Source organism: Chiloscyllium punctatum, chromosome 29 (assembly GCF_047496795.1).
Source record: "Chiloscyllium punctatum isolate Juve2018m chromosome 29, sChiPun1.3, whole genome shotgun sequence".
In the NCBI taxonomy this organism is placed as follows: domain Eukaryota; kingdom Metazoa; phylum Chordata; class Chondrichthyes; order Orectolobiformes; family Hemiscylliidae; genus Chiloscyllium; species Chiloscyllium punctatum.
In genome coordinates, this window is record NC_092767.1 from 79,537,080 (window position 1) to 79,681,258 (window position 144,179).

Sequence of the window (144,179 nt, forward strand, 5' to 3'; positions counted from 1 at the left end):
CACACACATACACGCATACATGCTCACACACACAGAAGCACACACACAATCTCACACACACAGACGCACACACACACTCTCACATACACTCACATACACACATGCACACAATCAGTCTCACACACACAGATGCACGCACACACACTCTCACACACACACTCTCACACACACACATGCACATACACACTCTCACACACACAGATGCACACACACTCTCATACACACACATGCACACACACACTCTTACACACACAGACGCACACACACACTCTCACATGTACTCTCACACACACACATACACGCATACATGCTCACACACACAGAAGCACACACACACAATCTCACACACACAGACGCACACACACACTCTCACATACACTCACATACACACATGCACACAATCACTCTCACACACACAGATGCACGCACACACACTCTCACACACACACTCTCACACACACACATGCACATACACACTCTCATACACACAGATGCACACACACTCTCATACACACACATGCACACACACACTCTCACACACACACTCACACACACACTCTCACACACACAGACGCACATACACTCTCACACACACAGACACACACACAGACGCACACACACTCTCACACACACACTCTCACACGCACAGACGCCAACACACACTCTCACACACACACACAGACGCACACATACACTCTCTCACACACACACAGATGCACACACACACACTCACACACAGACGCGCACACACACACACTCACACACGCAGACACACACACTGATGCACACATACTCACACACACACACAGGCACACACACACTCTCACACACACACATATGCACACATACACAGACGCACACACACAGACGCACACACTCTCACACACATGCACTCTCACACACACACAGATGCACACACACACACACATACACTCTCACACACACATACACACAGATGCACACACACACACACTCTCACACGCACACACACACAGATGCACACACACACACTCTCACACACACATACACACAGATGGACACACACACACACACTCTAACACACACATACACACAGATGCACACACACTCTCTCACCCACACAGACACACACACACTCTCACGCACGCACACGCACACACATACATATCTCCAGCAGCTGCTGTCCTCACTTTCCCCCAGTTGCTTATAACCCTAATGTGAAGCCTCTTCCAAGGATGCCTACCTTGATGAAGTTCTCCTTTCTCTACACGAATCTCAGTGAGTTTCTCTGTCTCTCACTGCACCCCCCCAAGATCATTCCCTCAGGCCTGAAGCTCTTCAGCCAAGTCCTGAAGCAGACTTGCTACTACAGCCAAAGTTTCCTTCCTCAGAGCCTGCCTTACGGAACTGACTGATCCCACAGAGACTCTGGACTACATTTAGACCGTCACAATTTGGACCTGACCAGGACAATCTGTACCTACAACAAATCCAAAGCCTCCAGAAACGGTTTCCTGATGAAGGGCTTATGCCCAAAATGTCGATTTTCCTGCTCCTCAGATGCTGCCTGACCGCTTGTGCTTTTCCAGCACCACACTCTTTGAGACACGCAGACACACACACACACACAAACACACACTCTTCTCTTCTTCATAAGGATATTGCTAACGGGATCATCATGTTGTGAAGGTGATGGTACATTGAATGGACGGCAGTACTGATGCTTCCACTGTTTTGCAGTCAGCATATCGTTGCTATGACAACCCTCAATTATTCACCATCGAAGCTCAAGAATTTTCTGAACCTACTTCTGTGCATTCCTTTCAGAGAGTCTGTACAGTGCTAAGGGATGATAACATTCTTTGTTTGAAAATATGTAACTCTGCTCCGACTTCCTGTTCTTTCGCATTGCTTACTGATAATATCCTAACCATCTGGAAATGGCAGCTTCCTTCATTCTCACTGCATCGCCACATCAAGGTTAATCCGATTCAGATTAGAAAAGTTCAAGAGGGAAACCGAGAAGGGAGCAAGTTAATGTCAGTGCTTGTGAAATTGTTGAAATTTACTTTCCCATTTCATCTCCAGGGACTAACCCCCTTCCTCACTTCCTCTGTTACTGTCTCTACAACACTCTACCTTCCCCCGTACTCTTTTCCAATTCTACCCTCTGGTCCATGCCCCAACTAATTCACTTTGTCACTGGCTGCTTTGCTTTCTGCTGCATAGAGTCCAAACTCTGGAATTTCCCCTCTTTAGCCCTTACCTTTTCCCTCTTATTTCAGAATGCTCTATTGAATCTGCCTCTTTGACTAACCACCCCCTCCTTGTGTGGATAAATATCAGACATACTGAGAAGATTGCTGTATTTGGACACCTTGGGACAGTTCACTTTGTGAAAGATGCTATAGGAATGCAGGTATTGTTGTTGCTGAAATTTGTCATCCCTAGCAGTATTGGAAAGTAGAATCCCCATTGCCTTACCAGGCCATAGGGCTGTTCTCCCTTCTTGAAGAGAGGCGACTGGTGGTGGTTTGACCTGAGGGCCACCAAGTCTCAGGCGAGGGGACAGTTTGAGAAGTTCACGATAACTTCAGCCAGTGTGGGAATTGAACTGAAACTGTTGAGTCGCATTGCAAACCAGCCTTCTAGTCAACTGAACTAAAAGGTGAACAGGGGAGTGCTGGAGAAACTCAACAAGTCTGGCAACATCTGTGGAGAGAAGTGGAGCTGATACGTAGGCTTTGATGTTGACTTTTTGTACCTGCTGTCATTATTGACATACTCAGCGAAATATGGCATCAATAAAATGCAGGTAAATTGAGGGCATTTCCCTTCACACAGTGCTGGCAGCATAGATTTTAAGTCCAGATGAGAGAAGTCTGAGATAGGGTATGTTTGTGTTTGATCATTTACTCACATTCTGAACCTGAGAGGGATTGATACCCAATGTTGAGAATTTCAGTACTGCTGGTTTTGTCCTCACTGTAGCTGCAACAGATAATTACTGCTTATTCTCCTTTACAAGTTCCTGTGATTATCTGGCTATTACCAATTTCATGTAGAGCATTGGATAGTATTATAGAACAGAGAGACCTAGGAGTTCAGCTGCATAATTCTTTGAAATTTGTAACACAGGTTACGAAGGTGTTTAACATTCTTGCCTTCATTGCGTTGACTGTAGAAGTTGGGACGTTATGTTGAGGTTGTACAGGACATTGGTGAGGCCTCTGCTGGAATACTTTCCTGTGTCCAGTTCTAGTGGCTCTATTGTAGGAAGGATGTTATTGAACTGGAGAGGGTTCAGAAGAGATTTACCAGGATGTTGCTGGAAATGGACCATACGACCATTAGACCTTGGAGTGGAAGTAAGGCCATTCGGCCCATCAAGTTCACTCTGCCATTCAATCATGGTTGATGGGCATTTCAACACCACTTACCCGCACTCTCCCCATATCTCTTAATTCCTTGCGAGATCAAGGATTTATCAATCTCTGCCTTGAAGACATTTAATGTCCCGGTCTCCACTGCACTCTGCGGCAATGAATTCCACAGGCCCACCACTCCCTGGCTGAAGAAATGTCTCCTTATTTCCATTCTAAATTGACCCCCTCTAATTCTAAGGCTGTGCCCACAGGTCCTAGTCACCCCACCTGATGGAGAGAAGTTCCCAGCATCCACCCTTTCTAAGCCATGTCATGGAGGGTGGAGGAATTGGAGAAATGGAGGGTTTGAGTTGTAAGGAGTGGCTGGATAAGCTGGAGCGTTTTCACTGGAGTGTAGGAGGTGGAGGGGTGACCTTATGAAGGTTTATAAAATCCTGAGGGGTATTGATAAGGTGAGTGGCAGGTGTCTTCCCCTTAGGGTGGGGGACTAAGGGGCATATATTTAGGGTGAGAGGATACAGGTTAAAAAAGACATGAGGGGTAATCTTTTTACATTGTGAGTGGTTCGTGCGTGGAATGAACTTCCAGATGGATATGGGTTCAGTGACAAAGTTTAAAAGACATTTGAATAAGTTAATGACTAAGAAAAGTTTAAGAGTTTCGTGGGCCAGGAGCAGACTGGTGGGACTAGTTTAGTTTGGGATTCTGGTCAGCATGGACTGGTTGGGCTTGTTTCTGTCCTGTATGACTCGATGACTATACAGTCCCAGATGTTTACCTTCAGTCTAGCACGCCACTTTCTTACAGCTATGACCCTTTGACCAGCGTCCGAAGGCACCCTTCGCCAGTCACAAGGCTCGGTCATCTGGCTCAGACCCACTTCATAAAGGACCCTGTCACATGGATGAGGACTGTGAATAGTTATAGACTGCAGAAGGGGATAGTGGGGAATTCATTATTAATGTTAACATAAACTCTATGTGACAGGTCTTGGATACGGTCCTGTTCTGAGTGCACAAGTACCTCAGGAATGGACCATCAGTCTTAATTTTGCATATTTAGTTCCTACAAATAAGATTAGGACTGAGGAACCTCCTGAATTTTACAGGTTTATGTGAAAGCTTTGTGAATGACTCGGGTCCAAAGAACATTAAAACCTTTTTTAAAAAAATAAAGGTGGTGAGCAAGAAATGAAAGGTGAGAGGAGGAAGGGGTAGAACCGGGTGAAATTGTTCCCTCTGGTAAAGGAACAAGAATGGGAGGGTATAGAATCAAAGTGTTTGGTCAATTCAGCAACTGGGAGATAAGGAAAGAGTTTTTCATGCAGTGAGTGACGAGGGCCTCTGCCTGGAAACCTGGGGGAGGCCAGTTCAGTTGAAGCCTTCGAGAGGACATTGGTTGGTTCTTTGGGTAGGAGTGGTGGACAGGCTGAGGGTGACAAACCAGGAGATTGACACTGGGCAAAAAGGGTTGCTTGGAGGACCGTGCCCGTGCTGCAATGTTACTGTGAGAGTTCCCGGGGGTGCCCGAGGGGTAGCAACAAAGGGCTAAAACATCCTCGAAGTGGATCAGGGATATACCACGAGGGTTCTCAGAGGATGGCACATGTCAGGTACAAATGTCTATGGATGTGGGGTGTGTGTGGTTGGTGCCCATGGAGTGCCCAGTGATCTCGGTGCCTGGTGATCTTTTGGAGCTGATGATGATCCCAAGCCTTCAGATACCTGTTCTGGTTGCCATGCTGTGATTTCTTAAAGTCAAGCTGCATATTAATGAGATGAGTTTGGCCATCAACAAAGTGTTGACCGAGTGATAATCTCCGTTTCAGTGCGAGCCCAGGAGGAACTCCCCATGTCACTTGTGAAAAGTGAAAACAAGCTGCTCCAGACTTTGAGATCATCCTCGATGGAGATCTGGTGTGATTCCATGAGAAATCTCATCATAGCCCCCTGCCTCTCAGACTCTGGTAAAATTCCAGCCACTGCTCCAGCTGATTACAGTGTGCTGAAATATCTTCATCTCGACATTACGATATAGTTCAGCAGGTTTGGCAGAATCTGTGAAGCGAGACCAGACTTAATCTTTCTTCAGAATGGGTGTATTCTAAGGAAGGGTCACTGGACCTGAAACGTTAACTCTGATTTCTCTCCACAGATGCTGCCAAGACCTGCTGAGCTTTTCCAGCATTTTCTGTTTTTGTTTCTGATTTACAGCATCCACAGTTCTTTTGGTTTTTCATTACAGTATAAAATCTGGGATGAGCCTGTTACTGAATTTGCAACCTCTGCTCTGCCAGATCTACCCACCCCATCACCAGCTTCACCCCATCACCCTGTGCCCATCTCTACTCACTCTCTCAGCTTATTACCATACTTGCGGCAATTTCAAAATTAACTTTGGAAATTCTCTTGGAAATTGCGTTTGTTAGCGGAGACTTAGTGAGGACTGGGGACAAGAAGAGAGAAACATAACCCTGTACACCTTCTGAATATAAAGATGATAAAATGGAAAGCTGGGAAAGGAGATAAATAAATTTCAAGAACACTGAGGTGGAAAACAAATTTAAAAGCCTCAGGTTTGACAATTACACGACAATATCATTTAAAACAAATGAGACAGCCAGCAGAAGTGTTTAATATGTAAAGATGAAGCTGAGACCATTCCAATCAAGCAGGAGCACATTGCACTCACTGAGATCAAAATGTTCGGATTAATGTTTGCAAATCCACCTGCAGGAACTCACGGAAAATGGGGCATGCTCAAAACTTCACAACTTTATGCTCCAAACAGGTTGGAATTTGATTCGAGAGGTCTGTGAGAAATCACACATCTTCAGCAGTAATCAGGAATTCGGGAGTGCCCACAAAAAGCACTCAGCACAGACACGGTGCACATCGACGTGAAGGAACTCCTTATCGGAACATAAAGGTCATGAGGTTATGTGTAAGGCAGGAGCTAAAGAGAATGAGTCAGTTTCCTGATGTGTGATCCACCGGCTCACTCATTTTCATCTTCCTAAAGTCTTCGAACGTCAGGAATGTGACTGGAATGTGGGAGGGAAGAGGTGGGCATGAAATGGGAATGGGTTATGGGGGTGGAACAGGATTGGGGTATAGGGGATGGGGTGAATCTGGGGGTTGGTGTGGGGTTGGTAGTGGGGGTTGGGCTTGGGTGTAGTCGGGTTTGGGGTGGGGGGTTAAGTGATGGTTGGGTGAGGGGTGTGGAGGGGTTGGGGTGGGGGTTCAGGGAGTTGGGGTGTGTGGGGGTTGGGGTGGGGGGGGTGTGAGGGGTTGGGGTGGGGGTGGGGGTGTGTGGGGTTTGGGGTGGGGTGTGTGTGGGGGGTTCAGGTGGAGGGTGTGGGGATTGTGGTGGGGGGTGTGAGGGGTTGGGGTGGGGCTGTGTGGGGTTTGGGTGGGGTGTATGTGGGGATTGGGGTGGGGGGATGTGGGGGGTTGGGGTGTGGGGTTTGGGATGGGGTGTGTGGGGGTTGGGTAGGGTGTGTGGGGTGTTGGGTTGTCGGGTTTGGGTGGGGGTGTGTGAGGGTTGGGGTGGGTGTGTGTGTGGGTGGGGTTCAGGTGGGGGGTGTGGGGGTTGGGGTGGGAGGAGTGGGGTGTTGGGCCGGGGATGTGGGGGTTTGGGGGGGGTGTGGGGGTTGGTGTGGAGGTTGTGTGGGTGATTGGGGGGGGGGCGGTTGGGGTAGGGGTGAGGGGTTGAGGTGTGTGGGGATGTGGGTGTTGGGGTGGGGGTTTGTTGGGGTGGTGGGTGTAGTGAGGGTCAGGGTGGGGGGTGTAGAGTGTTGGGTTGTGGGGTTTGGGGTGGGGGTTATGGAGGGTGGGGTGGGTGGTTGTGGGGGTTGGGCCGGGGGTTTGTGGGGGTTGGGGTGGAGGTGTGTGGTGTGTTGGGTGTGGGATTTTGGGTGGGGTGTGGGTGTTGGGTTGGGGGTGTGGGGAGGTCTGGGGAGGGATTTGGGTAGGGGGTGAGGGGGTTGGGTGTGTGGGGGTGTGAATGTTGGGGTGGGGGTGTGTGGGGGTTTGGGGTGGGGATGTAGTGGGGGTTAGGGTGGGGGTGTAGTGGGGGTTGGGGTGGTGGGTGTAGTGGGGTTGGGGTGGGGGTGTGGGGGTTGGGGTGGGGGGTGTGGGGGTTGGGGTGGGTGGTTTGGGGTGGGGGGTGTTGGTGTTGGGGTGGGGGTGTGTGGGGGTTGGGGTGGGTGGTTTGGGGTGGGGGTGTGTGGGGGTTGGGGTGGGTGGTTTGGGGTGGGGGTGTGTGGGGGTTGGGGTGGGTGGTTTGGGGTGGGGGGCGTTGGTGTTGGGGTGTGGGTTGTGTGGGTGTTGGGTGGGGGGTTTGGGGTGGGGTGTGTGTGTGTTGGGGTATGAGGTTTGGGGTGTGGGTTGTGTGGGTGTTGGGGTGAGAGGTTTGGGGTGTGGGTTGTGTGAGTGTTGGAGTGGGGGGGTTGGGATGGGGGTGTGTGGGGGTTGGGGTGGGGTGTTTGGGGTGGGGGTGTGTGAGTGTTGGGGTGTGGGTTGTGTGGCTGTTGGAGTGGGGGGTTGGGGTTGTGGGGGGGTGTGGGGGTTGGGGTGGGTGGTTTGGGGTGGGGGGTGTTGGTGTTGGGGTGTGGGTTGTGTGGGTGTTGGGTGGGGGGTTTGGGGTGGGGTGTGTGTGTGTGTGTTGGGGTGTGAGGTTTGGGGTGTGGGTTGTGTGGCTGTTGGAGGGGGGGTTGGGGTTGTGGGGGTGTGGGGTGGAGGTGTGTGGGGGTTGGGGTTGTGGGGGTGTGGGGTGGAGGTGTGTGGGGGTTGGGGTGTGAGGTTTGGGATGTGGGTTGTGTGGCTGTTGGAGGGGGGGGTTGGGGTTGTGGGGGTGTGGGGTGGAGGTGTGTGGGGGTTGGAGTTGTGGGAGTGTGGGGTGGAGGTGGCAATAGTCTTCCATCAGGAAGGAGATACAGACCCTTGAACACATGCAGGAACAGGTTCTCTGCTGTTATCAGACAGCTGAATGGACCTCTCCAACTTCAAATAACCTTGATCTTGCTACACACACGTCCTGTGCAGCTGTAACCCCGTGTGCCTCACTCTGTCTAAGCACCCTGTGACCTGTATGTCTTTGTTTGCTATGATCTGCCTGGACTATTCATAAAACAAAACTTTACACTGTACTTCGGTACACATGACTACAATAAATCAAATCAAATCGAGGGTGACAAGTGACCATTCTCCTGGAGAAAGATGACCTGGAGAGATTTTCCTGAAGATTGGAAACCCATGGGTCTGGATGTGGAGCTGGGTCTGGTGGTAGAGCTGGGTCCACAGGTGGAACTGGGTCTGGAGGTGGAGCTGGGTCTGGAGGTGGAGCTGGGTCTGGAGGTGGAGCTGGGTCTGGCGGTGGAACTGGGTCTGGCGGTGGAGCTGGGTCTGGAGGTGGAGCTGGGTCTGGAGGTGGAACTGGGTCTGGAGGTGGAGCTGGGTCTGGAGGTGGAGCTGGGTCTGGCGGTGGAGCTGGGTCCACAGGTGGAACTGGGTCCGGAGGTGGAGCTGGGTCTGGCGGTGGAGCTGGGTCTGGAGGTGGAGCTGGGTCTGGAGCTGGAGCTGGGTCTGGAGGTGGAGCTGGGTCCACAGGTGGAACTGGGTCTGGAGGTGGAGCTGGGCCCACAGGTGGAGCTGGGCCCGGAGGTGGAGCTGGGTCTGGCGGTGGAGTTGGGTCTGGAGGTGGAGCTGGGTCTGGAGATGGAGCTGGGTCTGGAGGTGGAGCTGGGTCTGGCGGTGGAGCTGGGTCCACAGGTGGAACTGGGTCCGGAGGTGGAGCTGGGTCTGGAGGTGGAGCTGGGTCTGGAGGTGGAGTTGGGTCCAGAGGTACAGCTGGGTCTGGTGGTGAAATTGGGTCTGGCGGTGGAGCTGGGTCTGGAGGTGGTGCTTGGTCTGGAGATGGAGCTAGGTCTAGAGGTGGAGCTGGGGCTGAGCTGGGATGAAGGCTAGTAACAGTGCAGCGAGTGATGAGTATTGGATAGTTTATTATGTCCAGTCAGAGCCTGGCTATAACCAGCTTTCATTCACACAGGGCCTCAAAAGACCGAGGGAGACTCGACAAAGGCGCACATGGTCCTGTTCCAAACAGACAACCATTTCTTTGACCTGCAGTTACACAAAAGTCCCATAAACACAGGACACTGAGCTTTGTTGACCCCCCCTGTCAAGCACAACACAGCTGGTTTTAAGCTGTTCCCGAACATAGACAATGCTTTTGGACTTACTATTGCTTAAAGAAAATAGAACTACTTTATCAGCAAGAGCCCTGAGAAAATTACAATGCAGATCAGCACTGACAGCACTAACTTCAGTGCAATCGAACCGTTTTGTTATCTTGTTAGCATCATCTCAAAGAAATGGGGTTGTTGACAAAGGCTGTCCAAGGCTAACAGCTATTTAGGCCAACTCTTAAAGTGAGCCCTCACTCTGTGTCTCTATTAAAATTTAGGTACATTGTGTGCTTGCCCTCAACTCAGCTCCCATGCCAAGGAATAGATCAAATCTGTTTCAATGCCGATTATACTGGCCAGGATGTGTACCAATATCTGTGAATTGTACCCCTGGTGAATGAGTGAGATTGTGAGGAACCTTGTAAACTCTTCCAAGACCCAACAGTGAAGACAGCTTGCTTCAGCTGACCTTGACTGGTGGGTGTGGGAGCAAGAGGCAGCTGATAGAACCAGGAAAGGAAACACTAGTTTGACGTGAAACTGCTGACGAAAGGTCCAGTCATCATAAGGAGTCCTCTTATATAGCCTTTCCAAACCAGCAGTTATAGAGTCATACAGCACAGAAACAGACCCTTCGGTCCAACTTGTTTACACCAACCAGACATTCCAATCTGGCCTAGTCCCATTTGCCAGCACTTGGCTCATATCTCGCCAAACCCTACCTGTGCCTTCCAATGAGTGCTCACTGCAACCACTACAAAGACAAGACTTCCTCTGATGTTTGCCTGCTCCCATCAATATCATCACTGTGTATAGAACAAGAGCTTACTGAGCATGAAATGACCCAGCTACTGGGCGTTATTGTTAATTCACACACACACACACACACACACAAAGTGCACCTTAGCAGCAGAATGATGTCTATTTGATTGTGTGGATTCTCCATCATCGTGGGGAGTGAGCAACCGTGAGGCATGGCTTTGACAGAAGAGTGGAATGTGGAATGTTTCGGAGATGCCGGTGTTGGACTGGGGTGTACAAAGTTAAAAATCACACACCACCGGGTTATAGTCCAACAGGTTTAATTGGAAGCACTAGCTTTCGGAGCACTGCTCCTTCATCAGGTGATTGTCCAAAAGCTAGTGCTTCCAATTAAACCTGTTAGACTCTAACCTGGTGTGTTGTGTGATTTTTAAATGTGGAATGTGGTCCAGTACTGTTCACATTATATAGGGGTAAGCAGTGATCCACAGCAATGTGTCAATGTAGAGAGCAATGGGACAGGCAGATAGCTAGTCAGATTCGAATAAACGCATGGGAGAGTGAAGCAAGTGGGAGAATTCTGCTGTTACAGCCTTCTGTTTCATTGATGTTCTCTGGTTGAGCAATGTGGATTGGAGGATTTACTGGGTGATTAACTGGTTGACAGGTGAACACTCTGTCCATCAGCTATGACCATTTTTATAGCAGCCAGTCTATCGAATCTATTGGTGTTTCCGTGGAGCAGTCATATTTTATTAAGTTGCTGCACAAACAATTAAGCTTGAAGTGAGAATGCCCTTGCCTTCATGTATTTCCTTTATGTGTGGCAGCTATGAAATTATACACAGGCTCAAATCAATAAATAACAATGTAAAATAATGACTTGAGAGTTACAAGGTTGCAGGATAAAAACCTATTTGATTATTCTCTTCCATCCTCTTGGAGTTTCAGTTCCATGTGATTGCCTGTACTTTTAGCACAAAGGCAAAGCAAACATGAAATTCCCTTTGACTGGTGAGTACACTGAGACTCAGATGGCTTGTCAATTCTCTTCATTGCTTACATTGAAGATAATGAATGTTTTCTGAGACATCACGAACATGAACTGGAACTCTTTAAGATTTCCCCAGGCTTAGACTGCTCTGCTTGAATTCGGTTTCCTTTGTCAATGCTTTCATTAATGATAACACTTCCCAAGACTTGGGATGTGACTTCATTCCTCACAATTCGCAAACATCATTGTGTAATGCCAAGCGTCAGGGATTATCAGAGTTGGCAGTAAGAAAGATTGCTCCCAACAGGAGCAGAAGGAGTTCCAACTCAAGGGTTTGTGCAGATGTTGTGTTCCTCAGTTATTTCACAGTTTCAGCTGTGCCACATTGAAAAGGCAATGGTGCCCACAAGATCATTGGCAATGCTTTGCAAAACTCAGCAATGCATCGGGAACAATGGTACACTTTGTCAGCATTTCAATAGCTAAATACTTACCATTGCTTGAAGCCCAGGAGCAGAAGCAGGTCATCATTTATTCTGGAAAAGAGGATCTTATTTTTTGTTTTGGGTAAAATAAGGATTGAATTTCTCTAGTGCATTTCTTAATCTTAGGATATCCCAAAGAATTTCGCACCAATAAAGTCATTTGAAACAAAGGTCATCACTGGTTACAGGAAAAGGTCGTTTTCACTGTGTATAAACTGTGCTGGGATGGTAATCCCTTTTCCATTGCCAGTGCATGGAAAAGCAGCTTAGTTTGCCAATACTTAATGACCATTGACCTGATAATGTGTAATATTCATTCTGCAGACCACTGGAGTGAGGACTATGAGATGACAACATGGTAGGGAGTCACTTCCTACTTGGCACATGTGTCTCAATATGGTTTATATGGCCTCATTCCTGATGAAGAGCTCTTGCCTGAAACATCGTTTCTCCTGCTCCTCAGATGCTGCCTGACTTGCTGTGCTTTTCCAGCACCACACTCTCGACTCTCTGTGTGGTTTCCCATTGCATGGTAGTCCGTCGTCAGACATGATCCATGTCAGGGCGCTGACTACATTGCAAGTCACAGTCATTGTGTCAGTGATGGTTGTTAAGTCAGGAAATAAAGGGGATATTTGTGGAAGTGACCCATCATGGAAATATAATCTTCCTGTGTAATGTGAGTGGGTCTCCTGCTCCCTGCAACCCAGGAGTGAAAGGAACGAATGGAAAAGCATGTAGTTGTAAAGGCTCCTTCAGCTGCTACATTCGGCACATTTGCTGTGCCTCAGTTGTGAATAACCTGATTCATTCCTGACCAGAGTTTCATGTGGTTAACTTGTGGATTCAAAACCCAGGTGTAACATGGGCCTGATACCTTGCTGTCATGGTTGGGACTTGTTTTCCCTTGAAAATGACATGTCGTGATTTTCCAAATTCTCTGTAAAACCAGAATGCATGAATGTTCTCATGTACTTTCTTAATACTGTAAGACCATCCCTGGATCATGATCTTTTGTGAAACTTGTCATTACTGTCCTTTGGTAGTTGCCAATTATAACAGCTCACACTGGCTCCGATCAAACTTGAGAACGCCTTCAGCATTAACTGACTCATTGAGTCATACCCAGTCTGTTTGTCTGAACCTCCTGAATTGTGACCTTACTGAGACATCTGCAGAGTCACTGTTGGGCCACTGCTACCTACTGGATCAAAGATGTTGGGAAGTCAGGATGAGCTGGTGGATTACCTCTGCAGTGTGATCTGTTATACACTGTGCCATGGTCTCTTGTTGGTTGAGCTGGAGAATATCAGAATGCAAACTGGCAATATGTTGGCACTAGCACTAGCTCTTGTATGGATTGTAGCTTTCAGCAGGTATCATCCCACCTTTTCAGGACATTTGATTTGAATATTTGTAAAAGTTTCTGATTGGCTTATTCCATCAACAGGGTGTCTGAGGTTAATGTAGAGAGATTGGCCACCTTGTGAAATTTGCCTGTCATTTGGTTGACTCTGAGTCTCAGGGACGCCTTTGTACTGATACACCTCCTTAGCATTCTCTTGCTGTGTTGTGGCTTTGCACCAAACACCATGAATGCAGGAGGATCCCGGTGGGGCAGGCAGCAACGTGAGGCCGTTCAGGCTTAATATCTGAACTTAGGTTTTCCTTCTCACGCCTGCTCAATGTCCTTTGGTGGCACATCCATCACTGATGTCAGGAGAAGTTGGATTGCTTTTGGGGTGGGTGAGGTAAACCACATCTGTTCGAGATGCCGTGGTTACATTGCTGACCCTCACAGCTGTTGACTGCATTGGAAGGATCAGTCATATCCATCTACAACTAATGAGTCAATGATGTGCCATATTTACATGCCTACAGAGTAAAATTGGTGTAAACAGCATGACTAATTTGATGAGCTTCTCTGAGAGTTCCTCTTTGGAAGAGTCACAACCATGCTCTTTGCTGTGACATAATCTGATAAACTGGTCAATAGATCCTTGGGTGGGATTCTGTTGTTCCTGAAGTTAATCCTTACCTTGAGTGTGTCTTTGAGAACTTTCCAAATCTTCTCAGCATCTTTCGGATTGTCCATGGAAAGTGTGGTTGGTGTTAAATGTGTGAAGCTGATAGCAAGCAAGAGTTTCCCAGCTCTCCTCTTGGGGTCATCCATTAATAGAGATAGACAGAGTGATATCGAGAGGGCGGGAAAAATCAAGGGACAGATAGAGAAATATAAGGGGAGAACAAGCAAGAGGAGGACACGGAGAGGGTTGAGTTAGGGAGAGCTACAAAGAGAGAGAGAGATAGGGAGTGGAGAGAGAAGTGTAAAATAAAACTGTGCATGTTATTTGAACAGTAAAGGTTTTAGTCATAGTCGTAGAGATGTACAGCATGGAAACCGACCCTTCGGTCCAACCCCTCCATGCTGACCAGATATCCCAACCCAATCTAGTCCCACCTGCCAGCACCTGGCCCATATCCCTCCAAACCCTTCCTCGTCATATACCCATCTAGACGCCCTATCCCTCTTCCTTCCACACAACCTCCGTCATCCCCCCGCCCTCTTCCCTCCATCTCCGTCACCCCCACTCCTTTTCACTCCACTCCCCATCTCTTCCCTCCATCCCCTACCCATCTTCCTTCCCTACCATTGCATCACCCTCCACCCCCTTCCCCCTCCCCCTCTCCTCCACCTCCATCCCCCCTTACCCTCTCCTTCCCCCCATCTCCCCATACCCCTCTCCTACCCCCATCCCTCCCTTACCCCTCTCCTCCACCCTCATCCCACCCTGACCCTTCTCCTCCACCTCATTCCCTCCTTACCCCTGCCCTGCACCCCAACACCCCCTTACCCCTCTCCTCCATCCCCATCTCCCCCTTACCCCTCTCTTCCATCCCTATCACCCTTACCCCTCTCCTCCACCTCCATCCCTCCCTACACCTCTCCTACACCCCATCCCCCCTTACCCCTCTCCTCCACCCCATCACCCCTTACCTCTCTCCTCCATCCCCATCCCCCTTACCCTTCTCCTCAACCTCCATCCCTCCCTGTAGCTCTCCTACACCCCCATCTCCCCTTACCCCTCTCCTCCACCGCCATCCCCCCTTACCCCTCTCCACCACCCCATCCCCCTTACCCTCTCCTCCACCCCATCCCTCCTTACCCCCCTCCTCCCCATCCCCTCTTGCCCCTCTCCTCCGCCCCATCCCCCCTTACCCCTCTCCACCACCCCATTCCCCTTACCCTCTCCTCCGCCCCATCCCCCCTTACCCCTCTCCACCACCCTATTCCCCTTACCCTCTCCTCCACCCCATCCCCCCTTACCCTCCTCCTCCCCATCCCCCCTTACCCCTCTCCACCACCCCATTCCCCTTACCCTCTCCTCCACCCCATCCCCCCTTACCCTCCTCCTCCCCATCCCCCCTTACCCCTCTCCTCCACCCCATCCCCCCTTACCCTCTCCTCCACCTCCATCCCCCATTACCCCTCTCCTCTGCCCCATCTCCCCTTCCCCCTCTCCTCCCCCCCCCATCTCCCCCTCACCCCTCTCCTACTGCCTTCTCTGTCCTTTGCTTCCTCCCCGTTCTCTCTTACCCCCAAATCCCTTCCTGCTCACAATCGCCTTCCAATTCATTTTGGAAATCTTATGAATCAAGACAGCAGGCAGTGCAGTGTTGATTTGTTTCTGTCTCAGTTTATTTCTCCCCTTTCTCCTTCAGTTTCACTTGTACTTTATGCTTGTTGCTGCTCTTTCCTTGGCCTTATGCCCTTTAAGAGAGGTGCTTGATGAACTGCAGCCTTGCAGTTACATGTTTTAGTCACTAAAAAAACACAATAAGAAATGATAACATGACGGGAGATTCTCTCTTCTTGTGAAAATGGCAAAAACAATTAACTTTTAGCTGCATTTAGACCTTTTTAGTGAAGAAACCTGTCTTTAAATGTTCTTTTAAGTTGCATTTTTTGTATTTATAAATAGGAACTGCAGGTACTTGAAATGTTTTTAATGAGAGACAGGACTTTTAATTTGAAAGAAGTTTCACACAGATAGAAATTTGCTCTAATTTCCGGTTGGTCAGTTCATAGTTACAGATGTGTGCTCATAGTAGCAGATGGCACTCAGTATCAGAATGGTTTGATGGCCAGAGCTGTTACCTAGCTGATCTTCGGTTAGGTTTTCAAATATCTACCTTTAAGATTGTGGAGTTCCTTCTTTATAAATGGCCATCACTGCTAATCATATTATGCATCTTACCTCCAATAGGATAGTAGAATGGTTGCAGCAATGTTTGTTTTGTTCCTCATAATATTAAAAAATACTAGCAAGTGGAGAATATGATATTAAAAGATCCAACAGATGTTTATTACAGCTCACTATTATAATCTATATTCACAGGCACATCCATGTGTCAGCTAACATTCAGCTAGTCACTTACAAAAAGGGGTGGGTTTCCAACAGCAAGTCATGCTGAAAGCTGTTGGGGTCAGTTTGTTCGATATAGTCAAGAGGAAGCTCAACATGGCCCTTGCAGCTAAAGGGATCAAGGGGTATGGGGAGAGGGTGGGAATGGGATACTGAGATTGGATGATTAGCCATGATCGTATTGAATGGTGGGGCAGTTCGAAGGGCCAAATGGCCTACTCCTGCTCCTATGTTTCTGTGCTTCAAGTGACCTGAGTGAAGATGGAATTTGAGATCTCAGGGCACATAATAGGATACAGTGGGCACATCCCTTAAAGGTACGCTGACAGACTAATCATGAGGCAAATCACAATATTCAGATCCTCCAATAATGAGGCAACCCCTCCGAGAATGCAGTGCTCCCTCTGACAGTGCAGGGCTCTATCTGACAGTGCAGGGATCCCTCTGTCAGTGCAGGGATCCCTCTCTTAGTGCAGGGCTCTATCTGACAGTGCAGGGATCCCTCTGACAGTGCAGTTCTCCCTCTGTCAGTGCAGGGCTCTATCTGACAGTGCAGGGATCCCTCTGACAGTGCAGGGTTCCCTCTGGCAGTGCAGCATCTCCTTTGGCAGTGCAGGGATCCCTCTGACAGTGCAGTGATCCCTCTGACAGTGCAGGGATCCCTCTGACAGTGCAGGGATCCCTCTGACAGTGCAGGGCTCTATCTGACAGTGCAGGGATCCCTCTGATAGTGCAGGGTTCCCTCTGGCAGTGCAGGGCTCTATCTGACAGTGCAGGGATCCCTCTGACAGTGCAGGGTTCCCTCTGGCAGTGCAGCATCTCCTTTGGCAGTGCAGGGATCCCTCTGACAGTGCAGGGATCCCTCTGTCAGTGCAGGGTTCCCTCTGACAGTGCAGGGATCCCTCTGACAGTGCAGGGTTCCCTCTGTCAGTGCAGGGCTCTCTCTGACAGTGCAGGGATCCCTCTGACAGTGCAGTGCTCCCTCTGTCAGTGCAGGGCTCTCTCTGACAGTGCAGGATCCCTCTGACAGTGCAGGGCTCTATCTGACTGTGCAGGGTTCCCTCTGTCAGTGCAGGGCTCTCTCTGACAGTGCAGGGATCCCTCTGACAGTTCAGTGCTCCCTCTGTCAGTGCAGGGCTCTCTCTGACTGTGCAGGGTTCCCTCTGTCAGTGCAGGGCTCTATCTGACAGTGCAGGGTTCCCTCTGGCAGTGCAGCATCTCCTTTGGCAGTGCAGGACTCCCTTTGGCAGTGCAGGACTCCCTCTGGCAGTGCAGGGCTCTCTCTGACAGTGCAGGGATCCCTCTGACAGTGCAGCGCTCCCTCTGGCAGTGCAGGGTTCTCTCTGGCAGTACAGGGTTCTCTTTGGCAGTGCAGGGATCCCTCTGGCAGTGCAGGGTTCCCTCTGGCAGTGCAGGGCTCTCTCTGACAGTGCAGCGCTCCCTCTGGCAGTGCAGGGTTCTCTCTGACAGTGCAGGGATCCCTCTGACAGTGCAGCGCTCCCTCTGGCAGTGCAGGGCTCTCTCTGACAGTGCAGGGATCCCTCTGACAGTGCAGCGCTCCCTCTGGCAGTGCAGGGCTCTCTCTGACAGTGCAGGGATCCTTCTGACAGTGCAGGGATCCCTCTGGCAGTGCAGGGTTCCCTCTGGCAGTGCAGGGATCCCTCTGACAGTGCAGCGCTCCCTCTGGCAGTGAAGGGATCCCTCTGACAGTGCAGGGCTCTCTCTGACAGTGCAGGGCTCTCTCTGACAGTGCGGGGCTCTCTCTGACAGTGCAGCGCTCCCTCTGACAGTGCAGAGTTCCCTCTGACAGTGCAGAGTTCCCTCTGACAGTGCGGGGCTCTCTCTGACAGTGCAGCGCTCTCTCTGACAGTGCAGGGCTCTCTCTGACAGTGCAGCGCTCCCTCTGACAGTGCAGCACTCCCTCTGACAGTGCAGGAATCCCTCTGACAGTGCAGAGTTCCCTCTGGAAGTGCAGGGTTCCCTCTGACTGTGCAGGGCTCCTTCTGTACTGCTTTGGACCTGCAGCTTGTATCAGACATTCATTACTTTCTGCAGCATGAGGTCACATTGACTCTGTTTTAGTTGATGATGGACTAATGAGATAAGCTGGGATATACGTGGATTGTAGTAAGAATTTACTGAAAGCTGTTTTCCCGTGGTTAACAGCAATGGGATCAATTCCAAGAACAACGCTGGATTAAGACTTGGTTGAACAGTAGTGAACAGATGGTGGTTATAAATGAAACTTGTTTAAATGGACAGTAGTGACTCAGTGAATCTCCCAGGAACCTGCCCTCCTGTATCGGCTGGTCTGACTGCTCATTAATGATCATGAAACACAGAGCTTGCATTCTCTTGTAATACAAATTGTGCAGAAGAGCACAGGAAACTAGTGGCTTGGCAATCATTCAAATAGATTTAGAGAGACTTTACTAAAGAACATGCTTCATTGAACAGTCTGAGGTCACACGAATGTTACTAAAGATAATAATTATGATACGAGATGAAAGGTATAACCTCTCAGAATGTGCAGGAGGCTGGAATAATTGTCCAGCTATTAAAAATACCTTTATAACATAATCCAGTGATTACTGAGCAAAAACAGAATGTATTGAGTAAGCGGCATTGATTATGAGGCTTTAATAAGCAATCTCTATTGGTTTGATGGGTATATACACCATCTCTTACAGCACCAGGTAATACAGAACCCAATAGATAGATACTGAAAACAGCTCTGAGAAAGAGTCATCTAGACTCGAAACATGAGCTTGCTCTCTGTCCATGGATACTGTCTGGCCTGCTGTGATCTCCAGTAATGGTTGTTTTCAGGACAGATTTCAGCATCTGCAGTAACTTGTTCCCAGCACGGAAAAATCCCTCAGTCCACGCTGACCTGATATCCTAACCTAATCTGGTCCCATTTAGACCATAAGACATAGGAGTGGAAGTAAGGCCATTCGGCCCATCGAGTCCACTCCGCCATTCAATCATGGCCGATGGGCATTTCAACTCCACTTACCCGCATTCTCCCCGTAGCCCATAATTCCTTGTGAGATTAAGAATTTATCAAACTCTGCCTTGAAGACATTTAATGTCCCGGCCTCCACTGTGTTTCGTGGCAATGAATTCCACAGGCCCACCACTCTCTGGCTGAGGAAATGTCTCCTCATTTCCGTTCTAAATTGACCCCCTCTAATTCAAAGGCTGTGCCCACGGGTCCTAGTATCCCCACCTAATGGAAGCTACATCCCAGCAATCATCCTTTCCAAGCCACGTATTATCTTGTAAGTTTCTATTAGATCTCCCCTCAACTTTCTAAACACTAGTGAATACAATCCCAGGATCCTCAACTGTTCATCATATGTCAGGCTTACCATTCCAGGGATCATCCATGTCAATCCCCACTGGACATGCTCCAATGCCAGTATGTCCTTCCTGAGGGGTGGGGCCCAGACTTGGATGCAATATTCTAAATGGTGCCTAACTAGAGCTTTATAAAATTTCAGAAACACATTGCTGCTTTTATATTCCAACCCTCATGAGATAAATGACAACATTACATTTGCTTTCTTAATCACAGACTCAACCTGCAAGAGAATTCTGGACGAGCATTCCCAGATCCCTTTGAACTTCTCCCTCATGCTCCAATATCCTTTCAATCCGGTTGGAGATGTCCTGCACCCTGGAGCTGGGTAGACAACACCCCACGCGGGACTCCTGATCCAGCTCACAAAGGATACCATCTGTCCCCCTAATTATAAAGTCCCCCATAATGATTACTTGACTTTTTGCTCCCCCCCTCTTGAATGGCCTTCTGCATCATTGCACCGTGGTCAGCTGGCTTATCCTCCCCACAGCCCTTTCCCTCATCCTTACAGGAAACAAAACTCTCAGACAGGGTCACGGGTTGGACAAGGTCAAGGGCTGAGGATCCTGCACCCCTGAACTCAGAATCCCCCTACCTGCCTCACTTACTGTCACACCCTGTTGGTCATGATCACTGACTGACTGAATTTGAATTACTTGATCTGCCGGGTGTGACTGCCTCCTGAAACAAAGCGTCCAGGTACCTCTCCCCCTCCAGGATGTGCCGCAGTGGATGAAGCTCAGATTCCAGATCATCAATTCTGAGCCGGAGTTCTTCCAGCATGTGGCAGCCCTTGGCCCATATCCCTCTAAACGTACCGTGGGCGGCACGGTGGCACAGTGGTTAGCACTGCTGCCTCACAGCGCCTGAGACCCGGGTTCATTTCCCGCCTCAGGCGACTGACTGTGTGGAGTTTGCACGTTCTCCCCGTGTCTGCGTGGGTTTCCTCCGGGTGCTCCGGTTTCCTCCCACAGTCCAAAGATGTGCAGGCCAGGTGAATTGGCCAAGCTAAATTGCCCATAGTGTTAGGTAAGGGGTAAATGCAGATGTAGATGTAGGGGTATGGGTGGGTTACGCTTCGGCGGGGCGGTGTGGACTTGTTGGGCCGAAGGGCCTGTTTCCACACTGTAAGTAATCTAATCTAATCTAATCTAATCTATTCATATACCCATCCAGATGCCTTTTAAAAGTTGTAATTGTACCAGCATCCACCACTTCCTCTGACAGCTCATTCCACACACGCACCACCCTCTGCGTGAAAAAGTTGCCCCTTAGCTCTCTTTTATATCTTTCCCCTTTCACCCTAAACCTATGCCCTCTAGCTCTGGACTCCCCCACCCCAGGGAAAAGACTTTCTCTATTTACCCTATCCACGACTCTATGATTTTATAAGCCTCTATAATGTCACCCCTCAGCCTCCGACACTCCAAACTATTCAGCCTCTCCCTATAGCTCAAATCCTCCAACCCTGGCAACATCCTTGTAACTTTTTTCTGAACCCTTTCAAGTTTCACACCACCCTTCGTTTTACTGCACACAGTATTCTAAAAGTGGCCTAACCAATGTCCTGTACAGCTACAACATGACCTCCCAACTCCTGTACTCAATACTCTGATCAATGAAGGAAAGAATACCAAATGCCTTCTTCACTATCCTATCTACCTGTGACTCCACTTTCAAGGAGCTGTGAACCTGCACTCCAAGGTCTCTTTGTTCATCAACACTCCCCAGGACCTCACCGTGAAGTGTGTAAGTCCTGCCTTGATTTGCCTTTCTAAAATGCAGCATCTCACATTTACCTAAGTTAACCTCCATCTGACACTCCTCAGCCCATTGGCCCATCTGATTCAGGTCCTGTCATACTCTGAGGTAACCTTTTTTGCTCTCTACTACACCTCCAATTTTGGTGTAGACAGATAGATAGATAATATTTGAACAGTAAAGGAATTAAGGGTTATGGTGGGTGGGTGACTAAGTGGAGCTGAGTTCTTGAAAAGGTCAGCTCTGATCTTATTGAATGGCAGAGCAGATGTGAGGGGCCAAATAGCCTCCTCGTTCTCCTAGTTTTTATGTTCAATGCAGGCAGCATCAGGCAATATCAGTGAACAAGGAAAGTGAGGACTGCAGATGCTGGAGATCAGAGTCGAGAGTGTGGTGCTGGAAAAGCACAGTAGGTCAGACAGCATCCCAGGAGCAGGAAAATCGACATTTCGGGCATAAGCCCTGAAGAGCTGGATACATCGATTCTCCTGCTCCTCGGATGCTGCCTAACCTGCTGTGCTTTTCCAGCACCACACTCTCGACCCCATTATTAGTGAAAGGTGATTTTGTGTTAGATCAATGATGTTGGCTCAATGTGTCACAAATTGGTTTATCCCAGGCCAGAGAGAGGGAAGGACACTAGGATTCAAGCTGACATGTGGACATTCACTGGAAGGTGTGACAATGATGACTAAATAAATAACTGATACTCTCACGGCAGATGTTGCATGTGTGAAATGGTTGCATGCAGGAAACAGTCTCATTGCGGTGAACACATTAGAATTACAATGGGATTTGATTGTCACATGTACCCGTGCACAGAGGTACACAAATACAAGGAGTTCTCTCTGAGCTTTCCATTCTCTGACGCTATCTTCGGTACACAAACCAGAATTAACAGAAACAATTATCTTAGCTACAAAACCAAACAAGTATTTTAACTGCAAAAAACAAATTTAAAAATTCAAAAGAAGAAATACAAGAACCAGAGCCAAGAGTCGTACAGCACAGAAAGAGACCTTTTGGTCCAACCAGCCCATGTTGACCATTATCCCAAGCTAAACTAGTCCCACCTGCCTGCTCCTGGCCCATATCCCTCCAAACCTTTCCTACCCATGTACTTATCCAAATGTCTTTTAAACATTGTAATGTAGTAGCATCTGCCGCTCCCTCTTACAGTTCATTCCACACACGAACCATTTTCTGTGTAAAAAAGTCACCCCTTATGTCTTTTTAAAATCTTTCTCCTCTCACCTTAAAAATATGCCCCTGAATCTTGAAATCCACCACCCTAGGGCAAAGGTACTTGCCATCCACCTTATCAGTACTCCTGATGATGGTATAAACCTCTGTAAGGTCACCCTTTAACCTCCTACGCTTCAGCCTATCCTTATAGCTCAAACCCACTATTCCCAGCAATATCCTGGTAAATCTCTTCTGAACCCTCTCCAGTTTAATAATATTCTTCCAAAAATTAAAAATCACACAACACCAGGTTATAGGCCAGCAGATTTATTTGGAAGTATGACAGTCTGTGTGGAGTTTGCACATTCTCCCTGTGTCTGCGTGGCTTTCCTCTGGTGTCCTTCCATGATCCAAATACATGCCGGTTTGGGTGGATTGGTCATGGGAAATTGCCCATCGTGTTCAGGGATGTGTAGGTTAGGGTGGATTGGTCATGTGAAATTGCCCGTAGTGTTCAGGGATGTGTAGGTTAGGGTGGATTGGTCATGAGAAATTGACCGTAGTGTTCAGGGATGTGTAGGTTAGGGTGGATTGGTCATGGGAAATTGCCCGTAGTGTTCAGGGATGTGTAGGTTAGGGTGGATTGGTCATGGGAAATTTTCCGTAGTGTTCAGGGATGTGTAGGTTAGGGTGGATTGGTCATGGGAAATTGCCCGTAGTGTTCAGGGATGTGTAGGTTAGGGTGGATTGGTCATGGGAAATTTTCCGTAGTGTTCAGGGATGTGTAGGTTAGGGTGGATTGGTCATGGGAAATTGCCCGTAGTGTTCAGGGATGTGTAGGTTAGGGTGGATTGGTCATGGGAAATTGTCCGTAGTGTTCAGGGATGTGTAGGTTAGGGTGGATTGGGCATGGGAAATTGCCCGTAGTGTTCAGGGATGTGTAGGTTAGGGTGGATTGGTCATGGGAAATTGGAGGGAGTGTTCATGGATGTGTAGGTTAGAGTGGATTGGTAATGGGAAATTGCCCGTAGTGTTCAGGGATGTGCAGGTTAGGGTGGATTGGTCATGGGCAATTGGAGGGAGTGTTCATGGATGTGTAGGTTAGAGTGGATTGGTCATGGGAAATTGCCCGTAGTGTTTAGGGATGTGTAGGTTAGGGTGGATTGGTCATGGGAAATTGCCCGTAGTGTTCAGGGATGTGCAGGTTAGGGTGGATTGGGCATGGGAAATTGCTCATGTTGTTCAGGGATGTGTAGGTGAGGGTGGATTGGGCATTGGAAATTGCCCGTAGTGTTCAGGGATGTGTAGGTTAGGGTGGATTGGTCATGGGAAATTGCCCGTAGTGTTCAGGGATGTGTAGGTTAGGGTGGATTGGTCATGGGAAACTTTCCGTACTGTTCAGGGATGTGTAGGTTAGGGTGGATTGGTCATGCGAAATTGCCCGTAGTGTTCAGGGATGTGTAGGTTAGGGTGGATTGGTCATGGGAAATTGTCCGTAGTGTTCAGGGATGTGTAGGTTAGGGTGGATTGGGCATGGGAAATTGCCCGTAGTGTTCAGGGATGTGTAGGTTAGGGTGGATTGGTCATGGGAAATTGGAGGGAGTGTTCATGGATGTGTAGGTTAGAGTGGATTGGTAATGGGAAATTGCCCGTAGTGTTCAGGGATGTGCAGGTTAGGGTGGATTGGTCATGGGCAATTGGAGGGAGTGTTCATGGATGTGTAGGTTAGAGTGGATTGGTCATGGGAAATTGCCCGTAGTGTTTAGGGATGTGTAGGTTAGGGTGGATTGGTCATGGGAAATTGCCCGTAGTGTTCAGGGATGTGCAGGTTAGGGTGGATTGGGCATGGGAAATTGCTCATGTTGTTCAGGGATGTGTAGGTGAGGGTGGATTGGGCATTGGAAATTGCCCGTAGTGTTCAGGGATGTGTAGGTTAGGGTGGATTGGTCATGGGAAATTGACCGTAGTGTTCAGGGATGTGTAGGTTAGGGTGGATTGGTCATGGGAAACTTTCCGTACTGTTCAGGGATGTGTAGGTTAGGGTGGATTGGTCATGCGAAATTGCCCGTAGTGTTCAGGGATGTGTAGGTTAGGGTGGATTGGGCATGGGAAATTGCCCATCTTGTTCAGGGATGTGTAGGTTAGTGTGGATTGGTCATAGGAAATTGCCCATCGTGTTCAGGGATGTGTAGGTTAGGGTGGATTGGTCATGGGAAATTGCCCATCGTGTTCAGGGATGTGTAGGTTAGGGTGGATTGGTCATGGGAAATTGCCCATCGTGTTCAGGGATGTGTAGGTTAGGGTGGATTGGGCATGGGAAATTGCCCGTAGTGTTCAGGGATGTGTAGGTTAGGGTGGATTGGTCATGGGAAATTGCCCATCGTGTTCAGGGATGTGTAGGTTAGGGTGGATTGGGCATGGGAAATTGCCCGTAGTGTTCAGGGATGTGTAGGTTAGGGTGGATTGGTCATGGGAAATTGCTCGTAGTGTTCAGGGATGTGTAGGTTAGTGTGGATTGGTCATGGGAAATTGCCCATCGTGTTCAGGGGTGTGTAGGTTAGGGTGGATTGGTCATGGGAAATTGCCCGTAGTGTTCAGGGATGTGTAGGTTAGGGTGGATTGGTCATGGGAAATTGCCCGTAGTGTTCAGGGATGTGTAGGTTAGGGTGGATTGGTCATGGGAAATTGCCCGTAGTGTTCAGGGATGTGGAGGTTAGGGTGGATTGGTCATGGGAAATTGCTCGTAGTGTTCAGGGATGTGTAGGTTAGGGTGGATTGGTCATGGGAAATTGCCCGTAGTGTTCAGGGATGTGTAGGTTAGGGTGGATTGGTCATGGGAAATTGCCCGTAGTGTTCAGGGATGTGTAGGTTAGGGTGGATTGGTCATGGGAAATTGCCCATCGTGTTCAGGGATATGTAGGTTAGGGTGGATTGGTCATGGGAAATTGCCCGTAGTGTTCAGGGATGTGTAGGTTAGGGTGGATTGGTCATGGGAAATTGCCCGTAGTGTTCAGGGATGTGTAGGTGAGGGTGGATTGGGCATTGGAAATTGCCCATCGTGTTCAGGGGTGTGTAGGTTAGGTGCAGTAGTCGGAGGTAAATGTCAAGTAATAGGGTAAAGCAATGGGTCTGGGCGGGTTACTCTTTGGAGGGTCGGTATGAGCTTTTTGGGCTGATTGGCCACTTTCCATACTGTGGGGATTCTATGATTCATTTGGAGTGCTGCCCCTCCCCATAAAAGCCATTTGGATAAGGACATGGATAGGAAAGGTTTGGAGGAGCATGCAGGTGGGAGTAGGTTAGTTTGGGATTATGGTCAGCATGGACTGGTTGGGTCGAAGAGTCTGTTTCTGTGCTGGAGGACTCGATGATGCTATAGCAGGGAAATGTCTGTATCTGAATGTTTTATCTCCGTAAGGACCTCCATCCCTGAAGCCACGACTCATCGCTAACACAAAGCTGGTACGTATCCCAAAACCCACTCCCTATCCGAGGCTGCCACTGTCCTCCCAAACTCCCTCCTCAAACCCCGCCCTCCCAAACTCCCTCCTCAAACCCTGTCATCCCAGACTCACTCCTCAATCCCCATCCTCCTGAACTCTCTCCTCAATCCCCATCCTCCCAAACTCCCTCCTCAATCCCCATCCTCCTGAACTCTCTCCTCAATCCCCATCCTCCTGAACTCTCTCCTCAATCCCCATCCTCCTGAACTCTCTCCTCAATCCCCACCCTCCTGAACTCCCTCCTCAATCCCCATCCTCCCAAACTCCCTCCTCAATCCCCACCCTCCTGAACTCCCTCCTCAATCCCCATCTTCCTGAACTCCCTCCTCAATCCCCATCCTCATTACTGCCGTTCTGAAGCCGCCAATGCCCATCTGAAGCTGAAAAATGCTTCAAAGGAGAAAAACGAAAAGGAGAAATGGCAGACGTAGAAGGTTAAAGAAGAAAAGCAGGCAGAAGGTGATGTGCCCAAGCTCAGCAGTCCAATGCTGCATTGTTACACAGCCGCCATCTTGGAAGGTCAACACAGGAGAGGGGAGGCGGGATTTGGAGGGATAGCGGCCAAGTGCTGAGAAATGGGACCATGTGAGAATGGAATGTTTGGTGGTCACTCATGAGTTTGACTGAAGGGTCTGTCTGTGTGCTGTATGACTCTATGACTCCAAAACTAAATAACCCATCATAGGCAGTAATTCTGTGAGCATGGATGTTATATTGTGTTCAGTCTGGTCCTGAAATCTCTGAACTGGAAGCAAAGAATTCGGGAGTTTTCTTCATGAAACAAGAAGAAGGGCTCAAAAAGGTGAATCTCAAAATGTGAAAGAATCGTGTATTGGTGGGAGAAACATTTTTTCAAGTGTTTAAAACCATGCCTATGAGAAATCAAGTCCTGAAACTGAAATATTCTTGCTAAAATAATTAGAAGGAAAGTGCCAAGGGAAATAAATTCAGGACCGAGACATGATCAGTCAATCATAAAAACCACTTTTGTTTCTTCTTTCTAATGAAGATCTTGAAGTTAAGTGAAAGTGGTCATTCTTTGGAAGGACAAGGGACTACAGTTAAAATTGTACAAGACATTGGTTCGGCCGCCTTTAGAATATTGTGTACAGTTCTGGACGCCACATTATCAAAAGGATGTGAAGGCTTTGGAGAGGGTGCAGAGAAGGTTTACGAGGATGTTGCCTGGTATGGAAGGTGCTAGCTATGAAGAGAGGTTGAGTAGATTAGGTTTATTTTCACGAGAAAAAAGGAGATTGAGGGGGGACCTGATTGAGGTTTACAAAATCATGAAGGGTATCGACAGGGTGGATACAGACAAGCTTTTTCCCAGGGTGAAGGATTCAATAACGAGAGGTCACGCTTTCAAGGTGAGAGGTGGAAAGTTTAAGGGGGATACACGCAGCAAATACTTCACACAGAGGGTGGTGGGCATTTGGAACGCGTTGCCAGCAGAGGTGGCAGAGGCAGGCACGGTAGATTCATTTAAGATGCGTCAGGACAGATGCATGAGTAGGTGGGGAGCAGAGGGATACAGATGCTTAGGAATTGACCAACAGGTTTAGACAGTGGGTTTGGATCGGCTCAGGCTTGGAGGGCTGAAAGGCCTGTTCCTGGGCTGTAAATTAGCTTTGTTCTTTGTACAGGGCTCCCTGACCTGGTGGAAAGAGAGAAGTTAATGATCAGGATCTAATTATGAAGAACATGATTAGGTTGCGCTTTTGAAGACTGTTTCAGAATCGATCCAGAGAATTTCTTCAAACAACACAGCCAGATTATTTGAGTCCAACAGAGGTTGAGCTCATTGTTTCCACTGTGGGCTCAGGACCTGCTCCAGGGCAATCAGCTTCAGCTAGTTACTCACTCCACCCAGCGATGAAGGTCTGTCTGATGATGAGTCACCCCGTCGTTGATGCTTCAGTGTGAAGCCCAAAGCTTTGCTCTGTGGAGTGTCCTCAGCTTACTTCCTGATGCTACCAGACAGGAATATTGAACATGGCAGCTTCTAGAAGTTACTTTTTTATCACTCAGGTTTCTTCCTTTGTTTCTCTTCGTCCACTTTTCTCAAAGATATTGCAGCTTTAGATGAACAGCCGGGAGTTGTGCAAGCCCTGGAGTAAACAGCAATTATTCTTTTGTAAAATACAATCAGGTTCACCTTTCTATAGTTGCTCCCGAGTTCCACATTGCAGGATGGCAGGTGGGTGCTATAACATGAAAGATGCTGTGCATCATTGGCATGGTGGCTCAGTGGTTAGCACTGCTGCCTCACAGTGTCAGGGACCCATGTTCAATTCCTGCCTTGGGTGACTGCCTGTGTGCAGTTTGCACATTCTCCCCGTGTCTGCATGGGTTTCCTCCGGGTGCTCCAGTTTCCTCCCACAGTCCAAAGATGTGCAGGTCAGGTGAATTGGCCATGCTAAATTGCCCGTAGTGTTCAGGTGCATTTGTCAGGGGTAAATATAGGGTAGGGAAATGGGTCTGGGTGGGTTACTCTTCGGTGTGGGTTTGTTGGGCTGAAGGGCCTGTTTCCACACTGTAGGGACTCTAATTAACCAGACCCGACAGACACCTCAGTGTGACAACACGAAGATCAGGACCAGCCCCAGATTGACCATGACCAGTTTATGGGAACCTTTTTTAGCCCTGGGGATTTACACTTTGAGATAGCCAAAGGGGACAGAGTCAGAATAAGTTCCAACACAATTTAACTGAACACTTTATGATGGAAAAACAATATTTATCAGACTCTACTGCTGTACTTTAATTAAACTCGATCAAATTCTTCACAGGAATCCTGAGAAAACTCAGCTAACTACTTTTGATTTGCATTGTCAAGGATTTGCTACACCCAATCCACAGCTCCATACCACTGTACTCAGACAGTTTGTCTGAAAGGACTGTAATACCCATTCACTCAGGCTGAGACAGGCTGTTCCTCAGGTCTTTCATGATTGGCTGGTGTTTCAGGATCTGCAGTCAATGCCTTGTCTTCCTGTTTCTTGTCTGGGGCTGGGCCTGATCTCCATGTGCTCTCATCGAAGTGTCTGCTGGATCTGGTTTTTTTCTGATGATGCTCACCACGAATTACAAGAAGCTGGACATTCTGTGCACCTTGACTACCGGTCAAAGGAGCTCTCTGGGGGATGGTGTTGAAGATGGTGTATAAAGCACAGCAAGCAGCAGCTCCAGATCACCCCTTTTCTCCCCTGCTTGGTGCCTTTCACGAAGATTCTACGGCCCCTGTCCAATACTGGCTTCACGCAGGAACAGGTGACTACTCTCCATATTTGGAAGCCATGGAGCATGGTTTTGGAATCTTTATTGTCAAGTGAAGTGGTCGTGAAGAAGGTGTTTGTTAGCCTTGCCTTTATTGGCATTGATTATGGGAGTTGGGATGTCAGGTCAGGCCACGTTTGGAATATTGCATTCAATTCTGGTCACCCAGCTACAGGAAAGATGTGGAACTTGAAAGAGTTCAGAAAAGATTTACAAGGATGTTGCCAGGGTTGGAGGATTTGAGCTTCAGGGAGAGGCTGAACAGGCTGGGGCTGTTTTCCCTGGAGCGTCGGAGACTGAGGGGTGACCTTATAGAGGTTTATAAAATTATAAGGGGCATGGATAGGATAAATAGACAAAGGTCTTTTCCCTGGGGTGGGGGAGTTCAGAACTAGAGGGCATAGGTTTAGGGTGAGAGGGGAAAGATATAAAAGTGACCCGAGGGGCACCTTTTTCACACAGAGGGTGGTACGTGTATGGAATGAGCTGCCAGAGGAAGTGGTGGAGGCTGGTACAATTACAGCATTTAAGAGGCATCTGGATGGGTATATGAACAGGAAGGGATTGGAGGGATATGGGCCAAATGCTGGCAAATGGGGCCAGATTAATTTAGGATATCTGGTCAGCATGGTAATGTTGGACCAAAGGGTATGTTTCCGTGCTGGACAGCTCTATGAGTGTCTGTGTGATGTCTGGTTACACCATGCTCTGATCTCCTACTGAGCCGGGCGCCACCAACTCTGTGTCACATTCTTCAAAGAAAACAGCTTCACGGGACATGGAAACAACAGTTCGTTCTCAACCAATTTGGCCGTAAGCCCTTGGCCAGGCAGTTCCGGTCCTGTCTGGTTTCAACAAGAAATTGATTGGCCAAGGCCTGCCTGCATGGATACTGTCTGATCCAGCTCCACACGTGGCAAATTGCCGAGTCCAGGTAGGTTTAAAGCTGGCTTCTACATTTCGAGGTATTATCAGTGCTCATATAAACATGTCGATATTTCTGTAACAATCCTGGAGGTCACGTGTCATCTGACCCACAAAGGGCATGATCTGGGGTTAATTGTTTTCCTGAGCTGAAAATGTGTTGCTGGAAAAGCGCAGCAGGTCAGGCAGCATCCGAGGAGCAGGAGAATCGACGTTTCGGGCATGAGCCCTTCTTCAGGAAACGTCGATTCTCCTGCTCCTTGGATGCTGCCTGACCTGCTGCGCTTTTCCAGCAACACATTTTCAGCTCTGATCTCCAGCATCTGCAGTCCTCACTTTCTCCTTAATTGTTTTCCTCCATATTCTCAGGATTCCTTGTGTATTGGGATATTCTAAGCATTGCTCAGAATGAGATCAGTGAACATGGCTGGAGTAACTGGGCCAGGCAGATCCCATTGACTTGACAGAGGTATACAAGAAGATGAGAGGCACAGATAGAGTGACAGACATTTTCCCAGGGCAGAAATGGCTATCGCAAAGACCATGATTTTAAGGTGATTGGAAGAACGTTCAGGAGAGATGTCAGAGGTCAGTTTTTTACACACAGAGTAGTGGGTGTATGGAATGCATTGTCAGTGGTGGTAGTGGAGTCAGATATGTAAGGAACATTGAAGCGACTCTTGGAAAGGCACATGGATGATAGTAAAATGATGGGTATGTCGGTTATTCTGACCTTAGAGTAGGATAAAAGATCGGCACAACATCAAGGGCCGAAGGGCCTGGACTGTACTGCACTGTTCTATGTTCTACTCAGTCTGGGGACTGGTTCTGAGCTGGCTCCGTGGAAATAAAGGGTGCCTCTATGTAATTATCTCAGCAGCATGCACCGCAGTGACAAATTCTGGGATCTTTCTGATCATTGGGATCATTTGGCACAAACTGGAGAGTTTGTTTACTGTTTTATTGCTGTTTTGGTTGTGTGATGTGTTAGTCATACACACAGATTATTGACCCAGAAACGCACTGTCGGTGAAAGGATGTTGTTTGCTATGAACAGAAATGATTAACACATCCGAAAAAAAAACCTTTAAAAATAAACAACATGACATCTAAAATAAGGAATAACAAGCATTCAGAGGGGAAAGAAATAACACATTTACCATTAATATTGCACCCCTGTTGTGCTTCTGTTTGTATTAAATACTACAATTATCCCTGTTTCCCATTTCATTTCTCTTCCTTCTGATACACTGGGTCACAATGAAGGTAGGACAAAGTCTTTGACATGTAACAGGGCCATTAGTTTCTGATGGGATTGGGCAGCAATGCAGTTGGGGAGTGACTGTCAGCAGGGTTGGGACTGTGGGCATTTTGTTTCTATCTTCTGATGTTGACTGACCTCCTGCGTTTTTCACAACATTTTTATTGCCACCATCTCTGAGCTGGCCGTTGGTTTTGAGTGCAGTTGGCAAGGGGACAGCTTGTTCCAGCCAAAGCTCCTCCATCTCCAAATGCCATTGAAGAAGGGTGATAGGGTGACTGTGATTCCACCCACCTTCCCTCTGGAGCACCTTTCTCTTCTTTCCTCAGCTGGCTCTAATATTAAAGACAAAGTCCTCTGAATGTTTCAGTGTGTGGGGCCAACATACCAGCAGCATTGTCCTGAGCTGAGTTTGTGTCAGAAAACCATTGGAAAGGGTATGATAATAGAGGGTTAATTGGAGGTCACAAGTGAATGGCTTTGTATTCAATGGTTAATGTCATGAATCCGAACCTTACTTATTTATTCCTTTCCTGTATTTTGAAGGAGAAGAAGTTTTTGTTACTTTTATAATTGCAACATGGGCAAATATTACTCTTGAGACACGACCTTTATTAATATCTACGACAATATGAATTGGCAATTGACTTATTTTTATTAGCCTGATTGATCCAGAATGGTGAATAATTGAATTAAATGATAGAGCATTGATAATTATAATTTCTAAAACAAAATCCCCACAGCTTCCCCGCTCATTAAAACAAATGGCCCATTGCAAAAGATATTACTATCAAGTTTGTGAGATTATGACTGTTCCTATTCCATTTAAATCAATTTTAATCTATTTCAAATTGACCAGTTTGCCGATGTTGAATGGCAGATTCTCCCAAAGGGAATAGTTGGTGTAAAGGGTTCGAGAATAATGCTTTTAACTCCGAGACATTTGTTTGATGGATGCTGGCGAGAATGTCCTGTCTGAGATTGCCCTGAAATGTGCTAAGTGGTAATGAGTTTGGACAAGACCAATTGCTTAAAGGGTAAAATAAATACTGGTTAACAGCTCAAAGTCTCCTGCAATTCGACACTATTCAACGATGGGGAATGTACAGAAGGAAGGAAGTTCTCCTTCAAATGTCAAATGCATTCCAGGATTTGGGAGTGAAGGTTGTAAATTTGGAAGGTTTTCCTCACTCCCCAACCTGCGGTGATCAGATGAGATTCGAGTCACATGGTTCCCCAGTTTTCTGGAAGAGGCGTCTCAGCCAAGGTGAACACATTCTCTCTGATTCAGTTACAAATATCTACGTCATTCACATCAGTCACAAGACCAACCTGCAGCCAACCAGTGAGACTTTTTAAAATTCGTTGTGTGGGATGTGGGTGTCACTGGCTGGGCCCAGCATTTATTGCTTATCCCTAGTTGCCCCCTTGAGAAGGTGGGGGTGAGCTGCCTCCTTGAACCGTTGCAGCCCATGTGCTGTGGGTTGACCCACAATGCCCTGAGGGAGGGAATTCCAGGATTCTGACCCAGCCACACTGAAGGAACGGTGATATATTTCCCAGTCAGGATGGTGAGGGGCTTGGAGGGGAACTTGCAGGGGGTGGTGTTCCCATGTATCTGCCGCCCTTGTCCTTCTAGATGGTAATGGTCATGGGTTTGGAAGGATCCTGGATAAATTTCTGCACTGCATTTTGTAAACAGTACGCACACCTGCCACTGAGCATCGATGGTGAGGGAGGAGATGCTTGTGGATGTGATGCCAATCAAGGGGAGTCCTTCATTCTGGATGGTGTCAAGCTTCTTACGTGCTGTCGCTGCCCCAATCTGGGTAAGTGGGGTTGAGGATTATCAGATCATCAATGGTCTCTTGACTGGTGGAGCAGAATCGATGGGCTGAATGGCCTACTCCTGCTTCTAGTCTTATAGACCTACAGTCATCTGTGGAGAGAGAGAAAGAAGGAGAGCAAATGTTTGGTGTCTGATATGAATCCCCTTTGGAAAAGTAATTTGGGACAGTCAAGGTGAAGAACAGTTTTATTGGACTAGAAACGTTAACGCTCCACAGACACCACCAGACCTGCTGAGCTTCTCCAGCAATTTCTGTTTCTATTTCCAATCACCACCATCCTCAGCGCTTTCCAAAGCCTTTCTCACATGTAAGTATTGGAATGTTGCTGTTCTCGCGTTGTCACCAAGTGAACCCACAGACCCATCAGCCTAGCAGGCTGATCATCCCCCGTCTCTCAGCCATTTGATGGTCAATCATTTTGTTCTTCTCTTTGATGAGTCAGCACAATTAAAAAGCATGAATCTAAGGATTATCAGTCAATTCCTTCTCGTGATTTGACTTCCTTGAAATAACTTGCTCTCACTTGAAGATTTCTGTTCCTCTGTTCTCATAGCTAATTATAATCTGAAATCAAAATTGCATCTGACGATGAATTGCATCTGACGTGGAAGCTGCTTAAATCTATCGCCTGGCTGCAAAACCAGAGCTCTGACTAACACTCCAAGAAACACTGATCGAAAACAAGGATTTGTTCAGTAGCTGGAAGATAATGCAGCAGCAAGGAAGAATTTGAACTGAAGAAAGACTCTCAGAAAAGGCCACAGCCCAGCATTATCACAGCTGGAGAGTTTACCGCGTGTTGCTAATGGCTTCTCATTTCATCACATTGTGCCTGATAAATAGACTGAATGGACAAGTGATCCAGAGCCTCTGCGTGAGACCAGAGTGTTTTTATACAGGCTAACAAATATAGCTGGAAATTTCAAAGCAGCAGTTGTGAACGATGAAGCAACTAGAAGGTTGCTTTGCTGTTTGGATTTACAAAACATTAAAAATTGTTCAGAAACCCACATCCAATTAGTTTCTGGGGATGTTTTTTGTTCATTCTTTGAAGCAAAGACATTTAGCGCAAGGTGAGTGGGATATGCATTGCATGTACGCAGGCTGTGTATTGTTAGTACTGCTATTTCACATCACCGGAGAGAGCAGCTCATTAACCTACAGTTGCTGGAAATACTCAACAACAGTGTGCAGAGAGAAACCGAGTTAACCGTTCAGATTGGCGATCCTGATTACAATCTCCAGTGGGGAAAAGACTGGCCATTGCTTTTCCAAAGTTCATTATTTATACACTTGTACCTCACTGTATCAATTCAGAGGCTCCCAGATACACGCTGGTTACCCACAGGAGGGGGGTCCCATTCCCCAACAGCAACAACACCGTTCAGCTTTGGTCTCTGGAAAGCATCTCCTCATAGAGCCACACATCTGTACAGCATGGAAACAGACCCTTCGGCCCAACTCATCCATGCTGACCAGCTATTCTAAATTAATCTAGTCCCACTTGCCAGCACTTAGCCCATATCCCTCTAACCCTTCCTATTCATATACCCATCCAGATATCTTTTAAATGTTGTAATTGTACCGGCCTCCACCACTTCCTCTGGCAGCTCATTCCGTATGCACATCACCCTCTGCATGCAAAAGTTTATGCCCTCTAGTTTTGGACTCCCCCAACCTGAAGATACCTGCGTCCACACCTCCTCCCTCACCTCCATTCTAGACCCCAAAGGAGCCTTCCACATCCATCAGAGTTTCGCCAGTGCATCCACTAATATCATTTATTGTATCCGTTGCTCCCAATGTGGTCTCCTCTACATTGGGGAGACTGGACACCTCCTCGCAGAGTGCTTTAGGGAACATCTCTGGGACACCCGCACCAGTCAACCCCATTTCAACTCCCCCTTCCACTCAGCTAAGGGCATGCAGGTCCTGGGCCTCCTCCACCGCCGCTCCCTCACCACCAGACGCCTGGAGGAAGAACGCCTCATCTTCCGCCTCGGAACAATTCAACCCCAGGGCATCAATGTGGACATCAACAGTTTCCTCATTTCCCTTTCCCCCACCTCACCCCAGTTCCAAACTTCCAGCTCAGCACCGTCCTCATGACCTGTCCCACCTATCAATCTTCCTTCCCACCTATTCGCTCAAACCCTCCTCTCTGACCTATTACCTTTGCCCCACCTCCATCCACCTATTGCACTCTCAGCTCCCTTCTCCCCACCCCCTCCCATTTATCTCTCCACCCACCAAGGCTCCCTGCCTCATTCCTGATTAAGGGCTCCAGTCTGAAACGTCGATTTTTCCTGCTCCTCAGATGCTGCCTGACTTGCTGTGCTTTTCCAGCAACACACTCTCAACTGGGGATAAGACCTTGCCTATTAATTCCATGCAAGCCCCTCATGATTTTATAAACCTCTATAAGGTCAACCCTCAGCCTCTGATGCTCCAGGGAAAACAGCCCCAGCCTATTCAGTTGAATAAGAGTTTTCCACTATCTCTCACTCCAGAATTAAAGACAGGATTCTTGGCAGTGTGGAGGAACAGAGGGATCTGGGTGTGCAAGTACATAGATCCCTCAAAGTTACCACCCAAGTGGATAGGGCTGTTAAGAAAGCAGATGGTGTTTTGGCTTTCATTAACAGGGGGATCGAGTTTAAGAGCCGCGAGGTTTTGCTGCAACTCTACAAGTCCCTGGTGAGATCACACTTGGAATATTGTGTCCAGTTCTCATCGCCCTACTACAGGAAAGATACAGAGGCTTTGGAGAGGGAGCAAAGAAGGTTTACCAGGATGCTGCCTGGACTGGAGGGCTTGCCTTATGAAGAAAGGTTGAATAAGCTCGGAATTTTCTCACTGGAAAGAAGGAGGAAGAGAGGAGATCTGATCGAGGTGTACAAAATAATGAGAGGAATAGATAGAGTCAATAGCCAGAGACTTTTCCCCAAGGCAGGATTGACTGGTACGAGGAGTCATAGTTTGAAGATATTAGGAGGAAGCTTTAAAGGAGATGTCAGAGGTAGGTTCTTTACGCAGAGATTTGTGAATATATGGGATGCATTGCCAGCTGAGGCGGTGGAGGCAGAGTCATTGGGGACATTTAAGTGACTGCTGGACATGCACTTGGAGAGCAGTGAGTTGAGGGGTGCGTAGGTTAAGTTACTATATTTTTCATTAGGATTAAATCTCGGCACAACATCGTGGGCCAAAGGGCCTGTTCTGTGCTGTACTTTTCTATATTCTATGTTCTAAATCTCACATTCCCTCTGAAGTTATCTGTGGACTCCCCTTCAAATGACACACATGTTTATGCTGTGCATTTGTTTCCATTGGGAAATGATTTGATGTTTTTGCAAATTCTGTGTACTGGATGGTACATAAAACTTGATCATCTTGTTCACATTGGGTTATTTAACAGTTACTGAAGCTCTTAAACTGTGCCTCATTGTTAGTGTGACTGTCCTACAGGGTGTTAGGATTTAAACTGGATTTAGACTTCATCTTTATTTTTGTAAAACTCAACTTTTCCTTCAAGACAGGAAGACAGTCTGTTCTAATGAAATGGTGAAAGGGCTGGAAAGAGAGTGAGAAAGACAGAGCTGGACTAACATAAAAGTAAAGTTGCTCATTGTTTTGCTCTCTCGTTAGAGAGAGATGCTACTGATGGTTTAACCCGAGGCATCAGATCTCGGACAAGGGGAGAGGTTGAGAAGATGGGACTTCAATGGTAACCTCAGCTGGTAGACAGATTGAACCTACACTGTAGGCATCACTGCATTGCAAAACCAGCCATCCAGCCAACTGAGCTAACGGACTCTGGGTAGGCAGATAATGAGAGGCACAGAGAGAGGAAAAGTTAGACAAACAGTGAAAGATACAAAGACAATGTGAAAAACACAGATTGTGAGGGAGACAGACAAAGAAAGTAATGCATAGAGACAAACAAAAGAAAGCAGAGACACGGGAACTGTCAGAGATGAGACACAGAGAAAGAGAAGCAGATAGAGATTGTGATTGAGATAGTGAGATAGGGAGACACAGGCAGCAAGATAGAGAGAGATTCTGTGCCTCCTCTTTTCAGGATAGAAACCTATTTCATCTTTCTTGATAATATCTCAGTTCTGATATTATTCTGGTGAATGATTTTTGTACCAATCCCAGTGCCTGTATTCTAAGATTGTTCACTCCCGTGAGCATAGTGCTGAAAGGAAGTGGAGTATTTTAATCTTTATTTATGTTCATATCATCAATGCATTAGAAGGTGCTTCCTGCTTGTTCACTGAGCCACAGGACGGGGTGAATAACCCACAGAAACTCGTGACCAATGAACAGTGTGTCAGATGAACACTCAGTTCCCGGGAGAGGCGCTATAACCTCACTAGATGCAAAACTGATGGAGTGTATTCAGGATTGTAAAGCCGTGCACATTTAATAAGGAATTAATTACTTGTGAGAATTGTGATGCTCCTAATTTAGACCAGGGGATTCATTTCAATGAGCATGACTCAGGATTGGCAGTGGTAATCGTGAATCACTGGTAATGGCCAACAGCAAATCTAGTCATGTTCAACAAGCCATTCATTGTGAGATGGTGTGTTATCTCCATCAGCTGCAGATACACCTGCCAGAGAGGTGGACAAACAAATGCACAACCAGGTGAAATCTTCTCACTTAACCTTTCACTCCAGGGGAAGGCTGCCATTCAATGATTGCAGAATGAGCTGGCTGACTAATTTGTTCTTTTCTGCGTAAGACCATAAGATATTGTGCAGAATTAGACCTTTCTCCCCAATCTCTGGGGACCCACATTCTCCCCAGTCTCTGTCCATTGAGCTTGCTCTGCATGCTGCGGAAGGGTCACTTGACCCAAAATAACAGCTGCTGAGTGTTTCCAGCAATTTCTGTTTGTGAGTCTGTTCCACCATTTAACCACTGCTGATTTATTTCTCAATCCCATTCTCCTGCTTTCTCACTGTAACCCTTGATCTCCTTACGAATCAGGAACCTAACTGTCTCTGTCTTAAATACACTCAATGAATTGGCCTCCACAGCCCCCCACAGCAATGCGTTCCACAGAGTCCCCACAGAGTCCTATTGGAAGGATATTGTGAAACTTGAAAGGGTTCAGAAAAGATTTACAAGGATGTTGTAGAGTTAGAGGGTTTGAGCTATAGGGAGAGGCTGAACAGGCTGGGGCTATTTTCTCTGGAGCCTCGGCAGCTGAGAGGCTGACATTATAGAGGTTTATAAAATCATGTGGGGGCGTGGATGGGATAAATAGGCAGACTTTTCCTAGGGGTAGGGGAGTCCAGAACTAGAGGGCATAGGTTTAGGGTGAGAAGGGAAAGATATAAAAGAGAGCTGGGGACAACATTTTTCATGCAGAGGGTGGTGCATATAGGGAATGAGCTGCCAGAGGAACTGGTGGAGGTGGGTACAATTACAACATCTAAAAGGCATCTTTCTGGCACCTCTCTGGCAGGTATATCTGCAGCTGATGGAGATAACACATCATCTCACAATGAATGGCCTGTTGAACATGACTATCTTCTTGGGTATATCAATAGGAAGGGATATGGGCTGGGTGCTGACAGGTGGGACTGGATTGGTTTGGGATATCTGGTCAGCATAGGCGAGTTGGACCGAAGGGTCTGTTTCCATGCTGTACATCTCTGTAACTCAATGACCACTCTCTGGCTGAAGAAATTCCTCCTCATCTCAGTTCGAAAGGGTCATCCCTTCACTCTGAGGCTGTGCTAGTCTCTCCTATGGGTGGAAACATCTCTTCCATATCCATGCCATCTCCTGCCATTCTGTCAATTTCAGTGAATGGTTCTGAGTAGAGACCTGCTGCATTTGAAGGTGAGCACTTCATTATAATTTAAAATGATCAAGGGTTATCCCATCAACCAGACAAAGAGATCCATTCGAGCAAAGTGCAGTCACCAGCGCAGTCTTGAAGGGCAGATACAGAGATGGCTGGTCCTCTTGAGAGTCAGAGCATAACCAGGAGCCATCAATATCAGACAGTCACTAATAAGTCTAATTTGGAATTCTGAACAAAATCCTTTCCCCAGAGATTGGGGAGAATGTGGGTCTTGCTCCCACTGGCAATGTTCAAGGTGAATTGTGTCAATATGTTTAATGGGAGAACTAGGTAAACACACAAGGGAGCAAGGAATACAAAGTAATGCTGTGAAGTGAAGGGAGGAGTAGGAGGAGGTAGGTGGAGTTAAAATTCTTGATGGGCTGAATGGCCTGTTCCTGTAGTGGATGTACAACAGAATTCTGAGGAATGGAATCTTTATCGATTCAGGACTTTGATATCAGTGTCACTGTCACAGACAAATAAATCTCTGCTTCAATACTTGCCATTTATAATCATCTAGCAGCAACAATTTGATTTCAGTTAGTCAACACGGTTTCGTCAAGGGCAGGTCGTGTCTCACAAACCTCATTGAGTTTTTTGAGAAGGTGACCAAGCATGTAGATGAGGGTAGGGCAGTTGATGTGATATACATGGACTTCAGTAAAGCCTTTGATAAGGTTCCACATGGTAGACTGTTGGAGAAAATGCAGAGCCATGGGATTGAGGATGATTTAGCAGTTTGAATTAGAAACTGTCTTTCTGAAAGAAGGCAGCGAGTGGTGGTTGATGGAAAATATTCAGCCTGGAGTTCGGTTACTAGTGGTGTGCCACAAGGATCGGTTTTGGGACCACTGCTGTTTGTCAATTTTATAAATGACTCGGACACAGGCATAGGTGGATGGATTAGTAAATTTGCAGATGACTCTAAAGTCAGTGGAGTAGTGGACAGTGTGGAAGAGTGTTACAGGTTGCAGGGTGACTTGGATAAACTGCAGAATTGGGCTGAGAGGTGGCAAATGGAGTTCAATGCAGCTAAATGTGAGGTGATGCACTTTGGGAAGACTAACAGGAAGGCAGAGTACTGGGTCAATGGAAAGATTCTTGGTAGTGTGGATGTGCAGAGGGATCTTGGAGTCCATGTACATAGATCCCTGAAAGTTGCCACCCAGGTGGATAGTGCTGTTAAGAAGGCACACGGTGTGTTAGGTTTCATTGGTAGAGGGATTGAGTTCCAGAACTGCAATATCATGCTGCAACTATACAAAACGCTAGTGCAGCCACACATGGAATATTGTGTACAGTTCTGTTCACCCCATTACAGGAAGGATGTGGAAGCATTGGAAAAGGTGCAGAGGAGATTTACCAGGATGTTGCCTGGTCTGGAGGGAAGGTCTTATGAGGAAAGGCTGAGAGACTGGGGCCGGTTCTCATTGGAGAATAGAAGGTTAAGAGGGGATTTGATAGAGACATACAAGACGATCAGATGATTAGACAGGGTGGACAGTGAAAGACCTTTTCCTAGGATGATGATGGCAGCTTGTAAGAGGGGGCATAGCTGCAAATTGAGGGGTGATAGATTTAAGACAGATGTCAGAGGCAGGTTCTTTACTCAGAGAGTGGTAAGGGCATGGAATGCCCTACCTGCTAATGTAGTTAACTTAGCCACATTAGGGAGATTTAAACAATCCTTGGATAAGCATATGGATGATGATGGGATAGTGTAGGGGGACGAGCTGAGAATAGTTCACAGGTCGGCGCAACATCGAGGGCTGAAGGGACCTGTTCTACGCTGTATTGTTCTATGTTCAATGTTCTATTTATATAGCACCTTTAACATGGAAAAGCTTCCCAGGGTGTTGGCAGAGAGGCAAAAAGCAATGTTGAATCTAAGAAGGTGAGTTTGAGGAGGAACAGGCAGAGACTTGAGCAAAGTGATGCTTTCATTGAGAGTCTTTAAGGAGGTGAGATGGGGCAACGACTTGATTAGATTACCTACAGTGTGGAAACAGGCCCTTCAGCCTAACAAGTCCACACCGACCCTCCGAAGAACAACCTACCCAGGCCCATTCCCCTACATTTAACCCTGACTAATGCACCTAACACTACGGACAATTTACCATGGCCAATTCACCTGACCTGCACATCTTTGGACTGTGGGAGGAAACTGGAGCACCCAGAGGAAACCCACACAGACACGGGGAGAATGTGCAAACTCCAAACAGACAGTTGCCTGAGATGGGAATTGAACTCGGGTCCCTGTCGCTGTGAGGCAGCAGTGCTAACCACTGAACCACCGTGCTGCCCCATAGTGGGAATTGCAGTGGGAATTTCAGAGTTTTGAGCCGTTGAGATTGCTTCAGTGAATGTTGTTGGTTGGGAGGCACACGTTAGAGGAAGGATCTGGAAAAGCTTAGAGGCATCAAGTGATCAAGAACGCTAATGGAATGTACTCCTTTACTATGAGAGGACTTGAATATAAAAGGAAGGAGGTTATGCTTCAGTTATAGAAGGTATTGGGGAGGCTACATCTCAGACTCTGTGTGTAGTTTCAGTCTCATTGTTAGGCAGGAAGTAATGGTTGGGGATTGTTCAGAGGAGGTTTATGAGATTGGTCCCTGGAAGGAGGGGGTTGTTTGATGGGGAAAGGTTGGACAGACTGGGCTTATCCCCACTGGGGATTAGAGAGTGAGGGGGTGATCTGATTGTAGTGTATCAGATCCTGAATGGTCTGGACAGAGTAGATGGGGAAAGGATGGGTCAGTCCAGGACCAAGGTGCACTGTTTAAAATAAGAGGTCACCCTTTCAGGACAGGGATGAGGAAAATGTTGTCCTCTCCAGAGGGTTGTGAGTCTTTGGAACTCTCTGTCTCAGAAGGTAGTTGAGAAGGGTCACTGAATATTCTTAAAGTTGAGGTGGATTCTTGTCCGGCAAGGTCATCGAGGGTTAGAGGGGGCAGATGGAACTGTGGAATGTGACACACAAACAGATGAGCTGTCATCTGAGTGCACAGCAGAGCAGGCTTGAGGAGCTGAATAGCCTCTTCCTGCTCCTGTTGCTTTTGGTTTTGGCACAGATATCCATAGAGCACATCATTGGTGGAAAACAAACAATGAGGCAGAGGATAAATGGAGAAGGGGGATATAATGAACAATGAAGATGTCTGTGTTGAAGGAGGGTTAGGAGAGACATTCCAGTGAGTAGGATCAAGCCAACAGAAGATTGTGATGCAGAGGGAGCTCATGGAAACCCACACAGACATGACAGAATGTGCAAATCCCACATAGTCACCCAAGGGTGGAATTGAACCCAGGTCCCTGGTGCCATGAGGTAGCAGTGCTAACCACCGAGCCATTGTGCTGCTTTCCTGAAATGTAGAGATACCTCAGCAAGACCATTATTTATTGCCTTTGAACTGAATGGCTCTTCAGGGCTGTTACACTGCTTTGGGTCTGCAATTACATGTAGGCCAGACCGGGTAAGGACCTTAAAATACAGGAGCTGAAATAGGCCATTCAGCCCATCGAGCTGCTTCACCATTCAATAAGGCCATGGCTGATCTGATCATTCTCAATTCCACTTCCCTGCCTTTTCCTCATATCCCTTGACTCCTTTACTGATTAAAAATCTGTATGACTGAGCCTTAGATATCTTTAATGACGCAGCCCACTGTGACAAAGTTCCACAGATCCACTACTTTCTAAGAGAACAGGTGGGACTAGATTGGGTTGGGATATCTGGTCGGCATGGACGAGTTGGACCAAGGGGTCTGTTTCCGTCCTGTACATCTCTATGACTCTGTGACTCTGAATGTGCAAAATTGAACAAAGGTTCAGAAGGCAGAAAATATATGGGCCTGGGGTGGCTGTAGGATTTGGAGGGGTGATGCACAGTGAGACCAGAGAAGGAGTAGGGGGGTGATCGCCGTCAGAATGGCTGGCCAATGATAGTGGGTGAAACCAGGACCAGCTGAGTGCAAGAGTGGGAGAATGGGCCAATCAAGAGGAGCCTCAGGACATCCTTTATCTCGATTCAGTCTTGTGATCAATAAAAGAACCAATCTGTTCTTGACAAATAAAATGGAAATTCTGTAATTCAATGAGTTTTGGGTGATAGATGTTCATTTGCTTAATGATGCATCTTTATTCTAATTACTCACATTTTCCCCTGTCTAACACTCAGTCTGGTGTTCATTCAGTAAATAATGAACTCACTTCCTTGTTCTAAGTGGCATTACGTTGCGATTGAGATGAAGAAATATTGTCAAAACATCAACCTGAAACGATGAATATTTTATCAATGTATTTAATGTTGCACAAATCCTGGAATATTAGTCTACTTACAGTGCCAGCTCCCCAGATAATTACAGTTTCGCTCAGCGAGCAGTGAATAAAGTCTCGAATTTCACATTTGTGCCAAAACATCAAAAGCATTTTAAAGGGGGAGGAAGAGATCTGGGTATTTCCTGCTGCAGTCTTTCCTCACCTGAACAATTCAACCATTTCCTCAGACACACCCCCCCCAGACACCCCCCCCCAGACACACCCCCCAGACACATCCCCCAGACACATCCCCCAGACACATCCCCCAGACACACACCCCCAGACACATCCCCCAGACACATCCCCCAGACACATCCCCCAGACACACCCCCAGACACACCCCACAGACACACGCCCCCCCCAAGACACATCCCCCAGATACATCCCCCAGATACATCCCCCAGGTACATCCCCCAGACACATTCCCCCAGACATATCCCCAAGATACATCCCCCAGACACATCCCCCAGATACATCCCCCAGACATATCCCCCAGACACACCCCCCAGACACATCCCCAGACACATCCCCCAGACACATCCCCCAAACACATCCCCCAGGCACACACCCCAGACACATCCCCAGACACATCCCCAGACACATCCCCAGATACATACCCCAGACACATCCCCCAGGCTCATTTCCCAGATACATCCCCCAGATACATCCACCAGATACATCCCCAGACACATCCCCAGATACATCCCCAGACACATCCCCCAGACACATCCCCAGACACATCCCCAGATACATCCCCAGACACATCCCCCAGACACATCCCCCAGACACATCCCCCAAACATATCCCCCAGTCACATCTTTTTACAATATATATTAATGATATAGAAGATGATATTAATAGTAACATTAGCAAATTTGCTGATGATACAAAGCTGGGTGGCAGGGTGAAATGTGATGAGGATGTTAGGACATTACAGGGTGACCTGGACAGGTTAGGTGAGTGGTCAGATGCATGGCAGATGCAGTTTAATGTGGATATATGTATGGTTATCCACTTTGGTGGCAAGAACAGGAAGGCAGATTACTACCTAAATGGTGTCAAGTTAGGTAAAGGGGCATTACAGAGAGATCTGGGTGTTCTTGTACACCAGTCAATGAAGGTAAGCATGCAGGTACAGCAGATAGTGAAGAAGGCTAATCGCATGCTGGCCTTCATAATAAGAGGGATTGAGTATAGAAGCAAAGAGGTTCTTCTGCAGCTGTACAGGGCCCTGGTGAGACCGCACCTGGAATATTGTGTGCAGTTCTGGTCTCCAAATTTGAGGAAAGACACTCTGGCTATTGAGGGAGTGCAGCGTAGGTTCACGAGGTCAATTCCAGGAATGGCGGAACTGCCTTACGCTGAAAGACTGGAGTGACTGGGCTTGTATACCCTTGAGTTTAGAAGACTGAGAGGGGATCTGATTGAGACATATAAGATTATTAAAGGATTGGACACTCTGGAGGCAGGAAACATGTTTCCACTGATGGGTGAGTCCCGAACCAGAGAACACAGCTTAAAAATTAGGGGTAGGCCATTTAGGACAGAGATGAGGAGAAACTTCTTCACCCAGAGAGTGGTGGCTGTGTGGAATGCTCTGGCCTAGAGGGCAGTGGAGGCCCAGTCTCTGGATTCATTTAAGAAAGAGTTGGATAGAGCTCTTAAAGATAGTGGAGTCAAGGGTTATGGAGATAAGACAGGAACAGGATACTGATTAAGGATGATCAGCCATGATCATAATGAATGGTGGTGCAGGCTCGAAGGGCAGAATGCCCTACTCCTGCACCTATTGTCTATTGTCTATCCCCCAGACACATCCCCCAGACACATCCCTCAGACACATGCCCCAGATATATTCCCCAGACACATCCCTCAGTGTTGCCTTCTAACTGAGGCGAGGGGTGGGTCTAATTAGGCTGCTACCTTCCAAAGGAAATGTGGTCAGATGATGTGGTTTATGCGAAGGTTAGTAGGGTGGAAGGTGAGCACCAGGAGGGTTCTGTCTTTGTGCGGGAGCGGCGGTGGAGGAGGCCCAGGACCTGCATGTCCTCAGCAGAGTGGGAGGAGAAGTTGAAATGTTGGACCACAGGGTGGTGGGGTTGATTGGTGCAGGTGAAGGACAGAGCCCCCCTGGTACTCACCTTCCACCCTACCAACCTTCGCATAAACCACATCATCCGCCGACATTTCCACCACCTCCAAACGGACCCCACCACCAGGGATATATTTCCCTCCCCACCCCTTTCTGCCTTCCGCAAAGACCGTTCCCTCCGTGACTACCTGGTCAGGTCCACACCCCCCTACAACCCACCCTCCCATCCTGGCATCTTCCCCTGCCACCGCAGGAACTGTAAAACCTGCGCCCACACCTCCTCCCTCACCTCCATCCAAGGCCCCAAAGGAGGCTTCCACATCCATCAAAGTTTTACCTGCACATCCACCAATATCATTTATTGTATCCGTTGCCCCCGATATGGTCTCCTCTACATTGGGGAGACTGGATGCCTCCTAGCAGAGCACTTTAGGGAACATCACTGGGACACCCGCACCAATCAACCACACCGCCCTGTGGCCCAACATTTCAATTCCCCCTCCCACTCTGCCGAGGACATGGAGGTCCTGGGCCTCCTTCACCGCCGCTCCCTCACCACCAGACGCCTGGAGGAAGAACGCCTCATCTTCTGCCTCGGAACACTTCAACCCCAGGGCATCAATGTGGACTTCAGCAGTTTCCTCATTTCCCCTTCCCCCACCTCACCCCAGTTCCAAACTTCCAGCTCAGCACTGTCCCCATGACTTGTCCTACCTGCCTATCTTCCTTTCCACCTATCCACTCCACCCTCCTCCCTGACCTATCACGTCCATCCCCACCCCTACTCTACATTACTTTCTCCCCACCCCCACCCTCCTCTCATTTATCTCTCCACTCTGCAGGCACTCTGCCTCTATTCCTGATGAAGGGCTTTTTTCGGAAACGTCGATTTTCCTGCTCCTCAGATGCTGCCTGACCTGTTGTGCTTTTCCGGCACCACTCTGATCTAGACTCTGGTTTCCAGCATCTGCAGTCCTTGTTTTTACCTATATTGACATACATCTGAGGCACATTCAGACAAATGTTGACTGTGCCTGGGGGTCCACCAACTCAGTGACAGATGCTCTTTGGTCTGACCGAAACTTGTTGATCTTCCAGAGCAGGGAGTTAACCTTGACCGAGTGTTGCAGACTGACACATTCCTAGTTCCAGGACCACGTGCTGAGGGACACACTAAAGCCTGGAGCAGCTGCCACCAAGGCACTGGGGGGAAACATCCCTGTCTGAGGTCTTTCTGCTGAAGGTAAATGGTGGACTGTTCAGTAATCGGACCCTCCTAGTGACTGAGTAGGGGCAGGATAGACAGCAGCTCCCAGGCGCCAGGTTTACAATTGGATCCCTCCACATCTCATTTTCTCTTCCGAAGTCATTCCCCAGGGATAGTGGTGCCGAGAGTGCAAACTGTTGGATCCTGGAGGGGAGGCTCCTGTTTAACTACATTATTGTTGGAGTTCCCTCCAGACCACACTTACTCCTTTCTCCAGGCTGAGAATTGGAGAGTTTCTGAACCGTATTTGTGCTCCCAATTGAGACCAGGACAAGAGGGCCAGGCCTCAAGCTTAGAGGAAGCAGGCTTAGAACTGAACTGAGAAGGGACTTCTTCACCCAGAGCGTCATTAATCAATGAAATTCCTTGCCCAGGCCAGTAGTTGACACGACTTCAGTCATCGCTTTTAAAGCTAAGGGAGATACTGTTGTGAAATATTAAGGGATACGGTGAGAGGGTGGGTAAGTGGAGCTGAGTCCAAGCAAAGATCAGCCCTGATCTTATTGAAGGGCTCGAAGGGCCAGACGGCCTCCTCCTGCTCCTCGTTCTGATGGTTTGTATGTTCTTCCCTCTTGTTTCAGATTTGACCAAGCAGAAACACTGGATTAGATTGTGATGAAGTAATGATCTTTGTTGTGGCTCATGTTCACACCCTTCTGCCACCTCTGCCTCCATGGCTTCTTCTTCAAAAACTCCCAACCTCCCTCTGATGACCCCCTTCTCCTACCTCCAACCTTCCTCCTCCACTTAGTCACCACCCACTGGTCTTGTACCCACCCTAGACCTCTTCATTACAGACTGTTAACGTAACATCAGCCGCCTCAATTTCTCGACCCCACTCACCCACTCCAACCTCACCCTGTCCGAGCGAGCAGCACTCCCTCGGTGTGCATCAACCCCGCTGACAAAGGTGGGACAGTGGTAGGCTGGGGAATGGATTTCTATGTCGCACAGGCTGAATGCCAACTCTCCGACACCACGTCCTTCCTTCCCCTGCCCATGACCCCACCGTGGCCCGTCAGGCCAAAATCACCCACATTGTCCTTACCCTCATTGTCTCCAGTAATCTTCCCTCCTCAGCCTCCAAACTCAGAGTCCCCCAGCCCCACTCTGCCGGGATTCTACCTGCTCCCCAAGATCCACAAGCCCAACTACTCTGGCTGACCCATCATCTTGGCATGCTCCTACCCCACCAAACTCATCTTGTCCTACCCCGACTCCATCCTCTCCCCCTTGGTTCAGAACATCCCACCTATATCTGTGATACCAACTACATTCTTCATCTCTTCAGCAACTTCCAGTGCTCTGGCCCCCAGTGCTTAACCTTCACTCTGGATGTGCAGTCCTTATACATGTCCATACCCCACAAGGATGGCCTCCAGTCCCTCAGTTTCTTCCTCTCCAATAGACCCAACCAGTCCTCCTCCATCAATATCCTCCTCCGCCTTGCTGAACTGGTCCTCACCCTCAATAACTTTTTCTTTAACTCCTCCCATTTCCTCCAAATCCAGGGGGTGGCTATGGGCACCCAGAATAACCCCAGCGACGCCTGCCTCTTTGTTGGTTATATCGAACAGTCCCTCTTCAATCCCTACACAGGCACTGTGCCCAACTCTTCCACTGTTACATCGATGACTGCATCGGCACAGCGTCCTGCACCTAGGCTGAACTGGAACAGTTCATTGATTCACCCACAACTTCCAGCCTGCCCTCAAATTCCCTTGGTCCATCTCGGACACCTCCCTCCCCTTTCCTGACCTCACCATTTCCCTCTCCAGTCACAGTCTCCAGACGGACCTTTGCTACAAACCCACAGATTCCCATAACTATCTGGACTACACCTCCTCCCACCCAGTATCCTGCCAGAATTTCATCCCATTCTCCCAATTCCTCTGCCGCATCTGCTCGGATGAGGAGACCATTCCACTCAGGAGCATTCCAGATGTCCACCTATTTCGAGCAACGTGCTTTTCCTCCCTCTGTCCATCACACCACCTCCAGTTCCCGTTCAGCTGTGCTAAACCCCCCCGTGCAATAAAGACAAAGTCCCCCTTGTTCCCACCTCCCACCCCACCAGTCTCCGCATCCAACGCATCATCCTTAAACACTTCCACCAACTCCAACTCCAACTAGACCCCACCACCAAGAACATTTTCCCCTCTCTGCCTTCTGCAAGGACCATTCCCTTTGACGGTCCTTGGTTTGGGCCACTCTCCCCATCGACCCCTCCAAACTCCCAGGTACCTTCGCCTGCAACCTGAAAGATGTAAAACCTGCTGGTACACCACCCCCCTCACCTACATCCAGGGCCCCAAACAGTCCTTCCAGGTGAGACAGAGGTTCACCTGCTTCTCTCCCAACCTAAAGTCAAGATTAGAGAAGTGCTGGAAAAGCACAGCAGGTCAGGTAGCGTCCGAGGAGAAGGAAAAATCAACATTTTGGACAAAAGTCCTTCATCAGGAATCCATTCCTCAGCAACACTAATCTGAAATGACCTCAGAGGCTCCTCAGAGATCATACCATTTGTCTGTCGTCACCTATTCCCATTTCACCACCCTGCCTCTACCACCACCCCCTTTCTCTGCAGATCCCCCTACACCCACACCCCCCCCCACCCCCGTCCTGAAGAAGGGTTACACTCGAAATGTCGATTGCTCCACCTCTTGTTGCTGCCTAGCTTGCTGTGTTCTTCCAGCCTCCTGCCTGTCACTCTTGGTTCAGCTCCCAAACAGATGGACTGAGCCAGTTGTTCAATATTGGTTTGATCATTGTGTTATCACTATCAGCCTAATATTTCCACCATAACTCATTGTTTGAATTATACAACTTTATCGCCAGAGAAACAGAGAAAGCAGGAAGGACGGGCAGGATCTTTGTATAAAATCTTATTGATTTTTACTGGGCTTCATGGCTGTATAAAATGGATCAAGAAAGATCCCATGATAAATCAGTGACTCATTCACTGAGTAAAGTGCTGGACAACCTCAAAGTTCAATCCTAGAGCTGTGTAACGTTAATGGATTAAACAAGGGGAGGCTCCAGGGGAGATTCTAACTGACACTGTTTCAGAGCTTTGACTGAAATCATCTAATTCGGGACAAAGCAGGCTCTTCCTCTCTAAGCTTCCTATCAATTAGACCATCCACGGGTGCTTCAACCATGTTAGAAGCCAGAAGGATATAAGATCCCGCTACTTTGTGAAATGTTTGAGTCTGTTCATTAGATTGCAACCTGTGATTTTTCAAAATATTTCCAACCATTAATGTTCGGGATATTCAATAGGGGAGTGCACACTTTCACACTGAGGCTGCAAGTGTTTCTGTAAAAACACACCCAGCAAAGGATTTGGAGCTATTAGGGCTAAAGGGATTAGATGTTAATGAGGGAAAGTGGAAACAGGGGACTGACTGGGGAAGCACACTCGAGGGGCCAAATGGCCTATTCCTGCTTCTATTCTCTATGTTTCTGAATGTCTACGAGACTGTCCACATTGGTGGATGGATCATGAACCAGTGGAATTTGATTTCAGGTAATTGGGGAAGAACAGTTAATCTTTAAAAATGGAAAGAACTGCTGATACTGTAAATCAGAAATAAAAACTGAATTTGCTGGAAAAACTCAGCAGGTCTGGCATTACCAGTGGAGAGAAATCAGAGTTAATGTTTCAGGTCGAGTGACCCATCCTCAGAACCCGACTCTACCATCAAATCACCCGAAACGTTAACTCTGATTTCCCTCCACAAATGCTGCCAGACCTGCTGAGCTTTTCCAGTGATTTCTGTTGTGTTTAAGAAAATCTTTCGAGTGTAGTGAGTGGTTAGGGTGTGGAATGCATTGCCTGAGACTATGATCAGCTCCCTCAAGGCCGTCAGTGGGAGTTGGGCGTGAAGAGGAAGTATTTGCGAGGCATTGAGAAAACAACAGAGGAGCTGACAAGGTGAATCGCTCTTGGGGAGAGAGCTGATAGACTGAGTGTGGCCTTCCCTCTCATTTTCTGTCCTGCCCCATGGGTCCCCAAGGTCACAGCAGCAACCTGGGAATCAGAGATCAATGCCACAATCGGTGTGCCAATGCTGAGTGCCATACATGGGAGTAGCTTCATGTACGCAGCCCAGAGATGAGACTGAACGTTATCTGAACGGCCTCTAATCCCAAGATTACTGCTGTAAGTAAGACACACCTCTTCAAAACTCTTTGTCTTGCACTCATCTGGACAATTCGCCAGAATGTCAATTTCAGGGGAAACCATCATTTTTTTTCTTTTTTCTCTTTATTCTTTTTTTTATTTTAGTGCTTATTTTATCCCCCAGCACCCATGTTGTGTGTGTGCAGGTGTGGGACACAGTGAAAGACACAAGGTGCACAAATCTTTATTTGATTCCCACCACCAGGAAGAAAGGAAACACCCGAGTGACCAGTGACAGCAGTGCCCTTCACATCAAAGGGTAATGCTGTGTGATCAAACAGTGAAGGGGAGGGCAGGGGTTAAATAAAACCATCATTTATACCAGGCGACAAGAGACTGCTGATTGGTTGACGAGTGCACTCTGATTGGTAGAGGCATTGCAATGGAGGATGCACCAGTTAATGATGATTGACAGTTCATTGTCAGGCTTTTTTCTCAACACAATATGTCTTTTCTTCAACAATACCCAAGTTCTTTACTGCCAAACTACAATTGTATGTTTTTATGATCCCAAAAGTGAGTACGCTGAGCTCTGGTCTGCATGGAAGAATAAATATGCAACTAGCAAATTGTCAGAGATGAGGGAGAACGTGACATTTCCACCTGCAATAATCTCTCCAAATCTATCGGTCCCACATTGAGGGCTGGCGGGATTATTGGATTGAATGTCAGGTTACAGAATTATCCCCTCATCCTGGGAAAACATCGCTGCCCAAAGGCAGAGCCCTGAAAGAAGATTGGCTGCTAATCTATTTCTAATTTCTAAGCTGTTTACATGAGAACATATGAATTGGGAGCAGGAGTAGGCGATCTGGGCCCCTCCAGCCCGCTCCACCATTCAACAAGATCATGGCTGGCCCCTTTATCATGGACTCAGCTCCACTTACCGCCCGCTCACCATAACCCTTCATTCCTTTACTGGTCAAAAATCTATCTTTGTCTTAAAAATGTTCAAGGAGGTCGCCCCAACTGGGCAGGGTAGAATTGCACAGATTCACAACACTTTCCTCCTCAACTCCATCCTAAACCTATCCCCCCTTTATTTTGAGGCTAGGCCCTCTACTTCTACGTTCAACCCCCAGCCTCCCTGTTTCTATCCTATCTATTCCCTTCATAATTTTATATGTTTCTATAATATCCCCTCACTTTTCTAAATTCCATTGACTAGAGTCCCCCTCTACTCAGCCCAAAATGTAGGATCCTGCTCTGGAAGAAAAATCAGGTTTGCTTCCAAATTACCGAATGTCACATCCTCTGTGAAGCACCACGAGGTTTCTTGATGGGGATGAGATCAGATTAGGTTACCTACAGTGTGGAAACAGATCCTTCAGCCCAACAAGTCCACGCCAACCCTCTGAAGAGTAACCCATCCCCCTATATTTACCCCTGACTATTCCACCTAACACTACGGGAAATTTAGCAAGGCCAATTCACCTAACCTGCACATCTTTGGACTGTGGGAGAAACCCGGAGGAAACCCACGCAGACGCGGGGAGAATGCGCAAACTCCACACAGACAGTCACCCGAGGCAGGAATTGAGCCTGGGTCCCTGGCGCTGTGAGGCAGCAGTGCTAACCACTGAAGCCACCATGCCACCCCACAGTCCTATATAAATGCACAATGGACCTTCCTCACAATGGCTCCACCTTGGTATGTTATTAAAGCAGCTCCTCAAGGGATTTGACGGTCTCTAAATCATATTGTAAATGTTGCTTTAAATAAAAGCATTTTATAAAACCATTGTGTTTAGCATGCGTCATTTTCAATTGAAACAGAATTTGTGGGGGGGGCTCACTTCATGTGAGTCTTGAGCTTTGCCTCCTAAGACTGTATTAATTGTCAATCATGGCGCAGCATGTGATCATTCCTGGTTTATAATAAACCCTAGACGGTGAAGGCATTTTCATTTTTGATTACTGACTCACCGAGCCAGTAATACATTCAGTGATGCGACACTAATCTGAAATGCATAGGATAATGTGAATAAACGTGCAGCCAGCTGGGATGAGCAGTATTACAAGGACCCCACTCCCCCACTCCCCGAAAGAAGTGGGAGGATTGGTTTCGTATTGTGAGATTGTGGGGTCACTCTCTCCCACACTTGGGAACACCGGAGATTGTCACACAGGCTGTCAATATGCCTCTGTCATAGGCAGATTGCTTCCTCGGTTCTGGTCTGGGAGCTGTTCAGCTGCAATAGGCATCACAATATAAAGCAGTCAAAAGCAACCAAAAGCGCAGGGCAACATTTCAATTCACTTGTGGAATCAGCTGGAGTGGAACAGGGATTCCAGGGAGTGAGGGGAAAGGTGTTAGTACTTACAGGGGGCTCCCTGGGGGGAGGGGAAAGGGGTCAGTATTTACAGGGGGGGTCCCCGGGGAGGGGGGAGTGTGTCAGTATTTATAGAGGGGCCCCGGGGGAGGGGGGGAGTGTGTCAGTATTTACAGGGGGGTCCTGGGGGGAGGGGGGAGTGTGTCAGTATTTACAGGGGGGTCCCGGGGGAGGGGGGAGTGTGTCAGTATTTACAGGGGGGTTTCTGGGGGGGAGGGGGCAGTGTGTCAGTATTTACAGGGGGGTCCCGAGAGGGGGGGGAGTGCGAGGGGGGGGCGTGTGACAGTATTTACAGGGGGGGTCTCTGGGGGAGGGGGGAGTGTGACAGTATTTACAGGGGGGTCCCTGCGGGGTGGGGGGGGGAGAGTGACAGTATTTATGGGGGGGGTCTCTGGGGGGGCGGTGTCAGAATTTACAGGGGGTCCCCAGGGGGGAGGGGGAGTGTGTCAGTATTTACAGGTGGGTCCGGGGTGAGGGGGGTGTGTGTCAGTATTTACAGGGGGGTTCCAGGGGGATGGGGACTGTGTCAGTATTTACAAGGGGGTCCCCGGGGGGGGGGGGGGGGGGAGGGGGAGGGGGAGTGTGTCAGTATTTACAGGTGGGTCCGGGGTGAGGGGGGTGTGTGTCAGTATTTACAGGGGGGTCCCTGGGGGGAGGGGGGAGTGTGTCAGTATTTACAGGGGGTCCCAGGGGAGGGGGGAGTGTGTCAGTATTTACAGGAAGTCCCTGGGGGGAGGGGGAGTGTGTCAGTATTTACAGGGGGGTCCCTGGGGGGAGGGGGGAGTGTGTCAGTATTTACAGGGGGGTTTCTGGGGGGGAGGGGGGAGTGTGTCAGTATTTACAGGGGGTCCCGGGGGAGGGGGGAGTGTGTCAGTATTTACAGGAAGTCCCTGGGGGGAGGGGGAGTCTGTCAGTATTTACAGGAAGTCCCTGGGGGGAGGGGGGAGTGTGTCAGTATTTACAGGGGGGTCCCGGGGGAGGGGGGAGTGTGTCAGTATTTACAGGGGGGTCCCTGGGGGGAGGGGGGAGTGTGTCAGTATTTACAGGAAGTCCCTGGGGGGAGGGGGGAGTGTGTCAGTATTTACAGGGGGGTCCCGGGGGAGGGGGGAGTGTGTCAGTATTTACAGGGGGGTCCCTGGGGGGAGGGGGGAGTGTGTCAGTATTTACAGGAAGTCCCTGGGGGGAGGGGGCAGTGTGTCAGTATTTACAGGGGGGTCCCTGGGGGGAGGGGGGAGTGTGTCAGTATTTACAGGGGGGTTTCTGGGGGGGAGGGGGGAGTGTGTCAGTATTTACAGGGGGTCCCGGGGGAGGGGGGAGTGTGTCAGTATTTACAGGAAGTCCCTGGGGGGAGGGGGAGTCTGTCAGTATTTACAGGAAGTCCCTGGGGGGAGGGGGAGTCTGTCAGTATTTACAGGAAGTCCCTTGGTGGGGTAGGTGGGGTGGAGTGTGTCAGTATTTTTAGGGTGTCCATGGGAGAGGTAGAGGCTTTGTCAGTATTTACTGTGCTCCCCTATGAGAGCTCCCCATACCCAGCAGGAAATGTGTGAAAATATCTCTGCAGCTACCACCAATCTCTGATTTGTAACAGAGGGGTGCGACACTGTCGATCCTGTTAATACAGAGTTTCCAATCCCCCACTGGATTGGTGAGCAGCCTCAGTCCCAGTAAAATTGACAACCTCATACCAGAGACAAACTGGGAAGTTGTCGTTAACAGAGGAATATGTACACCTCCCTTGGCCAGTCTGCTGCTGCCTGTCCTCATCATGGCTGCTGCTTTGGCATGTTCACCTGATTTCCACCTCAGGAACACCCGCAGCTCCTAAACCAGCTCTCAGGCCCAATCCAGCGCATGGGCTATTGGTGCCTCTGGAGCCAGGTTTCTTGTGTGGGTGAGTGGGTTCGGTGTTGGAGTGTCCAACTCAGGTCAGGCTGCCTTCCCCTCACAAAGTGTTCGTTTTGATCCCAGGCTGTCGAACCACGACTGGAATCTACACGGAATTCTCATTGGCCTTGTCGGCCAACTGCAATGGATTTGAATTTTTCGGCCCATCATTTAGCAGTGTGTTGATATTGTGATTTTATCCCTTTGCGAGTCCGCATGGATCTCACATTGTCTACTTTTGGAAAAGTAACAGTTGCTGGTCCTGAAGCCAGACTGTAATGAATGGTTCGCTCTGCGCTCTGTATATCAGGCCTTTTGTAAATGTGAGTCTGCTCCATTTGGAGGTTCCTCAGTGAAGCTCCTGGGCTTCTTTTGTTTGTTAAATTCTCTCTGCTGATTTCAACAGAGCTCTATTCCTTGTGGGTGTTTTTATTTTTGCCAAGAACTGGCAATACAAGACCATCTGAATGACCCTGCAGTTTCCAGAGCTTCATTCCGAACCAACCTGCTGTCTGTCTGGGTGATCGGATTGGTCAGGCCCCACACCAAGTCCTCACTGTTTATCCAACACTCTTTGTATTATGATCTTTGTATTTTCTGAAATCCTGGTGCAGATGTAACTTCTGCCCTGCCATAGTACCCATTTGGGAATCTTTCCTGTAGTTTTCAAATATGCTTCCCTGCTTTCTTAGTTGAGGGAATGTCACCGCTGGTGACCATGTTGTATTCTTTTTTATGTTCCTTGACACAGAATTACCATTCACACAAAGTAGCACAGACTCAGTTTACTCAATCTACAAATCTCAAACACCTTCCCCTGGCAGGAAGTCGCAGAGTGTCCAACAATCTCCAGCAGAGGATCTGATCTTGGGAATCAATCTTTTAGCAGGAGAAAGCTTTTGATACCTAGAGGGAGCTGTCTGAAACCATTGCCTCGTCTGTCAGATCAGTAAAGTTGATTAATATGGTGCAGCCACTGACAAAAGGCAGTTTAATGCTGTCAGCTGCTTCAAATCAATAATGGTCCATTTTCTCAGCTTTGCCTGTCATCCTTGACCTTTGCGAGGGATAACGGGTAAGAATGCGCACGGCCCCAAACAGATCTTTATCCTTTTTGCCTCAGGCATGAAAGGACAAGCTTTCTTTGGTTGCAGTGACGCAAGGAATGGATGGTGCAGAGAGGGGACAAGAAGCATGGGGAAGGTTCTCAGCCACACCATCTAGCTGACAGTTTCTATCTTCACCACTTTATCTCACTTAGAACAAAATGACAGCTTGTATGATTTATCAGCTTTGGCCTTTGCCATCAGTCCTTTGACTTCTGAAGAGATGCACTCCCAGATAATAGCAGTGGGAGATACCATGTAGGAATTTTCAATTCACTCTGGCCTTGTTACTTAGTAATATAAATACAAGAAGCTGAGATGGAGCTTTACGTTTGGTGATGCATTTTCTGCACTGATTTCATATATTATTTAACTCCAATCTTTCGATTTTAGTGACTTCTTACTGCAGACAGATTGTAAATGTTAGTATGATATTCCTCCCTCAGCAAGAGTCCATCAAAATAGTTTTAATAAAACAGGAACGTTTCTATTAAGGGAGAACAGGGGTCCTTCTGCTCATTAAAAATTCTGTGTTTTCTCGTGAAAAAGGTGAAGGATTGACGGAAAATACATTGAAGATATGACATCAGCATCACTGTTTAGGGTGATGAGTTGATTTATTTGCAGAACACATTTAGATCATAAAATACTGCAGATGCTGGAAATCCAAAAGAATCACTGACCGTGCTTGACAGACTTAGCAGGTCTGGCAGTGTCTGGAGAGAGGCACAGTTTTGCATTTCAGAAGAGAACAGGAGTCATGCCAGGAACAAAAACACAAATAGCTGTAAAAGCTCTGGCAGCATCTGTGAAGAAAAGTCAGAGTTAATATCTCAGGCCCAGTGACCCTTCCTCAGAACTGAGGGTAGCTCGGAAAATGTTGGTTAAAATGCAGAATAAGGTGGTGGTGGTGGGGTGGGGGATGGGAGAAGGTGAGGCATACATGATAGGTGGGGCCAAAGAGGGAGAGGAACAAAAGATTGGAGAATGATCTGGCTGGGAGAGTGAATAGCTGTTAGTGGAGACTGTTAGTGACTAACAATAGGTGTACAAAGTTAAAAATCACACAACACCAGGTTATAGTCCAACAGGTTTAATTGGAAGCACTTGCTTTTGGAGTGCTGCTTCTTCATCAGGTGTTTGTGGAGGGCTCAATTGTAAGGCACAGAATTTATAGCAAAAGTTTACAGTGTGATGTAACTGAAATTATACATTGAAAAATACCGTGATTGTTTGTTGAGTCTCTCATCTGTTCAAGTACTATGATAGTTTCACTTCTTTCATGTGTAAATCACAAAACCTTTTTTTAAAAGTTGCATTCTCAGGTTAACTGTAACGAGCTAACACCCATTGTTACAATTAACCTAAGAATGCAACTTTTTAAAAAAAGGTTTTGTGATTTACACATGAAAGAAGTGAAACTATCATAGTATTCAAACAGATGAGAGGCTCAACAAACAATCACGGTATTTTTCAATGTATAATTTCAGTTACATCACACTGTAAATTTTGTTATAAATTCTGTGCCTTACAATTGAGCCCTCCACAACCACCTGATGAAGAAGCAGCACTCCAAAAGCAAGTGCTTCCAATTAAACCTGTTGGACTATAACCTGGTGTTGTGTGATTTTTAACTTTGTACATCCCAGTCCAACACCAGCATCTCCAAATCATAACAATAGGTAATGTGTAATGGTAGACCATGTGATAACAAGGATACATACCAGACTCCAATCATTGCTCTTACCATAGACACTGCCCTACTTGCAGAGTTTCTCTAGCATTTTCAGTTTATTGCACTGAGAGTTTTAGCCAATGAGAACACTGAATAACTGATTCCAGCGTTATTCATTTGGGTTAATATTAGGACAATTAGAACAAGCAGGAGGAGCTCAGATTTGGATTGCCTCACTTATTCAGTAACATTGGATTCAGTTGCACCTTCTCTCACCCACCACGGTCCATCCTGCTTGCCTTACCCTCACAGTTGTCTGGTATGATGTTACCCCCCCACCCCCCCACCCCATGAACTCACTCCATAACTGAGGGAAACCATTCTAAGCAACTTTTCTTCTCCTTCCTCATGTTTACACTGTATTTTCTACGACTGAACCTCTCACCTCAGAGAACTGTTTACTGTAGTTGGATCAATATTTGCACATTTTTAAAATTCCTTCATGTGAGCATTTTTGGCTGGATCAGGATTTTTTTTGCCCGTCTCTAGTTGCACCTTGAGAAGGAGGTGGTGACCTGCCTTCTTGAACCGTTGCAGTCCATCTGGAATAGTCATCAAAGTGTTGTTAGGGAGGGAATGCCAGGAGATTGACTCAGCGACACTGAAGGAATGCTGATATATTTCTAAATCAGGATGGTGAGCAGCTTGGAGGGGAACGTGCAGGAGCTGGTGTTCCCATGTATCTACTACCCTTGACCTTCTAGATGGAAGTGGTCTTGGGTTTGAAAGAGGCTGTCTGAGGATCTTTGATGAATTTCTATGGTGCATCTTACACATGGCACAAACTGCTGCCACTGAGCGTCGGTGGTGGAGGGAGTGGATGTGGTCAATTTCTTACAGAATCCTGAAAATCCTGATTTTCTCAGTTTGGCTCACTCTTGCTTATCTGATAGAAACAAATTCAAAGCGTGCAGTGCTACGCTATTATCAAATCCCCACATCCCTTGGACAAAAATATAAATATAATGTTGATGGGATGTTGAACATTCTAGGTTTAATTCAAAAGATCCTGTTGGACATTGGTGCGGACTTGAGTGAATCAGCTGAGGAATATTGATGGATAAAGTCTGTTAGTGGCTGCTTCTCAGTAATCCAGTCAAAGCTTCCTAGTTATGATGGTATTTAAATCACTAAGAGAAAGTGAGGACTGCAGATGCTGGAGATCAGAGCTGAAAAATGTGTTGCTGGAAAAGCGCAGCAGGTCAGGCAGCATCCAAGGAGCAGGAGAATCGACGTTTCGGGCATGAGCCCTTCTTCAGGAATGAGGAAAGTGTGTCCAGCAGGCTAAGATAAAAGGTAGGGAGGAGGGACTTGGGGGAGGGGCGTTGGAAATGCGATAGGTGGAAGGAAGTTAAGGTGAGGGTGATAAGGTGAGGGTGATAGGCCGGAGTGGGGGTGGGGGCGGAGAGGTCAGGAAGAAGATTGCTGGTTAGGAAGGTTGTGCTGAATTCGAGGGTTGGGACTGAGACAAGGTGGGGGAGGGGAAATGAGGAAACTGGAGAAATCTGAGTTCATCCCTTGTGGTTGGAGGGCTCCTAGGTGGTTTCTTCTGGGCAGAGGAGATGACCTGGGATGTGCAGTGTGACAGGGACTCACTGAAATCCTTGTAGAGGGAGGAAGAGAGCTTCTTTGTTTTTAAATCACTAGACTTCAGTATTTAAATCACTAGACTGCTATGCCTGGATTTGATACACAGGGGTTTATTACAGCCCTAGAGAGAAGCATTTTTATTAATAATTCTAAAACCTTTTCATTTGGTTTGAGGATCAATTAAATAAAAGGAATTAAATTGAGAGCAACTTGCTCATTGGCTCCCTCAAGGCGTTTGAGTGAAGGAATGATCTTGTTCATTGCCTCAGGATCATAATTCCCAGCTGAAGTCCTTTCGACTTCCCAAAATTGGCTCCACAATCTTTCCCATCTTTTGAAAGGGGATGGTTGGCGTCTTTTTAATAGAGATCAAGTAACAGAAAGCAGAGTAGGCCATTCAGCCCATCCACCCTCTTCCACCATTATGTATGACCATGGCTGATCACCCACTTCAATTCCTATTGCTCCCATATCTCGTTATGTCATCGGTATAATTGTCAACATATCAATCTCTGCTTTAAGCACACACAGTGACTGAGCTTCCATTCGGGGGAAATGTCTTACCTGTGGCTAAGTTGAAGCAAATTACTGCAGATGCTGGAGTCTGAACTGAAGACAGCAAATGCTGGAGATCACAGCAGGTCACAGAACATCCACAGAGGGAGAGCAGGCAACTGTTTCGAGTCGAGATGACTCTTCATCAGCAATGATGTGATGTGTCTACCTTATCTATAACTTTAAGAGTTTTGTAGGTTTCAATGAGATCATATCTTACTCTTTTAATCTCTAGAGAATCCAATGCAGTTTGTCCAGGCTCTTTACATAAGGCAGTCCCACCATCCCAGGAACAAGTCCGAGGAACCTTCTTGATCTCCCTCAATGGCAGTGAGGTAAGGTGACCAAAACCGAACACAGAGCTCCATTTGCTCGATGAGAGAATGAGCACCAAACAAAAACTCTACAAGGCACAAGCTGTCTGCAGCATATGTTAGAAACGTTAGAAAGATTCTAAGAGTCTATACCCATCACTGATTCAGAGGACACATTAACGCCTGACAGAATGGGTGGTCCTACAGATTCCGGCGGCACGGTGGCACAGTGGTTAGCATTGCTGCCTCACAGTGCCAGAGACCTGGGTTCAATTCCCGCCTCAGGCAACTGACTGTGTGGGTTTCAGCTAGTTGGCACTTTTGCATGGTTAGACATACCCAATGGTCTCTCAGCATCTCATTAAGGGTTAAACCAAAGTCACATGCTTCTGCATGTCATCTCACTCTAGTCAAAAATCCCAATACAGATTCTGCTGATTCTCGAATTGCTGAGGAAAATCGACAGCCTCTTAGAGTTCAAGAAGACTTGGGTTGCAATATTCCTTAACCATGTCCATCAACTCTTGAAAGGTTTGAGTATCTGGCACCTCAGAGAAGGTTAGACTCCTAATGACAGAAAAAGCAGCGACTTTACAGGTTATAAGGAGAATAACTCACTGCTTTTAATCTGTCACATTGTCATTTGTTCAGAAAAATAATGCATTATTTCCACATATGCTGGCAGGATTAACTGAATCAAGCTTCCCAAACAGAGGCATGATGTAAAAAATGCTTACCCCAACTCAAAGGCAACTGTTGCTGACGAGTTTCTTCAGGAACGGACTTTACTCTCGTTGCCACTGAAATAACTCCACAGAGCTGGTATCCTGTCGCCAAATCACCTTGTACTTACACACAAAACAGTCCTTGACTGTGAGTACTGCTTCTTCAGAGCCAGCACTCAGAGTGCCAGAATCTCTGAGACTCCTCTTTTTATTTTTTTTTAATTTTATTAACCACTCCAAATTACAATCAAACGGTTAACATGAGGGAAGGGAGCAGCCAGGCCAAACCCCAAACCTCACCATACAACCAGGTCGCAGGGGAATGAGGAGAAAACTTAAATCCCTTTGTATCATATCAAAGAGAAAACAGTGAATGCTATCACAAACAGACAGTCCGATAAACCTAACAATAAAACAATGCATATAACACTGATACCCCTGGCAACCCAGCAAGCCACCCGTCCCTCCCACCTTCCGGCCACTCAAAGGCACTCGCCCTTATACCCCTTCTGGCTCTTGGTCTGCGCCATGCTCACTCCTTTTTTTATCTGTCAGCCAGGGCTCCCTGATTGGGTTAGATTAACAGCTGGCTGACATTGTTAAAATCACTGCAATGGTGACAATGGCTCAATTGAAAATGTGTGTATTGAGTAACGGAGCATATAATGACAGGTTAAGGCAAGGTGCTTAAAAGGATGGCAGCACTCCGGGTAGAGAAGTCACCACACCCAGACGGGATGCATCTGAGATTGTTGAGAGGATTAAGGAGGCAAACTGCGAAACCATTAACAAAAATTTTCCAGGCATCTCTGAACACAGGATGAGTCCTGGGTGAGAAGAGGATTGTAACCATTGTTTAAGAAACAGGCAAAGGATAACCCAGGAAAGTCAAGACCTATCAGCTTGACATCAATTGCGGAAAGCTGAGGGCAACCATAATGTGGGAATACATAAAAATACACATAGGGAAGAATAATTTCACACTGAACAGTCAGCATGGTTTAATCAAGGGCAGGTCATGTCTGACAAATTTAATTGAGTTGTTTGACGAGGTGGCATAGGCAATGGATTAGGGTAGTGCTGGGGATGTTGTATATTTGGACTTCCAGAAAGCATTTGGTACAGTGCCACATTGCAGGCTGAGTGGCAAAGTAGAAATGTTTGAGTTTGATGCAATATAATTAACTAAAAGATTGGAAGCCGAGGGAAGGGAAAAATGGGCAGTTCTCCGATTGGAGACGAGTTGAAAGTGAAATTCCCCAGGGACTGGTATTGGGATCTTTGCTTTTTCTGATTTATATAAATGGTTTGGAGATAGGTGGTTGAAGGCAAACTCTCGGAATGATACTAATCCAGGGAGAAGTGTGAATTGAGGGGATGATGCTGAGTGTCTTCAGAGGGACATTAATGCATTGGCCAAATGGCAGACACCTGGCAGAAGAATTTTAATGAAAGGAAATATGAGGCAATGCATTTTGGTGGAAGGAACGTGGAGAGACAATACAGGCCCAATAGTACAACTCTGAGGGGAGGACAGGAGTTGAGGGAGTTTGGGATTCATGTACATGATTCTCTGAGGGTGGCTGGGTATATTTGAAACAGTTGTGAGGAATTCTTATATGATCGCTGGGTTTATGAACAGAGACATATTATATAAAAGCAAGGAAGTGATGCTACACCTCTACAGACCATTGGTCAGATTGTATTTGGGATATTGTGTTCAGTTCTGGGCACCTAATATTAGGAAAGATATTAAAGCCTAAGAGAGGTCTCAAAGGAGATTTACAGGAATGATAGCAGGAATGAGAGATTTTAGACACAAGGAAAGGTTGGAGATTTTGGGTTTATTCTCCTTGGAGCAGAGAAGATTAAGAGGTGACCTTATTGAGGTGTTCAAAATGATGAACTATTTTGACCAAGTAAAGAAGGATATTCTGTTTCCACTAGTTTGTACATCAGTCACTAGAGAGTCACAGTTTCAGGATTGTCGGCAAGAGAGCTCGGAGTGAGATGAGGAGAAACTTTTTTCACTCAGAGAGTTGTTGGGATTTGGAATGCGCTGCCTGGGAGAATGGTGGACATGGATCTCCAGAGGAGGTTTCAAAAGAGAGCTGGGTATGTATTTGAAAGGGATAAAACTACAGGGTGATGGAGATAGGACTGGAGAGTGGGACTAGCTGGGTAGCTTGTTCAGGAGCTAGTACAGACACAGTGGGTTGAACAGCCTCCTTTTGTGCTGTAAAATTCTATGTTTCTATGATCTTATAAATAATGAACTGGGAAAAGGTCGAGAAGCCAATTCGGATTTGAATAGGTTCCTAACAAACTACCATCAATAACAAGCTGTTGAAATTAGAAGGAGACTGACGATTTTCCGACTTCCCTGTTTGCTTGCAATCTCTTTCTCACTTTATAAACTTTACAGTGCAGACTCTGGGTCACAATTGATTTTTCAGTGCTGTGTCTGCAGCTCACTTAAGCAATATTTTTTTGGGTCAGATAATTCCAGGTGCCATCACTTGCTGAAGCACTTTCTCCCAGCTCCAGGGGATTAGCTTCACAGACTCAGGTATTCAGCATTCATCCACACACACACACTCAAAGCAACCAGTGTCACTGATTCTAATGTCTGATGTCCAATTCATAAACAGCAATCACCATTTCTGAGGTCATTTTATTAAAGTTTTCTGATCTCAGTAAAGAGGCCATCTGTTTCCAGGTTCTAGAGAGTGAAAGCGCTATAAAAGTTCAGACATTTCCATCTGTGATAATCTCTTCCTGTTATCTCCTCCTTGCTGTCTCCCTTCAAGGTGCTGGTTAATATTGTGTTGGATTCTTTGCTAGCCTCATTAGGAAGTCATTCTCTCTTACTGGACCTTAATGTTCAGCATTGCTGAGCTACCCAGAGCTCATTCTGCTTGGATAAAGAGTCACGTAGACTCAAAACATTAGCTTCCTCGCTCTCCATGGATGCTGCCTGACCTGCTGCGATCTCCAGCATCTAGAACAAAGAACAAAGAACAAAGAACAAAGAAAATTTACAGCCCAGGAACAGGCCCTTCGGCCCTCCAAGCCTGAACTGATCCAAATCTACTGTCTAAACCTGTCGGTCAATTCCTAACCATCTGTATCCCTCTGCTCCCCACCCAATCATGCATCTGTCCAGACATATCTTAAATGAATCTACCGTGCCTGCCTCTACCACCTCTGCTGGCAATGTGTTCCAGATGCCCACCACCCTCTGTGTGAAGTACTTATCGCGTGTATCCCCCTTAAACTTTCCACCTCTCATCTTGAAAGCATGACCTCTTGTTATTGAATCCTTCACCCTGGGAAAAAGCTTGTCTCTATCCACCCCGTCTATACCCTTCATAATTTTGTAAACCTCAATCAGGTCCCCCCTCAATCTCCTTTTTTCTAGTGCAAATAAACCTAACCTACTCAACCTCCTCTTCATAGCTAGCACCTTCCATACCCCAGGCAACATCCTTGTAAACCTTCTCTGCACCCTCTCCAAAGTGTCCACATCCTTTTGGTAATGTGGCACCCAGCATCTGCAGTAATTTGTTCCTATCCAGCTCACAGGTTAGTTAGCGGCAGCCAGGAGCAGAGTCAGTTTTCCAAGTCCAAACACTGAAATCATTCAGAACAATTGTCGCATCTCTGATGTAACCCTACCCAAAAGCACATCGAGAAAACTGCTAGGTTCCTTTCCCCAGAGTTCATACTGATCCCAAACTTTAGCATTGACCTAGCAGACTTCTAGAAGTTGAGGATGGTGCAAATACCAAAACAATTAATCAATATAAACTGCACTGATGCCATAACCTGGCAATGGAGGACATCATTCTGGGAAGCACTCTGTCCTGTTGAGGTAGATTATTGGATGAAATAACCTCAGGACACTCAGGAACAGGTATATTTTTGCGAATGCATTGGGCGAGAATTCCTACAGGAATGGCTCCAAAGTACATCTCTGCCCTTAGCAAGAAATCTCAGATATTTTGTAAGATACATTGTAAGATCTGTTTTGAACAAGCACTTTGTTTTTAACACATTCCTAAGTGGCAGGGTTGTGTTACATCCCTTTCTCTGTCCTTCCAGGTATCTCCTTCCCAGAGCCCGCGTTATTCTTACAGCCTTGAGCTCCCCATAGTTTGATCCTGGAGGGACTTCATTCAGAATGGTACTGGGTGACCACCAACCCAGCTTCAAAAACAACTCAAAGCTTATTCTGAATTAATAGCACGTAGCATTTTTGCAGTATTGTGTGAGTCTGTCACATCAGTGAACCTTTCTTGAACAAGAATAAACGAATTAAATGTAAATACTACTTATTAAGCTAACTAAATTTCCTATTTCTCTCTAATGTTCTTGCTTAACCCAATTTATGATTTGATTAATCTTCTCCAAATACTTTACGCCTGGTTAATTCCATTAACACATACCATATGCAAACTTTACCCCTTATATGCCAACATTTCCAGCATTCCATACACATTCTACCTTGAGTAAGGTGACATTTCTGTTGTTATGCAACCTCACACTATAATTGCACATTCCCACACCATCCTTGGAATTGGATGTTTCTATTTCAATTCTCATTTTCACTGTTAGTTAACTGTGAAGCTTATAATACAGGTGCAAACAATCAGCTTTCGTTTTAGAGAAGCATTACAAACGTAATCGCATTTCGCAAACTCGCTTAGTTATAAGTTTGTGTTTCAGCAATTTTAGTTATTTTCATAAACCTCTGATAGGTTGGCATTTTTCTCAAAGGAGGCGATTGGAATGGAAAATTTGACTGTCTTGGTGCTGAGATGTACCATTACCACCTCCGATGCTTTGACCCAATATATTTATCAGGCTTGTGTGTGTTTGTAGGGGACACAGCAGATATTTATCAATGAAGCAGAAAATGCTTGTCACTTGGCCTTTAAAGGTCATTAACAAATGTGGCCAACACATCATTCAAGTCAAAACACTGGAAGATCTACAAGTAAGGTCTAGCCAAGTCTCTGGGAATGCTGCCAGGTAATTTTTCACAACAGCATTGAAGCTTTCGAATGACATTGTCTCTGTGTTAAAGGTGCAGTGGTTGGCACAGTGTAATGTGGAATTTGAATGTTGCTAAGAAGAGTGAAACATGTGGTTGCACTTATCAGGATTTCCGCAAGAATGCTAAATTTCAAACAGTCACAACAATTTGTTTTAGTGAAAAGGGTGAAGGTTGGTTGGCAAATCGACTCTGAGAGACTAAGGCATAGAGAAAGCAACAGGGGACAGTAGACTCGCCCGTCAGTCTCTGCCCAACATACCCTGAGCTTAAAGCAGGCACATAGCATGTACAGCTTCCATCACTTTGTACAGAATGGGCCTTGTGAGTGAAGATGAATCGATATATTTCCAGCATGGATCAATGAGCTATGTTACAAACCTAATCAATTACCTTAACAATCCAGCAGTTAGCACACTTGGGATTGCTCTGTCAGTGCTGCCAAAGTGCAGAATTATGTCTACCAGAAGGTGTCATGTTTTGGATTTTGTGAGCATAGCTTGGGGTGAGTAGAGTCTGTCCTGTAACTGGTTTTAACAGCGAAAGGAGCACATGATTTAATTCAAGCAGGGATTTATGGCCTGTATGTATGGCATAGCCCTGGCACAGAAAGCCGTGCCCAATGTTGTTCAGTCGTGTGAAGACAGACCCTCTTTGGGACTGATGACAACATTCTGCTCATGGGAAGTATTTCAAAAAATTGAGCAACAGGTTAAACCAGCAAATTCACACAGAGTCATAGAGTCACAGAGATGTACAGCACGGAAACAGACCCTTCAGTCCAACCAGTCCACGCCAACTGGATATTCTAAATTAAGCTAGTCCCATTTGCCAGCACCCGGCCCATATCCCTCTAAACCCTTCCTATGCATATACCCATCCAGACACCTTTTAAATGTTACAATTGTACCAGCCTCCACCACTTCCTCTGGCAGCTCATTCCATACACGCATCATGTCTATGTGAAAAAGTTGCCCCTAATGTTGCTTTTAAACCTTTCCCCTCTCACCCCTAACCTATGCCCTCTAGTTCTGGACTCCCCAACTCCAGAGAAAATACCTTGTCTATTTATCCTATCCATGCCCCTCATGATTTTATAAACCTCTATAAGGTCACCCCTCAGCCTCCGATGCTCCAGGGAAAACAGCCCCAGCCTGTTCAGCCTCTCCCCACAGCTCAAATCCTCCAACCCTGGCAACATTTTTGTAAATCTTTTCTGAACCCTTTCAAGTTTCACAACATCCTTCCGATAGGAGGGAGACCGGAACTGCACACGGTATTCCAAAAGTAGCCTTATCAATGTCCTGTACAGCTGCAACATGACCTCCCAACTCATATACTCAATGCTCTGACCAATGAAGGCTCTTGTGTACTGACTACATCAATGGAATATTTTTACCAATGGAATGCTGCCATCAGTAGCTTCATGTGTGAATTAAAAAGAGAAAACCCTTTAGTTTCTTGCTGTCTGGAGTTCCAATTGCATTTCCAAAGCCTGCAGTGTCTTGAAGATCACTTTATTTGTCTTGAGTTCTCCAGTAATTTGCAGTTTCCCAAAGATTCTCAGACAGCACCTTCAAACTCATGAACACTTCCATCTAAAAGGACATGGGCAGCAGATACATGGGAACACCATCCCCTGCAAATTCCCCTCTGAGCCCCTGACTATCCTGACTTGGAAATATATCACCTTTCCTTCAGTGTGGCTGGATTTCTGAAACTCCCTTCCAGGACACGCGTGTGACAGAACTGAAAGAAGCAATGATCCATTTTTTTCACATTGGTACTTTAGAATCCGACAGCATAGGTGACTATTTGGCCCATCATATTTGTACCAGCTCTTTGAAGTAGTTATCAAATTAGTCTCACACCCGGCATCTAGCCCAGAAGCCATTAGTTCACTTCATGTGTTTGTCCAACTGTTGTTTGAGTGTTCCTTTCAAATCTAACTACAATCTTCCAGGCTGCATGTTCCAGGGAGTCACAGTGGCTCAATGGTTAGCACTGCAGCCTCACAGTGTCAGGGGCCTGGCTTTGATTCCACCCTCAGGCGACTGTCTGTGTGGAGTTTGCACATTCTCCCCATCGCTGTGCAGGTTTGCTCTGGTTTCCTCCCACAGTCCAAAGATGTGGGTTAGCCATGGGAAACACAAGGATAGGGTGGTTTTGGTGAGATATCTGTCAGAGGTTTTGTGTGGACTCGATGGGCTGAATGGCCTGTTTCAACACTGTAGGGATTCTTTGTTCTAGATCTGTAACAAACCCCTGTAATGTCTCCTTATTTCCCCAATCGGCTATTTTGCTGATTGTTTTAAATCTATGGCATCTCATTAATGACCCACCATTCAGAAGGAACACTGTCTCTACTCAGTTTATCAAAGCCCATCACAATTTTGATCATCTCTGTTGAATTTCCCCTCAGCCTTCTCTGCTCTAAGGGAACATAGCCCCAGCTTCTCCATTCTCTGAATGCAGCTGAACCTTGTCATCCTGGTGACTCTGCTGCTAATTTGTTGTTGGTTTTCTGTGTTAATTTGTAAGCTGCACATTTGACAGGAATGCTTTAAGAGTTCCATTGAATGCTGAGTGAGGCAATAATTGGCTCTTGGTTTAAATCCTTTTCCAGATTTCACTCAGACGCACATCCCTGTGAGATGGTTGGAATCGAAGGTTTTTGCAATGATGAGAGGTGAGTGTAAGAGCTTGGAGGACTGCATAGGGTGCCTACTGCAGTGTGTAGAACACCATCATTAGAGAATGCTGGCTTTCGGTCCAGATACACCACCTCATATCACCATCTGCTGGTGAGTAGGAATCTCATTGCTATTTGATAAATATTACCACTTTGTCTTCTGTTAGTGACACACATGCAAATCTTTTGAAATAAATTGTTATGAAACTCAGACTTTTTATTATAAATGCAAACCTCTGGAGAATCGGTCGATGTTTCTTAATCTCCTTGATCCTGGTGTATTGTGGTACAGATCCCAAAACAGACAAACACTGCACACTTAAAACAGCGACATCAGGACATTTGACATTGCAGTATGAAAGATAACTGCACCATCCCTTTCTACATCACAGAGCCAGTAGGAGGGTGTGTACAGAGAGTTACATCAGCAAACACAAAGTATAGAATGTAGACTCTGTGTGTGCGCATGTGCATATACGTGTGTGCCTGTGTATGCACATGCATGCATGGGCGTGTGTGTGTGTGTGTGTGTGAGAGAGTGCATACATGTGCGTATTCTTGAATCTGTGTGTATGTGTGTGCATATGTATACGTGTGTCCATGTGTATGCGTGTATGCGTGTGGGGGCATGTACATGTGCATGTTCTTGTGTGTGTCCATATATGCATGTGTGAGTATGTGTGTGCGTGTACATGTATGTGTATACAGTGTGAGTGTGTGTATGCATGTATGTGTATGTGCATGTGTATATGGTGTGTGTGTATACATGTATGTATGTGTGTGTGCATATGTATACGGTGTGTGTATATACATGTATGTATGTGTGTGTGCATGTGTATACGGTGTGTGTATACATGTATGTGTGTGTGCATGTGCATATAGTTTGTATGTGCATGCGTATACAGTGTGTGTATACATGCATGTGTGTGTCTGCATGTGTATATGGTGTGTGCACATGTGTATACTGTGTGTGTGTATACGTGTGTGTGTGCATGTGTACATGGTGTGTGTATACATGTATGTGTGTGTGTATGTGTATACAGTGTGTGTGTGTATACATGTATGTGTGTGCGTGTACATATATGTGTATACAGTGTGAGTGTGTGTATGCATGTATGTGTATGTGCATGTGTATATGGTGTGTGTGTATACATGTATGTATGTGTGTGTGCATATGTATACGGTGTGTGTATATACATGCATGTATGTGTGTGTGCATGTGTATACGGTGTGTGTATACATGTATGTGTGTGTGTGTGCATGTGTATATGGTGTATGTGTATACATGCATGTGTGTGTGCATATATACAATATGTGTGTATACATGTATGTGTGTGTGTGCATGTGTATACAGTGTGTGTGTATACATGTGTGTGTGTGTGCATGTGTATACAGTGTGTGTGTATACATGTATGTGTGTGCATGTGTATACAGTGTATGTGTATACATGTATGTGTGTGTGTGCATGTGTATACAGTGTGTGTGTGTGTACACATGCATGTGTGCGTGTGTATACGGTGTGTATTCATGTATATGTGTGTGTGTGTGCGCGTGTTTATACGTGTGTGTGTGTGTGTGTGTGTAAGTCTGTGATACCAGAAGCTTGCTCAGGTTGTCAATAAACATCAGATATCTGACTCAGGAAGGGCCTGACAATTTGCATCTGTGGATGTGGATGAACACACAGTGAACGTAACTAACATCAGATCCCACCAGGAGATCAGCAGTTGAGCTTCTGCTGTGCCTGTCACTCAGAGAGTGTCAGCATGAAGGGGGTTAGAAACATCGGCATTGGTTTGACCTGGAGCTACAGGTGAATAACCCTTGTGGCACATTCTGAATACAATTTCCTTGAGTGACTTTCGGAGGATCTTTTTGTCCTGTTTGTTTTCCCCAAGCACAACACCTCACAGGAATCATAGAATTCCTCGGTGTGGAAGCAGACCATTTCTCCCATTGAATCCACATGACCCCCTGAAGAGCATCCCACCCAGGTCCATCTCTCCCAACCTTATTCCCTGTAATCCTGCATTTCCCATGGCTAACCGATCTAGCCTGCACATCCTGGACACTATGGGCAATTTAGCACAGCCAAACCTGCACACCTTTGGATTACGGGAGGGAACCGGAGCACTCAGAGGAAACCCACGCAGACACAGGGAGGATGTGCAAACTCCACACAGACAGTCACCTGAGGCTGGAATTGAAACTGGGTCCCTAGTGCTGTGAGGCAGCAGTGCTAACCACTGAGCCACCATGCCATGTCACTTCCCCAGGTTGAATTCTATTTATCACTTTTCAGCCCGACCCCCACCCCAACCCCCACCAGTTCATTGATGTTTCACATCAACCTCCCCACCATCACCCACATTGCCAAATTTTGTGCCACCTGCAAACTTCATGATCATGCCTCTTACACTTAGACCCAAATCACTAAAGTACACCCCAAAAACCAGGGGACCTAGTCCTGAGCTCCAGAGGACCACACTGGAAACAGAACACCCCTCAGCAATGCCTATAAAGGGACTGGTCAGATTGGCAGAGTGCCCAGGGCCTGAGTAATGCTGCAGGGTGTGAAGCTCAGGTGTAGGGTGACTCCTGTCCCTTGCTTGACGTTTGCTGTGGTTCAGCCAAAATAATCTGCTCACAATCACCAGAATGTAACAGCTGTGACAATCTTATCAAACTAAAACAGTAACACTCACTCGTTGGGGAAAATGATCAATGTTCCAGCTTCCATCAGCACAATAATCACCAGCTCCGATGATGAACAGCTCCGATAATTGCTTAAAGTGAGGGCCTGGATGACAGCAATGAGAATATGGAGGCTCAGGGGAGCCACTCATCAATAAGAATTGATCAATCTTTAGAATTAAACTAACTGCTTCCTCAGCTACGGACACAGCTACCCAAATGATTGGGTGATTTGCTCCTGTCTGAGTTTTGTGCTAGAATCAATCCTGAAGTAACTCCATTGAGGTCAGTATCTGTCAGCTTTTATTTACACCAGCATCCCACCCACCCCTTCCCATGACCACGACCTGCCCCTAGTGTAACACAGCCAGAGGCAGCCCCATCCGTCTGGATAGAGTCAAAATGTGTGGTGCTAGAAAAGCACAGGAGGCCAGGCAGCATCTGAGGAGCAGGAGAGTCAACGTTTCGGGCATAAGCCCTTCATCAGGGATGTGGGGGGCAGGTGGAAGGGATCTGAGAGATAAATAGGAGTGTAGGGATGGGGGCAAGGTAGGTGGGAAGGCGTTATGTAGATGCAAGTGGGGGGGAGGTGGGGGGCGATAATGATAGGTCGGAGGGGAAGGTGGAGTGCCAAATCCAAGCCACGCGACACCTAGAGCAAGAACGGCTCACCTTCCGCCTTGGGACCCTCCACCCACCAATGTCAATTTCACTAGTTTCCCCATCTCCCCTCCCCCCACCTCATCCCAGATCCAACCCTCCAACTCGGCATTGCCCTCTTGACCTGTCCTGCCTGTCCACCTTCCTTCCCACCTATCCATTCCACCCTCCTCTCCAACTTATCACAATCATCCCCCACCTGCACTTACCTATCGCTTTCCCAGCTACCTTGCCCCCAGCTCACCCCCACCCTCCTAGTTATCTCTCAACCCTCCCTCCAACACTCCTGGTGAAGAGTTTATACCCAAAACATCAACTCGCCTGCTCCTTGGACCTGACTTGACCTGCTGTGTTTTTCCAGCACCACACTCTTGACTCTGATCTCCACCATCTGCAGTCCTCACTGTCTCTCCATCGACAGTCACCTCCAGACTCACCCAGAGAGTGATAGAGAGCCATCCCTGTGTGCAAGGCTCTGCCAGTGATGATGATAATTTACACATAGAACATAGAACATTACAGTGCAGTTCAGGCCCTTTGGCCCTCAATGTGCAGAATCAATCTGAAGCCCATCTAACCTACATTATTCTATTATCGTCCATATGTTTATCCAATGCCCATTTAAATGCCCTTAAAGTTGGCGAGTCTACTACTGTTGAGTCTACTACATGAACAGTCCTTGACTGTAGTACTGTCCCATACAGAGTCAGGCACCAGAGGGTCAGTATCTCCGACACTCGCCCTTTTCTGGTCAGTTAGAGCTCCCTGACTGGATCCAATTCACAGCCCCAATCAGGGAATTCATATTCTATTAGAAACTAAAACAGAAATTGCTGGAAAAGCTCAGCAGGCCTGACAGCAACTGTAGAGAGAAATCAAAGTTAATGTTTCGGGTCCAGTCACCCTTCCTCAGGACAGGGTCTATTCTCTGAGGTGCAGCAAACCGACCTTGTCACAAGCACTACAAATCTCTTCCTGTAAAAGCAGCTTCCCTTCCTCCCTCTGTCACTCTCTGTGTTCCACTCCTTCCTCCTTTCCTCTCTCCCTCCATGTGTCTCTCTCCTTTAAAGAGAGCACTGTGACAGCTGTATCAGTCCTCCCTCATTCTTCTACTCCTCATTCCTCAAACGGCCAACCCCCCCCCCCTCAGCTACTGCGTTCTAGTTGACGAGTGGCATCACACATGCACTCCTCAACAGTTAGGGCAACATGGGGATGTGACCGATCTGGGAGTGCTTGTGAGTGTGGTCATTATGGGGAACTATTATGAGATTTACATTCAGACGATTGAGTCAAGTTGCAAACCCACTTATGATGACTGTTCAAAATGAAACAACATTATGAGTTCTCACACTCTGTGATATCTGTCGAAGGAAAGATTAAGCATTAAAAACCTGAAGCAGCAACAGATTAAATTAAAATTCTGGCCCCTGTTGGTCTTGGGAAATGAGTAAATGTTGGCTCATTTGAGAAAAGATGTTTAGTTATAAGCCAAGCAAAGATGCTCATTCAAAAAGCCCTGAAGGAAAATGTATCTAGATTGTTTAACAAATCTTGAATTACTTCTTGTTAATATACACAGCGCAAACAGCATGTTACGATATTAACTGATGTTAAACACACCTATCGGTGCAACATAATTTCTTCTGTTGGAAGACTGTGCAGAAACACCTTAGCTGTTCTCTTTGTCTTTTGTCCTCCTTCTGGATTGGTTGGTAATGGTGATGTTACTTCAATAATTTGGGCGATTATTAAAGCATAGTTGCTACTTTTCTGTTTCTGAAATGCTGAACATAAATGTGTCCATCATCAACACAGCTAGCAGAAACTGACCTGCTGAACCCTGTGCAATTCCCTGAAATCACAGACTTATCCAAAATGTGAACTCTGTGGAGGTGATGTCACATCAGGGACCACACTGAATTTTCTGTAGGTCTTCCTTTCCTGTGCAGTTCATTAAAATGATGTCTAGCTGATGGGTATAGCAGCTGCCAATTTAATATCAAACTTTATGGTCAAAAATAGAATTGTGATGACAGTGGGTCAAAAGAGAATCTCAAAAACCGGAGAATCAGGTTTCAGAGATACTCTGGTCCCCTATATCCTGCTTCCCACATTCTGTAACTCAGTCTGACTCCTCCCAATCTCTCTGCCCCCAGCCCCTGATGAAATGAGGATCAGGGAACGAGTTTCTGTGTGACTATCGCATCGGCCCAGATAGCCAACACCATCAGGTGAGAAACAATAAAATGATCGACAGTAATATTTTTCAGAATTGCTGGTCAAAGGCAGAATGGACAATCAGTTGAGGGTCTCCCCTGGAAACCTGAGCCCTTACTCTGTCAGGATTTATCAACAGTTCATTCAGCTTTTATATTCATTCAAAGGATACAGACATCTCGGACTGGGTTGGCATTTATTGTATGTCCCTAGTTGCCCCTTGAGAAGGTGGGGGTGAGCTGCCTTCTTGAACCGTTACAGTCCGTGTGCTGTGGGTTGACCCACAATGCCCCTAGGGAAGGAATTCCAGGATTCTGACCCAGGAAAGAACGGCAATTTATTTCCAAGTCGGGATGGTGAGGGGCCCAGAGAGGAACTTGCAGGGGGTGGTATTCCCATGTATCTGCAGCCCTTGTCCTTCTAGATGGGCATGATGTGGAAATGGACTGAGGTGGACAGTGTCGAAAATCACACAACACTCGCTTACAGTCTAACAGATTCCTGGAAAATCCCAAACTTTCAGAGTGCTGCTGCTTCATCAAACAAAGGGTTTGGTTTGGGTTACCTGACGAAAGAGCAGCACTCTGAAAGCTTGTACTTCTAAATAAACACTGTTGGATAATGACTTGGTGTCATGTGACTTTTGACACTTCTAGATGGTAGTGACTGTGGGTTTGAAGGGTATTAGAAAGTGTATAGCTTGGGAACCAGGGAAGGTTTTCAGCTTAATAGTTTAAGCAAGTGATAAAATGCAGAAAGGTGTGGAATATCAAAGTGTAGAGACAAAATAAGTGAGGAGAATTGTAATATGAAAAATGTGGGTCAGAAAATGGCAGACAAAGAAAGGAAAATACACCAATAATGATGCAATAAAGATAGCAACAATGCAAAACTAAGTTTCTGTACCTTAATATGCATATAATTCATAACAAAGTAAACAAATTGGTAGCAGTCATTGTTGTTAATCAAGGTGATCATATAGAGACATGGCTTCAGGATAACAAGCATTGGGTCCTGAATATTGAGGGGTACATGACATTCAAGAAAGGTCCGAAACTAGGTAAAGGTGATGGGTAGCATTGTTAATAAGGGCTGGTACTTGTGCTATAGTTAGAGATGACCTTGGTTCAGAAGATCAGGATGTAGGATTGGTTTGGGTGGAGTGGACTATAGCAAGGAAAATAGGTCACTAAAGCTACCGAACAGTAACCACACTGTGAGACAAAGTAAACAAAAAGAAATATTGTGTACTTGTAAAAAAGGAATGTTTGTGAACAAAACTGACTTAAATCTACATCTAAACTGGAGAAAAAAATCATATTACCAATAAGAGCCTGAATGAAATGTTCATCAAATGCTTTCAAGATAGTTTCTTAGAGCAACACATTCTGGAACTGACCAGGGAGCTGGTTCTTTTAGTCTTGGATATGTCAGAAGGATATTGTGAAACTTGAAAGGGTTCAGAAAAGATTTACATGGATGTTGAAAACAGCCTATACAGCCCTGGGCTGTTTTCCCTGGAGCATCAGAGACTGAGGGGTGACCTTATAGAGATTTATAAAATCATGGGGGGGGGCATGGTTAGGATAAATAGACAAAGTCTTTTCCCTGGGGTCGGGGAGTCTAGATCTAGAGAGCATGGTTTAAGGTGAGAGGGGAAAGATTTAAAAAGGATCTAAGGGGCAACTTTTTCCACAAAATGTGGTATGTGTATGGAATGAGCTGCCAGAGGAAGTGGTGGAGGCTGGTACAATTACAACATTTAAAAGGCATCTGGATGGGTATATGAACAGGAAGGGTTTGGAGGGATATGGGCCGGGTGCTGGCAGGTGGGACTAGTTTGGATTGGGTTACCTGGATGGCATGGATGAGTTGGACCGAAGGGTCTGTTTCTGTGCTGTACAGCTCTATGACTCTATATGATGTGGTAAGAATCTGCTAGATGGAGTATAATGTGGAAAGCATGAAGTTCTTTATTGGCAAGAAGAATAATAAAAAGCAATATAACTTAAACAGAGAACATTTACTGAATCTGAAGGAGCAGAGGGATTGAGATGTTCTGGTAGTTGATTCCAAAAGGTTAATCTGCAGGTACTGCATCTAATCAAGAAGATTAATGTGATGCTAGCCTTCAATATGAGACAAAATTGAACATAAAAGGGAGGATTGTATGCCTCAGTGATACAGGACATTGGTGGAACTCAATAGTGTGAGAAGGTTTGCTTGTTTCCTTAATGAAGGAGAGAAATGCATCAGAGGTAATTCACAGGAGGTTTACTGGATTGATCCCTGGAAGGAGTGGGTTGGTTGATGAACAAAGGTTGGACAGACAAAGGTAGGTTCCCAGTAGAGTTTACAAAGTGAGGGGTTGATCTGATGGAAGTGCATCAGATCCTGAATGGGGTGTTGATTCAACATCAGGGGTCACCCTTTCAGATAGAGAGTGTTTTTCTCTTAATGGATTGTATGAGTTGTATGGATTAGTGGTGCTGGAAGAGCACAGCAGTTCAGGCAGCATCCGAGGAGCTTCGAAATCGACGTTTCGGGCAAAAGCCTATTGTTAGTCACTAACAGTCTTCACTAACAGTTATTCATTCTCCCAGCCAGATCATTACCCACTCTTTTCTCTGTCCAACTGTTCCTCTCTCTCTCTCTCTCTCTGGACTCCATCCCTACCTATCGTTTACTTCTTAACCCTCCCCCCAACACTCACCTTCTGCATAAACTGACCTTTTCCTGGATACCGTCAGTTCTGAGGAAGGGTCACTGGATCCGAAATGTTAACTCTAATTGCTCCTCACAGATGCTGCCAGACCTGCTGAGTTTTTATAGCAATTTCTGTTTCTTTTCTTCAACGACCTCTGTGGGCTTACTCAACTTGTTTTTTCAGGTTTATTCACAGGATGAGGGTATCATTGGCAAGTCCAGCATTTATTGCCCATCCCTAATTGCTCTGAGGGTAGTTAAGAGTCAACCCCATTGCTGTGGGTCTGGAGTCACATGCAGACCAGACTGGGTAAGCATGGCCGTTTCCTTCCCTAAAGAACAGTAGTGGAACATAGAAACATAGAACAGTACCAAGCCTTCAGCCCTTCATGTTGCACTAACCTGTGAAACCAATCTGAAGCCAATCTAACCTTTTCTATTCCATTTTCATCCATATGTTTATTCAATGACCATTTAAATGCCCTTAAAGATAGCGAGCCTATTACTGTTTCATTCAGGATGTTCCACACCCCTACTACTCTCTGAGTAAAGAAACTACCTCTGACATCTGTTCCATATCTATCACCCCTCAGTTTAAAGATATATCTGCTTGTGCCAGCCATCACCATCCGAGGAAAAAGGCTCTCCCTGTCCACCCGATCTAACCCTCTGAATATCTTATATGTCTCAATTAAGTTATCTCACAACCTTCTTCTCTCTAACAAAAACAGCCTTAGGTCCCTTCGCCTTTTCCTGTAAGACCTTCCCTCCATACCAGGCAACATCCTAGTAAATCCCCTCTGAATCCTTTCCAAAGCTTCTTCATTCCTTCCTATAATGCGGTGACCAGAACTGTACGCAATACTCCAAGTGTGACTGCACCAGAGTTGTGTACAGCTGCAGCATGACCTCATGGTTCTGAAATTCAATCTCTCTTCCAATAAAGGCTAACAAACCGTCTACCTTCTTAACAATCCTACCAACCTGGGTGGCAATTTTCAGGGATCTATGTACTTGGATACGGAGATCTCTCTGCTCACCTACACTACCAAGAATCTTACCATTAGTTCAGTACTCTGCATTCCTGTTACTCCTACCAAAATGAATCACCTCGCACATTTCCCCATTAAACTCCATTTGCCACCTCTCAGCCCAGCTCTGCAGCTTATCTATGTAACATCCTGTAACATCTGTAACATCCTTCGTCACTATCCACAACTCTACCGACCTTAGTGTCATCCTCAAATTTACTAACCCATCTTTCTATGCCCTCATCCAGGTCATTCATAAAAATGACAAACAGCAGTGGCCCCAAAACAGATCTTTAGTAACTAAACTCCAAGATGAATATTTCCCATCAACCACTACCCTCTGTCTTCTTACAGCTAGCCAATTTCTGATCCAACCCACTAAATCACCCTCAATCCCATGCCTCAGTATTTTGTGCAATAGCCCACCGTGGGGAACCTTATCAAACACCTTGCTGAAATCCATATACACCACATCAACCACTTTACCCTCATCCACCTGTTTTGTCACCTTCTCAAAGAATTCAATAAGATTCATGAGGCACAACCTACCCTTCACAAAACCGTACTGATTATCCCTAATCAACTTAATTCTTTCTAGATGATTATAAATCCTTACTCTTATAACCTTTTCCAACATTTTACCCACAACTGAAGTAAGCCATAGGGTTTCCCTTGATCCTATCCTGTCCCCTCCTGGCTCTTAGCTTTCTCTTTAGTTACCTTGTAACTCTCAGGTACCCTAACCGAGCCATCACACCTCATCCTAACATAAACCTTCTTCTTCCTCTTGACAAGAGATTCAACTTCTTTCGTAAACCATGGCTCCCTTGCTTGACAACTTCCTCATTGTCTGACAGGTACTTACTTATCAAGGACCTGCAGTAGCTGTTCCTTGAATAAGCTCCAAATTTCAATTGGGCCCATCTCCTGCAATTCCCTTCCCCATCCTATGCATCCTAAACCTTGCCTAATCACTTCATAGTGATTCAGACAGGCTTCTACAAGGGCATAGGTTTAGGGTGAGAGGGGTAAGATTTAAAAGGGACCTAAGGAGCAACTTCTTCACACAGAGGGTGGTGTGCGTATGGAATAAGCTGCCGGAGGAGTTGGTGGAGGTTAGCACATTGACAACATTTAAAAAGCATTTTGATGGGTGTATGTAAAGGAAGGGTTTAGAGGGAAATGGGCTAAATTAATTAAGATTTATGGTTAGCATGGGTAATTTGGATCAAAGGGTCTGTTTGCATGCTGTACATCTCTATGACTCTGTAATTGACATGGTCATCAGATTTTCAGCCCACTTTATTGCAGATTGTACTGAATTGAAATGGCACCTCTTGCTCTGGTGAGATTTGAACCCAGGTCCTTTGAACATTAGCCCGGGGCTCTGAGTTGCCCATCCAGTGACCCTATCATTATACCACCATGTCTATGTTCTGAAAGCTTGGGCTACCCTATACTGCCAGTTGCACTCAATGATTTTCTGCCATTGGCCTCTTGCTGTTCCTTCACATCAGGCGGCTCGGTACTACAGCTCTCCTCAATGGCTGACGAGAAGTGCCCATGGCACTCAGAGGGGCGCCACCAAAACAGCAAAGTTACAACTATTTTTGTCTCTCAATCTACTGAAAGAAGTCAGAAAGTCGTAGCAAATAAATAACTTACCTCCAGCGACTTCACAAAGCATTGCTACTTACCATAAATGACAGCTAAGGGCACTTTTTTGGGAGCCCCATTTATCACTCAGTCAGGAGCGACATTCTCCCTGCATGATCAACACATTGCTTACCTGTGTTTGGCTTTTATGTAAAAGAAATCAGGACTTGATTTGAAATAAATAATAAGAAACATTAACCAGCAGGCTGGAGATGAAATAGAGAAGAATGTGGAATATTTAGTGGAGATACTCATTAACCCTTTCATTTTGAGCAAGAGAGGTCCCAGTTGGGTCCCACCACCCACCCACTCATTATCCTCCTGTAAACTGACGAGCTTATACAGTGGCATTAAAGAGGTTCTCTGCAGAAAGAGAGATAGTGAAAAGGCCACCTGTGGTTTTGGTTGTTAAAAAGCTTGTGTGAATCTCGAGTGTCTGTGGGTACCCAGCTATGAAACTTCAAAAGCCACTGCCTATCTCGCAGTCTTGATACATTTGTAATCAGTACGGTTGATGAGCTGTTACTGGCCTTGGCCCTGTTAGAGCTCATTCCTCGAGGTATTTAAATGCTGCTTAAAGTGCCAATGTTACTGTGTGAAAGCACAACAGGGACTCGAGGATGAGCTGTTCCTCTTACAAAGTGAGATTGTTTTCAATAAATGAAACTGAAGGAGCATATCATTAGAGCTTTCCTGGAGTGTGACAGTCGCTTGTTCCATGATGATGTGGGAAGAGTCATTGGCCAGTTAGTCTTTGTAACCGGAAAGACCAGGAGCCAGAGATGACTCATCGGTCTCCATCAGGACCCCATACTAGACTGCATGATTCTTCACCCACAGACTGTGACATCATCAGCATGGATGGAGTTTAATACAACTCCAACATTAACATTTCCAGTGCTATTAGCCTGAGTAAGATGCCCTTACTGGATCCATGTCAATCCAAGTAAAAGACCAATCAGTGAGCCTCTGTAGTTAAAGAGACTGGCCAAATTTGGCTTAAAAGGGGAGCTTTAATGAGTCTTTTTGGCAGGAAGAGAATGGGGAGGGGTGGGGCATGTATGTTCCAGAACCCAGAGTGGAAGCTAAAGGCTCTGTGCACATTGCTGGAACTGACCAAATAGAGGGTGCAGAGAAACACAACGTATTCTGACTCCATTCTGTGGTCCATTCCATGTTGTTTTTGTAAACATCCCAATGTTGTTCTTGAACTTTCTCTTGGATTTGCCTGGCAGCAAAGACCATGCCAGCCATGGGGAGAAGGTGACCCAGGAGAGGGGGTGTCAACAATTTCTTTGTTTTGGAGCATGTCTATGATATAAGTGATCTCTCCTTCTGGACATTACTTCCAACCGTCACATTCCTGAAGTCAGGACTGTTTGGGGTGAGGAGGTATAGGTTATTGGAGGAGTGTATTGCTGGACAGAGTTCTTCCGCCTCCCAAATCTGTTGGATTATCATCAACGCTGGAAAGAACATCAGAAGGCGTTACAGGAATACAGAGTACTGGGCGAATGGTGAGATTCTTGGTATTGTTACTGAGCAGAGAGATCTCGGTGTCCAGGTACATAGATCGCTGAAAGTTGCCACCCAGGTTGACAGGGTTGTTAAGAAGGCATACAGTGTGTCAGTTTTTATTGGTAGAGGGATTGTGTTTCGAAGCCATGAGATCATGTTACAGCTGTGCAAAACTCTGGTGCGATCGCACTTGGAGTATTGCATACAGTTCTGGTCACTGCATTATAGGGAAGAATGTGGAAGCTTTGGAAAGTGGGCAGAGGACATTTACTAGGATATTACCTGGTATGGAGGGAAGGTCTTTTGTGGAAAGGCTGAGGGACTTGAGGCTGTTTTCGTTTGAGAGAGGAAGGTTGAGAGGTGACTTATTTGAGACATTTAAGTTAATCAGAGGGTTAGATCGGGTGGACAGTGAGAGCCTTTTTCCTCGGATGGTGAAGGCTAGCACGAGGGGACATAGCTTTAAACTGAGGGGTGATAGATATAGGACAGATGTCAGAGGTAGCTTCTTTGAGAATAGTAGGGGCATGGAACACATTGCCTGCAACAGTAGTAGACTCGCCAAATTTAAGGGTATTTAAATGGTCATTGAATAAACATATGGATGAGAATGGAATAGTGGGATTGAGAGGCTTCACAGGTCAGTGAAACATTGAGGGCCAAAGGGCCTGCACTGCTCTTTAATTGTCCTATTTTCTATGTTCTAACAGCCATGAATCCAGATGACAATTGACACTTTTCAGGCTGGTATCCAGCACTGCGGTAGGATCCAGGGTTGGGTACAAACACAGTTTATTAGATGCTTCTGTTACGTTAGATGTAAACAAAAATGAGCTGTAATGGTTTGGTAGCATTTGGAGTCTCTCTAACATGAATCCCAGTGTTTGCATGTGCTATTGGTCCTCTTATTAAGGGTATGGTCTGGGATTCAGTTAGGACCGAGTACGGGAGACTGCAACACTGGGAGGTCTGCCAGAGTGGAAAGGAAAATGCTGCAGAAAATGTGAAACCGAGACATGGAAAACTGAGATGTAAAAGAAACAAAGTTAGGGAATGGGAGAGATAGACCCAGCCATAAACATTGCATGATAGATATCTTATTCAGTGCATAATACTCCGGTCTCTGGTGGGTTCAAGTTTCACTGCAGACCTTGAGAACAAAGATCGAGTCTGATACCCCTTGGCTGTTGGGAGTCTAATCCTGAATTACTCGTAACCAAGGGAATGTTGCATTCTCCAAGGTGTTAGCTTTTATATGTGATGGTCAATTTTCTGTCTCCTCAGAAGGATATAAAGAAATAATATGATACTATTTCATGGCCCTCCCTCAAACACCATCCCAGACAAATGCAGCTCATCTGGCCATTATCACATGGCTATTGGTGGGATCTTGCTGTGTATGACCTGGCCGCTCTGCCTCACACATTTGGACAGCGAGTCAGAATTGCTTCATCAATTGTGAAGTGCTTAAGATTTCCCTTTGACGTAAACACAGAGAGATCGGTGAAACAATGATTTGGTTTCTTTAGCCAAAGGTATGACTAATCCCAGACAATGTTCACTCAGAGAGCCGTCTTTGTCCGTTACTGCTCGCTGTGATGAGACCAATTCACTAAAAACTGACGAGATGGGGAGCGACCAACAGTAATGCAAGAGAAACCCCTTAAAGTTGCATCACTTCACCACAGAACATCCTATCGTTGCTAAATGCCTTACACCTCCACCAGGATCACTCAAGGAAACACTGTGAACTCATCCCGATTAAATGTCAGGGATATGGAGCAGAAGGGATTGAAATTGGGCAAACGTGAGGACTGCAGATGCTGGAAACCAGAGGTTATATTAGAGTGGTGTTGGAAAAGCACGGCAGGTCAGGCAGCATCTGAGGAATGGAAGTGGGTCAATGGAATAAAGGTACAGGGTGACCTTGATCGAACTGAATGATAGAACAGCTTTGAGAGGTGTATGATGGTGCCTTGCTCCAGTGCTGACACCATCCTAAAACTGGTGTTAGGCTGAGCACTGACAGAGACTAACAAACTGTAATTATTTCCCGTGACACATAGAAAATTCTAGCCTTGCACAATTGATAGTGGAAAAATGGGGCCCTGGTTTAACAGCTGAAGATCAGCATTTTGGACTGTAATCTGGCTTCTGTTCAGATTAAGATTGGAATGTGTAGTCTCTGACTCACAGCACTGCCACATCAGTCAAACTGACTTTTAATGACATTTATATTACTGATAAATTGTTTTCAATCTGCATATGAACTGGGAACCAGAATCAAGCTAATTGCCCGTTCATTGTTCCAAATCTACAGCAGTTGATCAGTATGAGCATCATGTTGTTCACCAATAAATAGTTTCCACCCACAACGTTTACAAGCTTGTTTCTTTGAGAGAAGAGGCAGGAGCTCGCTGCGGCAGGTTGATGGAATGTGAATTAGGAAATCTTAGAACCCCTACAATGGGGAATCAGGCCATTCAGCCCATCAAGACCCGCTGACCCTCTAAATACCATCCCACACAGGCCCATCCTCCTGCCCCAGGGCCAATCCACCCTCACCTGCACATCTTTGGATTGTGGGAGGAAACTGGAACACCCAGAGGAAACCCACACAGACACGGAGAGAATGTGCAAACTCCACACAGGCAGTCACCCAAGGCTGAAATCAAACCCGGGTGCCTGGCGCTGTGAGGCAGCAGTGTTAACCACTAACCCACTGTCAGAGATTTTATGGTTTTTGGAGTGTTCTCGTGACTGTTTGCAACTCTGGTAAGTAACCATTTTTGTGGTAAAATTATCAATTTTTTCAAGTGACAGTAATAGATGTTTTCATTATTGGTGAACTGAAAACTGAATCACGAGGATTGGATGGCTCCAGGTGTGTGACTGGATCATGGCAAAGTCTCGCTTGACAAAGTCTATGGATGGAAAAGTGAGAACAGTCTCTCACTCCTGAGGCCACAGGAGGTATGAAGGTGAATTCTCAATGGCACGTGGAGATTGGGAAATGCAAAACTGTATTCGGAGGAATTGGACGGAGTGGGCATTAAAATGGATACAGTGACCCATCAGGCTGTGCTCTGACCCTGTTTGAGCTCCAGGCAGTGAGCCACTCCTCAGGGTGGGGGACTGGAGACGATTGCCTAAAGATTCAAAATATTCCTCGCTCTGTTCAATCACACTACGATGTTTGTAGGATATGATCTGCCTCCAAAACAAAACTTATCACTGTACCTAGGTATATGTGACAATAATAATTTAAATCAAATCAAACATTTAATGAATCTCTGAGACAATTGCAGTGCATTACTGAAAGGATCTATTTATACACTCCGATCGACCCTTACATAGCACGGGGAACCAATAGCTGAGGGATGTTATCACTGGGTCATTATTGTAGAGACCCAGCTAATGCTCTGAGGACCCACGTTTGAATCCCACTGCAGTAGGTGGTGGAATTTGAATTCACTTTTTAAAAATCTGAAGTCTAATGATGACCATGAATCTGTTGCTGATTGTTGGGAAATCCCATCTGGGTCACTGATGTCCTTTAGGGAAGGAAGCTGCCATCCTTACCTGGCCTGGACCACATGTGACTCCAGACCCACAGCAATTTGGCTGACTTCTAACAGCCCTCTGGGCAATTAGGGATGGGCAATAAATGCTGGCCCAGCCAGTGACACCCTCATTCTGTGAATGAATGAATGAAAAAGCAGCAGGAATGGTGACTCTAGAATAGTGAGGAGAGCCGTGTCAATGAAGGAATGGGCTGTGTTTTTCAGCCCTCATGAGGACTGCTGGTGTAAGCATCCAAAGGACCAAGTTGGTGGGGGGAGTCAGTCAGCTGCCTCTCTACATCCCTTTTAGATGGATGGTTATCCAGAGAAAGAAGCCAGACTCCCCACGGCAACTCCTGGTCAGGAATCCTGAAGTTCAAAACCCTGGTCCCTTTTGAGTTTAGACAGAAGAAGAGAGGCAGTCTGGAAGGTGGGCTGAGCCATCAGAAATGCCCAGGGACAATTGGACAAAAGGAGTCAGAGCAGCGAAGATCTTCTCTTTGGAACGTTAAACTCTAAAGCAAGTTCAGAGAAGCATTCATTACCACAGCTGTTCTCATGGTTTGGATGGTTGCAGGTTCAACAGCGAAATCAAAATTAGCACAAGTAAACAAAGCACTCAATACTAAAGTGGAAAACAGTTTCTGAAATACATTTATATAGCACCTTTCCTAACCTCAGGACACCCCAAAGTACTTTGCAGCCAATGAACTATATCTGACGTGTTTTCACTGGTGAATGTGAGAAACGTGGCAGCCAATTTGTACACAGTAGGATCCCACAAGTGGAACCGAGATAATGACGAGGTGATTTACTCTAAGATAAAAAAAACAAAATATTTAAAACCCCCACAAGTCTGGCAGGACCGATGGAGAGAGAGTTAATTTTCACATTTAACATGACTTCTCACTATTCTGAACTGGGATTGTGGTGAAAGCAGATTCAGTAGGAATTTTTCAAAAGTCATTAGATAAATATTTGAAGGGGAGAAAATGGCAAGGCAGTGGGAAAGCAGGGGTGGTATTAACTGGGTTGTGTGTTCAGGCACAGTACAGATACGATGGGCCGAATGGCCTTCTTGCGTCTATAATTCTATGCATTCTCAGGGTTATTGATAATACTCCTGGAATTCTTCCATTCCATCCTTGTAAACATTTCTAATGACCAATGTATTTTCTTCATTTATTTATTCATTGGCAAGATGTGGGCAATGCCAGTATTTATTGTCCGTCCCTAGTTGCTCAGGAGAAGGCGGTGAGCTGCTTTCTTGAACAGCTACAGTCCATCAGCTTTAGGTCGATCCATAACCTTGTTAGTGAGGGAGTTCGAGGATTTTCACCCAACAACACTGAAGGAGGAGCAATACTTTTCCAACTCAGGATGGTGAGGGGCTTGGAGGGGAACTTTTAGGGAGTGGTGTTCCCATGTATCTGCTGCCCTTTTTCTTCCAGATGGAAGTGGTTCTGTTACTAGTGGTGTACTGCAAGGATCTGTTCTGGGGCCATTGCTGTTTGTCATTTTATAAATGACCCAGATGAGGGTGTAGAAGGATGGGTTAGTAAATGTGTGGATGACACTAAGGTCAATAGAGTTGTAGATAGTGTTGAAGAATGTTGTGGGTTACAGAGATAAGCTTCTGAGCTGGGCTGAGAGCTGGTAAGTGGAGTTTAATGCAGAAAAGTGCGAAGTGATTCACTTTGAAAGGAGTAACAGGAATGCAGAGTACCGGGCTAATGGTACAATTCTTGGTAGTGTAGATGAGCAGAGAGATCTCCGTATCCAGGTACATAGATCCTTGAAAGTTGCCTCCCAGGTTGGTAGGGTTGTTAAGAAGGTATATGGTGTTAGCTTTTATTGTTAGAGGGATTGAATTTCAGAACCATGAGGTCATGCTGCAGCTGTACAAAACTCTGGTGCGGCCGCACATGGGGTATTGCGTACAGTTCTGGTCACCGCATTATAGGAAGGAATGTGGAAGCTTTGGAAAGGATTCAGAGGGGATTTACGAGGATGTTGCCTGGTATGGAGGGAAGGTCTTACAGGGAAAGGCTAAGGGACCTAAGGCTGTTTTTGTTAGAGAGAAGAAGGTTGTGAGAACAGGCGACTGACTGTGTGGAGTTTGCACGTTCTCCCCATGTCTGTGTGGGTTTCCTCTGGGTGCTCTGGTTTCCTCCCACAGTCCAAAGATGTGCAGGTCAGGTGAATTGGCCATGCTAAATTGCCCGTAGTGTTAGGTAAGGGGTAAATGTAGGGGTATGGATGGGTTGTGCTTCGACGGGTCGGTGTGGACTTGTTGGGCCGAAGGGCCTATTTCCACACTGTAAGTAATCTAATCTAATCTAATCTAATCTTAATTGAGACATATAAGGTATTCAGAGGGTTAGATAGGGTGGACAGTGAGAGCCTTTTTCCTCGGATGGTGATGGCTAGCTTGAGCGGATATAGCTTTAAACTGAGGGGTGATAGATATAGGACAGATGTCAGAGTTTTTTTACTCAGAGAGTAGTAGAGGTATGGAACATCCTGCCTGCAACAGTAGTAGATTCACCAACTTTAAGGGTATTTAAATGGTCATTGGATAAACATATGGATGAAAATGGAATAGTGTAGGCTAGATGGGCTTCAGATTGGTTTCACTGGTTGGCGCAACATCAAGAGCTGAATGGCCTCTACTGTGCTGTGATGTTCTATGTTCTATGGTTGTGGATTTGGGAGGTGCTGTTTTAGGAGCCTTGGTGAGTTGTTGCAGTGTGTCTTGTACACACCATGCGTCACTGAGTTAGCAGATTCTTGGGCAATGTTACATGTACAGATAGCCCTGGGCAAGAATGAAAAGATCTCACTTGGGATTCCTGAATGTGTTGCTGAAGGGAGTAGATTCTTGGTGAGGAGGGTGAGTGTACAGAGTTCAGATCAGGGCAGGATGATCCTTGGCATTCCAGATATTCACAAATTGGTAATCATTTGTGTTACATCAGAGAGCTGCTTGTTCATCGGAAATGTCACTCCACAATCATGAAGACGGTGGAAAATAATCCTGTGCATATAACAGGAAGACTCTGACAAGAATCTTGTGCATTAATCAACGCTTTCTATTTCAAGACAAGAAAAGCTTTCCACTGTGTGACAGGACTTTGATACTTAAATTACATTAATACATGAATTCCTAATAAAAAACGATTCAATCTGACTGCAAAATGAGGTGGTACAAATCTGTGTTCAACACAGATATTATTACAAAGCAATTGAAGGGTAGAGGTCACCATGTACCAACTCTTTTCTTCCTCCAGTGTCCTTTCTTGAAGATACTGACTCTGTGGAGTAATTTCCAGAGTGTAGCTCATTTACTGGTAAATTGTTCATGTGACTCTTGTGATTGGGTCTGTACCAGTGACCCATTGCTTCAGGGTTTCTGGGGGAGCCAATGCCTCTGTGGTATTATCGCCAAAGACTGAGGGAATGCCCTGAAGGATTCAGGCTCAAATCCCACTGCAGCAGAAGGCGGAATTTCAATTCAATGGAGTCTAATGATGACCACGAATCTGTGGCTGATTGGTGGGAAACCCCATCTGGGTCACTAATGTCCTATAGGGAAGGAAATTGCCATCCTTACCTGGTCTGACCTACATGTGACTCCAGATCCACAGCGGTGTAGGTGACTCTTAACTACCCTCTGGGTAATAATCGCTGGTCTAGCCAGTGACGCCCACATCCTGTGAGTGAATTGAAAAAAGCCTCCCAGCCCTTTACCATCCTGTGTGCAGTTCCCAGCCGTTCCCATTTGGATCATATTAACATGACAGGAACCTAAAAAAAATTAAATCACGAATATTAAGAGCTTTTTTTATTGTGGAGATAAAAGGTGCTGCACTTTATGGCTTGAAATGATTATTTTAACAAAAACCATCATCGTACTCTAAATAAATGTGTTTGAGTAGAATAGCTACACTGTAGTTATAAATAACGCTTTGATTTGAGGAGTAGGTTTTATGGCTGTGATCGTTATTGTTTGTAATGTAACTGTGATGATAAATTATGCTGAGTGTGCTATTAAAGGCTAAGTTCTATCAGGAGAATCAATAGCTGAAAAGAGATTAGTCTTAATTTTAGGATCTTAAGTTACCTTTTATCTTAATGACTAGCAAAATTACAGTTACAAAATGATAATTCAGAACAAGTTATATTTTAATGCTGTTTTGTTTTCCTATTGATATAGGCACAGATGAGAGGGGAAGGTGCATCAAGTGATTTTATTGATTTCCTCTTCTCTCCATGTACAGGTTATTTTAATATTCTTCCTTTATTCCTTTTCCCTTTGTTTCTTTTGGAAATAGTATGTTCCTCCACCCTGTCCTCCCCCACTCCTCCCCGAGCCCTTTGTTTGTGACATACAATGTTTAAATGGCCCAATGAGAGGAGGGATATTATCCGGCTAGAGACGGTTCAGAGAAGATTTACCAGGATGTTGCCAAGTATGGAAGCTTTGAGTTATAAAGAAAGGTTGATAAACTGGGACTTTTTCACGAGGGTGTAGGAGGTTGAGAGGTTTATAAAATCACAAGGGGTACAGATAGAATTGATGGGTCGTTGTCTTTTCCCAAAGATGGGGAACTTTAAGACTAGGAGGTACATTTTTAAAGTGAAAGGAGACAGATTTAAAAAAGAGATGTGGCGCAAACATTTTACACAGAGGGTGGTTCACATGTGAAATGAACTTCCTGAGGAAGAAGGGGATGTGGGTACAATCACAACATTTAAAAGATGTTGGATAACTACATGACCAGGAAAGGTTTAGAAGGATATGGGCCAGGAGCAGGTAGGTGGGACTAGTTTAGTTTAGGACAGTGTTTGGCGCGGCCTGGTTGGGCTGAAGGGACTTTTTCCATGCTGTGTGACTCTATGACTCTATGACAATTCTGTTTAGGGTTAAAACCAAAGTACAGTGTGTTTATAGATTAAATAGGGGAATGATTTTAACAACACATTCTTACACACAGACACAAAGAATAAAGAAGGAAGGGAAAGAATCTACAATTCGCAGTAGTTCAAAACTCAAATGGTATGAACATTAAAGACACAATTGGTGAGCTAACTCTAGAAAGTTAGTGACTAAGAAAGTTCTTGCAGTTGTATTCTCTGGCAGAATCCCATTTGTAGAAGCTCAGGTGCAAGTGGATACAGTCAAAACTATACAATAGGATTCTTGTAGGCTGGAAATTTGTTCATTTCTCAGATAAGTGCAAGATTCTTCCCAGAAATCATGTTTTGAGATTAGTTGAGATTATCCACAGGCTTTATTTGATCCTAAAGTAATGCTTGCTGTTCTCTGCCTTGATACTCAATGTAGATTTAGCAGTGCATAATTAATTATTCAAAAAACAGAAGTTTCATTCCTACGAAAACATGCCTGAATCTGTCAGTTTCAACCTAACAAAGTAGTTTTGATGTCTCTGGTAGCGTGTTGTGTAAGAGATTACTGAGGCTATTAGCACCACTTCAGGCATAACCAGGTTCATTGCCTTTTGGTTAGTTATCTGTTCAGGTGCAGTGATGGGACCCATGTGCCCATATTATTTCACTGTTTTTGCAGTCCACTTTCAATTTTGCATGTGAACTTCCCCCAGAGCGATGAATTGTAAATGGGGAGTTTCTGGAAACTTCTACACCCTAACCATCTTGTACGTGCTGTGGTCACTAACAACCATTTTAAGTGCAAATTGAGAGAAAAATGTAGTTTTTAAAACCAATTTAGGAGCTTACTTCATGCATTGTGGGCATAGCAATGCATACATTTAGTGTCATGGAGATGGACAGCATGGAAACAAACTCTTTTCCATGCCAACCAGATATCCTAAATTAATCTAGTCCCATTTGCCAGTATTGGGCCCATATCTCTCTAAACCTTTCCTATTCATGTACCCATCTAGATGCCTTTTGAATGTTTTAATTGTAGCAGCCTCCAACACCTCCTTTAACAGCTCATTCCATACTTGCACCACCCTCTGCATGAGAAAGTTGACTCTTTTTTGATATATGGATTTTATTTATCCTATGTCCAAATATGCTTTCCAACAGAAACAAAAACAGAAATTGCTGGAAAAGCTCTGCAGGTCTGACAGCATCTGTGGAGAGAGAACAGAGTTCACAACCCAAAACATTACTGAGCTTTTCCAGCAATTTCTGTTTTTGATTCTGATTTCCAGCATCCGCAGTTATTTCTGTTTTTTTGTCCAATGCCACCTGGTTTTTATTTTAAGCAATTTTTAAAAATTATGACTCATTAAAAATCCTTGTTGACAATGTTGGTGCAGACTGAGTATTGGGATGCAAACCCCTATTGGCTCTCTACTTGACCAGTGCTGCCTCTCCAGGTCGATAAGCATTTATTTTCTGTGTACTGTAGGAAATTGAAGGCTCAATCCCTTGTCCCTGCCTCACATTCAGTGTCTAAACAAGAGACCTGACCTTTCACATCAACTCTGTCGTGTCACTGAGTAATGGCTGGAATTAATGTTGCAACATGTTTAATCAGAGAGCGATGGCCCTCAGGCTAATTATAACACTTACCTACTCTCAGTGCTGCAATTAGCACACTGTCCCTCGCCTGCCCTAAACATACAGCAAAGTGTTCATTGCAGTTATATTCTTTAAATGCATCAGTCCAACAGGAACTTCTGCCCTGGAGGTAGCCAGTCAGTTCACTGGATACCAGTAAGCCAGCTTCTAATGCATTCACAGTTTAAACCAAGAGCTTGATATATAGAATGACACCGATTTTGAATGGACCAATCTTTCTCAAATGTTTGGCCTATTGCTCCAATCTTCAGACAGTTTAGACTGAGTCATTATGGACCACCCTTTAAGGATGAAAGTGATGAAATAATTGTGGATTAAAAGTCTCATTTATCATTTTTAAACTAGCCTCCTGTCTTCTCTGGTTTTTGGGAGGGATTTGTTTCCTCTGAAGCAGGAAGCAATGACTCTTACTGGAAGTGACTCCAGGTTGAATACACACTCCTTACTCTGGGACTGGTCTTAGGTTGGAAATAACAGACCTATTGTAGAGTGACTCCACACTGTGAACACATAGGGAAGGGGTAGGGTGGGGGAGATCATTTCAACCTTCAAGCCTGTTCTGCAATTAAATTAGATCATGGATGATCTGCATTTCAGATCCATTGCTCCATCTTGGTTCCACAAACATTGTGGTCGTCTGGTCTGGTCTGGTCTGTATGGAGGAAAGCTCAGATTCCACCATGTTGATCTCCAATAGCCATGGCTTTTCCCAATTATTTCAATGTTCCTTTGCATGTCCCACCACTCACAGTGCCAACTACATTAGTGTAGTCAGGAGACCTGGATCTCTGAGCCCCTGTTCTATCATCGAGCTGATATCTCTGGATTATTAGCCTCACCCTTTGACTCCTGTCTCCTGATACCAGCCATGACTGAATGGTGGAATAGACTAAAAGGGCTGAATGGCCTAATTCTGCTCCAAATCTTATGGTCTTAATGCCTTGTCCATTGGAGAGTGAAGCAAGATATAGAGTCATAGAGTCGTGCAGCTATACAACATGGAAGCAGACCTCTCGGCCCAACTCATCCATGCTGACCAGCTATCCCAAATTAATCTTGTCTCATTTGACAGCACTTGGTCCATATCTCTCTAAACCCTTCCTATTCATATACCCATCTAGATGCCTTTTAAATGTTGTAATTGTACCAGCTTCCACCACATCCTCTGGCAGCTCATTCCATACACGTACCACCCTCTGTGTGAAAATGTTGCCCCTGAGGTTGCTTTTAAATCTTTCCCCTCTCACCCTAAACCTATTCCCTCTAGTTTCAGACTCCTCTACCCTGAAGAAAACACTTTGTCTATTTATCCTATCCATGCCCCCTCATAATTTTATAAACCTCTATAAGGTCACCCCTCAGCCTCCGACGCTCCAGGGAAAACAGCTCCAGCCTGTTCAGCCTCTCCCTGTACCTCAAACCCTCCAAATCTGGCAACATCCTTGTAAATTGTTTCTTCACCTTTCAAGGTTCACAACATCCTTCCTATAGCAGGGAGAACAGAATTGCATGCAGCATTCCAAAAGTAGACTAATCAACGTCCTGTCCAGTCACAACATGGGGCATGCTGAATGAAAGTACACCTGACCTCTACCCTAACTCCATCCAGGCCACCTACCTGTATATATTCTGCAATACCCAGCAACCAGCTATTTCAGTTTTGAAATGATGAATTAAGCTTTTGAGGTCACACTTCTCCCATCTATCATGTAAAGATCTATTCCCTAAATACCTCTCCAGACCAGGCTTTGATGTTAAGTATCAATTCATCAATCAATTCCTTTTGAAATCCTAAAATCTTAAACAAAACACCATCTAATCTCCTTTACTCCAGGGAATATGATCCTAAATGTATGCGATCTCTCCTCATTAGCGATCCAGATCCAGTCAGACAAACAGATGGTGGGGGGTGTAGGTGGGGAACATGCCTCAAGCATTCAAACCCTGAGACACAAGTTCAGCTTCAGCAGCCTGACCCCGTACATCTGCTTCTGTCTCTGGATGCACAATGTCTGAGGATAGTGAAAAGATGAAGCCAACACTGTACCCGGCAAAAACTAAATGGAATTGTGAGCAAATTTAAAATGATGTTAATCTTTGTGATGTATGACACTTCAGTTTGTACTGAGCTTAGTTGGAGCTGATTTGTTTTTCAGTTTGGAACTCCTACAAGTGTGGAAGCAGGCCAATCAGCCCATCGAGTCCACACTGACCCGCCAAAGAACATCCTATCCAGACACATCCCCCTACCCTGTATTTCCCATGGCTAATCCACTTAATCTAAGTGAAAGTGAAGACTGCAGAATTAGAGTCAAGAGTCATCATGAATGGCTTTTGCCCAAGATGATAATTTTCCTACTTCTCAGATGCTGCCTGACCTGCTGTGCTTTTCCAGCAACATACTCTTAAACCATCTAACCTGCACATCCCTGGACACTATGGGCAATTTATCGTGACCAATCCATCCTAACGTGCACATCTTTGGATTGTGGGAGGAAACCCACGCAGACACAGGGAGAATGCGCAAACTCCACACATCAGTCGCCCAAGGGTGGAATTGAACCTGGGAGCCTGGTGCTATGAGACAGTAGTGCTAACCACTGAGCCACTGTGCCATCCTCTTGTACTAATTGCTCTCACTGATATTTAATGTACTGTCACAGAGTGAGTGGGGTGGTCAATTGCTGCCACGCAGTGCTCTGAGGAGCTCCTGGCTTGGCTGTTTTTCTGTAGTAAGTTGCAAACATGATCCTTGGAGGTGTGCAGCAGCTGATCTCCAGCAAGGCAGGAATGTGTTCGATCAGCAACAAACAAAGCTGCAAGCATTGGCTTGAAGCCTGGTGAATGTGCTCTCTCCCTTTGTACATGCTGAGAAGTGTAAGTCACTCAGTCCCAGAGCTGGCTCCTGGTCTGTAATAGTCTCAGCTCAGTGGAGTGCAGGTCATAGTCATCTGCTGCTTTCATCAGTTACCAATCATCTATCGGCAGGGAAGACAAAAACGAGCCTGGGATGGGGACAGGATCTGCCAGAGTGGCCACAGTCACCACCCAGACTTGTGCATAAAAGCATCTGGCCCTTAGTTGAGCCATGAGTACAGCTTTTGTTGGTTGTTTAGCTCAGTTGGCTGGATGGCTGGCTTTTATTGCAGCACGATGCCAATAGTGTGGGTTCAATTCCTGCACTGGCTGAAGTTATCGTGAATAACTCTCCTTCTCAATGTCCCCTCTTGCCTGAGGCGTGGTGACCCTCAGGTTAAACCACCACCAGTCATCTCTCTGTGTCTCTCTCTGTGTAATGGGAGAGCAGCCCCATCCACCTCTGGGACTGTGGTGACTCGACAGGCCAGATTATGGTGGCCTGGGAAACTCTCCAGTGCAGATTCAGCCGAATGTTACTGGACTCTGTTCTTTGAGGAAAGGGAGAAGATTTTTTTCTCTATCCTTGTGTGATCTTTGAATTCTCTGCCTCAGAAAGTGGACAGTGATGGGTTCTTTGTATATCGAAAAGGCAGGAGTAAGTAGATTTTTATGAGACAGGGGCATCAAAGATAATTGGGTTCAGAAGGGAATGTCGAAATTAGACACAAACAGAGCAGAACTAATGAAATAGTGGAGCACAGTCAAGGGGTCAGATGGTGCATCCCTGCTGTTAATTTGTACACTCATGTGGCTGCATTCAGACTAACTACTGAGGGGAGAGCACATACATTTGGGAGATCAGGTAGCAATTTGATTAAGATTTTAAGGCATTTGAAGGGAATTGATGGGTTAACACAGAACCTTAATATCAAAGCCTAGCTCAGAAACAATTTGGGGAAGCGATCTTTTCATGACTATTGGTATAAATCTCACTGAAATAACCCCACACAGGCCGATACCCCGTCACCAAGTCCCCCTTTACTTACACATGGAGAGACCTTGCATACACTGGTCCAGCTCCCTCAGAATCAACTCTCAAAGTGAGCAGAACCCCTGACCCTTCTGCTTATATCTGTCAGCCGGGGATCCCTGATTGGACCAGATTAACAAATCATATTTTATGAGGTTACCTGGCTGACGTTGTTACAATTACTATAGTGACCGCAAGATCTCAGGTCGTTGTTTGAAAGCTGTGATCATGCGAGTTTTGATGGTCAAAGGGTATTACAGAATGTGGTGGCAGGTGGACGGAGTTGGGGTGAGGTTCAGCTGTAATCTCATTCACTGCAACAAGCTCTAAAGGGGCTGAATGGCCTGGTCCTGTTCAGCGTTGACGCTTTGTTTTGGTTTTGGAAGGATGCCAAAGTCCACTTAAGAAAACAGCAGAGCTTGAATGTCTATCAGGCTGATCCCCTGACAAAAACGTGGGGTCAATAAGTTTGACCAGACTGTTCATGTGACCTGGTCAGTTTACACACTACAGTGAAACCAAACAGGAAACGACTATCAATCAGAAAGCCCCCAGACAGCAAACAGACCTCTGCCTTCCAACACCCCATCACCAAGCTCAGGCAGAGGTGAAGGTAGAACAGCTGGAATGCCTGAACGTTGGATGCAGGAGGTGCTGCAGATGGACGCTGAATCAATATTCTGCTCCATTCTCCTGTCTGCAGTGCAGAGGATTACTTGGGGAAAACGTGTCACGTGAAATTAATTGGGTTGGGCTGAAGTACATTAGGGAGAAGATTGTGGTGGAAATGGGGGATGTGTGGGTCTTAAGACCTTAAAATCTAGAAGCAGAAGTAGGTCATTCAGCCCATCAAGACTGCCATTCAATGAGATCATAGCTGATCTGCTAATCCTTCACTTCACCTTCCTGTCTTTCCTCTCAAACCCTTGATCCCCTTCTTAATGAAAACATGTCTCACCCAGCTTTGAATATACTTACCGACCCAGCTGTGACAGCCCTCTGCTGTAAAGAACTCCACAGGCTCCCTACCCTCTGAGAGAAGAAATTCCTCCACATTGCCATCTTAAATGTGCAGCCCCTTATTCTGAGATTATGCCCTCTTGTACGTATCATCAAGTCTGAAGGCAATGCTGAAGGCATGGAACAAATCCTTCGCTTCAGTCCTGAAAGGAACAAGGGCAGGATCTATGGAAAGATCTGCAGCTATTACTGGAAGGGAGAAACAAGATCTCTTGAGAAGAGTGAATGAAATCTGGCTGGAGCCAATGAGAAAGTAAAAACAAAAATAACAGGTAAAGACCATGGGTCGCTATTGTCCACTGAGAAGTTGGCTTAAAAGCCTGAGTAGATTCTGGAAGACAGGTTCTAATCTCCACCAGGTGTGGAAAAGAAGAAGGAAAACAAAATATGAATAAGGAAGACAAAATATGAATATGAATAAAAAGGAATGTGAAACAGTGTGAGATGTAAAAGGCAGAAAGAGTCATAGAGTTATCGAGATGTATAGCACAGAAACAGACCCTTCGGTCCAACCCGTCCATGTCCACCAGATATCCCGACCCAATCTAGTCCCACCTGCCAGCACCCGGCCCATATCCCTCCAAACCCTTCCTATTCATATACCCATCCAAATGCCTTTTAAATGTTGCAATTGTATCAGCCTCCACCACTTCCTCTGGCAGCTCATTCCATACCCGTACCATCCTCTTAGGTCTCTTTTATATCTCTCCCCTCTCACCCTAAACCTATGCCCTCTAGTTCTGGACTCCCCCACCCTAGGGAAAAGACTTTGTCTATTTATCCTATCCATGCCCCTCATGATTTTATAAACCTCTATAAGGTCACCCCTCAGACGCCAACACTCCAGGGAAAACAGCCCCAGCCTGTTCAGCCTCTCCCTATAGCTCAAATCCTCAAACCCTGGCAACATCCTTGTAAACCTTTTCTGAACTCTTTCAAGTTTCACAACACCCTTCTGATAGGAAGGAGACCAGAATTGCACGCAATATTCCAATAGTGGCCTAATCAATGTCCTGTACAGCCACAACATGACCTGGAAATCACAATGGGTCAGGCAGTATCTGTGGAGAGAGAGCAAGCTAATGTTTTGAGTCTAGTTGACTCTTTATCAGAGCTTGCTGTCTCCCTACAGATGCTGTTGACCCATTGTGATTTCCAGCATTTTTTGTTTTCAGTACAGTTTTCAGCATCTGCAGTAAATTGCTCCCACAAAGAACCTGGGGTGTTGACTGGAGGCACAATAGATTTGTGGTAAAGCTGGTATTAATCTTGACAATATAATGTTTCCAGGACAATCCAGGAGCACAACAAATATTTGCATTGATATAGGAAACCAAAGCAAGATGGTCCCAAGCAAATCACTCACAAAGGGTATGTCAACACTGGCAGACTCCCTTTCTGTAGAGGATTCCCTTCACTCTACAGCAACAACTATTGGGTTCATTGTCCAATGTGTCTCATATAGAAAGAGACAATTCATTGCTGGTATGAGCTATCTGTAAGGAGGGAACAATGAAAAGCAGTGCTTTCATGACTCCCAGTGTCCCTGGGGATGTTAACCAGAAGCTCTGTTATGCTATTAATTCCTGTCGGTATCTATCAAGCTCATTACTTGGGTGCTGTGGCTAAACAGGGTGCCCTTAGGCTAAAAGCGGAATAAAGAATCAAACAGCATTTCAGCCTTTGGCTGTTCCCAGTGTGCACTGGTCCAGGATGGGATGAGCTCAGTGTTAGTGTCTCTAGGAATAAATTGTTTAAATGTGTTTCCAAATGAGTGAGGCACCAGAGAGTGGTCAAAGCACTGGGAACTGATAGGACCGCTGTCAGGGGAAGAGGGAGGAGACAGGATGAATTCATCGCTCTGCCCATTGAGAGTTGTACAATAAAACTATGATGGCACAATCACTCACATGTCCAATCCGGAACTGATGCTTTGAAAGCTTTTGTTAAAGAGAATATTTCTTGGTTCGAATCCGGCGATAATTCATGCACTGTTTGACAAAGGATTGTTAGACATGTCACCGTACATGTTTTTCCCTGTCATTGTTGAACTCTATTTCAGAATGTGTGAGTGAGTTTTACTGCTGTGCCCAGTCTGGTTTAACACTTCACTGGGCATGATAAAGGAACTGAAAGCTTCATAAACTATTGTGTGCTGTTTTTTTTTAGTCAATAAACTGTTATTGTTGCAGAGACATAGGCCTCTGGATACAGTGGTATATGAATCATCTTTTTAACGGTGGAAGACATTTAATGTGCTCCTATAATAGTTTCAGCTCATCGGCATGAGTGATAAATTGGGTTCCCCTGTCTCTTCCTCAATAGTCCTGACAGATTTTATTGCGCTTGTAGGAAGCTACAGCTGTTGCAGGCATAACAGCAATGGCCCTATGCCCATACTCCAGTTTGATTTACAGGAAGGTTTGCTGCCTGGAACATAGTCAGTCCAACTTTCTGTCAAACAGTTTCAGGTGCACAGTCAAAGGTGGAAACAGCCAAGCTGAGGTCTTGTACAAACGTCACCTTATAGTCTCCAATCTTCTCCTTATCCTTAGAACCTACCCAATCATAGACTCATACAGATGTACAGCACAGTAACAGACCCTTCGGTCCAACTCGTCCATGCTGACCAGATATCCAAAATCAATTTAGTCCCGTTTGCCAGCATTTGGCCCATACATCTCAAAACCCTTCCTATTCATATATCCATCCAGATGCCTTTTAAATGTTGCAATTGTACCAGCCTCCACCACTTCCTCTGGCAGCTCATTCCATACACACATCACCCTCTGTGTAATAAAGTTGCCCCTCAGATCCCTTTTAAATCTCTTCCCTCTGACCCTAAATCTATGCCCTCTAGTTCTGGATTCCCTCACCCCAGGGAAAAGGCTTTGTTTATTTATTCTATCCATGCCTCTCATGATTCTATCAACCTCTATAAGGTCACCCCTCAGCCTCTGACGCTCCAGGGAAAACAGCCCCAGCCTGTTCAGCCTCTCCCTGTAGCTCAAATCCTCCAACATCCTCGTGAATCTTTTCTGAGCCCTTTCAAGTTTCACAACATCCTTCCGATAGGAGGGAGACCAGAACAGAACACAATATTCCAAAAGTGGCCGAACCAATGTCCCATGCAGTCATTGCATGACCTCCCAACTCCTGTACTCAATGCTCTGACCAGTAAAGACAATCATACCCAACATCATCCAAATATCCAGGGGCAACAGAAGTAGGCTATTCAGCCTCTCGAGTCTGTTCCATCATTCAATGACAGAAGTCACACAACGCTAGGTTTATTTGAAATCACAAGATTTTGGAGCACAACTCCTTCATCAGGTAAAAACCACCTGATGAAGGGGCAGTGCTCTGAAAGCTTGTGATTTTAAATAAACCTATTGAACGATAACCTGGTGTTGTGTGACCTTGTGACTTTGTCCACCCCAGTCCAACATGGGCACTTGCACATCATGGTTATCATTCTGTGAGATCATGGCTGATCTGTAACCTAACTCCATATAACTGCTTTTGGCCCATATCCCTTAATACCATTGCCAAAGACATGTGTATCTATCTTAGATGTTAAATTAACAACTGATCCAACATCCACTGCCAATTATGGAAGAAGAGTTCCAAATCTCTCCCACCCTTTGTGTGTGGAAGTGCTTCCTACCATTTGGGGTGGCATGGTGGCTCATGGGTCCCAGGTTCAATTCCAGCCTAGGGTGACTATCTGTGTGGAGTTTGCACATTCTCCCTGTGTCTGCATAGGTTTCCTCCGGGTGCTCTGGTTTCCTCCCACAGTCCAAAGATGTGCAGGTCAGGTGAATTGGCCATGCTAAATTGCCCATTGTATTGGTCAGGGGAATGGGTCTGGGTGGGTGAATCTTTGGAGGGTCAGTGTGGACTTGTTGGGCCAAAGGGCCTGTTTCCACACCGTAGGGGAATCTAATCTAATCTCTCCTGAACTCACTGGCCCTCACTCTCAGACTATACCCCTAATTCTAGAATCCCCACCCAGTGGAAATAGTTTATCTTGATCTACACTGTCTTTTCCTTTAGTGTCTTGAAGCGTCCTTCCTTGCACCGACCTACCTGATTATCATTCCGTGAGGAGAATTACACTAAAGGTAGAGAAAACACATGGGTTTCTATTGATCATGGAATGGTATTTACAAGAGTTTATATCTGAAGTCAGGCTTCAGAAGCTCAATTGTGATCATTCCATCAGTTATGATATTAGTATTGCTTATGGGATGCATGCTCAAAATTAAATTGTGAGAATTCTGGTTTACAGATTCTGTGCAGTTTATAAATCGATAGAAGAGTTTACTGATGTAGGTTTGATAAAAATATATCCTTCTCCTTTTGGTTTCATGTCACTGAGATTTAAGCTAAAATTCTTTATTTTACTAAATACAAATGAGTGTTGCTGGAAAGGCTAATTTATCTAAACGAAGATGAGAACTGCTTCTCTTTGATAGCAAAACCATATTTAAAATGTTATGGATGTAGACTGGAAAAAGAAATACAGTTTAAGAGACTTTGAGATGTTTCTAGAGAGAAAGGATTAAGAGGTTTAGTGAAGAAGTGTTGAGGATTTCAGATCTAAAAGAGAAGGAAGATTTGCATTTCCATAAGTGTATCTGAAATAGCTTCACTGTGGAGGAACTAAATCTGTTCAAGTATCGACAGCATAATATCTCATTCACAAGAGCCAATTAGTTGATCATAAGTTATCATAAACGGCACTGTAATAATGGCTTGATCATCTGTGTTTGTGATTTTGATTGAGGGACAAATATTGGCCAAGATACTAAGGACTATCTGCTGTTCCCCTTGCATTGGAGACAGTTCAAAGAAGGTCTATTGGATTAATTCCAGAGATGAGAGGCCTGTTTTATGAAGAGAAACTAAGCAGTTTAGGCCAATACTCTCTGGAGTTTGGAAAGATGAGAGGAGATTTTAACTGAAACATGTAAGATGCCAAAGACTCAGTTTTTAGCACTGCTGCCTCCCAGCACCAGGGACCCAGGTTCGATTCCACCCTTAGGCACCTGTCATAGAGATGTACAGCATGGAAACAGACCCTTCGGTCCAACCTGGACATGCTAGATTAGATTAGATTACATTACATTACAGTGTGGAAACAGGCCCTTCGGCCCAACAAGTCCACACCGACCCGCCGAAGCGCAACCCACCCATACCCCTACATTTACCCCTTACCTAACACTACGGGCAATTTAGCATGGCCAATTCACCTGACCTGCATATCTTTGTGACTGTGGGAGGAAACCGGAGCACCCGGAGGAAACCCACGCAGACAACATGCAAACTCCACACAGTCAGTCGCCTGAGGTGGGAATTGAACCCGGGTCTCCGGTGCTGTGAGGCAGCAGTGATAACCACTGTGCCACCGTGCCACCCATGCTGACCAGATATCCCGACCCAATCTAGTCCCACCTGCCAGCACCCGGCCCATATCCCTCCAAACCCTTCCTATTCATATACCCATCCAAATGCCTTTTAAATGTTGCAATTGTACCAGCCTCCACCACTTCCTCTGGCAGCTCATTCCATACATGTACCACCCTCTGTGTGAAAAAGTTGCCCCTTAGGTCTCTTTTATGTCTTTCCCCTCTCACCCTAAACCTATGCCCTCTAGTTCTGGATTCCCCGACCCCAGGGAAAAGACTTTGTCTATTTATCCTATCCATGCCCCTCATAATTTTATAAATCTCTATAAGGTCACCCCTCAGCCTCCGACGCTCCAGGGAAAACAGCCCCAGCCTGTTCAGCCTCTCCCTGTAACTCAGATCCTCCAATCCTGGCAACATCCTTGTAAATCTTTTCTGAACCCTTTCAAGTTTCACAACATCTTTCCAATAGGAAGGAGATCAGAATTGCACGCAATATTCCAATAGTGGCCTAACCAATGTCCTGTACAGCTGCAACATGACCTCCCAACTCCTGTACTCAATACTCTGACCAATAAAGGAAAGCATACCAAAAGCCTTCTTCACTATCCTGTCTACCTGTGACTCCACTTTCAAGGAGCTATGAACCTGCACTCCAAGGTCTCTTTGTTCAGCAACACTCTCTAGGACCTTACCATTAAGTGTATTAGTCCTGCTAAGATTTGCTTTCCCAAAATACAGCACCTCGCATTTATCTGAATTAAACTCCATCTGCCACTTCTCAGCCCATTGGCCCATCTTGTCAAGATCCCGTTGTAATCTGAGGTAACCTTCTTCGTTGTTCACTACCACCTCCAATTTTGGTGTCATCTGCAAACTTACTAACTGTATCTCTTATGCTCGCATCCAAATCATTTATGTAAATGACAAAAAGTAGAGGACCCAGCACCGATCCTTGTGGCACTCCACTGGTCACAGGCCTCCAGTCTGAAAAACAACCCTCCACCACCACCCTCTTCCTTTGAGCCAGTTCTGTATCCAAATGGCTAGTTTTCCCTGTCTACATGGAGTTTGCATATTCTCCCCTTGTCTGCGAAGGTTTGCTCTGGTTTCCTCCTACAGTCCAAAAATATGCAGGTTAGAGTGGATTGGCCATGGAAATGCAGGTTTACGGGGATAGGGTAGGGGGACTGAGTCTGGGTGAGGCGCCCTTCTGAGGGTCAGCGTGGACTTGATCCCCACTGTAGGGATTCTATGATATAAAGAGAATTGAAAAAGATGTAAGACGATGTTGCCCTTGTGGGGCAATCTGGTATGGGAGGTACTCGCTTTCGGATAAAGTGGGGCGGGGAGAGGGTGAGGGTGCAGATTTAAAGCAAAGATAAGGAGGGATTACTTCTCTTATAGGGTCATGAATCTGTGAGATTCACTGCCCGAGCGTGCGGTGGGAGCTGGGACACTGAATATGTTTAAGAAGGAGATAGGCAGATTTTTAATTAGTAACAGGTTAAAAAGTTCTGGAGAGTGGGCAGGTAAGTGGAGTTGAGGCTGAGATGAGATCAGCCATGGGTCATATTAAATAGTGGAGTAGGCTTGAGGGGCTGAATGGCCATCTCCAATTAGATTTTCTAAGATCCCCATGGGAGGACAGGTGGCACCCCTGACTGTACCACCTGGGTAGGTGATAGACTTCCGTACTCAAGCCCTGGAGTGGGACTCGAGAGTGTGGCGCTGGAAAAACACAGTAGGTCAGGCACATCTGAGGAGCAGGAGAATCGACGTTTCAGGTATAAGCCCTTCATCAGGAATGAGGCTTGTGGGCTGGGGGGTGAGGGGGGAGCAGGGCTGAGAGATAAATGAGAGAGGGGTGGGGTTGGGCGGATGCAGCTGGGAAAGCGATAGGTAGGTGAAGGTGATAGGTCAGAGGGGGCAGTGATGGATGGGTCCGGAGGGCAGTGCCAAGTTGGAGGCTTGGGAATTGGGATAACGTGGGGGGAGGGGAAATGAGGAAGCTGTTGAAATCCAAGTTGATCCCGTTGTGTTGCAGGGTCCCAAGGTGGAGTATGAGGTGCTCCTCCTGCAGGTGTTGGGTGGTAAAGGTTTGGCGATGGAGGAGGCCCTGGACCTGCATGACCTTGACGGAGTGGGAGGGGGAGTTGAAGTGTTCAGCCACAGGGCAGTGGGGTTGGTGGGTGCGGGTGTCCCAGAGATGTTCTCTGAAACGACCTGCCAGAAGACGTCCTGTCTCCCCAATGTAGAGGAGTGGGACTGCAGAGCCAAAACCTTCCAAAGGAAAGACAGAAGTGTTCCTGACAGGACCACCTTTCCCAGTCTCTCTGAGGGATTCACAGAGCAAGCAGTATTTGTTGGGGCTAACATTCTGCCTTCCCTTTCTGAGAGATCAGCATTTTTGAGCTTCGAGTATTCATATCGAGTATTTATGTCGAGTATTCATATCGAGTATTCATATCGAGTATTTATGTCGAGTATTTATATCGAGTATTTATATCGAGTATTTATATCGAGTATGTATATCAAGTATTTATGTCGAGTATTTATATCAGTTGCTGGAAAATCTGAGGCCGTGTCAGCTTTTTTGTCTTGTCACTGAGATAGCCCAGTTATGTTACAGTGGAATCTTTAAAATATAATTCCATGTTGCTAAACTTGTCAGCCTCTGTGAAATCAGAGTTCAACATTTTGCCCAGAGCTTGATTGCTTCTGAACAGTGCTGTGCTGTTCGAATGAATTTTGGCAAATGTGTTTCACTTCATTTCTTTTCAGTTAAATCGGGCTGGAAGGGGGTGTGACTGCACTCGCTTTCTCACTGCTGGCCAGGCAGTGCAATCCTTTCACTCACATCCTTCCTTTGAAAATGTTCCTGTCCTTCACTTTTAAGCCTTGGTTACTCTGCGATAAACAGTAACTTCTTTTTATTCACTCTTGGAGTGTGGGTGTCACTGACTGGGGCCCAGTATTTATTGCCCGTCCCTAGTTGCCCCTTGAAAGGTGGGGGTGAGCTGCCTTCCTGAACCGCTGCAGTCCATGTGCTGTGGGTTGACCCACATTGCCCCGAGAGAGGGGGTTCCAGGATTCTGACCCAGCGACACTGAAAGAAATGATACATTTCCAAATCAGGATGGTGAAGGGCTTGCAGGGGGTGGTGTACCTGCTGCCCTTGTCCTTCTAGATGGAAGTGGTCTTGGGTTTGGAAGGTGCTGTCTGAGGAGTCTTGGTGAGTTGCTGCAGTGCATCATGTTATAATTAAGATAGTAGGAGTAGTCTGAATCTTTTCCCAAGCCAATCAAATAAGAAATTAATAGATTAAATGTTTCTCAGTTTTTGAGCACGCCAGCCTGATGAGAATTCATGAAACTCAGCAAAGGGGGCAAGTGCATGGCAGCTCTGTTACTTGTTTATTTATCTCTACTTGAGATTTTGGCATTAACCATTTATAACCCAATCCTTAATTGTCTCTGAGTTTAGTGCCTTCCATGGCCATTTCAGAGAGTTGACAGATTACTATTGTTCTGGAGTGGTCTGTTGTCCAGAATTCCAGTTACAGACTTACACTGTGGCTCATCAATAAAACTGGCTTGCTATGGACAGATTCTGGATTAGTGGTGCTGGAAGAGCACAGCAGTTCAGGCAGCATCCAAGGAGCTTCGAAATCGACGTTTCGGGCAAAAGCCCTTCATCAGGAATAAAGGCAGTGAGCCTGAAGCGTGGAGAGATAAGCTAGAGGAGGATGGGGGTGGGGAGAAAGTAGCATAGAGTACAATGGGTGAGTGGGGGAGGGGATGAAGGTGATAGGTCAAGGAGCAGAGGGTGGAGTGGATAGGTGGAAAAGGAGATAGGCAGGTAGGACAAGTCCGGACAAGTCATGGGGACAGTTACTGAGCTGGAAGTTTAGAACTAGGGTGAGGTGGGGGAAGGGGAAATGAGGAAACTGTTGAAGTCCACATTGATGCCCTGGGGTTGAAGTGTTCCGAGGCGGAAGATGAGGCGTTCTTCCTCCAGGCGTCTGGTGGTGAGGGAGCGGCGGTGAAGGAGGCCCAGGACCTCCATGTCCTCGGCAGAGTGGGAGGGGGAATTGAAATGTTGGGCCACGGGGCGGTTTGGTTGATTGGTGCGGGTGTCCCGGAGATGTTTCCTAAAGCGCTCTGCTAGGAGGCGCCCAGTCTCCCCAATATAGAGGAGACCGCATCGGGAGCAACGGATACAATAAATGATATTAGTGAATGTGCAGGAAAATCTTTGATGGATGTGGAAGGCACCTTTAGGGCCTTGGATAGAGGTGAGGCAGGAGGTGTGGGCGCAGGTTTTACAGTTCCTGTGGTGGCAGGGGAAAGTGCCAGGATGGGAGGGTGGGTTGTTTGGGGGCGTGGACCTGACCAGGTAGTCGCGGAGGGAACGGTCTTTGTGGAAGGCGGAAAGGGGTGGGGAGGGAAATATATCCCTGGTGGTGGGGTCTGTTTGGAGGTGGCGGAAAGGTCGGCGGATGCTTTGGTTTATGCGAAGGTTGGTGGGGTGCAAGGTGAGCACCAGGGGCATTCTGTCCTTGTTACAGAGGGGTGGGGTCTGAGGGCGGAGGTGCGGGATGTGGACGAGATGCGTTGGAGGGCATCTTTAACCACGTGGGAAGGGAAATTGCGGTCTCTAAAGAAGGAGGCCATATGGTGTGTCCTGTGGTGGAACTGGTCCTCCTGGGAGCAGATCCAGCGGAGGCAGTGGAATTGTGAATACAGGATGGCACTTTTGCAAGAGATAGGATGGGAAGAGGTGTAATCCAGGTAGCTGTGGGAGTTGGTGGGTTTGTAAAAAATGTCAGTGTCAAGTCGGTCGTCATTAATGGAGATGGAGAGGTCCAGGAAGGGGAGGGAGGTGTCAGAGATGGTCCAGGTAAATTTAAGGTCAGGGTGGAATGTGTTGGTGAAGTTGATGAATTGCTCAACCTCCTTGCGGGAGCACGAGGTGGCACCAATGCAGTCATCAATGTAGCGGAGGAAGAGGTGGGGAGTGGTGCCGGTGTAATTACGGAAGATCAACTGCTCTACGTAGTCAACAAAGAGACAGGCATAGCTGGGGCCCATACGTGTGGCCAGGCTACCCCTTTGGTCTGGAGGAAGTGGGAGGATTCAAAGGTGAAATTGTTAAGGGTGAGGACCAGTTTGGCCAAACGAATGAGAGTGTCGGTGGAAGGGTACTGTTGGGGACGTCTGGAGAGGACACACCAGGGCCTCCAAGCCCTCTGTTTTTTCCTCTCCAGACCTGGATTACACCTCTTCCCACCCTACCTCTTGCAAAAATGCCATCCCGTATTCCCAATTCCACCGCCTCCACTGGATCTGCTCCGAGGAGGATCAGTTCCACCACAGAACACACCAGATGGCCTCCTTCTTTAGAGACCACGTGGTTAAAGATGCCCTCCAACATATCTCGTCTACATCCCGCACCTCCGCCTGCAGACCCCACCCCTCTGTAACAAGGACAGAATGCCCCTGGTGCTCACCTTGCACCCCACCAACCTTCGCATCAACCAAATTATCCGCCAACATTTCCACCACCTCCAAACCGACCCCACTACCAGGGATATATTTCCCTCCCCACCCCTTTCCGCCTTCCGCAAAGACCGTTCCCTCCGCGACTACTTGGTCAGGTCCACGCCCCCAAACAACCCACCCTCCAATCCTGGCACTTTCCCCTGCCACCACAGGAACTGTAAAACTTGCGCCCACACCTCCTCCCTCACCTCTATCCAAGGCCCTAAAGGAGCCTTCCACATTCATCGAAGTTTTACTTGCACATCCACTAATATCATTTATTGTATCCGTTGCTCCCGATGCGGTCTCCTCTACATTGGGGAGACTGGGCGCCTCCTAGCAGAGCGCTTTAGGAAACATCTCCGGGACACCTGCACCAATCAACCACACCGCCCTGTGGCCCAACATTTCAACTCTCCCTCCCACTCTGCTGAGGACATGGAGGTCCTGGGCCTCCTTCACCGCCGCTCCCTCACCACCAGACGCCTGGAGGAAGGACTCCTCATCTTCCGCCTCGGAACACTTCAACCCCAGGGCATCAATGTGGACTTCAACAGTTTCCTCATTTCCCCTTCCCCCACCTCACCCTAGTTCTAAACTTCCAGCTCAGTAACTGTCCCCATGACTTGTCCGGACTTGTCCTACCTGCCTATCTTCTTTTCCACCTATCCACTCCACCCTCTGCTCCTTGACCTATCACCTTCATCCCCTCCCCCACTCACCCATTGTACTCTATGTTACTTTCTCCCCACCGCCACCCTCCTCTAGCTTATCTCTCCACGCTTCAGGCTCACTGCCTTTATTCCTGATGAAGGCATTTTGCCCAAAACGTCGATTTCGAAGCTCCTTGGATGCTGCCTGAACTGCTGTGCTCTTCCAGCACCACTAATCCAGAATCTGGTTTCCAGCATCTGCAGTCATTGTTTTTACCTTGCTATGGACAGAGCAAAGTGGTCCCATAATCCAATGGATTAATTCAAACATTGGCCATGTTGGGCCTTATATGATGGTGCGCATTAAACATTTATAGGATGTGGGCAGTCGCTGGTTGGACCAGCATTTATTTCCCATCCCTCACTACACTTCAGAAGGTGGTGATGAGCTACAGTCCCAAGTGTTGTCGTGCAATTGGAGGCTCTATGTAATACCTCCAAGTTTATACACTGGTTTAGTTGCTAAACTGGCTAATGAGCTCCACTATTAACTGGGATGCAGGTTGAAAACCATTAACTGGAATCAAAACTCTCCGTACAGCATTGCAGCCCTGTTCTGAGGTAATGCTCAAACACGAAAGCTTCCGTGACGGTCGTGCTCCCTGGGGTGTGGAGGGATATCTATAATGGCCTTTTTAATGGCCTTTCTTTCTGTTCTGATCACCTTTCTGTTGTATTCTTGTGACAAGCTGCAGTAAATGACAGCCATTTGGACGCAGAGTCAGTTGCTCCTGAGCAGGGAAGGTATTTCAATGGAAAGCAACGGGTGAAAAGTGTAACCTGCAAATTGATTATTTCCTTTCACTCTGGAAGGGTGAGGTTGCAGTGACCACTTCTGGTGATAGCTACTCTTCCATTTGCAGGTTCACAGAAACTCAGCTGTAATCCACTGATGACATGATCTCGCCCTCAACAACATGAAGCTTGGGGGCTAATCCCCTCGATATAACGCTCCTCGAAAACCTGGCGATTTTCATGTTCCTCAATCAAGAGGGAAGACAAGACGGGTCATTGTATGTGAACTTTCACAAGTTCAAGCTATTCCATAGGACTTGGTCAGTGATTAAAGTACTGCTTAATCGAGCTGCTTTTGCAAGGCTGGAAGCATTATTAACTAGTTTATACTGGCCAAGATCCGACAGGCTGCAAGGAGTTAATGATATGTAAAAGTAAACTACTGTGTTAAACCTTTAATCTGGAATAAAAACAGAGAATGCTAGAGAACCTCACAACTCTAGCAGCAAACAATAACAGTAATACTCTGAGATTCTGGAGGAGACGTGAGTATATTTAAGATGGAGATAGATAGGCTCTTGATTGCCAAAGGAATCAAGGGTTAGAATCATAGAATCTCTACGGTGTGGAAAACAGGGCCTTCAGCCCAACAAGTCCACACCGACCCTCCGAACAGTAACCTACCCAAACCCATTCCCCTATCCTATATTTACCCCTGACTAATGCGGCTAACCTACACATCCCTGAACACAATGGACAATTTAGCAGCAGATTCGATGGGCTGATTGGCCTAATACTGGATTAGATTAGATTAGATTAGATTACTTACAGTGTGGAAACAGGCCCTTTGGCCCAACAAGTCCACACCGAATAGTGGTGCTGGAAGAGCACAGCAGTTCAGGCAGCATCCAACGAGCAGCGAAATTGACGTTTCAGGCAAAAGCCCTTGATGAAGGGCTTTTGCCCGAAACGTCGATTTCGCTGCTCGTTGGATGCTGCCTGAACTGCTGTGCTCTTCCAGCATCACTAATCCAGTATTTACTTTCCAGCATCTGCAGTCATTGTTTTTCCTGATTGGCCTAATATCTGCTCCTATGTTTTATGGTTTTCTGACTAAATGAGGAAAGGGGGTGATAGCTCTCACTACTGACCATCTCTGCCATGATCTGAGGGTGACTTGTGAAGCTGGTGATGTAAGAACTCTAAACATTCAGCTCCCCGCAGGAATGCAGTCTGGTCTCCTCTCGCTTCCATCAGAAAAAAAACAATTGCCTTGGCTCTCCTGGGAACTGAAGGAGCTTTTCCTGTTGTTATGCAGTGATAAGGTCAAGAGGTAGTGAAGTTCTCTTTTTCCCCAGTGGAGCTGACTCTAACTCAGTTTGGAAGCCGAGCTGCAGGTCACAGACTTTCAGTTCACATGGGCCCTGATCTAATTCCAATCTGGTATGAGCTAGTAACCCTTTCAGGGAAGGTACAGCCCTTCCCCTACAAGGAAGCACAGCAGCATGGAGTACATGGAAATGTCAGGAGAAATTTCCAGACGTTTTCCCCTCCAGAGGAATATCCATTGATTCTCGATTTCCTTTGCTCCTCTCCCGCTATTCTGGCAGAGTTTGGGAAAAAAACGTCCCTAATCATTAACAAACAAATTTTCTTTTGCCAGCTACTTTTGAACATGTCTTTTTTAATAATAACACAGAGATCTCTACTCCTGGCGAGCTCTCCCACCAGTTTTGGGGAAGGTGTTGGAAGCCAGTGTTTAGAGGTTCAACTTAACAAAGGAAGCTCGAGAGTTGCAAGCTATCATCTCATCCAAAAGATGGGAATTCACATAGATAAAACCATTCCTAATCCATCCAGGACACAGACTTCCTGGAGGAGAGTACGGGTTAACTTGCAGTTGGGTGATTTGAGCAGGAATCCCTTAGCATCTTCAACCCAGTGTATAAACAGTCTTCACCAATGAGGTAAAAACAATGACTGCAGATGCTGGAAACCAAATACTGGATTAGTGGTGCTGGAAGAGCACAGCAGTTCAGGCAGCATCCAACGAGCAGCGAAATCGACGTTTCGGGCAAACGTCAAGCGTTTGCCTGAAACGTCGATTTCGCTGCTCGTTGGATACTGCCTGAACTGCTGTGCTCTTCCAGCACCACTAATCCAGTCTTCACCAATGGGTGAGTTGTCAAATTTCACACTTCACCCTTTCTACGGCACCCCGTATTTATGAGGATCTGGTACCCCACTGTCCAATAGGAAGCCCCCATTTCAGTAATCAATGAGCAGAGTAGGCCTTGAGCTGCCTGCTTGACTGGGGTCAGGATAATCCATGTTAATCAGGGATCCACTGACCGGACCGAGCAAGGTTATCAGTGAAATCATGTGACCATCACGGATCAAATAATCATTCTTTGAATAAATCATTGTTGAGACGGGGGATTTTATTGTCAAATGGACCCCCTGGGCAGGTGACATTGTGTCAAGAGTGTGGTGCTGGAAAAGCACGTTCGGATGCTGCCTGGCCTGCTGTGCTTTTCCAGCACCACTCTCTTAACTCTGCTCTCCTGCATCTGCAGTCCCCACTTTCTCCTAGGTGACATTGTGTGTCTATTGGACGCACCAGTTGATGAGAAATCTTCATGTTGACAGTTACAATGTAGAAACAGTAGGAGCCAATTAATAGCAGCAAGATCTCATAATCAGCAATGAAAGAAAAGACCGTTTAACCTTTACCATTGCCTGTGTTAGGTTAAGGGTAAATATTCACTTTCTTATAATATCACAGGAATTTTTATAGCCATTCGAGGAATGAATGGCGAGTCATTCTCATACTACGCCAGACAGTGCAGAGTTCCTTTCGGATTGCACTGAATTTAAAAACAGGAACACAGTGAAACTAAAATGCTGCATGGGGTAGAACCATTTAGGACAGAGATGAGGAGAAACTTCTTCACCCAGAGAGTGGTGGCTGTGTGGAATGCTCTGCCCCAGAGGGCAGTGGAGGCCCAGTCTCTGGATTCATTTAAGAAAGAGTTGGATAGAGCTCTCAAGGATAGTGGAATCAAGGGTTATGGAGATAAGGCAGGAACAGGATACTGACTAAGAATGATCAGCCATGGTCATATTGATCGGTGGTGCAGGCTTGAAGGGCAGAAGGGCCTAATCCTGCACCTATTGTCTATTGTCTATTGTCAAGGACTCTGATCGGCCGTGATGTTGTAAATGTGAAATCTACTAATGGCATTAAAAGCAAAGATGACCAAATGGGAAATGCAGATGTAAATGGAAGGTGAATGGTTGGAGATTGAGGAAAGGTGATGGATGAATTAGATACCGGTCCCATGTCACTCTCTGAGCTCATTGTGGAACCGGTTCCCTGATCCACCAGCTCGGTCTTTGGCTGACTCCAACAGACAACAACACAGGGTCATAAAAGGGAACAACACTGAGTGATGCTGATGGCTATTCCAGTCTCACTCTCCTCGTGGGTGGGTGGGTGGCTGGGGGGAAGTGAAATCTGCCGCTGTCTCGATTTCCCCTGCTCCTGTCCAGCTAGTCTGGCAGAGCTTAGGCAACAAAAAAAGGCCCTAATCTTTAACAAACAAATTCTCTTTTACCAGCTAATTTTTAACATGTTTTTTTAATAATGACACAGAGATCTACTCCTGGTGAGCTCTGACTCCAGTTTTGGGGAAGATCTCTGAATACATTGGAAAAGTACTGGCAGATTTTGCATGTTCCAACATTAATGATATCTAACCTGGATCACCGCATCAATGTGAGGCTCCAGGAGCAGCCGTTGATCACAGGAACAGCCAGTTTCTGATTGGCCGGCAGTACACGGTAAGCTATACTTCTGTCCTTGGGCTCCAGTCTCTGAGAGTGCTCTACCACTATGTGATTGGCTCGTCATTGATCAGGCCTGCCTAGCAGTAATCACATCATCACTATTGGTGCAAACAGAGGCCAGTGGAGCTCAAAGAAGATAGTACAGTTCTCTTACCAGGTCTCCTGGCAAAATCACGCCAATGCATCAACAAGGTTCTGCCTTATGATTAAAGTTGCTACAATTTGGCGGCGGGGGTGGGGGTGGGGGGCGCTGTTTTTGAGTGATTTCATGTGAATGGAATAAGTTCAGGTAATACAAATCCTTTTCTGTCTCTGCTGAATTTTTCCGCCCCAGGTGAACAAGCAGCCAATGGTCAGTGTCAAGCCCAAGGCCTGGGGGTTAAACTCTCTGAATGTTTGGCCAGTTTTAATGTGCTTTCATCATAACAGCAAACAGCAAAGACATTTTCAAAGTGGGCTCTGTAATCTGAAGTATTTGAGATGGCTCAGGGAATCCCTGATGGACTTGAACTGTCACCTCTCTTCGTTCATCCTGGAGATCGTACTCTGTGGTAGTCTGGAATATAAAACTCTTACAGAAAGTTTAGTTTAAATTATTATCTTTATTTACAAATGGCATCAATGTTACACTACAACATAGATACCCACAAGCCAGACTTGAGCGTGACGCCAACTCTTACCCATAAGAGCTCTCTCAGGCTACTCCCCTTATTGTTACAAACAAGCTGTCTTTATACAGTAACTGGTATTAAAATTACAAAAACGCCACATGTCCTTAATCAGATAAGCAGCAATAAAATGGAAAAAGTTTGCAAAGGAAGAGAAACTCACTGACAGGTCTGAGTACATTGAACTAATTAAACTATTTGCACATCAAAGCTGGAAACTTTGATCCAGCCAGGCCTCAAATGGTCAATTGCTTCAGCTGCTACATCATAATGAGAGACTAATCTGGAAAAGGTCATGAGGTTACCTCGCTCAGCTAACATGCCCCATACATTGTCCTATAAAATGGCTTTTTCTTTTAAAATCATCTTAATCACAGAATGCAAATTAAATTCATAGCATCCCCAGAGCTCCAGGGAACAACACACGAGCATTCAAGCCACAAAGAATCAGACCACAAAGATTTAACCTTTTCACCAGCTTCCGTCCTCTCTCTCTCTCTCTCTCCCTCTTTTGCAGTGTCCCTTGAAACTTTTGGTCAGTGAATGTAATTTACAGAAGAATTTTTTTTTTCTCTCTCATTCACACATGAACATCTTCCAACTTCCTTACTATGTCAGTCTCAGCCTTTGTGTTTTCCTAGCCTATAAGGGTAATGAGACATTCACCTTCCAGAGCAGTCAAGATGTGGGAACTGAGCATCATAAATTCAAATCTGTTCAGTGTGGTATACATGAAAATGCATTAGGATTGTTCTATTACATGCATATTCCACTCAGCTCATTAAATTACAAGTTCTTTCCTATTGAGTATAAGTTTTGTTAAGAGTCTTTGATATACATCAGAAATTCAGTTATCCAACATCCAACTGTGAAATATGCACAGCCTCCAGCCCCAGGGTGAGAAGGAAGTACTGCCACACATTCCACAAGTGAACAAATGTTATCACCTTATTTACATCGATCCATTGACACTCAGAACAGATGCCCTCAATTCTTCTGAACAAATTGCGCACCCCCCCAACTGTGATCAAGTGCTTTCCCACATCTCCTTAGCAAATCTGGGGTAGCACGGTGGCTCAGTGGTTAGCACTGCTGCCTCACAGTGCTAGGGACCCAGGTTCAATTCCTGCCTCAGGCAACTGTCTGTGCGGAGTTTGCACAGTCTCCCCAAGTCTGTGTGGGTTTTCTCTGGGTGCTCTGGTTTCCTCCCACAATCCACAGATGTGCAGGTTAGGTGAATTGACCATGCTAAATTGCCCGTAGTGTTAGGTGTAGGGGAATGGGTCTGGGTAGGTTGCTCTTCGGAGGGTCGGTGTGGACTTGTTGGGCCGAAGGGCCTGTTTCCACACTGTAGGGAATCGAATCTGTAAGGCTACCATCTTTCTCAGACCTGCTTAAAGAGAGGATTGAGTGTCATTTTAAAAGTATTCAACTGGAACAAGATTAACAGTTAACTGGATTGATTAACGGGGGAATTGTAGTCTGGGTTTAGAAAGGCCGGTCACATTTAATTAACTTGATTGAGCTTTTGGATGAGGTAAGGCCGGAATAAACTGGATGAGTCCAATGATGTTGACCTGGTGTACAGCAACTTCCAAAAGCTATTTGGTACGGTGTCACACAACAGACTCTGATCAAAGTTCGAGCTTCTGGAATAACAGGGAAAGGGGGCAGGGGTTAGAAAAGGTGCAATGCAGATTGACAAGAATGATTCTGATAGTTCGAGACTTGAGGACATGGATAGATTAGAGAATCTGGGATTGTTATTCTCAGAGAGGAGAAGCTTGGCAGGCAATTTGATTGGGGTGTTCAAAATCATGGAATCCCTACAGTGTGGAAAGAGGCCATTCAGCCCATCAAGTCTACACACACCCTCCCACCCATTCCCTGTAACTCCACATCCTCCATGGCCAATCTACCCTGACCTTCACGGCTTTGGACTGTGGGAGGAAACCAGAGCAAACCCACGCAGACACAGGGAGGATGTACAAACCCCACACAGACAGTCACCTGAAGGTGGAATTGAACCCAGGTCCCTGGCGCTGTGAGGCAGCTGGGCAGACCACAGTGCCACCCCTCAAGTTCATAAAGGGTTGAAACAGAGTGGATTAATAAGCATTGTTACCATTAATGGAGAGGTTAAAAACCAGAGAAGACTGATTTAGAATTAGAATTAGGTTTCATTGTCAGGTGTGCTCAAGAACGGGAGTACAGTGAAAAGTTTACAATGTCGCCGTTCACCGGGCCACTGTAGGTACAAGGCACTGAGCCACAAAATCTTCGGTAAAGTGTAGAAAAATAAGGAAATAAGTTATAAGTTCAACATTGCAGTTGTTTTCAGTATAAAGTAGTAAACAAGAAATAAATTCAGGAGCACTGAATCACAGCGGGGGCCTATAGCCACGCCCCTGGGATCGATCTCCCCCTTCACACTGGGATCGATCTCTCCCCCTGCACTGGGATCGATCTCTCCCCCCCACACTGGGATCGATCTCCCACCCCCCACATTGGGATCAATCTCTCCCCCCGACACTGGGATCGATCTCTCCCCCCCCCCACTGGGATCGATCTCTCCCCCTGCACTGGGATTGATCTCCCCCCCCCCACATTGGGATCGATCTCTCCCCCCCACACTGGGATCGATCTCCCACCCCCCACATTGGGATCAATCTCTCCCCCCCACACTGGGATCGATCTCTCCCCCCCCCCACTGGGATCGATCTCTCTCCCTGCACTGGGATTGATATCCCCCCCCCCCACATTGGGATCGATCTCCCCCCCCACCCCACTGGGATCGATCTCTCCCCCCACATTGGGATCGATCTCCCCCCCCACCCCACTGGGATCGACCTCTCTCCCCCCACACTGGGATCGATCTCCCACCCCCCACATTGGGATCAATCTCTCCCCCCCACACTGGGATCGATCTCTCTCCCTACACTGGGATTGATATCCCCCCCCCCCCACATTGGGATCGATCTCCCTCCCCACCCCACTGGGATCGATCTCTCCCCCCACATTGGGATCGATCTCTCCCCCCACATTGGGATTGATTTCTCCCCCCACACTGGGATCGATCTCTCCCCCCACACTCGGATCGATCTCTCCCCCCACACTGGGATCGATCTCTCCCCCCACATTGGGATCGATCTCTCCCCCCCCCACACTGGGATTGATTTCTCCCCCCACACTGGGATCGATCTCTCCCCCCACACACGGATCGATCTCTCCCCCCACACTGGGATCGATCTCTCCCCCCACGCTCGGATCGATCTCTCCCCCCACACTGGGATCAATCTCTCCCCCCACACTAGGATCGATCTCTCCCCCCACACTGGGATTGATCTCTCCCCCCCCCACACTGGGATCGATCTCTCCCCCCACACTGGGATCGATCTCTCCCCCCCCCACACTGGGATCGATCTCTCCCCCCCCCACACTGGGATCGATCTCTCCCCCCCCCACACTAGGATCGATCTCTCCCCCCCCCACACTGGGATCGATCTCTCCCCCCCCACACTAGGATCGATCTCTCCCCCCCACACTGGGATTGATCTCTCCCCCCCACACTGGGATTGATCTGTCCCCCCCCCACACTGGGATCGATCTCTCCCCCCCACACTGGGATCGATCTCCCCCCCATACTGGGATCGATCTCTCCCCCCACATTGGGATTGATCTCTCCCCCCCTCCACACTGGGATCGATCTCCCCCCCCCCCCCACACTGGGATCGATCTCTCCCCCCACACTGGGATTGATCTCTCCCCCCCCCCCACACAGGGATCGATCTCTCCCCCTGCATTGGGATCGATCTCTCCCCCCCAACACTGGGATCGATCTCTCCCCCCCCACACTGGGATTGATCTCTCCCCCCCCCACACTGGGATCGATCTCTCCCCCTGTACTGGGATTAATCTCTCCCCCCCCACAGTGGGATTGATCTCTCCCCCCCACTGGGATCGATCTCTCCCCCCATACTGGGATCGATCTCTCCCCCCACACTGGGATTGATCTCTCTCCCCCTCCCACTGGGATTAATCTCTCCCCCCCCACACTGGGATCGATGTCCCCCCCCCCCACAGTGGGATCGATCTCTCCCCCCGCACTGGGATCGATGTCCCCCCCACACCGGAATCGATCTCTCGATCCTTGTGCCTGTGTGTGGATGTCTTGGTGGTATCTCCCAATCCTGGTTCATCAGCCACCTCCCCACCAGCTGGATCCCCTGGTCTGGAGCCACTCCAGGCCGACAGTTACTGACCAGCAGAGCCCCACCAATTGGCAAAGTGCCCACTCTGGTTCCCAGCTGCTGCCCCTCAACTGAGCTCCTCCAGAAGGGAAGGAGAGCTAAAAAGAATATTAGTGTTATGGGCCAGGCCAGACCGCACTAAGACATTCTGAGGAGGTAACCCAGATCCTAACCTTTCTCGTTGTTTGAAGCAGGTATAAGGTGGATATTTCAGGAGGGATGTATCTGGCCCAACCACTCCGTTTCAAACAAAACAGAATTTACTTAAACATAATCAAACGAAAACCAAATTTAGAATAAGATAACTATTTGAAGACACAGTCGACTCTATCACAGCGTAATGATGCTGGTCCAAATAAATACCCCTTTAACAAAAAAATGGTTAAATCAAATACAGGCTCTTACAGGAGAGATTGCAGAAAGAGAGAGACAGAGAGACTCAGCATGGAGCTGTTTCTGTGGGCCCAGCAGCCTCTCTGGGTTCCCAGCTAAAACCTGACCAGTAACTGCTCAAACCAGCTCCTTAAACCCAAACCAAACCCTGAACTGGGAGAACTGACCACCCCCCTTTCATTGTGCAAGTGCTTTAAAGAAAACATACTTAATGCATCTTCAAGTCAATAAATCAGACATATCAGAACCTCTGACTTTATGACCCCTCTGAAAAAGTAAACAAGGGCAACATAATGGTAGCACGGTGGCTCAGTGGTTAGCACTGCTGCCTCCCAGCGCCAGGGACCCAGGTTCGATTCTAGCCTTGGGCAACTGTCTGTGTGGAATTTGCACATTCTCCCCGTGTCTGTGTGGGTTTCCTCCGGGTGCTCCAGTTTCCTCCCACAGTCAAAAGATGTGCAGGTCAGGTGAACTGGCCATGTTAAATGCCCATAGTGTTAGGTGCATTAGTCAGAGGGAAATGAGTCTGGGTGGGTTACTCTTCGGAGGGTCGGTGTGGACTGGTTGGGCCGAAGGGCCTGTTTCCACACTGTAGGGAATCTAATCTAATCTGCTGCGTCACAGCGCCATGGACCCGGGTTTGATTCCAGCCTCAGACGACTGTCTTTGCACATCCTCCCGGTGTCTGGGTGGGTTTCCTCCCACAGTCCAAAGATGTGCAGGTTAGGGTGTATTGGCCATGGGAGATTGTCCATAGTGTTTCGGGAGGTGTAGGTTAGGGTGTATTGGCCATGGGAGATTGTCCATAGTGTTTTGGGAGGTGTAGGTTAGGGTGTATTGGGCATGGGAGATTGTCCATCGTGTTCTGGGATGTGTAGGTTAGGGTGTATTGGCCATGGGAGATTGTCCATAGTGTTCCGGGAGTTGTAGGTTAGGGTGTATTGGCCATGGGAGATTGTCCATAGTGTTCCGGGATGTGTAGGTTAGGGTGTATTGGCCATGGGAGATTGTCCATAGTGTTTCGGGAGGTGTAGGTTAGGGTGTATTGGCCATGGGAGATTGTCCATAGTGTTTCGGGATGTGTAGGTTAGGGTGTATTGGCCATGGGAGATTGTCCATAGTGTTTCGGGATGTGTAGGTTAGGGTGTATTGGCCATGGGAGATTGTCCATAGTGTTCCGGGAGTTGTAGGTTAGGGTGTATTGGCCATGGGAGGTTGTCCATAGTGTTCCGGGAGGTGTAGGTTAGGGTGTATTGGCCATGGGAGATTGTCCATAGTGTTCCGGGAGTTGTAGGTTAGGGTGTATTGGCCATGGGAGATTGTCCATAGTGTTCCGGGAGGTGTAGGTTAGGGTGTATTGGCCATGGGAGATTGTCCATAGTGTTCCGGGAGTTGTAGGTTAGGGTGTATTGGCCATGGGAGATTGTCCATAGTGTTCCGGGAGTTGTAGGTTAGGGTGTATTGGCCATGGGAGATTGTCCATAGTGTTCCGGGAGTTGTAGGTTAGGTGCATTAGTCAGGGATAAATACAGGGGAATGGGTCTGAGTGGGCTACTCTTGGAAGGGTCAGTATGGACCTGTTGGGTTGAAGGGCCCCTTTCCACACTGTAGGGCTTCTCTAAGCTTGTTAAAGGAGCAGCATTGTCACACTGAAAATGAAGAGAGAAAAGAGTAAAGAAAACCAATTGGAGTGGGCGAGCCGCCATCACAAATCTATTGAAGACAAAAAGCAAAGAAGCAATATGAGGAAAATCCTTTTTTCTCAGCAATTGGTTTGGATCTAGAATGTTCTGCCTGGGAGTGTGATCGCTACGGATTCGACAGTCATTTGCAAAAAGGGATTGAAAAGTTTTCCATATTGTGGAACTCTGATCAAAGGTGGGTGGGGGGGGGGGGGGTGGCACTAATTGAACTGCTCTGCTGGTGAACTAGCATACCTGTGGTTGAATGGCCTCTTCCTGTACTAGCAGCATTCTGTGATTCTAAGAGAGAGTATAGAAGGGTCTAGGTTGGTGGTGTTGAGATTAGGAGAAAGTTTCCTCAAGCTGGGAAGAGCCGTGATGTTGGGGAAGGATTGGCAATGCATTTGAAAATGTATTCATTACTTCAGCATGATTGTTACAAATTGCCAGGTCGTAGACTTGAACTCTCATTTCAGAAACAAGCAGCAGCCATTACAAGGGTGTAAATGATGGTAAATAGATGCAACTTGCAATGGGAGATAACCATCCATTCAGACGTGAAGGACGCTAATTTGTGTGAAAAATGAGCTGTGAAAATATTCAGACCAGGAGATTAAAAATTAACTCGAAATGTCACAGAACTGGCTCAGCATTTGTGTGTGGGAAAGGCCAGCCATCAGAGTAATGTTCAAGGCTTGATGCTCTCAAATAGCTGGGCATGTTCAGACGCTGTCACACATTAGGCAGGACATGTCGCTCTTGGAGGGAGTGCTGCGCACAGTCACCAGAACCAAATATCATTCCACGCTCTGATTCCTCCCCTTTTGGACAGGAGTTTACCAACTAAGCAAAGGGATTTTTTTTCCAGTGCTCGAGACTCCTTCTGGTCCAGACGGAGAATGACAGTATTGGCCTTGAACATTGAGACAGAAAAGAAACAAAAAGACAGGTTTAAGATTCAGGCTCCATGTTGCAAATTTGCAAAACAACTTAACCCCAAGCTCAAACTGATTGGAGCTGGATGCTAGGCCCAGGCACAGTTGTTCATCTGCAATGTCCAAAGGTCACAGAGAAACATGAACATACAGCTACCCCGATGTCACCTATTGTTAATGTGATTCCCAACGCTCTTTGTCCTTGTTGGTTTGAACAAATAATGCATTAAGGTCTCCGTAGAAATCTTATTTAATTCGGAACGTTATTATATTCTTTCACACTTAATTAGACAGGAAATTAATACTGATGCCTGTGCAATTTAGTGTATTGTTTCCACAGAGTTGCAAGTTTAGAAATCCGGTTCCCCCCCTCCTAAGACCATAAGACCATAAGACATAGGAGTGGAAGTAAGGCCATTCGGCCCATCGAGTGCACTCCGCCATTCAATCATGGCTGATGCGCATTTCAGCTCCACTTACCAGCGTTCTCCCCATAGCCCTTAATTCCTCTAGACAACAAGAACCTATCAATCTCGGCCTTGAAGACATTTAGCGTCCCGGCTTCCACTGCACTCCGTGGCAATGAATTCCATAGGCCCACCACTCTCTGGCTGAAGAAATGTCTCCGCATTTCTATTCTGAAATGACCCCCTCTAATTTTAAGGCTGTGTCCACGGGTCCTAGTCTCCTCGTCTAACGGAAACAATTTTCTAGCATCCACCTTTTCCAAGCCATGTATTATCTTGTATGTCTCTATTAAGTCTCCCCTTAATCTTCTAAACTCCAACGAATACAATCCCGGTATCCTCAGCCGTTCCTCATATGCTAGACCTGTCATTCCAGGGATCATCCGTGTGAATCTCCGCTGGACACGTTCCAGTGCCAGTATGTCCTTCCTGAGGTGTGGGGACCAAAACTGGACACAGTACTCCAAATGGGGCCTAACCAGAGCTTTATAAAGTCTTAGTAGTACATCTCTGCTTTTATATTCCAACCCTCTTGAGATAAGAGACAACATTGCATTCGCTTTCTTAATCACAGACTCAACCTGCATGTTTACCTTTAGAGAATCCTCGACTAGCACTCCCAGATCCCTTTGTGCTTTGGCTTTATTAAGTTTCTCACCATTTAGAAAGTAGTCCATTCCTATATTCTTTTTGCCAAAGTGCAAGACCTCGCACTTGCTCACGTTAAATTCCATCAGCCATTTCCTGGACCACTCTCCCAACCTGTCTAGATCCTTCTGTAGCCTCCCCACTTCCTCAGTACTACCTGCCTGTCTACCTAACTTTGTATCATCGGCAAACTTCGCTAGAATGCCCCCGGTTCCCTCATCCAAATCATTAATATATAATGCGAACAGCTGTGGCCCCAGCACCGAACCCTGCGGGACACCGCTCGTCACCGGCTGCCATTCTGAAAAAGAACCTTTTATCCCAACTCTCTGCCTTCTGTTAGATAGCCAATCCTCAATCCATCCCAGCAGCTCACCTCGAACACCATGGGCCCTCACTTTGCTCAGCAGTCTCCCGTGTGGCACCTTATCAAAGGCCTTTTGAAAGTCCAGATAGACCACATCCACTGGGTTCCCCTGGTCTAACCTACTTGTTACCTCTTCAAAAAATTCCAACAGGTTTGTCAGGCATGACCTCCCTTTACTAAATCCATGTTGACTTGTTCTAATCAGACTCTGCTCTTCCAAGAATTTAGAAACCTCATCCTTAATGATGGATTCTAGAATTTTACCAACAACCGAGGTTAAGCTGATTGGCCTATAATTTTCCATCTTTTGCCTTGATCCTTTCTTGAACAAGGGGGTTACAACAGCCATCTTCCAATCATCCGGGACCTTTCCTGACTCCAGTGACTCTTGAAAGATCTCACCCGACCTTGGTTCTCTGATACACCAGGTACTGAGCTGTCCCCAAGACAGATCCCAGCTTTGATGTGTGGCTGATGCAGCTCCCAGTCAGGTTCCTTCCTGGGCTTGTTACACCACTGGCCGTGAGAGCGAGACAATCCCAGTTCACGGCGAAAGTGAGGACTGCGGATACTGGAGAAGAGTTAAGTGTATGGCGCTGGAAACGCACAGCAGGTCAGGCAGCATCCGAGGAGCAGGAATACTGACGTTTCGGGCAAAAGGCCGTTATGCCTGAAACGTTGATTCTCCTGCTCCTCGGATGCTGCCTGACCTGCTGTGCTTTTCTAGCACCATACTCTCAATCCCAGTTCCTGGTTATGTTTCCATCCAGTGGTCAGCCCTGGTTGGTCAGCATGCTCAGAACAGAAGATCTAGGGGGAGGAGGAGGCCATTCTACCCCACAAGCCTGCTCCAACATTCAATATGATCCTGGCTGATCTCATCTCAGCCTCAATTCCATTTTCCTGCCCACTGCCCATCACCCTCCAACCCAATTCTCCCCCTTTCCTCCATTCTGTTGGTCTGAGGTTTATTTGCTCTAATGTTCTCATCTCCATTCTCACTTAATCCATCAAGTCTTTCTGTTCTTCTGCTCCATCTGTCTCTTACCCTCCATCAAGCACAACAGTCCATGACTGGTTGCTCAGATCTCCCATTTTTTTGCTACCAGACGTTTTTGCTCTACATTTTACTCCTAAATAATCTCATTCTAATTTTTCTTAATCACTTGTTGAATGTAAACATCCCTGGCTGGGCCCAGTATTTACTGCCCGTCCCTAGTTGCCCCCTTGAGAAGGTGGGGTTGAGCTGCCTTCTTGAATCCGCTGCAGTCCGTGTGCTGTGGGTTGACCCACAATGTCCTGAGGGAGGGAATACCAGGATTCTGACCCAGCGACACTGAAGGAACGGTGATATATTTCCAAGTCAGGATGGGGAGGTGCTTTACTCTGTTGAAGATGAATATATTTGTTATACATATTGTATGTCAACCAGCCCAGATACCCCTCTAAGAGTGATTAAGAGGGGAACTTGCATGGGGTGGTGTTCCCATGTATCTACTGCCCTTGTCTTTTTAAATGGAAGTGGTCATGGTTTTGGAAGGTGCTGCCTGAGGATCTTTGGAGAGTTTCTGCCATGCATCTTGTAGCTGGTACACACTGCTGTTACAGAGCATCGGTGGTTGAGTGTTTAAAGTTCTGTTTCCTTGTTCTGAAATCCCACACCGAAGGGGAGATATTTTGTGGATCTACCCAATAGAACCCATTGATTATTATAACTACAATAGAATACAGGCTTCAGAAGTGCAGTGGGAGTGTCCCTTCCTCTGGGCTTGGAGCACTCAGATGTGTGTCCAAGCTGTTTCATTAAAAGCACATACAACAAAATACATTTGAATAGCACCTTCAGTGAGGTAAAGGCTTACTACAGTGCTATCAAACGCAATTCAATATTGAACCATATCAGGAGAAATTTGGTCAAAACGAGCAGGTTTCAATGAATATCTGAGAGATGGAGAATTTGAGGGAAAGATTTCCTGAATTAAGATAGCCCAAAGGTGGAGTGATTGAAATTGGAGGTGCTGAAGGAGTCAGAATGGGAGGAATCCAGAGATCGTAGAGGGTTGGAGAACTGCAGGAGGTTACAGAGGTAGGAAAGGGGGTGAGGAAATGAAGGGATTTGAAAACAGTGATAAGAGCTGATGAGGCTTGATTAGGAGTCAAGGCAAGTCAGTGAACAGAGGAGGCGATGGGATCACTGTCGAATTTTCTAACCTCAGGCTGTGTGAGTCAAGTCGTCATTATTTAACCCTTGCAGCTCTGGGATCAGACTGTGTACCTGAACTGTTCCCACCTCAAGGCCAGCACATGGTTTGCGATGAACAGTTCCCTTAACTAGGATTGTACTGTCCCTGGTTTTAACCCATGCAACATGCACCAAGACCATTACTAAATAAAAAGTGAAAAACTGCGGATACTGTAAAACAGAAACAAAAGTAGTAATTGTTGGAAAAACTCAGCAGGTCTGGCAGTGACATTAGACAGAAGTCACAGTAATGTTTCAGGTCTGGTGATCCTTCCTCAGAACACACTGGACCCGAAACGTTAACTCTGCTTTCTCTCCACGGATGCTGCCAGACCTGCTGAGCTTTTCCAGCAATTTCTGCTTTCGAGATGATTACTGACTGGGATAAACTAATTGATGAAAACTAATTGTTGCCACATCAACGTAAATCAGATTGTAAATATAGTCAAGAGACATCAGATGAGACAAAGAGGAAAATTAAGTTCTTGAACCCCACCTGATGCTGAAGAATGTTTTCCTTTGAGAAATTCTAAAATTAGCAGAATGAAAATATTTTCTTTTTCACTACAGTGACAGATAATTATTAATTTAGAGAAAATTATCCACTTCTACACAAAGTAATCCATACAATTACCCCTATTACTGATTACGTTCTAAAAGTGACAGGCAAATTACATTTAAATTGAAAATCGCTGGGGTTTTGACAGCTATACAGAGTTTCTGGTCTAGCAAACATGCAGGATATAAAAAATACTCTAACTGTCGTTTTTGAATCTGTTGAAGGGACGCAGACCCATTTGTGTCTGTTTTTGCTGTAAAACATAAAGATCCTTTGGAAGATGCACTGTAATTGTGTGAGTTCACCTGGTGACCATATCAACAAAGGATCACTGGAGCTGGAAGAGGCCATTTCCCCCTCAATTTGACGATATCACGGCTCGTCGAACTGTGGTTTGAAGTCCACTTTTCTGCCTACTCCCCCTGCTTTACATTCCCCCCTCCCCCCCCCATTAATTACTCACTCCCTTATCAGTCCAAAATCACCCAACTCAACTGTAAAAATCTTCAGTGAGCCAATCCCTTCTTGCCAACAACTGCTTGCTTTGGGAAGAGAAGGCATGATCCCGCTGGGAGAACAGAAAATTCTCCTCAGCTCCATCTTAAGTGGGAGTATCCATATTTTTAAAATGTGTCTCCTAAGTTTTGACTTTCCAAGGAAAGGAAAGGAAACATCTTTTCATCCAGTCCCCTCAGGATTAACATGCTTCAGTGAGATCCCCTCTCATTTGTCTAAATGCTATTGGACACAGGTCCAACCTGTGCACCAGTTCCTCATAATGTCCTTCCTTCAGCTCAGGACTCGGTTAAGTTAACCTTCTCTCAATCTTCTTTCAATTTAACGATACCCTTTCTTAAACTATCTTCAATTGCTTCATCAATGACCTTCCTCCATAGAATAGGGGATGTTCACTGATGATTGCACAACGTTCAGCACCATTCGTGACTCCTCAGATACTGAAGCAGTCCATGTCCGAATGCAACAGATCTGGACAATGTCCAGGCCTGGGCTGACAAGTGGCAAGTAATATTTGTGCCACATAAATGCCAGGCTATGACCATCACCAATCAGAGATAATCTAATCACCACTTCTTGACATTCAGTGGTGTTCCATCACTGATTCCCCCACTATCAACATCCTGGGAGTTATCATTGATCTGAAACTCAGCTGGACTCAGCACATAAATACAGTGGCTACAGGATCAGATCAGAGGGAATCCTGCAGCAAGTAACTTCCTGTCTCCTCAAAGCCCTGTCCCACCCTCAACAAGGCACAAGTCAGGAGTGTGAGGGAATACTCCCCATTTGCCTGGATGGGGGCAGCTCCAACAATACTCAAGAAGCTCGACGCCATCCAGGACAAAGCAGCCCCTGCTTGATTGGCCCCACATCCACAAACACCCACTCCCTCCCCCACCGACGCTCAGTAGCAGCAGTGTGGACCATCTACAAGATGTACTGCAGAGATTTACCAAAGATCCTCAAACACCTTCCAAACCCAGGACCAGGTCCATCTAGAAGGGCAAGGGCAGCAGATACATGGGAACACTACCCTGCAAGTAGCTTTCTTGGACTCTTCATGTGGACACGCTGGTTGCAAAGGCCCAACAATGTCTCTTCTTCTTCAAGCAGCCGAGGGCAAATATCCTTGCCAACTTCTATAGGTGCCCCATCGAGAGCATTCTGTCTGGATGTATCACTACCCGGTATGGCAACTATACCATTCAAGATCGGAGAGGGTTACAGAGAGTGGTGAACTCGGCCCGGACAATCACAAAGGCCAACCTTCCATCTGTAGACCCCCAACTACCAGGCCCGCTGTCAAGGAAAGGCCGCCAGCATTCTCAATTTTTTCAGGCCACCCTGGCAATGTTTTTCTACAACCTCTACCATCTGGGAGAAGGTACAGAAGCCTGAACACACACACCAGCCAGTTTCACAACAGTTTCTACCCCACTGTTGTTAGAATACTGAATGGACTCACAAACTCTTAACATTCGCCTGTATCTGTGTTTTTGTTTTTGCTGCCTTTTATTTAGAAATATTTTTATTGAAAAGCCTTTTTAAATATTTTACAAAACATTTATATATAAAGAAAAAAAACCCCATCAAAACAGAAAAAAACAGTACAATGAACAAGGCTGTAACATAGGACCATTGTTACTAAACAACCCATTATTCTACCAAAACAAACCTATCTACTTAACTAAAACTAAACTACAAACATATTGAATAAATACTAGCTTAAATTACATTCAAGTTACTTAAATTATATAATGTCTTACTCATCACACCTGCCCTGGACTCCCATCCTTGGGAGTACCCCCTACAGTACCCATATTCGTTTCCTTCCAGTCTCCTCCTCCTGGGGCCCAACGGGCACCCATACAGTTTCCCACAGCTATACCATGGCCCTGACTAATATTACCAAAACGTCATCAATTTTAAAATTCAATGTAATTTTAAAAAGGCCGCCACGTCCACCATATTTGAAAGGTAACCTTGGGGGAGCAAGGATATTGCACGGTCTTTTCCCATGTTGTCCTGGAGCGGACAAGTTTGGCAGCCCCAAAAGAAGAATTACTGGGCCCATGTTAATTTTAGTCCCCAGAATGTTCTTTAACACCCTTACTATAGCACTTCAATATCTTTGGATCTTGCAACATGACCAATAACAATATGTGAGAGTGCCTATATTAATTGTACATTTGGGACATTCTGGTGACACTCCTCTCTTAAACTTAGCTAGCCTTTTTGGTGCCATATGAGCCCTGTGTAAGATCTTCAACTGCAGAGCCTGTGCTCTGTTACATACTGACATTTTCCTTACATTCCCCCAGATATCTTCCCATATCTCCGGTGAAATGTCCTGTCCCAGCTCTTGGTTCCACGTCTTATAGAGTCCTTCCATATCCCCCAGACCACGGCCTTTCTGTAAATGATATGAAGTACAAAGTGAAAGAGTCCCTGTACACCGGAGTAACCTTTCCTCCACATCTGATTTATAACAGAGGAGTGTGGTCTTCCTCTGTAGAGGTCCCTTATCTAGAAATATCAGAAATTGGACAATCCATATTTCTGACTTAATTGACTGAATGACATCAGGACCTCTCCCTCGAACAAATCTCCCAGACATCGAATTCCTTTGTTCTCCCATGTCTTCAAGCTGGAGTCCATTGCCCCAGGTTTAAATCCTTGGGTTCATACCGACGGGGTGAGTGGCAAAGTCTTAAACCAATTGCCCTCATCTTGCCTCATTATCCTCCAGGCTTTCACTGTAATCGAGATAATTGGACTTGGATTTCAATTCTGAATTCCCCTGTACCCAGTCACCAACGTATGCTAACAAAGCACTTATTTGATATCTCTTCAAATCCAGAAGATCCACCCCCCCCAACCCCCCCCCCTCCCCCCGCACCCCCATCTTGCAAAAGCTGCAATTTAGTAAATTTAATTTTGCCACTGTTTACCTACAATTTACTTATCTATGCTATTTAACTCTGTGGTCTACCTGTATTACTTGCAAGACAAAGCTTTTCACTGGGCCTTGGTACATGTGACAATAAATTCAATTCAATTCAATTTCCCTCCAAGCCCCTCACCATCCTGACTTGGAAATATATCGCCGTTCCTTCACTGTCTCTCGGTCAGAATCCTGGAATTCCTTCCCTAAGGGCATTGTGGGTCAAGCTACAGCACATAGACTGCAGCGGTTCATTAAGGCAGCTCACCCCCATCTTCTCAAGGGGCAACTAGGGACGGGTAATAAATGCTGGGTCCAGCCAGCAACACCCATATCCTGCAAAATGAATACTTTTTTTTAAGAAGTAAGGAAAACAAAACTGGACATAGTATTGCAGATATGGTCTCACCAATACTCTGCACAACTAAAGCAAACCTTCCTAGTTTTTATATTCCATTCCACTTACAATAAACAGCTTATTAATTACTTGCTGTACCTAAAGACAAACTTTGGGATACATGGATAAGGTCAGCCAGACCCCTCTGCAATCCCTCTCTGTTTAAATAAGTTCCTGGATTCCTAGTACTCCTGGAGTACAATGTGGACATTACCCGGAGTTAAATACATGCTGTAATGTTTTAATTTATCTATTGTTGTGGATTTGGATTCTGGGCTGAACTGGGACAAATGCCTGTTTTAAGCCAAGGGTGGTGGAAGGGAGTTCTGTGATTTTACTGAAACTGATCGTGAGCTTTTTTGTTTAAACAATGGAGGATGACATTGGTCATGTTAGAACACTTTGACCAGTTTAAATATGATAACTATTTCACCCCAGAGACACAGAATTTGGTTTGTGGTTCAACATGAATTTATTAACAATATATTTCTCATTAAAAACACCATGAGAGCATTTCCCAAATTCCCACAGTATTTTACTCTCTATCCAGCTCTATCTGTTTGAGAAAGGACGTTACCCACAATGTTCCATACGTTTGAGCTTGGCCTTTAGAATCTCCTTCCTCTCTGACCTAGGACTAGTTCTCTTCCACAAAGGTCACTCTCACAGCTCAGAATCAATCTTCACTCTTTCTCTCCAGGTGGTCGATGTTGGGGCAGCCAAATCTTCACTGAGTCTTCACGGAGGGACCAATTTGCAGGTGGGACTGTGTCTTTAACCCTCCTCACACTGGACTTTCTAGAATGTGGCATTGAGGGTCATGAGATCAAACCATGCAATGCTGGGGAGGTGTAAAGTGCACAGACTCAGGCAGCCAAGATGCCAGAATGTCTGATTGACACCTCACCAATACACAACCCTCAGGCTGGTTAGAGCTCTCTTGAACCTTTGTGACCTCTTTGACCTTTGTTTCCTGTGTTCTCTGGAGCCGATAGCTACTGGCAGTTGTTTAGTTTCGGAACCATGAGATCATGCTGCAGCTGTACAAAACTCTGGTGCGGCCGCACTTGGAGTATTGTGTACAGTTCTGGTCACCACATTATCAGAAGGATTAGAAGCTTTGGAAAGGGTTCAGAGATTTACTAAGATATTGCCTGGTATGGATGGAAAGTCTTACAGGGAAAGGCTAAGGGACTTGAGGCCGTTTTCGTTCGAGAGAAGGAAGTGACTTAATTGAGAGGGTTAGATAGGGTGGACAGTGAGAGCCTTTTTCCTCGGATAGTGATGGCTAGCTTGAGCGGATATAGCTTTAAACTGAGGGGTGATAGATATAGGACAGATATCAGAGCTAGATTCTTTACTCAGAAAGCAGTAGGGGTGTGGAACATCCTGCCTGTAACAGTAGTAGACTCGCCAACTTTAAGGGTATTTAAATGGGCATTGGATAGACATATGGATGAGAATGTAATAGTGAGGGATAGATGGGCTTCAGATTGGTTCCAAAGGTTGGCACAACATAAAGGGCCGAAGGGCCTGTACTACACTGTAATGTTCTATGTTCTAATGTCCAATTTTGAGGCTATGTTTACTTGACCACACTGAATTTGAGATCCAACTGGGGAAAGAGATTTAAAATGCTACAGCACCAAGTGTGTGTCTGTGAGTGTGTCTATATGTGTTTGTGTGTGTTTGTGCTTGTCTGTGTGTGTATGTGTGTGCATATGTGAATGTGTGTGTGTGTGAGTGTGCGTGCATGTGTCTGTATATCTGTGTGCACATGTCTGTGCGTATGTGTTTGTGTTTGTGCGTGTGCACACGCCTGTGTATTTGTGTGTGCATGTGTTTATGCGTCTACGTGTGTGTGCGTGCCTGTGTGTGTTTGTGTCTCTGTGTGTCAGTGTATATGTGTTTATGTGTGTGTGCATATGTGTGTGTCTGTGTATGTGTGTCTGTGTGCATACATGTATGTGTGTGTATCTGCAAGTGTGTGTTTTCATTTGTGTGTCTCTGTGTGTGCATGTGTGTGTTTATGTGTATCTGTGTGTGTGCGTGTGTCTGTATGTTTGTGTATGTGTGCGTATGTGTGCATGTGTATGTGTGTGCATATGTGCACGTGGCTGTGCGTGTATGTGTGTTCATGTGTGTGTCTGTGTGTGTGTTGTCTGTGTGAGTGGAGAATCTGAGGACTGCTGATGTTGGAGATCGGAGTCAAGATCAGAGTGGTGCTGGAAAAGCACAGCAGGTCAGGCAGCTTCTGAGAGCAGGAAAATCAACATTTTGGGCAAAAGCCCTTCATCAGGAATGCCTGTGTCTATGTCCAGAGTGAATTTCGCCCAGCACCACAATGCTGATTGGTTCTGAGGAAGGCTCACTGGATGTGAAATATTTACCCTGCTTTGTCTCTCCACAGATGCTATCAGCCCTGCTGACTTTCTCCAGCAATTTCTGTTTTTGTTTCAGCTGGTTCACCAATGTCCATTCTTGACCTGGTCTGGTGTATACGTGACTCTGGGCTCACTGTGACGGGGCTGCTGCCTTTTCACTGTCACTGGCCTGGACAGTAATGTCCACATCTGCGAATGAATGTTTTAAAAAAACTTCCCTCACTGGAAGGTCGCATTGTTGGGATATCGTAATGGTTTATGCAGACACAGGGATGGTGTTATGTGTATATAAGTTAGACACGGCTTGTTAGACCTTAAAATCAGGAATGGAAATTCTGTCTGAATGTTTTGGTTGAGGACTTTCCAAAACTGCACCTGAGAAGCTCGGTGTGTGTAACTGACCCAGTGAGAACCATCCAAACACCACCTGAACAGGGAGCTCCTCTGAGCCAGCTGCCTGTCAGAATTAAACAAGATTGAGTCTCATCTTCTCAAGAATGGCATTATTGAAAGACCATCCAACACATCACAACATCTCATTCTGGCATTTCCTTCTCCCTCAAACAGGACTACCAACCAGAACAACCCAATCCCAATCGTGGCCCTTGCTTTGGTGATGCAGCTTGCTGGTTCTTCAGGAACTCTCAGCTTGAGAGTGGGAAATTCTGCAAATTATTCCACGTGGCTCGAGCTACGGTTGGTGAGTTACCGGCTTGATGCTGGGCAGGAGTACAGAGGTCAGGGGTTAAAGGAAAGGTCAGGTCAGCAATGGGTTTTCCACAGAGTGGACTGAACCTGGCCCTTTATTTATTTCCAGAAGGAGACAGCTCTGCATTTCCAACAGGAGACTCCTTCAGAAAGTGGAGCCGTGCTTCCACCTGACAGTCTCCTGTTGCTCTGGACTCAGAGGAAGGTACATCACACCCTGTTTTCACAGCAGCCAGTCAGTGTCTTCTGACAGTGAAGATACAGGCAGGAACAATGACACACACACACACACACATACTCACACAGACACACATACACATACTCACACAGACACACACACACATACTCACACAGACACACACACACATACTCACACAGACACACATACACATACTCACACAGACACATACACACATACTCACACAGACACACACACACATACTCACACAGACACACATACACATACTCACACAGACACATACACACATACTCACATAGGCACACACACATACACATATTCACACACACAGACACACACACTCTCACACACACAGACACACACATACTCACATTGACACACACACACACATACTCACACAGACACACACACACATACTCACACAGACACACACACATACACATACTCACACACGCAGAACACACATACTCACACACACAGACACACACACTCTCACACACACAGACACACACACAGACACACACATACTCACATTGACACACACACTCACATAGACACATACACACATACTCACATAGACACACTTACATAGACACACACACACATACTCACACAGACACACACGCACATACTCACACAGACATACACTCACAGACACAGACACACACACACGTGCACACACAGATATGCACACAGACAGACAGACGGACACAGGCACAACACAGACATACACACGCACACCGACACACACTCTCACATATGCACACACAGAGATATACACATAAAACACACACAGACACACAAACACACACTCACAGACACAGACATACACACGCGCACAAACACACACTCACAGACATAGAGACTCAGACACAAGCACACACACCGACACGCAAACACACACTCACAGACACAGAGACTCAGACACAAGCACACACACCGACACACAAACACACACTCACAGACACAGAGACTCAGACACAAGCACACACACAGACACACAAACACACACTCACAGACACAGAGACTCAGACACACACACACACACACAGACACACAAACACACACTCACAGACACAGAGACTCAGACACAAGTACACACACCGACACACAAACACACACTCACAGACACAGAGACTCAGACACACACACAGACACGCAAACACACACTCACAGACACAGAGACTCAGACACAAGCGCACACACAAACACACACTCACAGACACAGAGACTCAGACACACACACACACAGACACACAAACACACACTCACAGACACAGAGACTCAGACACACACACACACAGACACGCAAACACACACTCACAGACACAGAGACTCAGACACAAACACACACACAGACACACAAACACACACTCACAGACACAGAGACTCAGACACACACACAGACACGCAAACACACACTCACAGACACAGAGACTCAGACACAAGCGCACACACAAACACACAAACACACACTCACAGACACAGAGACTCAGACACACACACACACAGACACACAAACACACACTCACAGACACAGAGACTCAGACACACACACACACAGACACGCAAACACACACTCACAGACACAGAGACTCAGACACAAGCACACACACAGACACACAAACACACACTCACAGACACAGAGACTCAGACACACACACACACAGACACACAAACACACACTCACAGACACAGAGACTCAGACACACACACACACACACACAAACACACACTCACAGACACAGAGACTCAGACACACACGCACACACAGACACGCAAACACACACTCACAGACACAGAGACTCAGACACACACACACACAGACACACAAACACACACTCACAGACACAGAGACTCAGACACACACACACACACACAGACACACAAACACACACTCACAGACACAGAGACTCAGACACACACACACACACACACACAGACACACAGACACACAAACACACACTCACAGACACAGAGACTCAGACACACACACACACACACACACAGACACACACTCACAGACACAGAGACTCAGACACACACACACACACGCAAACACACACTCACAGACACAGAGACTCAGACACACACACACACAGACACACACAGACACACAAACACACACTCACAGACACAGAGACTCAGACACACACACACACAGACACACAAACACACACTCACAGACACAGAGACTCAGACACACACACACAGACACACAAACACACACTCACAGACACAGAGACTCAGACACACACACACACAGACACACAAACACACACTCACAGACACAGAGACTCAGACACACACACACAGACACACAAACACACACTCACAGACACAGAGACTCAGACACACACACACACAGACACACAAACACACACTCACAGACACAGAGACTCAGACACACACACACAGACACACAAACACACACTCACAGACACAGAGACTCAGACACACACACACAGACACACACAGACACACAAACACACACTCACAGACACAGAGACTCAGACACACACACACACAGACACACACAGACACACAAACACACACTCACAGTCACAGAGACTCAGACACACACACACACAGACACACAAACACACACTCACAGACACAGAGAATCAGACACACACACACACAGACACACAAACACACACTCACAGACACAGAGACTCAGACACACACACACACAGACACACAAACACATACTCACAGACACAGAGACTCAGACACACACACACACAGACACACAAACACACACTCACAGACACAGAGACTCAGACACACACACACAGACACACAAACACACACTCACAGACACAGAGACTCAGACACACACACAGACACACAAACACACACTCACAGACACAGAGACTCAGACACACACACAGACACACAAACACACACTCACAGACACAGAGACTCAGACACACACATAGACACGCAAACACACACTCAGACACAGAGACTCAGACACACACACACAGACACACAAACACACACTCACAGACACAGAGACTCAGACACACACACACAGACACACACAGACACACAAACACACACTCACAGACACAGAGACTCAGACACACACACACACAGACACACACAGACACACAAACACACACTCACAGACACAGAGACTCAGACACACACACACACAAACACACAGAAACACACAGACACACAAACACACACTCACAGACACAGAGACTCAGACACACACATACACAGACACACAAACACACACTCACAGACACAGAGACTCAGACACACACACACAGACACACAAACACACACTCACAGACACAGAGACTCAGACACACACACACACAGACACACAAACACACACTCACAGACACAGAGACTCAGACACACACACACAGACACACAAACACACACTCACAGACACAGAGACTCAGACACACACACACAGACACACACAGACACACACTCACAGACACAGAGACTCAGACACACACACACACACACACACAGAAACACACAGACACACAAACACACACTCACAGACACAGAGACTCAGACACACACACACACAGACACACAAACACACACTCACAGACACAGAGACTCAGACACACACACACACACAGACACACAAACACACACTCACAGACACAGAGACTCAGACACACACACACAGACACACAAACACACAAACACACACTCACAGACACAGAGACTCAGACACACACACACACAGACACACAAACACACAAACACACACTCACAGACACAGAGACTCAGACACACACACACACAGACACACAAACACACACTCACAGACACAGAGACTCAGACACACACACACAGACACACAAACACACACTCACAGACACAGAGACTCAGACACACACACACAGACACACACAGACACACACTCACAGACACAGAGACTCAGACACACACACACACACACACACACACAGAAACACACAGACACACAAACACACACTCACAGACACAGAGACTCAGACACACACACACACAGACACACAAACACACACTCACAGACACAGAGACTCAGACACACACACACACACAGACACACAAACACACACTCACAGACACAGAGACTCAGACACACACACACAGACACACAAACACACAAACACACACTCACAGACACAGAGACTCAGACACACACACACACAGACACACAAACACACAAACACACACTCACAGACACAGAGACTCAGACACACACACACACAGACACACAAACACACACTCACAGACACAGAGACTCAGACACACACACACAGACACACAAACACACACTCACAGACACAGAGACTCAGACACACACACACAGACACACACAGACACACACTCACAGACACAGAGACTCAGACACACACACACACACACACACACACAGAAACACACAGACACACAAACACACACTCACAGACACAGAGACTCAGACACACACACACACAGACACACAAACACACACTCACAGACACAGAGACTCAGACACACACACACACACACACACACACACACACACAGTGAAGATAATTGGAAGGTATGATGGGAGGGTCTGGGCAGAGAGGGAGCCTGATAGATAGAGGCTAGGTCTAACCACCAGGGCAAGGGGGACAGAGCTGGGGACGGAGGGTGAGTGGGGATTGTGTAGAGGGTGGGAGAGGAAGGCACAGGGGAGGTGGGTCAAGGAGAATGGGAGGGGGGAGGGAGAATGGGGGAGGGGGTGAGGAGAATGGTGGAGTATGGGTGAGGGTGGGGGAGAATGGGGAGGAATGGAGGATGGTGAGAGAGAATGGAGGTGGGGAGGGGGAGAGGGTAATGGGGGCGGGGAGGGGATCAGGGTAATGGGGTGGGGGAGGGGATCAGGGTAATGGGGTGGGGGAGGGGATCAGGGTAATGGGGGCGGGGAGGGGATCAGGGTAATGGGGTGGGGGAGGGGATCAGGGTAATGGGGTGGGGGAGGGGATCAGGGTAATGGGGGCGGGGAGGGGGTAAGGGTAATGGGGTGGGGGAGGGGATCAGGGTAATGGGGTGGGGGAGGGGATCAGGGTAATGGGGTGGGGGAGGGGATCAGGGTAATGGGGGCGGGGAGGGGGTAAGGGTAATGGGGTGGGGGAGGGGATCAGGGTAATGGGGTGGGGGAGGGGATCAGGGTAATGGGGTGGGGGAGGGGATCAGGGTAATGGGGGCGGGGAGGGGGTAAGGGTAATGGGGTGGGGGAGGGGATCAGGGTAATGGGGTGGGGGAGGGGATCAGGGTAATGGGGTGGGGGAGGGGATCAGGGTAATGGGGTGGGGGAGGGGATCAGGGTAATGGGGTGGGGGAGGGGATCAGGGTAATGGGGTGGGGGAGGGGATCAGGGTAATGGGGGCGGGGAGGGGGTAAGGGTAATGGGGGCGGGGAGGGGGTAAGGGTAATAGAGGGTTTGGGAGGGGGGTGAGAGAGAATGGGGGTGGGGGAGGAGGTGAGGGTAATGGGGGGTTTGGGAGGGGGGTGAGAGAGAATGGGGGTGGGGGAGGAGGTGAGGGTAATGGGGGGTTTGGGAGGGGGGTGAGAGAGAATGGGGGTGGGGGAGGAGGTGAGGGTAATGGGGGGTTTGGGAGGGGGGTGAGAGAGAATGGGGGTGGGGGAGGAGGTGAGGGTAATGGGGGGTTTGGGAGGGGGGTGAGAGAGAATGGGGAGGAGGGAAGGGGCCACAGGGGGGTATTGTCAGCTGAGGTTCTGGAGATGAGGTAGTTGGTGTGCGAGGTCACGATGGGGTCGGATGAATATTTACTCCAGATTTAGATTATTTCTGATGAATTCTGAGATGGAGACAGAGGTGCCGTGCTCATGTCACTGGGCAAGTTAACCCACAGGATCAGTGCAATCGCACTATTGAGGCTGCTGCTGGAGGTTAAATTGTAAAAAAAACCTGATAGAATGATAATCCACCCTCAGTAACAAAAATACCTGCTGTTACTGACTCAGGAGCTCCACAAAAATGTATCATGTCAGACTTGAAACACTGAATCTGCTTTCTCTCTGCACAGAGACTGCCTGAGCTGCTGAGTTTCTCCAACACTTTCTGATTTTTGTTTCTGATTTCCAGCATCAGTATTATTTTAATTTTGTTTCATTCTGTCAAAGATAAACCCACCTGGTTCAACCGAGGGAAGGATATGTGTCGCCCTTACCTTGCAGTGGGGTGGGGTTTATAACTACCCTTGAAAGGGATGAGGGAGGGATGCAGTTCAGGGAGTCCACAGCTTCAAAGACCCCTCCACCCCCCTGACCCCCCACACTCTGAGCAGCTAAAACACTGAGCCTGGTTCCCAGAGAGAGAGAGAGAGAGAGAGAGTCCTGCTCAATAACCTGTAATATACCTCCATCTGTTGGCTTCACTCAGGAAGATCAGGCAAAGATTGAACCCTTCCTTGCTGTCACAGACACAACGTTCACTTTATGTAATAAATACCAGCAACTCAATATATACTGCAGCAACATAGCACCTTGTGCTTCCCTTCAGTCAGTCCAAAACACACCAGAGTAATTGTCCTATAGACAACACAGCCAACTCATTCTCCTGAGGTTATACATGTTAGCAACAGCACTAGGGGCAGGAGAAAAGTAGTGAGAGAGATAGGATTGAGAGAGATACGGAGTGAATGATGGAGAGTGTTAGGGAGAGGGTGATTGAGGGAGTGAGGGAGAGAATGGTTGAAGGAATGAGGGAGAGAGTGATTGAGAGAGGTGGGGAGTGAGTGATAGAGAGAGTTAAGGAAAGAGTGATTGAGGAAGTTAGGAAGAGAGTCTTTGAGGGAGTGAGGGAGAGAGTGATTGAAGGAGTGAGGGAGAGAGTGATTGAAGGAGTGAGGGAGAGAGTGATTGAAGGAGATGGGAGAGCACAATTGAGGGTGTGAAGGAGAGAGTGATTGAGGAAATAAGGGAAAGGGTGATTGAGTGAGATGGGAGAGAGTGATTGAGGGAGTAAGGGAGAGAGTGATTGAGGGAGTAAGGGAGAGAGTGATTAAGGAGTGAGGGAGAGTGATTGAGGGAGTGAGGGAGAGAGTGATTGAGGGAAATTGGTGGTGTTTGAGGGAGATGGGCAGTGTGTGGGTGGGTTTGAGGAATTTCAAGGTGACTGTCTCTCACCAATTTTTAATTTAAGGAACTAACATCTATTTTGTATGACGTGGAGAAGCTGGAGTTGGACTGGGATGGACAAAGTTAAAAATCACACAACACCAGGTTATAGTCCAACAGGTTTAAGTGGAAGCACACTAGCTTTCGGAGCGACACTCCTTCACCAGGTGGTTGTTGAGCAGGACCATAAGACACAATTTATAGCAAAAGATTGCACTGTCATGCAACTGAAACGATATATTGATCCTAGATTGCTGTTCGGTCTTTCATCTTTTAGAATGGGTTACAGGTTTCAGTTCATTAATATGTAAATCCCAGAACCACTTTTACTTAGATTACTTACAGTGTAGAAACAGGCCCTTCAGCCCAGATAGTCCACATCGAAGCGCAACTCACCCAGACCTATTCCCCGACTTTTACCCCTTCACCTAACACTACAGGCAATTTACCATGGCCAATTCACCTGACCTGCACATCTTTGGACTGTGGGAGGAAACCCACGCAGCCACGTGGAGAACGTGCAAACTCCACACAGTCAGTTGCCTGAGGCAAGGATTGAACCCAGGTCTATGGCACTGTGAGGCAGCAGTGCTAACCACTGTGCCACCCATAAGTCACACTCTCAAGATAACTTAAGGTTTTATAAAAAAAAGTGACATCTCAGCTGTGACATCGAAGGTGTGAGGTTACAGTCTGTCTGTATCTTGAGTCAGACTGGTTCTGTTTACAAAGTGGAATTTACAAAATATTACATGGATTGACTATTCTGGAAATCTATTTTGCAGAAGGTGTAATCTGTGTTTTAAATCAATTTAATTTAACTGGAGGCTAAATGTGGTGCAATTATCCATCACATTTATGAAGATGGAGAGTTTTATGTTGCAGACTGAGAGAGAGGACAGTAATTCCTTGTTGTCCCCAGTGAAATGTTGTCTGGATGTTTTTGTGAACTTACTAAGCTTATTCGTTGTTAATGTGTGGAGTAGACTGCCATCTGGTGTACACAGTGTGGAGTTGCAGGACAGGGTAAACAAAACTTCCTGACTCAGGCCTGAACAAGGAGGCAGATAGCTCACTGAGACGCAGTGGCATTTACATTCTCTGTTTCCCTGATTCTCCAAAAAAGCATCATCAGAGTGTCCCTGTTTTGTAGTCTCCACGCACTTGAACTTGCTTTCAAGATTTAAATAGACAAGGTCGTTTCCCTGGGGGGTGGGGGAGTCCAGACTAGAGGGCATAGGTTTAAGGTGAGAGAGGAAAGATATAAAAGAGACCTAAGGGGCAACGTTTTCACACAGAGGGTGGTACGTGTATAGAATGAGCTGCCAGAGGAAGTGGTGGAGGCTGGTGCAATTACAACATTGAAAAGGCATCTGGATGGGTATATGAATAGGAAGGATTTGGAGGGAGATGGGCCAAATGCTGGCAAATGGGACCAGATTAATTTAGGACATCAGGCCAGCATGGATGAGTCAGTCTGATGGGTCTCTTCCCGTGCTGTACATCTCTCTGACTCTGTGGCTCTATAGTTATTTGTCCAACTCTCTCCCTTGGATTCAACATGGGAAATACAAAGGAGTTTTACTAATTGAGCTGTTTCATCACCGTGATATGTCAGGCCACAGACTCAGCCTCTTGCAGCCATCCAGCAGATAGATGCTGTTAATATCAGAATACCCTGCTACCTACATCAGGGGCGAAATATACAGGAAAATACTCAACATGAAAGTATAATATAATCCCAGGCTGTGAGATATGCCAGCAGACTCCAAAAACACAAAGAACAAACAGCACAGGAACAGGCCCTTCGGCCCTCCAAGCCTGTGCCAATCCAGATCCTCGATCTAAACCTGACGCCTATTTTCCAAGGATCTGTATCCCTCTGCTCCCCGCCCATTATGTATATGTCTAGATACATCTTAAATGACGCTATCGTACCTGCTTCTACCACCTGCACTAGCAACGTGTAACAGGTATCCACCACCCTCTGTGTAAAGAACTTCCCACACATATCTTCCCTAAACCTTTTCTCTCACTTTGAACTCGTGACCCTGAGTAATTGAGTCCCCCACTCTGTGAAAACACTTCTTGCGATCCACCCTATTTATACCTCTCATGATTTTGTAGACTTCAATCAGGTCCCCACCTCAACATGGACCTCTCCACCTGTGTTAACAACGCAGAGTCGCAGAGTCATAGAGATGTACAGCACAACAAAGAGATCAACTGTGACATTCTAGAAGGGTAAGGCAGGGTCAAGGGGCTGAATGGCCTCTTGCCCCTCCTACCCAGTCTGTTGGCCTGTGGCAGTTTTGAGATCCAGAGTTATAGCCAGTTACTAAGTGTGTAGAATCAAACCAGGAGAATACAAACATCGGCCAGGAAACTGGGCTTGTGCTATCCCTTCAGTGCATTCAAGCTCAGGTGCTGGTTGCTGTGGTTGTGGGTGTGTTCGCTGAGCTGGGAAGTTGATTAGCGAACCGTCCCCTGTCTCGGTGACAGTTTCAGTGATTTGGAACCTTCTATGAAGAGCTGTGGTCTTCCCCTCCTCAGCTCTGACCAACAATCAAGGTGAAACTCAGACTGGTTTCCTGAATTGAAGTTAGTGTTTGAAGTTCCATGTGAGGACATTTACAAACTGCTGAGCACAGGAGAGAAGCAGCATCATCAGGCAATATTTTCCAATGAAATTATGGTGTGAGGGTGTGAGCAGAAAGTAGGAGATTGTATTTCTTCTGCACCTCAACATGCCTGTGATTCTTTGATTTAAGAATGAAATGAAATGAAATCTGCATTAAAAACATTCTTTTACATTTAAGAGTTGTAATTTAGTATTGTTCAGTTAATAGCGAAATATAATTAAAATACCACAAGAAAAATCAACATTTTTTGGGATGTCAGCCATCACTGGAGTTTTAATTTATTGAAAACATGTGAAGGAAAAGGATACAGTCAACGGCAGGACCCTGAACAGAGGGATGTTGGGCTCCATAGCTCCCTGACAGTGGACATGGTAACGAAGGTAGAAGGTATGCGTATGTTTATTGATCATGGAATTGAATGTGCAAGAGTCAGGATGTCATGTTGCAGCTTTATAAGACTTTGGTGAGGCCACACGTAGAGTACTGTGTTCAATTCTGGGAAGAGTGTTCACACTGTTCAATAGCCTGTGACCATCTAACAAGCTCTGTCCAAGAGAGAAATCAGTATCAAGTCGCAACAAACAGGTAGTCTAGTTATTAATAAATTAAATAATTTGAAAGCATTTAAGCGGTGCCTCTTACAACCCTTGTGTCTGAAGAACCAACTTCACTTGAAAGCCCACTTGAAGCTCACAAACAGAAGCAATTAGAGAACCTCACCAGGATTAATTTGATTCGAGGGTGTGACTGTATTCACGAGCTGAATGTTTAAACCAGCACAAATGATTGCGGAAACTGTTTCCTTCGAATATAATTTATGTTTAAAGTTCTGCAAATTTATGCACGTTTAAGCCAATCTAATGCTGAAAAGCCACTACAACTGAGTGGTAAATGTTGCTGTGTCAGGCTGGGCTCTCTGTGAGACACATCACTTGTGAGATCACTTCTGAGGAAGGGTCACTTGACCCAGAACGTAAACTCTGATTCCTCTCCACAGATGCTGCCAGACCTGCTGAGCTTTTCCAGCAATTTCTCTTTTAGTCTCTGATTTACAGCATCTGCAGTTTGTTTTGGTTTGTAATCAGTGTGTATTCTGGATGTTTGCCTCAGGGGATCTGAACAGCAGTAAATGGAAGTCAATCCTGAAAAGTGTGGGCTTGTGTATTCTGGGAGGTCTAACGTGGTGTAGCAGGACACGGTAAATGGTGGGACACTGGAAGTGCAGAGGATCATGGGGACTTGATGGATATTTGAAGGCATGTGAACTGATAGATAAAGTGGATAATGTCCAATACTTGAATTTATTAGCCAAGATATTGAGTACAAGAGTCAGGAGGTATGTTGGAGCTGTACGGGACTTTGGTTTGACCACAGCTGGAGGACTGTGTGCAGTTCTGGTCCCCACACTATAGGAAGGATGTGATGGTACCGGAGGGGACACAGAGGGGATTCACCAGGATGCTCCCTGGGATGGAGCTTTTCAGTGATGGAGAAAGAGCAGACAGGCATTAACAAAGGAAGAGATTAAAGGCAGCTGCTATAGCATAGGTTCCACCCAAAGAAGTGGGTGGATTAGAGTACTCCTATCAAGACATTCACACTTCACGGTGAGGTCCTGGGGAGCATTGGTGAACTCAGAGACCTTGGAGTGCAGGTTCATAGCTCCTTGAAAGTGGAGTCGCAGGTAGATAGGATAGTGAAGAAGGTGTTTGGTATGCTTTCCTTTATTGGTCAGAGTATTGAGTATTGCACTGTGGCTGTACAGGATGCTGGTTAGGCCACTTCTGAATACTGCGTTAATGATGGTGTGAAACTTGAAAGGGTGCAGAAAAGATTTACAAGGATCTTGCCAGATTTGCTGTGTTTGAACTATAGGGAAAGGTTGGTGCTATTTTCCCTGGAATGTCAGAGGCTGAGGGGTGACCCTATAGAGGTTTACAAAATTATGAGGAGCATGGATAGGGTAAATAGACAAGGTCTTTTCCCAGGAGTAGGGGAGTCCAGAACTAGAGGGCATAGGTTTAGGGTGAGAGGGGAAAGGTTTAAAAGGGACCTAAGGGGCAACTTTTTCACACAGAGGGTGGTACGTGTATGGAATGAGCTGCCAGAGGAAGTGGTGGAGGCTGGTACAATTGCAACATTTAAGAGGCATTTAGATGGGTATAAGAATAGGAAGGGTT